The sequence below is a fragment of the Oncorhynchus kisutch genome, unplaced genomic scaffold (assembly GCF_002021735.2).
Source record: "Oncorhynchus kisutch isolate 150728-3 unplaced genomic scaffold, Okis_V2 Okis06b-Okis10b_hom, whole genome shotgun sequence".
In the NCBI taxonomy this organism is placed as follows: domain Eukaryota; kingdom Metazoa; phylum Chordata; class Actinopteri; order Salmoniformes; family Salmonidae; genus Oncorhynchus; species Oncorhynchus kisutch.
In genome coordinates this window covers 14469154-14613332 of record NW_022261983.1, presented here as the reverse complement: position 1 = coordinate 14613332, position 144179 = coordinate 14469154, and the positions used below count along the sequence as shown (strand labels likewise).

At 46.8% G+C, this 144179-nt stretch overlaps 4 protein-coding genes across 4 annotated transcripts; 2 read left to right on the top strand and 2 right to left on the bottom strand.

Moving 5' to 3' along the window:
• Positions 1-9277: 9277 nt before the first annotated feature.
• LOC116359970 (coilin) lies at positions 9278-20882 on the bottom strand. The gene is made up of 7 exons (XM_031814200.1): positions 19856-20882; positions 18178-19537; positions 17258-17347; positions 12867-12914; positions 12467-12536; positions 11512-11600; positions 9278-10438 (listed from the first exon to the last, which is right to left on the bottom strand). Exons 1-7 carry the CDS (start codon positions 20104-20106, stop codon positions 10379-10381), a joined length of 1968 nt encoding a protein of 655 aa, XP_031670060.1. The 5' UTR covers positions 20107-20882; the 3' UTR covers positions 9278-10378.
• Positions 20883-24702: 3820 nt separating this feature from the next.
• On the top strand, positions 24703-38596 carry LOC109887512 (retinoid-inducible serine carboxypeptidase). The gene is made up of 13 exons (XM_031814199.1): positions 24703-24854; positions 25193-25332; positions 25619-25708; positions 25786-25941; positions 28324-28398; positions 30693-30765; positions 31709-31746; positions 32521-32649; positions 32936-33020; positions 33252-33365; positions 34034-34171; positions 35737-35900; positions 36442-38596. The coding sequence occupies exons 1-13, from the start codon at positions 24788-24790 to the stop codon at positions 36502-36504; spliced, it is 1332 nt and encodes a 443-aa protein (XP_031670059.1). The 5' UTR covers positions 24703-24787; the 3' UTR covers positions 36505-38596.
• A 1522-nt stretch (positions 38597-40118) lies between these two features.
• On the bottom strand, positions 40119-59451 carry LOC109885204 (cytosolic endo-beta-N-acetylglucosaminidase). The gene is made up of 14 exons (XM_031814197.1): positions 59188-59451; positions 58125-58204; positions 56927-57128; positions 56571-56719; positions 53655-53809; positions 51494-51642; positions 50333-50504; positions 49823-49929; positions 47255-47366; positions 46443-46627; positions 44683-44825; positions 44000-44099; positions 43655-43766; positions 40119-41256 (listed from the first exon to the last, which is right to left on the bottom strand). Exons 1-14 carry the CDS (start codon positions 59301-59303, stop codon positions 40873-40875), a joined length of 2166 nt encoding a protein of 721 aa, XP_031670057.1. The 5' UTR covers positions 59304-59451; the 3' UTR covers positions 40119-40872.
• Positions 59452-70953: 11502 nt separating this feature from the next.
• LOC116359836 (casein kinase I-like) lies at positions 70954-141261 on the top strand. Its single transcript, XM_031813688.1, is given in 10 exon segments — positions 70954-71457; positions 94006-94116; positions 115768-115916; positions 117661-117792; positions 117794-117890; positions 119764-119934; positions 120630-120778; positions 122858-123035; positions 123455-123564; positions 137601-141261. Coding segments are annotated over 10 exon segments (1224 nt in total). The 5' UTR covers positions 70954-71381; the 3' UTR covers positions 137652-141261.
• Positions 141262-144179: the final 2918 nt, after the last annotated feature.

Here is a 144179-nt window from a genome sequence, read left to right as displayed (position 1 = left end):
CAGGCAAACAGAGGGGCCCCCAGTTAAAACCCTACTAATGGGACATAGAGAGAGAGACTGGGAAAAACATCAGAGCAGAGAGCAGAGAGAGAGAGAGAGAGAGAGAGAGAGAGAGAGAGAGAGCAGAGAGAGAGAGAGAGAGAGAAGAGAGAGAGAGAGAGAGAGAGCAGATATAGAGCAGAGAGAGAGAGAGCAGAGAGAGAGACAGAGAGAGAGAGAGAGAGAGAGAGAGAGAGAGACAGAGAGAGAGAGAGAGAGAGAGAGAGAGAGAGAGCAGAGAGAGAGAGAGAGAGAGAGAGAGCAGAGAGAGAGAGAGAGAGAGAGAGAGAGAGAGAGAGAGAGAGCAGAGAGAGAGAGAGAGAGAGAGAGAGAGAGAGAGAAGAGAGAGAGAGAGAGAGAGAGAGAGAGCAGAGAGACAGAGAGAGAGAGAGAGAGAGAGAGAGAGAGAGAGAGAGAGAGAGAGAGAGAGAGAGAGAGAGAGAGAGAGACAGAGAGAGAGAGAGCAGAGAGAGAGAGAGAGAGCAGATATAGAGCAGAGAGAGAGAGAGCAGAGAGAGAGACAGAGAGAGAGAGAGCAGAGAGAGAGAGAGAGAGAGAGAGAGAGAGAGAGAGCAGAGAGAGAGAGAGAGAGAGAGAGAGAGAGAGAGAGAGAGAGCAGAGAGAGAGAGAGAGAGACAGAGAGAGAGAGAGCAGAGAGAGAGAGAGAGAGCAGATATAGAGCAGAGAGAGAGAGAGCAGAGAGAGAGACAGAGAGAGAGAGAGCAGAGAGAGAGAGAGAGAGAGAGAGAGAGAGAGCAGAGAGAGAGAGAGAGAGAGAGAGGAGAGAGAGCAGAGAGAGAGAGAGAGAGAGAGAGAGCAGATATAGAGCAGAGAGAGAGCAAATATTGAACAGAGAGAGAGAGAGAGGTGTAGAGAGGAGAGCAAATATTGAACAGAGAGAGAGAGAGGTGTAGAGAGGAGAGAGCAGATATAGAGAGAACATGTAGAATTCTGCAAAAATATCCTCCGTGTACAACGTCAAACACAAAATTAGGCCGAACCCACTCACTGTCAAAATCAAGAAAATAGCTGTTAAATTCTACAACCACCTAAAAGGAAACGATTCCCAAACTTTCCATAACAGCCATCACCTACAGATAGATGAGAGTCCCCTAAGCAAGCTGGTCCTTGGGCTCTGTTCACAAACAGACCCCACAGAGCCTCAGGACTAGAGGTCGACCGATTAATCGGAATGGCACCAATGTACCTAATCATAAACATCAATGCCTTTCTTAAAAACCAATACACAAGTATATATTTTTAAACCTACATATTTAGTGAATATTGCCTGCTAACATGAATTTCTTTTAACTAGGGAACTTGTGTCACTTCTCTTGCGTTCAGTGCAAGTAGAGTCAGGGTATATGCAGCAGTTTGGGCCGCCTGGCTCGTTGAGAACTGTGTGAAGACCATTTCTTCCTAACAAAGACCATAATTAATTTGCCAGAATTGTACATAATTATGACATAACATTGAAGGTTGTACAATGTAACAGCAATATTTAGACTTGGGGATGCCATCCGTTAGATAAAATACAGAACGGTTCCGTATTTCACTGAAAGAATAAACGTTTTGTTTTCAAAATGATAGTTTCCAGATTTGACCATATTAATGACCTAAGGCTCATATTTCTGTGTGTTTATTATAATTATGTCTATGATTTGGTAGAGCAGTCTGACTGAGTGGTGGTAGGCAGCAGCAGGCTCGTAAGCATTCATTCAAACAGCACTTTACTGCGTTTGCCAGCAGCTCTTCGCTGTGCTTCAAGCATTGCGCTGTTTATGACTTCAAGCCTATCAACTCCCGAGATTAGGCTGACAATACTATAGTGCCTATTAGAACATCCAATAGTCAAAGGTCTATGAAATACAACTGGTATAGAGAGAAATAGCCCTATAATTCCTATAATAACCACAACCTAAAACTTCTTACCTGGGAATATTGAAGACTCATGTTAAAAGGAACCACCAGCTTTCATATGTTCTCACGTTCTGAGCAAGGAACTTAAACGTTAGTTTTTTTACATAGCACATATTGCACTTTTACTTTCTTCTCCAACACTTTGTTTTTGCATTATTTAAACCAAATTGAACATGTTTCATTATTTATTTGAGGCTAAATAGATTTTATTTACGTATTATATTAAGTTAAAATAAAAGTGTTCATTCAGTAGTGTTCATTCAGTATTGTTGTAATTGTCATTATTACAAATATATATATTCATATATATTCATATATATATATAAATCGTCCCATTAATAGGTATCGGCTTTTTTTGGTCCTCCAATAATCAGTATCGGTATTGAAAAATCATAATCGGTCGACCTCTACCCAGGACAGCAACACAATATATGGGTCTCTAATATGTGTCTCTAATATATATATATATATATATATATATATATATATATATATATATATATATATATTTGTAATAATGACAATTACAACAATACTGAATGAACACCGTTGTTTATTTCCCCTTTGTCTATTTGTTTATGTGAAAATATGTTTCCCATGCCAATACAGCCCTTTGAATTTAATTTAATTTAATTGAGAGAGCAGAGAGAGAGAGAGAGCAGAGAGCAAGAGCAGAGCCGAGAGAGAGAGAGAGCAGAGAGAGAGAGAGCAGAGAGAGAGAGCAGAGAGAGAGAGAGCAGAGAGAGCAGAGAGAGAGAGAGAGCAGAGAGAAAGAGCAGAGCCGAGAGAGAGAGAGAGCAGAGATGAGAGAGAGAGAGAGCAGAGAGAGAGAGAGAGAGAGCAGAGAGAGAGAGCAGAGAGAGAGAGAGCAGAGAGAGAGAGCAGAGAGAGAGAGCAGAGAGAGAGAGCAGAGAGAGAGAGCAGAGAGAAAGAGCAGAGCAGAGAGAGCGAGAGAGCAGAGAGAGAGAGAGAGCAGAGAGAGAGAGAGCAGAGAGAGAGCAGAGAGAGAGAGAGCAGAGAGAGAGAGCAGAGAGAGAGAGCAGAGAGAGAGCAGAGAGAGAGAGAGAGCAGAGAGAGAGAGAGAGCAGAGAGAGAGCAGAGAGAGAGAGCAGAGAGAGAGCAGAGAGAGAAAGAGCAGAGCAGAGAGAGAGCAGAGAGAGCGAGAGAGCAGAGAGAGAGAGAGAGCAGAGAGAGAGAGCAGAGAGAGAGAGCAGAGAGAGAGCAGAGAGAGAGAGCAGAGAGAGAGAGAGCAGAGAGAGAGAGCAGAGAGAGCAGAGAGAGAGAGAGAGCAGAGAGAAAGAGCAGAGCAGAGAGAGCGAGAGAGCAGAGAGAGAGAGAGCAGAGAGAGAGAGCAGAGAGAGAGAGAGAGCAGAGAGAGAGAGCAGAGAGAGCAGAGAGAAAGAGCAGAGCAGAGAGAGAGCAGAGAGAGAGAGCAGAGAGAGAGAGCCGAGAGAGAGAGAGAGCAGAGAGAGAGAGAAACACGGGTTGTTGTCACGTTATTGTCCTGTTGTTTTCTTAGTCATGCTCTAGATAGCTGGTGGTTAATTAATGGGTACATCTACAACTACATCAACATCATCAATAAACAATCTAAATCAACCAGATAGTCTGGTCCTTAAAGGCTCTGAAGAAGTACACTCCCTTAGTTTCAACATTTTACCAAAGCTCAACCGTCCATTAACAGAAGGTCCACTAAAGAAGCAATCAGCAATTTAGGCAGCTGTGATGTTTGTAACAAATTACAATTGTATCAATGAAAAGCAAACAGATAGAATGAAACTACATTAGCTTGGTACTAACACTAATGGGGACTGGGTGTGTCTGAGTCCCAAATGGTAACATAACAACCACTAACAACCACTAATAACAACCACTAACAACCACTAATAACAACAACCACTAACAACCACTAATAACAACCACAAATAACCACTAACAACCACAAACAACCACTAATAACAACCACTAACAACCACTAATAACAACCACTAACAACCACTAACAACCACTAATAACAACCACTAACAACCACTAATAACAAACACCACTAACAACCACAAACAACCACTAATAACACCCACTAACAACCACTAACAACCACAAACAACCACTAATAACAACCACTAACAACCACTAATAACAACCACTAACAACCACTAGCAACCACTAATAACAACCACTAACAACCACTAACAACCACAAACAACCACTAATAACAACCACTAACAACCACTAATAACAACCACTAACAACCACTAATAACAACCACTAACAACCACTAATAACAACCACTAACAACCACTAACAACCACAAACAACCACTAATAACAACCACTAACAACCACTAACAACCACTAATAACAACCACTAACAACCACTAACAACCACAAACAACCACTAATAACAACCACTAACAACCACTAATAACAACCACTAACAACCACTAACAACCACTAATAACAACCACTAACAACCACTAACAACCAAAACAACCACTAATAACAACCACTAACAACCACTAACAACCACTAATAACAACCACTAACAACCACTAACAACCACAAACAACCACTAATAACAACCACAAATAACAACCACAAACAACCACAAATAACAACCACTAACAACCACAAATGACAACCACTAACAACCACAAATAACAACCACTAATAACAACCACAAATAACAACCACTAACAACCACAAATAACAACCACTAACAACCACTAATAACAACCACTAACAACCACTAATAACAACCACAAATAACAACCACAAACAACCACAAATAACAACCACTAACAACCACAAATGACAACCACTAACAACCACAAATAACAACCACTAATAACAACCACAAATAACAACCACTAACAACCACAAATAACAACCACTAACAACCACTAATAACAACCACTAACAACAACCACAAATAACAACCACTAACAACCACAAATAACAACCACTAACAACCACTAATAACAACCACTAACAACCACTAATAACAACCACAAATAACAACCACTAACAACCACAAATAACAACCACTAACAACCACTAATAACAACCACTAACAACCACTAATAACAACCACTAACAACCACAAATAACAACCACTAACAACCACAAATAACAACCACTAATAACAACCACTAACAACCACTAATAACAACCACAAATAACAACCACTAACAACCACAAATAACAACCACTAATAACAACCACTAACAACCACAAATAACAACCACTAACAACCACAAATAACAACCACTAATAACAACCACTAACAACCACTAATAACAACCACAAATAACAACCACTAACAACCACAAATAACAACCACTAATAACAACCACTAACAACCACAAATGACAACCACTAACAACCACAAATAACAACCACTAATAACAACCACTAACAACCACAAATAACAACCACTAACAACAACCACTAACAACCACTAACAACCACAAATAACAACCACTAATAACAACCACTAACAACCACAAATAACAACCACAAATAAATACCACAAATAAATACCAAAAATAACAACCACAAATATCTCCTCCCTGGTATAAACAGGAAGCCATTAACAACCATTAATCTTGATGAATAAAGACCCAAGTACAAACAGAAATACCAAGATGGCCATCACACACACGCACGCACGCACGCACACACACACACACACACACACTTAAATCTCCCATTTGAAAGATATAAAAAATGTAATTTCACAGGAGGAATTTCACTTCATTGGCATGAAGGACACTAATTACTACGGGTATATTCCTGTGTTGAGTCGTGTGGTGATGCACTGAGCTGCCTCTGTAGGGTATATTACTGTGTTGAGTCGTGTGTTGATGCACTGAGCTGCCTCTGTAGGGTATATTACTGTGTTGAGTTGTGTTGAGTCGTGTGTTGATGCACTGAGCTGCCTCTGTAAGGTATATTACTGTGTTGAGTCGTGTGCTGATGACATCGACTGGTCCGACGAATCCCGGTTCAGGATTTGGTATAAGGACAAGAGTTCTTAAACAAGGGTCCTTAAACAAGGGTCCTTAAACCAGAGTCCTTAAGTTGAATGCATTCCGTTGTGCCACTGACTAGGTATCCCGTTTCCCTGTCCATCCTGCCTGGTACAGGCTGGCGGTAGTGTAAAGGTGTGGGCAATGTTTTCCTGGCACACGTTTGGTCACTTGACACCAATTGAGAAACAAACATTTCCAACACCTTGTAGAATCCATGGCCCCTGAAGGATTCAGGCTGTTTCTCGGAGGCACAGCGGTGTCCAGTTGTCTGGATGTCCTTTGGGTGGTGGACCATTCTTGATACACACAGGAAACTGTTGAGCGTGAAGAACACAGCAGCGTTGCAGTTCTTGACACCAATCGGTGCGCCGGCCACCTACTACCACAGGCACTTCAATATTTAGTCTTGTCATTCACTTTCTGAATGGCACACATACACAATCCATGCCCAATTGCCTTAAGGGTTAAAAATCTATATTTAAACCCGTCTCCTCCCATTCATCTACACTCTTAGGAAAACAAATGCTATCTAGAACCTTAAAGGGTTTTTCAACTGTACCCATAGGAGAACCCTTTGAAGAACCCTTTTTGGTTGCAGGTGGAACCCTTTCTACCTGGAACAAAAATGGTTCTCTTTTGGGGACAGCCGTAGAACCCTTTTGGAACCCTTTTTTCTGATTGAAGTGGATTTAACAAGTGACATCAATAAGGGATCATAGCTTTCACCTGGATTCACCTGATCAGTCTGTCATGGAAAGAGTAGGTGTTCTTAATGTTTTGTAAACTCAGTATAGATAGATAGATATCTTGTCTCAGGAAGGAAAGATACACAGAGCATTTATCAGAAAAGCAGGGAACTGTAATTTAGTGATATCCTGCTGAGACAGACAGACAGAGACAGGTCGTTTACTAGGCTGCACCCCAGCTGCCTGTCTTCCTGCCTGCCTGCCTGCCTGCCTGCACTGCCTGTCTGTCTTCCTGCACTGCCTGTCTGTCTTCCTGCCCTGCCTGTCTGTCTTCCTGCCCTGCCTGTCTGTCTTCCTGCTTGTCTGTCTGTCTTCCTGCTTGTCTGTCTGTCTGTCTTCCTGCCCTGCCTGCCTGTCTTCCTGCTTGTCTGTCTGTCTTCCTGCCCTGCCCTGCCCTGCCTGCCTGTCTTCCTGCCCTGTCTGTCTGTCTTCCTACCCTGCCTGCCTGTCTTCCTGCCTGTCTGTCTTCCTGCCCTGCCTGTCTGTCTTCCTGCCCTGCCTGCCTGTCTGTCTTCCTGCCCTGCCTGTATGTCTTCCTGCTCTGCCTGTCAGTCTGTCTTCCTGCCCTGTCTGTGTCTTCCTGCTTGTCTGTCTGTCTTCCTGCCCTGCCTGTCTATATGCCTGTCAGTCTGCCTGCCTGCCTGTCTTCCTGCCCTGCCTGTCTGTCTGTATATCTGTCAGTCAGTCTGCGTGTCTGTCTGTGTCTGCCTACCCTGCCTGTCTGTATGCCTGTCTGTCTGCCTACCCCGCCTGTATGTCTGCCTGTCTGTCTGTCAGTCTGCCTGCCTGCCTGCCTGCCTGTCTGTCTGTCTGTCTGTCTGTCTGTATACCTGTCTGTCTGCCTACCCTGCCTGTCTGTTATAAGGATATTGTAACAGGGTTAAATAAGCTTCCACATGATACTAAAACATGTCATTTCAATGTGTTTGTATTGATGTTGGTTGACTGTAAGCTTCTCAAGTCTATAAAGGTGTATCGGAAAACCTGTACAGTGACAAGTGAAACAGCAGACACCAATAGTTTTCCAAATCTATAATAATTGTTTTATTTCTAATTCATTATAGAGAAATTATAATGACTCATGTGAAATGAATGAGTGCATTGATAAAGAAGCCTAATGGCAACCTGGTAAATGTAACCACACTTATGCAGACACACACGATCTCCGGTACAATCGTAATATACATCTCCCCATTAGGTCTATCTGACTCACCATCCCCATTATGAAAGACCTATCGATGTCTGAATATCCTGGAGGAATATGCCTACCTGTGGTTGGCGCGCGTACAGATGTGTTGACGTCAATGAGAACGTATCGTTCTATTTAAACCGTGTCAACTAAATTATCCTATCAGATTAGATTTTTTACACCAAATCGTATAATCCATCAGAAAATAAATCCAACGGTCACCTCGAGATCACATTCGGTTCCGGCTGGCAACCTGTTTGTCTCAGTGTCATATCGACGTTGGCGAGGAATACATTTATAATAAACGAACGTACACACACACACACACACACACACGGCCTAATACATGTTGCGATGATCATATTTCAAAACACTTGCAGACAAGAGCTTCCTTCGATCAAATATCCTCCAAATTCTCATTCATCATCATCATCCGTGGATGTCGTCAACCGACAGATGGACTTACCTCATCTCTGTCCCCCTGCCCGAACTGAAGCCCCAAATCCACAAAATGTTCGACCCGAATATAACCATCAGCATCCTCATCACACACGTCGAATACCTCCCTGAGCTTTTTCAGGAACCCGAGAAGCTGTTCTTGGTCGGGGAAGACGTTTCCTTCCATCTTAAGAGGTCGGTTTGTCAGATAACGTCGTTATTTAACGGACTTTGTTTGAATTGGTTCTGTATTCGCCATCATTCCGGTTGCTGTTCTCCGCTGGTGCCGTTGCTGACTGGCTCGGTTGGTGCTGTGACATCAGCAGCATCCCGTTACGGAATGGGAAGGACCACTGATCGACGCGCGGTGGGTAGAGACGATAAATGGCTACGATTCACGATCATGAAGGGAGAAAAAAATCGACTTACGTAAACATCTGCCCATGAGCGTGTTTTTAAAGTGTCAGGTCAGGTGTTTTTATGTTAGGATACTGAGAAAGATACAATTTGATGTGATTGTGACACCATCTAGCTCCTTGATTGTTTTCCAAACATAGGACTATTGAACAGAATTGGAAGTTAATCATTACTGTAAATCAACGTAAAATAAATGGTGATATTTAAAAAGAAAAAAAAAACAGAATTAAATATGACACGTTTTCCAATCGCCAATGTATGTATTGTCCTTGTACACGCCCCAGCTCCATGGTTACCCTGAATAGCTACTTTACGTTCCATTAAATTGTCCTGACCTCTGGTGTGGATGGTATTCTTGATAACTACGGCATAGCTTAAAACCTGTCTAGGACATACATCCCGCTAGGGGAACGTTTGGCCGGAAATTGCCTGATATGTCATTATTAAAAGTAGGGGGGTAGCCTTAATAGGTTATTAATTAAGAAACCCCACCTATCCTGGTCATAGGATATCAAACTTTATTATCTTACAAACAAGTTTCAAAATAATCAAGATGGGACATTCACAGTTATATCAATGTGTAAAAAAATTAAAAAGTAGTAAAGAGACCAAAGATTAAATAACATTTGAAGGTACTTAAGCAACCTACCCTGTACCCTCCCTTCCACAATACAACATTAGAAGATGTTTAAGTAAATCATTAAAATGGTGCTCAGCACACCCAGAACTAAAACTAATCAATAGCTTTAATCCAGACTTTGATTAGCTGAATCCAAGGTTCTGGTCAATTTCATTTGAACTCTTGTCTACTGAGTAAATAAACTGAAACGCAAAACTATTGAATTTAACAAATCTCCATAAAAAAAAAAAACATCCTGAATTAGTAGAGCCAACCACATGTTGACAGTAAGGCTGAGATAAGGGGTTTGGTAAGGTAAAATAGCTACCAGTATATAGCTCTTCATCAGAGAGACTGTTGACAGTAAGGCTGGTTTCCCAGACCCAGATTAAGGCTCTACTCCTGAACTAAACAAAATCATAGTCACTGGAACATCTCCAGCTTAATCTGAGTCCAGGGTAAACTGTCTATGGAGGTGTCAGAACAAGCCCATCCAGGGTAAACTGTCTATGGAGGTGTCAGAACAAGCCCATCCAGGGTAAACTGTCTATGGAGGTGTCAGAACAAGCCCATCCAGGGTAAACTGTCTATGGAGGTGTCAGAACAAGCCCATCCAGGGTAAACTGTCTATGGAGGTGTCAGAACAAGCCCATCCAGGGTAAACTGTCTATGGAGGTGTCAGAACAAGCCCATCCAGGGTAAACGGTCTATGGAGGTGTCAGAACAAGCCCATCCAGGGTAAACGGTCTATGGAGGTGTCAGAACAAGCCCCAGTCCATCCAACCAGAAACGGACTGGCCCTGGGGCAGATCCGGCAAATGCCAGATTTGGGCTGGTCCATCTTTAACTTAGTCTAAATTGGGGTTGTGTGCTGAATTATTATAATTTGGCCATTACTGGGGAACTCAAGTGGGGGAAATGGGCCAGTGTGTTAGAAATGCCTGGGCCAAGTCGACCAAGAACGTCCATCTTGTTCCTCAACTCAAATTCCCAACAACTAGCCTGGGTTCCAGCAGTGAGTCCCAACGTTCAGTCACCTGCAGAGAGAGAGAGAGAGAGAAAGACACTGAAATGGGATTCTATTCAATTCTATGGGAGTGACATCACAAACACATCCCCATGGTAACCGGAAAATCACAACATTCCGAATTCTGCACATACAGCTGTTTTATGGGAAAGTATTTAACCCCCATTATGCCTGGTTTAAAGTATCCCAACAGGTTTCTCTTTCAACTAAACGATTATAAGGGACATTCATTGGACAATGAACAGCTTCCCTCAACATGTGGGTGATGGGGTTGAAATGCAGTCAGGGACAATAGAGAGGGGGTCAAGCTCATCCATACAGTGTCACACAGCCAGTACAGTGTGAGAAGAGGCCCGCTTAGTGAAGAGAGGATGGTCAATGGAACCAAAACAGCATTCAAAAGGTTAAGCCCCCCCACCAGAGTGTTAAGCCGCCCCCCCCAGAGTGTTAAGCCGCCCCCCCCCCAGAGTGTTAAGCCGCCACCCCCCCCAGAGTGTTAAGCCGCCCCCCCCCCCCCCCCCCCCCCAGAGTGTTAAGCCGCCACCCCCCCCCAGAGTGTTAAGCCGCCACCCCCCCAGAGTGTTAAGCCGCCACCCCCACAGTGTTAAGCCGCCCCCCCCCAGAGTGTCAAGCCCCCCCCCCCCCCCCCACAGAGTGTCGAGCCGCCCCCCCCCCCACAGAGTGTCGAGCCGCCCCCCCCCCCCACAGAGTGTCGAGTCGCCCCCCCCCACAGAGTCGAGCCGCCGCCCCCCCCCCACAGAGTGTCGAGCCCCCCCCCCCCAGAGTGTCGAGCCTCCCCCCCACAGAGTGTCGAGCCCCCCCCCCACAGAGTGTCGAGCCCCCCCCCCACAGTGTCGAGCCACCCCCCCAGAGTGTTAAGCCGCCACCCCCACAGAGTGTCAAGCCACCCCCACAGAGTGTTACGCCAGACCCTGGCTCTGACATACAATCTGATAATACAGTATTGTAGAAATGAAGTCTAAATTGTGATGAATGTGCGCAGATCAATTGTGCTGCAGGATCAGTGCATGCAGGCAGGGTCTGTGAAATAACACTGTACAGTAACAGTATCTTATGTCTTACCCTGGAACCCCGGGACACAGCGTACTCCACACTCTCGGATCCGTCCGCGTTCTGATACACCAGGTCAAACTTCCCCGGCTCCACGGGCGCTGAGGGGCAGACAGACATGTTAAGGTTGGGCCATCTTGGTAAGGTCCAGCAATGACAGGTAGTGCCAGGTGAGGGGCAGACAATGACAGGTAGTGCCAGGTGAGGGGCAGACAATGACAGGTAGTGCCAGGTGAGGGGCAGACAATGACAGGTAGTGCCAGGTGAGGGGCAGACAATGACAGGTAGTGCCAGGTGAGGGGCAGACAATGACAGGTAGTGCCAGGTGAGGGGCAGACAATGACAGGTAGTGCCAGGTGAGGGGCAGACAATGACAGGTAGTGCCAGGTGAGGGGCAGACAATGACAGGTAGTGCCAGGTGAGGGGCAGACAATGACAGGTAGTGCCAGGTGAGGGGCAGACAATGACAGGTAGTGCCAGGTGAGGGGCAGACAATGACAGGTAGTGCCAGGTGAGGGGCAGACAATGACAGGTAGTGCCAGGTGAGGGGCAGACAATGACAGGTAGTGCCAGGTGAGGGGCAGACAATGACAGGTAGTGCCAGGTGAGGGGCAGACAATGACAGGTAGTGCCAAGGTGCCTTCAGATGGCTGAGGGAAACATCGTCCGAGTCCCGATTCTCCACCTTTCTCCCAAAGTTACGCACTGGAACACTTCTCATCATGGATTTAACAGTGGAAGCTCACGCCAGCCAATCATTACATCAATCCAATGACAGGAAGTTGTACCAGTGCACTCTGGGAGAAGGGTGGAGTATCGCCATTCAACAGTTACTTCCTTCACCCCCCCCCCCCCATTCATTTAAACTGTTAAGTGAGGGATCTTCATCCTAGCTTGATAAGCAGAGAGCAGTCATCCATTTGGCCTTACCTTGATAAGCAGAGAGCAGTCATCCGTTTGGCCTTACCTTGATAAGCAGAGAGCAGTTCGAGCTCAATCTGTTTGGTGCTGTGGTCGAAATGAATGATTTTCCCCTCCTGATAGACAAACAGGGAGACACACAGTGAGAAAGAACATTACCCAAATGTATTTAGTCCTAGTTCAGGGCATCACTTTTTTCTTCTCAAGTGCTGTCCACCTACGGTTAGAGAAAACAGTTCCTAACCCTGTTCACACAGCTGTTTCTCCTCAAGTTATACCAGACAGAGAAAACAGTTCCTAACCGTGTCCACACAGCGCTGTCTCCTCAAGTTATACCAGACAGAGAGAAAACAGTTCCTAACCGTGTTCACACAGCGCTGTCTCCTCATGTTGTTATACGAGACAGAGGAGAGAAAAAAGTGAGTCATTCAACTATTTTTACTTACTTTATACTCAGACACCTCTGGTGTGTAGTTCTCTGTCAGCTCCAGCAGCTGTGAACACACACACACACGACAGAGTGATAATGAGTTACATGGAGGTGTGTAGTACCTTAGCAACACACAACTCTACAGTCATCTCTCACTGTGCTTCTATGTTAATTAAAGAGGTTTTATTCACATGGAAAACAGAGGGACTTACAGTGGTAAGGAAAAGGAATGTGAACCCTTTGGAATGACCTGGACTTCTGGATAAACTGGTCATCACATTTGACCTGATCTTCATCTAAGTCACAACTACAGACAAAAACACAGTGTGCTTAAACTAATAACACACAAATGATTGTATTTTTCTTGTCTATATTGAATACATCATTTAAACATTCACAATGTAGGTTGGAAAAAGTATGTGAACACCCCGAGGCTAATGACTTCTCCAAAAGATAACTGGTGTCAGGAGTCGGCTAACCTGGAGTCCAATCAATGAGACGAGATTGGAGATGTTGGTTAGAGCTGCCCAGCCCTTACATTTCTTTTTTTTTAAACTCACAAAATTTGAGTTTGCTATTCACAAGAAGCATTGCCTGATGTGAACCATGCCTCAAACAAAAGAGATCAGAAAACCTAAGATTAAGAATGATTGATTTGCATAAAGCTGGAAAGGGTTACAAAGTATCTCTAAAAGCCTTGATGCTCATCAGTCCACAGTCAGACAAATGGTCTATAAATGGAGAAAGTTCAGCACTGTTGCTACTCTCCCTAGGAGTGGCCGTCCTGCAAAGATGACTGCAAGAGCACAGAGCAGAATACTCAATGAGGTTAAGAAGAATCCTAGAGTGTCAGCTTAAGACTTACAGAAATCTCTGGAACATGCTAACATCTCGGTTGACGAGTCTATGATGCATAAAACACTAAACAAGAATGGTGTTCATGGGAGGACGCCACGGAAGAAGCCATTGCTGCAAGTCTGAAGTTCGCAAAAGAGCACCTTGATGTTCCACAGCTCTACTGGCAAAATATTCTGTGTACAGATGAAACTAGAGTTGAGTTGTTTGGAAGGAAGGAACAGACATCACTATGTGTGGAGAAAAAAAGCCCAGCACACCAACATCAAAACCTCATCCCAACTGTAAAGTATAGTGGAGGGAGCATCAAGGTTTGGGGCTGCGTTGCTGCCTCAGGGCCTGGACAGTTTGCTATCGTCGGCAGAAAAATGAATTCCCAAGTTTATCAAGACATTTTGCAGGAGAATGTAAGGCTATCTGTACGCCAATTGAAATTCAACAGAAGTTGGGTGATGAAACAGGACAACGACCCAAAACACAGAAGTAAAATCAACAACAGAATGGCTTCAACAGAAGAAAATACGCCTTCTGGAGTGGCCCAGTCAAGAGTCCTGACCTTCTGGAGTGGCCCAGTCAAGAGTCCTGACCTTCTGGAGTGGCCCAGTCAAGAGTCCTGACCTTCTGGAGTGGCCCAGTCAAGAGTCCTGACCTTCTGGAGTGGCCCAGTCAAGAGTCCTGACCTTCTGGAGTGGCCCAGTCAAGAGTCCTGACCTTCTGGAGTGGCCCAGTCAAGAGTCCTGACCTTCTGGAGTGGCCCAGTCAAGAGTCCTGACCTTCTGGAGTGGCCCAGTCAAGAGTCCTGACCTTCTGGAGTGGCCCAGTCAAGAGTCCTGACCTTCTGGAGTGGCCCAGTCAAGAGTCCTGACCTTCTGGAGTGGCCCAGTCAAGAGTCCTGACCTTCTGGAGTGGCCCAGTCAAGAGTCCTGACCTTCTGGAGTGGCCCAGTCAAGAGTCCTGACCTCAACCCGATTTGAGATGCTGTGGCATGACCTCGAGAGAGCGGTTCACACCAGACATCCCTTGAACATTGTTGAACTGAAGCAGTTTTGTAAAGAGGAATGGTCCAAAATTTCATGCAGTGACAGTCAGTGGAGGGAGAGAAGGAGTGGGTGTCAGACAGTCAGTGGAGGGAGAGAAGGAGTGGGTGTCAGACAGTCAGGAGGGAGAGAAGGAGTGGGTGTCAGACAGTCAGGAGGGAGAGAAGGAGTGGGTGTCAGACAGTCAGTGGAGGGAGAGAAGGAGTGTACTGTGCATGTTTACAACCCTGTACTGTGCATGTTTACAACCCTGTACTGTGCATGTTTACAACCCTGTACTGTGCATGTTTACAACCCTGTACTGTGCATGTTTACAACCCTGTACTGTGCATGTTTACAACCCTGTACTGTGCATGTTTACAACCCTGTACTGTGCATGTTTACAACCCTGTACTGTGCATGTTTACAACCCTGTACTGTGCATGTTTACAACCCTGTACTGTGCATGTTTACAACCCTGTACTGTGCATGTTTACAACCCTGTACTGTGCATGTTTACAACCCTGTACTGTGCATGTTTACAACCCTGTACTGTGCATGTTTACAACCCTGTACTGTGCATGTTTACAACCCTGTACTGTGCATGTTTACAACCCTGTACTGTGCATGTTTACAACCCTGTACTGTGCATGTTTACACGGTGGGTTCAAGAAAGACATGAAAACCTATAAATGTTTGTTATTAGTTTTAAGCAGCAGACTGTCTATTGTTGTGACTTAGGTGAAGATCAGATAAAATGTGATGATGAATGAATGCAGAAATCCAGGTAATTCCAAAGGCTTCACCTACTTTCTCTTGCCATTGTACATCTTTAACTCTTTCCCTCCTCGACCAGGGAGAGTCAACAAAATTAGTACAGCTAGGAGTTTCCTGGTCACATGACCTGAGCAGCAAGAAGGCTCCAGTGTCTGAATGGAGTGACGCTATACACTAACTATGGTCTTCTTTCTACTAGTACAATAAGGCCCTTCCAGTTGAACCACTGGGAAACAGTGTTACTGAGTGGACCACCCTGGTTAAATAAAGACATGACCTGAGTGAAGGTAAAACGCATTGCTTCCATTTGAACCCAGTGTATCAGACTGAGCTGTGTGGTGAGTACGGAACCGCCAGCAGGTCTATAAGAGGTGGGTCACCTCGGTCTATAAGAGGTGGGTTACCTCGACGGTCTACAAGAGGTGGGTCACCTCGACGGTCTACAAGAGGTGGGTCACCTCGACGGTCTACAAGAGGTGGGTCACCTCGACGGTCTACAAGAGGTGGGTCACCTCGACGGTCTATAAGAGGTGGGTCACCTCGACGGTCTATAAGAGGTGGGTCACCTCGACGGTCTATAAGAGGTGGGTCACCTCGACGGTCTATAAGAGGTGGGTCACCTCGACGGTCTATAAGAGGTGGGTCACCTCGACGGTCTATAAGAGGTGGGTCACCTCGACGGTCTATAAGAGGTGGGTCACCTCGACGGTCTATAAGAGGTGGGTCACCTCGACGGTCTATAAGAGGTGGGTTACCTCGAAGGTCTATAAGAGGTGGGTTACCTCGACGGTCTATAAGAGGTGGGTTACCTCGACGGTCTATAAGAGGTGGGTTACCTCGACGGTCTATAAGAGGTGGGTTACCTCGACGGTCTATAAGCGGTGGGTTACCTCGACGGTCGGTCTATAAGCGGTGGGTTACCTCGACGGTCGGTCTATAAGCGGTGGGTCACCTCGACGGTCTATAAGAGGTGGGTCACCTCGACGGTCTATAAGAGGTGGGTTACCTCGACGGTCTATAAGAGGTGGGTTACCTCGGTCTATAAGAGGTGGGTTACCTCGGTCTATAAGAGGTGGGTTACCTCGGTCTATAAGAGGTGGGTTACCTCGGTCTATAAGAGGTGGGTTACCCCGACGGTGGGTCTATAAGCGGTGGGTTACCTCGACGGTCGGTCTATAAGCGGTGGGTTACCTCGACGGTCTATAAGAGGTGGGTTACCTCGACGGTCTATAAGAGGTGGGTTACCTCGGCGGTCTATAAGAGGTGGGTTACCTCGACGGTCTATAAGAGGTGGGTTACCTCGACGGTCTATAAGAGGTGGGTTACCTCGACGGTCTATAAGAGGTGGGTTACCTCGACGGTCTATAAGAGGTGGGTTACCTCGACGGTCTATAAGAGGTGGGTTACCTCGACGGTCTATAAGAGGTGGGTTACCTCGACGGGCGGTCTATAAGAGGTGGGTTACCTCGGTCTATAAGCGGTGGGTTACCTCGACGGTCTATAAGAGGTGGGTTACCTCGACGGTCTATACGAGGTGGGTTACCTCGACGGTCTATACGAGGTGGGTTACCTCGACGGTCTATACGAGGTGGGTTACCTCGACGGTCTATAAGAGGTGGGTTACCTCGACGGTCTATAAGAGGTGGGTTACCTCGACGGTCTATAAGAGGTGGGTTACCTCGACGGTCTATAAGAGGTGGGTTACCCCGACGGTCTATAAGAGGTGGGTTACCTCGGCGATCTATAAGCGGTGTGTTACCTTGAAGGCGATCTTCTGTCCGTCCTGAGGGGGAGCAGCTAGGAGGGGCATCTCACTGTAGTCCCTCTTGGGGACACTCTCTGATGGGTTCTACAACACACACACACCTATAAATGTCATACCTCCCACATCTTCGTTGCAGCAACAACAGAAGTAGGTTACAGAATGCCACAGGGTCGGTGTCGAGTCCATTTCAATTCAGGAAGTAAACTGAAATGCCACAGGGTCGGTGTCGAGTCCATTTCAATTCAGGAAGTAAACTGAAATGCCACAGGGTCGGTGTCGAGTCCATTTCAATTCAGGAAGTAAACAAATGCCACAGGGTCGGTGTCGAGTCCATTTCAATTCAGGAAGTAAACTGAAATGCCACAGGGTCGGTGTCGAGTCCATTTCAATTCAGGAAGTAAACTGAAATGCCACAGGGTCGGTGTCGAGTCCATTTCAATTCAGGAAGTAAACTGAAATGCCACAGGGTCGGTGTCGAGTCCATTTCAATTCAGGAAGTAAACTGAAATGCCACAGGGTCGGTGTCGAGTCCATTTCAATTCAGGAAGTAAACTGAAATGCCACAGGGTCGGTGTCGAGTCCATTTCAATTCAGGAAGTAAACTGAAATGCCACAGGGTCGGTGTCGAGTCCATTTCAAATCAGGAAGTAAACTGAAATGCCACAGGGTCGGTGTCGAGTCCATTTCAATTCAGGAAGTAAACTGAAATGCCACAGGGTCGGTGTCGAGTCCATTTCAATTCAGGAAGTAAACTGAAATGCCACAGGGTCGGTGTCGAGTCCATTTCAATTCAGGAAGTAAACTGAAATGCCAATTCCAGTTCTGTGCTTTTCAATGAGAATAAAAAAATAAAACAAACTAAATGACTTGAATTGACCAACCCTGGAATACCGTGTAGCAGTCAGTTGACTTACCTGGAACACCACAGAGCTGTTATTCAGGGAGTCCTTCTGGTACGATGGTGGCTGATGAGTCTGCTGTCGCTGTCCACCTTCATAGTTGAAATAAAACCCTGCATTATCTCCTCCCCCTGCCCCACTATCTCCCCCTCTCCCTCCTCTACCCCCACGAGAACCCCTATCCCACTCCCCACCTCTACCCCCACCACGAGGACCCCTGTCCCACTCCCCTCTAACCCCCCTACCTCCACCACCCCAACTCTGGCCTCCATCCCCTCTACCCCTAACCCCTCCTCTCTCCACACCCCTAGGGCTTCCCCTGCCTCTCCAGGTGGGTTGTGCTGCCATAGCAGGGACTATCCCCATCCCCAGGCCCGGTTGTTTGATAACCAGCTGGATCTCCTCCTCACTACTACTACTACTAGAGCCTGGGCTCTCAGGCCTCCTGTGGGCCTTCTGCACTGCTGGGGTAGAGCCTGGGCTCTCAGGCCTCCTGTGGGCCTTCTGCACTGCTGGGGTAGAGCCTGGCCCTGGAGCATTAGCTCTCTGGCCAGGGGATCCAGAGGTCCTGGGACCTGAGGAAGGGAGGCTGGGCCTGGAGGGGGTGGTTTTGTCTCTAGGACCAGCTCCGGAGCCGGTGGGTATGGTGGTAGGAGGAGTGGCAGCAGGTTTGGATAGAGGAGTTTGGTTTTTAACGGGAGGTTTGCCTGTGGTGGCTTTGCTAGAGGCATCGTCACCCGATGAGTCTGAGGAGTCCGAATCAGATGAGGGAGGTGGGCATGGTTTCTTAATGGGGACTCGGGGTTTAACTACAGGGGTGGCTTTAGATGTGACAGGGGGTGTAGAGCTAGCAGAGTGTGATTTGGGGGGTAGTTTCTGCATGGAGGTTTTACTGGGGGCCACCTCCTCCTCACTACTTTCACTGGAATCAGAAGAGTCGTCCGTTTCCCCATTCGGGGTCTTTGCTGTGGCTTTACCGTTAACAGATACTGCTGTGGCCGCTGGAGCCTTCTTGGTGTTTTTGTCTGCTTTGACTACGGTGGGAGGGGGTCCTGTGGACGAGGTGGGAGGGGGTCCTGTGGACGAGGTGGGAGAGGGTCCTGTGGACGAGGCAGTGGTTTTGGTCGCCACCTTCTTATCTTTCTTCTTCTTCTGTTTCTGTTTCTTCTTGTCTTCTTTCCTCCTCTCTTCAACCGCAGCCTGGTTGGAATCGGCCTCCTGACTCTCCTTCTTTCTCTTCTTCTTTTTCCACTCTTCACTCACTCGGTTCTGTGTGGGCTCCTCCTCCTCGGCATCTCTCCTCCTCTTCTTGGACTTCACAACAGATGTGTTCGACTGACTTCCACTCGAAAGGGTTAGGGTGTCCACCTTCACTCTGTCAATCAACACAACACGGAGGGTTGGAACGGTAGATATTCTCAAAGTACTAGGGGTGGTTTGTGTGAAAACATATTGGCCTAGGCTAAGACCAGGCTTGGAGTGCAACCCCTCTATTGTTTTGTTGCAAGCCGGTGTAGCTAGCTACCTAGCTAGGCTATATAACCAAGCCAAATAAATAGAATGAACCGACCATGTGGGTTAGATCACAGACTTAAATCCTAATGAAAGTTACAGCACCAGCGCAGGTCTAGAGCTAAGCGTGGATCAGACTGGATAAAAAACATGTCTGGCTATGCGGGTGTGTGTGACGCACCTGATGCTGTCGTTATCTCGGACTACGTAGATGCTCTCTGTGTGCGGCAGGTAGCAGTCTTCAATGAACAGACTCAAAATGCTCCTGCGACTGAAGTCGAACTTTTCCCTGATCACGCTGGCTATGTCTGCTACCACCCGGCATTTGTTCAGATCCACGAGGACCCAGCACATGCGACAGTCGGATACCGAGGGCGGCGGGTAATCAAAATACAATCGCACCCGTATCACATTGGTATTGGAGGCTGCCATTGTTGCTGTGTGGAAGGAAATCTATCTCACACGCCGTTCAGAAAACTAGTTGTCTGTCTTTTGAAGAGTTGACTCGTTTAGTTACTGCCACCTGTTGGCACGGAAGGGAATTAGCCAGCTAAATATTTCATTCAACGCTCCCTCATACCGGAAGCACTAGCCGGTTCCCACTAGATAACACAGCCACAAAGTCAATTATACTCTAAAATCTTTGGTAGGGGTAGTTGAAAACATAAAAAAACATAAGTCCGGTAAAGAGGCAGTCTTTTTCAAAACGTAATACCCTTAACAAAATATCAATGCATGTTTTATTAACAAATAGCCTACCAATTGATGAGCAGAACCTAGTAGTAGGCAAAAGTAGGACAACAACAAAACATTCATTCAGGACAGATCTACATACATTTAAAACGTCACACATAGCTGATGAGGTAGTGCATGTCAGTGTCGTGTGTAAGTTGACTATAGAATGTGAGACTAATGCTTCGAATAAAAACCTAAATCATGATGTAATGACAGGCAGCCTATGATAAACATATCGCTGGAAAAACTCAGTAACTCCTCCAACACCTGATTTTATCCCGTCACGTTTTTCCACATTGAGGAACCATCTCCATTCAACTCCAAAATTATATTAAACTTTTCTAGACTCTCTTCAGCGGACAGAGACCGCACAGAAACCTGTACATTGTAGTGAAGATACATGTTTCACGAATGTGGTCCTTCCATAATTGTGCAACGCCATGCTTGTTGTTGTGATAAACCAGAGTTTGTTGGCGCTTTCAAGACAATTGGGAACTCAACACACACACAAAACAAGACAAATAATGTCAGTGATCTTCAGGTCGGAAAGTCAGAGCTCTAGCAAGATGCCTGAGTTTCCGACTTTGAATTCGGAGTTGGATGACCTTTCAAAACTATTTTCCCCAGTCGGAGCTTCCCCCCTTTCCCGAGTTTTCTTGAATGCACCGAAGTCTGAGATTTCTGAGTTCCCAGTTGTTTTGAATGCAGCATTTCTACCATCGTTCTTATTGTGCGCTAGCTCCCTACGTCATCACTACAAGCACCATTTGATTCACCAGATACTCTACATGCCCACGTGCTGATCCACCAAGCACAGAGAGGGTCTGATCGAAAAGCCGATGGAAAGCTAAGTGCCCACCCAGCCGAGCTCAGCGAGGAGAACGAGATAGAGCAGGGTTGTACACCAAAGTTACATAGCCGAATTCAACACGTACATTCCAAAATGCTGACAAATATTGACATATAAATCGATGACAAATTACATGACCCTCCACTGGACTAAATACAAGAAAATATTAAACTCTCCCCCATTTTCCTCCAGGTAACAATTGCTTAAATTTCGACCGCTACCTAACTAACTAGTTGCTTAGCTGGCTAGTTGCATTCTTATATATTTGTAAAAAAAATCAGATTATTGTAATCTGATAACTGTAATGTGAAGCTGCCGTTTTCCTTCCTCCTATTGGATTGTTACAAAACTTGACTTCCCCATTTCAAAACAAACGCTCTGACTGGACGCACGTAGTAGCCGAATGTTTCACACGGTTTAAATATGCGATTCCCTTTCTTGCCAATAGGCGACAGCAGAGTATACTCAATCTTTGGTAGTAGTAGTTGTAAACACCAAGTGGCAGTATTTTCAACTAAGCATTTTCATAATGTATATCAGTGGTTCCCAACCTTTTGGTTAATGTACCACCAAGTCCATTTTACTCTGCCCAGAGTACCCCCTCATGCCCATTACTAGTAAGCCTATGGCCTCAGTCTTCTCAGGTACCCCCTGTGGATAGGCCCATTACCCCCCGGGGGTTCTGGTACCGCTGGTTAGGAAACATGGATATACAAAAGACACGTAAACCTTCACAGAAGATGTATCAAACCATGGAAACCTTCACAGAAGATGTATCAAACCATGGAAACCTTCACAGAAGATGTATCAAACCATGGAAACCTTCACAGAAGATGTATCAAACAATGGAAACCTTCACAGAAGATGTATCAAACAATGGAAACCTTCACAGAAGATGTATCAAGACAAGGAAACCTTCACAGAAGATGTATCAAACCATGGAAACCTTCACAGAAGATGTATCAAACCATGGAAACATTCACAGAAGATGTATCAAACCATGTTTTTTAACAAACAGCTTTTACAACTGATTTAAACAGAGTAGACAACAAAGTAGAAGCAATTTTGGTCAACTAAAAATCCCTCCTTAAAATATACCAACAATTATAAACTGGGTGGTTCCAGCCCTGAATGCTGATTGGCTGACAGCCGTGGTACATGAGACCGTATACCACAGGTATGACAAAACATGTATTATTACTGCTCTAATTACTTAACCAGTTTATAATAGCAATAAGGCCCGAGGGGCTGTGGTATATGGTCAATATACCACGGCTAAGGTCTGTGTCCAGGCTCCCCGCGCGCTGCATCGCGTGAAAGAACAGCCCTAAGCCGTGGTATATTGGCCATATACCACAGCCCCTTGGGACTTATTGCTTCAACGTAACATTGTATATATATATATCAGAGCTAAATAAAGAAACTACCTAGTATGTAAAGATGTAGGATTGCTTCAAGCTATATTTAGTTGATTGCTAACCTGAGCATCAACAACATTCCAAAGTAATCTAATACGTTTGTAGATAACCTTTGCGCCACACTCCTGTTGTTCAGACAGGAGTCTATTGATTAGTGTACACTGAGCAAAACATTTTGCAATGAAAACAAGAGTTATTTATTGGACAAATTCAGGTAAGTCCCACCCGTTTCGTATTCTTCTGTTAGGCTACCTGCCGCCCCTCTAACCACTAGGCTACCTGCCGCCCCTCTAACCACTAGGCTACCTACCGCCCCTCTAACCACTAGGTTACCTGCCGCCCCGCCCCTCTAACCACTAGGCTACCTGCCGCCCCTCTAACCACTAGGCTACCTACCGCCCCTCTAACCACTAGGCTACCTGCCGCCCCGCCCCTCTAACCACTAGGCTACCTGCCGCCCCTCTAAACACTAGGCTACCTGCCGCCCCTCTAACCACTAGGCTACCTGCCACCCCTCTAAACACTAGGCTACCTGCCACCCCTCTAAACACTAGGCTACCTGCCACCCCTCTAACCACTAGGCTACCTGCCACCCCTCTAACCACTAGGCTACCTGCCACCCCTCTAACCACTAGGCTACCTGCCACCCCTCTAAACACTAGGCTACCTGCCACCCCTCTAAACACTAGGCTACCTGCCACCCCTCTAAACACTAGGCTACCTGCCACCCCTCTAAACACTAGGCTACCTGCCACCCCTCTAAACACTAGGCTACCTGCCGCCCCTCTAAACACTAGGCTACCTGCCACCCCTCTAAACACTAGGCTACCTGCCACCCCTCTAAACACTAGGCTACCTGCCACCCCTCTAAACACTAGGCTACCTGCCGCCCCTCTAAACACTAGGCTACCTGCCACCCCTCTAAACACTAGGCTACCTGCCACCCCTCTAAACACTAGGCTACCTGCCACCCCTCTAACCACTAGGCTACCTGCCGCCCCTATGTAACTTACTTAATAATTACGTAGCTTTATTATGGCAACTAAGTCAGGAACAGTTTTCTCCCTGTCTCCAGAGCCAGGCCCAGCACACTGAACAGCAGATAATAGTTGAGTTTGAGAAGCTTCCTCAGTTCCTGAGAGGGGATTGAGGCAGTCAGGATCGTTGCCTTGAAGAACGAGGTTGAGTAGAAGATGTGGCGGATTCAAGAGAAGATGGGACATTTTTAGGGTAAGACGCTAGAGGCAGGTTGATTTGTTGCTAAATGACGTTGTGATGTCATTGAGTGATAGCGTAAAACTGCGTCTTTGCGTAGAATACACAACAACGTTACTCAAATTGACTGGCCATCTCAGCGAAAAATATGATTTGACATTTGTTCAGTTTCAGACTCCCACTCTCTTTTCTGTTCTTCTGGCTGTACAGTTCTGTTCAAGATCAAACATTCGTGACCAACTATATTCATTGGGTTTGGCTTGTTAAACCCATGCTACTGCAGCTGCAGTCATCCAACAATGATTTGCAATTTGTTGAAATTGCTGCTGCCTGTGCACGAGCTGAGCGCCTGCTGCTGACGTCACTCACAATGCACTTTTACAGCCAGGCACGTGTGTTGTGACTGAGCGTGTGACAGAGAAAAACGTTTTTGTGTCATTTAGTTTTAAAGTAGCTAAATTTGTTGCTAGGTGCTGTTTGAAAAAAGTTTCCAGAGTAGTCACATGATTTGGAGGTTTGATTGATTGATTGATAATTTGATTACCTCTTTTGCCCTCCGGCAGAAGTATAAAATCATGATTGCGTTCTTATGACTTGATAAATAAATGTATTTTTCTTGGTCAATCTTCAGTTTATACATCGCCTGTGTTCCGTGGCTTTTAATATGGAAAATTCACAGGACATTTTCCCCGGGACTTTTATTTTGACACAATTCAATGAGGCGTGGCTAGCTTCACAATGCTCATTGATTGGCTCTAAATATCCTGATGGCCTCTCCCCATTTTCCATATTCTGGTCAGCTGAGGATTCGGTCAGTCATGTGACTGATATCTGACATGACACAATAGTGTAATGAAAAGTGTTGTCATTGTGAAGTTCTTGTGAACAAGTCGGGATGATGGGGTTGACGAAAACAAGCGCTTGCAGCGTTGTGTTGCTACTTGTCGTGGCCATTGATACAGGTAAGTAGTTAGCTCTGTCGAGTGATTGTGTCCGATATATCGGTGTTTCAAATTGTTCAATTCCAGTTTGAATACTAACTGCGCCGTTATCCAAACATGCTTGAAATCACGACGGTGACTCCACAGAGTTTAGTCCGCTAAGTACGGTGACTCAGGCTCCAGCAATCAAATTGATCAAATCCATTAATTTGCTTTACTTGGTCGGGTTTCATGTCAGCGTTAAATGTGAAAGCAAAAGTTGGCTAGCTACAATGTTGACGTGTTCCTGATCAGACCCCCCCCCCCCCGTAGCATTTTTTTTATAACATAATTTCAATGTCTCCAACTCTTGTATGCAGGGTTCTCGAATCCCCTAAAATCAAAAGAATCCTGGGGATATGTTGATGTACGCGAGGGGGCACATATGTTCTGGTGGCTTTACTATGCTGACAGCCCGTCCGCCAGCTACTCCCAGCTGCCTCTCGTGATGTGGCTGCAGGTGAGTAACTTTACACTACACTGGTCTACACTATACTACTCTCTTACCGCTCTAGAAGTGAAGTGGGTAACCTTACACTACACGACTCTTACTTAGCTACAAGTGGGTAACCTTACACCACAGGTGGTTGGTAGCACCTTAATTGGGGAGGGCAGGCTCATGATAATGACTGGGGTGGAATTGTAAGAGATACATCCTCTACCATCCCTCCCTCTGTATCTCTTACAGGGAGAGGGAGGGAGGGTAGAGGATATATCTCTAATAGTGGTACATGTCTCCATTCCAGGGAGGTCCGGGAGGATCAGGCTGTGGCTTCGGGAACTTTGAAGAGATCGGACCCCTGGACAGAGACCTTGAGCCTAGGAAAAACTCCTGGGTAAACCTCACACACACACACGGCTCATCAATGAAAAGTGGATGTCGGTGTTTAAGGTGTGTGTTTTGCCCCTGCAGGTTCAGTACTCCAGTGTATTGTTCGTTGACAACCCGGTAGGAACAGGCTTCAGCTACACGGACTCAGACGAGGCCTTCGCTACTGACGTGGCTACGGTCGCCTCCGACATGCTGGTGCTGCTCAAACAGTTCTTTAACAAGGAGGAACAGTTCCAGGTGGGTTCGGCTTCACACGGGTCGGATCACCAGGGGTGGGTTCAGCTTCACACGGGTCGGATCACCAGGGGGGGGGTTCGGCTTCACACGGGTCGGATCACCAGGGGGGGGGGGGGGTTCAGCTTCACACGGGTCGGATCACCAGGGGGGGTGGGTTCAGCTTCACACGGGTCGGATCACCAGGGGGGGGGGGGTCGGCTTCACACGGGTCGGATCACCAGGGTGGGTTCAGCTTCACACGGGTCGGATCACCGGGGTGGGTTCAGCTTCACACGGGTCGGATCACCAGGGGTGAGTTCCAGGTGGGTTCAGCTTCACACGGGTCGGGTCACCAGGGGAGAGTTCCAGGTGGGTTCAGCTTCACACGGGTCGGGTCACCAGGGGAGAGTTCCAGGTGGGTTCAGCTTCACACGGGTCGGGTCACCAGGGGTGAGTTTCAGGTGGGTTCAGCTTCACACGGGTCGGGTCACCAGGGGTGAGTTTCAGGTGGGTTCAGCTTCACACGGGTCGGATCACCAGGGGTGAGTTCAGAACGGGGTTCAGCTTCACACGGGTCGGATCACCAGGGGTGAGTTCAGAACGGGGTTCAGCTTCTAATTCAGTGGAAACGGTACTGTATGGACCAGTTGGAGAACGGTGTGATTATGGAGGCTCAGAGGGAGATTGTGTATGGCAGGGGTTCAAGGTCTCGTCACTGCAACTTATTTCCGTCATGTGGATGACGCAGGAGGTTTGAGTAAGAACAAAATAATATATTTTTTAGGGGGGGGGGGGTTATTATTTGGGGAGAAGAAGAAAAAACCTCCAGGCCACACTGGAACATCTAAAACAACATAGAAAGAATGGCGAAATGATGGACTTATATATTTTCAAATATCTGCTATTTTTCTGTCCCGCAAATTAGATTTTGACTTATAAATCGGTCATAAAATAAATCATCTTTGCAGCCCTCTGAATTTCGAAATCCCGACGTGACCCTCGAGCTGAGATCAACTTAAAGAGTAACCGCCCCTAAAAAACGACTTTTCATTTAGAAAACCGGTCTGTGGCATCGATATGAGTCAAAAAAAATTCTACTGTCACAATGTACTACGAAGTGTGTATAGGATAACTTGTCGAAGCCGATCTCGTCCAAAATAGTTTTGTGAGACTTGTTGGTCGTGGACTGCATCACAACGTAAATGCATGTTGGATTTGTTTCAATCCTGCCCACCGCTGGCAGCACACAAGTCATCATCAATTCAGAGGGCAGCTGCATGCAACCCAATTGTAATGACGGTGGTAAATGTGGGTTTACTTTGGATATTCCTATGGTGTTAGTCGGGCACTATCAGTAAATTACACAATGTACACAGGACAATATGTTTAACATTTCCAATAGCTCCAAATTTAAATGATTTAAACCTCAAACTATCTATAAATTGTAGAAATTCATATACAAATATTGAAAGCATTTAATGAGAACTAAAAGATGTGAAAATATTGTCTCATTTACATCAGGGAATTTGAAAGGGCCCTAACCAGCCCCGGAGATGGGCTATCCAAAGTCAAACCAATTTTGCCACGGTCGCACACCCGCCGGTTCAAGCTCATTGGTTAAATAATTTGGGTAACTCTTCCCACCTGTGAACACACACGACAACCAGGTCAAACCATACCCTGTAACCAACTCGTGTTTGAATTCAGTCATGGGCTGCTAGCATTTCTTAATGAACCAAATCAGGCAGTGCAGTCCCCCTTTTAAGTTTCAGTCCTGGGATTTTGTTGTTGCTTAAAACCCTGTGTGTTGCACAAGTTTTGCCATTTTTCAAATAGTCACACCCATATTGATCAGACCACACCAAACAGGAGAAAACATACCTCAAATGCTCAGTTTCTGAGGAAACTTTTCATTCAGTACAAACAGTCATGCAAATGTTGAACCGAACTGAACGCACCCCAGGAGTCTCCTCTAGGGAGGGAGGGATGTATTGGAACAGGGCTGTAATTGGCTCAAATGTTGAACCGACCTGAACACACCCCAGGAGTCTCCTCTAGGGAGGGAGGGATGTATTGGAACAGGGCTATATTGGCTCAAATGTTGAACCGACTTGAACACACCCCAGGAGTCTCCTCTAGGGAGGGAGGGATGTATTGGAACAGGGCTGTATTGGCTCAAATGTTGAACCGACCTGAACACACCCCAGGAGTCTCCTCTAGGGAGGGAGGGATGTATTGGAACAGGGCTGTATTGGCTCAAATGTTGAACCGACCTGAACATACCCCAGGAGTCTCCTCTAGGGAGGGAGGGATGTATTGGAACAGGGCTGTAATTGGCTCAAACGACTCAATGCATTTACATATTATTTTTTTTTGAACTTATTGTTGTTTTGTGTTCTCTAGAGCGTGCCCTTCTACATATTCTCAGAGTCCTATGGAGGGAAGATGGCTGCCGCGATCTCGCTGGAACTCACTAAGGTAGGCACAAATTACACCCCCAATTGACATACTATTCCCTGTACAGTGTATATGGGCTCTGGTTGAAAGCAGTGCACTCTAAAGGGAGAAGGGGAGCCATTTGGGATGAGAACCTACTGTCTCTGCTGTGGGGAAACCTTTTCCAGTTCTAACACTTGGTATGTAAGTGAATAGGAACCACGCATGGAGAAACTGGTAGCTCAGTTGTACCTGACTCTGTAATGGAACAGGGTTTTCAAACTAAAGACTGATATTCACTGTCATGTGTTGAGCCATGCATGACACAGAGATGAACTAATGACTGGTGCTAAGTTGGGGCCTACTTCCTCAAACCTCTACCCACACTGATCAGCACAGTACCTTGGGTTCCTGTCTTTCTGGCTGTCTCTGTCTCTCTCAATTCAATATACTTTAATGACATGGGAGGAGTTGTGCCTCTTGTCTATAGATATTCAAGATAATAAATGACTGATTTAATTCCTGGAATAATTAATTGATTTGATTACTGTATTATTGACTGTATGTTTGTTTTTACTCCATGTGTAACTCTGTGTCGTTGTATCTGTCGAACTGCTTTGCTTTATCTTGGCCAGGTCGCAATTGTAAATGAGAACTTGTTCTCAACTTGCCTACCTGGTTAAATAAAGGTGAAATAAATCAAATAAAATGTGGTTATCCTATCCAAATGAATCTGAGGGTCACCATATAAGGGTTGGATTGGAGCCCTTTTGAATAAACTTTATCGGTAGTTATCACTAGCCGGTATACCATTTAATCCTACATCAACAATAGTCTTAATGAACAGTCAATTACTCCATTATCATTCTGAAGTCGTCAAGCTCTGAAACGTCAAGAACCCAATCGCTCACAAATGAACTCGACGCCAAAAGTAATTCAGTTTGAAGGTTTTATTTACTAAATGAGGTAGTTAATGGAATATTATAAGCAGGGTAAAACGGAATACAACTCAGTCATTGAGGGGAGAATCTCCACAGGTCAATATCAATTCTGTACTCAATAGTACATTCACCAGACTTGTAATCAGCTGATGCTGCCACACTCTGGTTTCCCTTCTGAGCTGGGTACACTTAATCTCTCAGTCCAGGAAATGTAAAGTCTATTAGAGTTGTGTTGGTCATTTCTCTGATTCCCCCCGGCATGTATGGTGAACTCAGGGGGGGGGGGGGGGATTTGCTTCTCTCTGCGTAGGAAAAATTCTCGTCGATCGGTGTTTGGTTTCCAAGGAGATGGGCTCATTCGTTCAAAGGGTGTGGCCTCGACGAAACCTGATCTGATGTCTGTTAGCAGATCCTGTCATTTATAGGGATACTCAAGAGGGCGTGCTCTAGTAGCCTTGACAACGTGGCACGGGAACGCCCCCCGTTGATTCAGAGAAACCCTGCACAAGTTCATATGAGGATAAGTGTCCACGACACAGTTTTCTTGTACAGAAGTTTCACAATCTCTACCCTGAAATGCATAGCTGGTCGGTACCCAGCACTCGTTGTGTAAATGTGTGGACATTCATGCAAAATACCCGTTATGTTGCTTTTCTGACGTTGGAGGATCAGAAGAGAAACATCACATTGCTCAGAGTTATATCAATGTCCTGAGTCTGTCAGTTTTTTAAAAGAATTTGTTCTTAACTGACTTGCCTAGTTAAATAAAGGTTCAAATAAAATAAGGGTTTTAAGAAAACGTGTTTATTTTGCGCTATTGGTGCCATTTTCACAAAAAAATGGGACGAAAAAGTCCCTGTCTCTCTCTCTCTCTCTCGGTACACATCTCTCGGCTCTCAAGCCTGGCTGGTGGTAACCCATGCAGATCACAAGGTGTACTGCTGACAGACTGTCTTCTGACCTCCTCAGGCCATTCAGTCGTAAAGGTAGAGCAGTTTATTCGTCTTGTGATAGCTTGAAAGGGGTGCCGTCAAATACGGAGCTGTAAATCTTGGCCTGGAATGTAGCACTCTGTTCTCCATCAACCCCAACTGAGGGGGACTTCACTTCATCGGCTCTCGGCACCACAAAAGTAAAACCTTTCCATTAATCAAAGTAAACGTGTAAAAACGATGGTCAAATAAGACTTGGAATATACTCGGCTGTTAGTGATGAAGCAATAGTAATTATCTTTATGGTGGTAATAATATTAAACAGTAATTACAATACATAATGAGAATTTTCTGGTACCCGTTGTAAAATGACTTAGTAATGGCATGATAAAAGACTAGTAATTGTGTGTTTGTCTCACTCACTCACCAATTGTCTGCTGTTCTAACACACCTCTCTCTCTAGGCCGTAGAAAAAGGAACCCTGAAGTGTAACTTTGCCGGAGTGGCTCTGGGAGACTCTTGGATTTCTCCACTGGGTCAGTATTTACCTCAGCGCACGGAACATCAGAACACCCACTTAGAACATCAGAACACCCACTTAGAGCATCCGAACACCCACTTAGAACATCAGAACACCCACTTGGAGCATCCGGACGCCCACTTAGAAGAGCGTCCGGACGCCCACTTAGAAGAGCGTCCGGACGCCCACTTAGAAGGACGTCGGAACATGACTATTCCCTTGTGAATATCAGATAATGTCTGATAGAACCTTCATCAGACAGCTGTTTTAAAAGTCAGACCAGTCTGTACAACACTGTATTGGCCAGAAAGGTCTACTCTAACCCTGAAACGCCTGAGATTTACCACTAGTGTCCAGTTCAGGCTCACTAACCACACGTGAATACGCTGCGTACCAAATACCACACTATTCCCTATATAGTGTACTACTTACGTCAAGAGCCCTATGGGCCCTGGTCAACCGTAGTGGCCTAACAGGAAATAAGGTGTAATTTGGTACTCCGCTGTTGCTCCCTGTGTGGTCATGTGACTGACGGTTAATCTACTGCTTCAGGTTTCTCCTCTTGTAAAACCCTGGTCTGGATGGCTCAGTACAGCTTCATGCATGAGGGGGTTGTTGTACTGTTCAGGTCAAAGTCACCAGGGGTGTGTTCATAAGTGCACACCCGTAGCAAACTGTTTTTGCAATGTGAACACTCATTTCTTATTGGAATAGTTCAGGTAGGTCCCCTTTCGGTTTCAGCCCTCGTTCTGCGCTGTTCCACCCCCCCCCCCCCCCCCCTGGCTAGCTAACCAGTGTGTTCCCTACTGACGGTATAATCCTGGGTAGTGTTCAGTATGGCACCACTGTATTGGATGAGTCCAGGTAGCCCCCTTCCGTTTCCCATTTTGTTTTTGTCCCCATTCGGTGCCTAATGAACTGCACAGCAAAGCAAACTTTCTTCTCCTCTTCATCTGCAGACTCTGTTATGACCTGGGGTCCTTATCTGTACAGCACGGTGAGTCTCTCTCACACACACACACACAGCCTAGTAAAATGTGTTTTCCATGTTTGTTTTTTACACACATTTAGCTTTTGATGTGTTTTACATTCTATGCAGTTCTTTCTGCAGACTGGGTTGTTTAAAGTCTGGAGAATAGAAAATGCAGCTTGTTTTGGTACCTTGGTATTGTAGTTTTGGTATTGTAGTTTTTCCTCTTCTTCGACTGTCTCCCCATTGCCCTCCACACCTGGCTAGATGACTACAGCCTGGAGGAGGTGAACATTGCATGTTGGGTAGTGTAGTTGTTAAACATTGCCTTCCACTCTCCTGGCCTCGTTCGAGAGCGTCACAACCGTAATGTATCATGGGTAAATTGTGACCGAGTGATCAACAAATTAATAAATGCTTGGTGTCACCAATCAATTAGTGAGAGACCCTCAAATATCACATTAATTTGTATATTCACTGACTCTTTGAGTCGCGGCAAAGTTGGTTCCTGTTCGCGTGGGTCAAACATAAACACTCTAATGATTGGTTGACAATATGCAGGCGATGGCTGCAGGAGGATGTTGAAGAGCAGAAACTTGCTGACAACTTCGTGACCTTTTGATCACATCATTTTGTTGTAAACTTCATGTCGGTGTAAGTCTGACCATTTTTATCCCCATAATGCAACACTCACTTTGAAAGGCACGGACTTGACAAAAGTGATCTAGGGCCTAGGGGAGGTGAACAGTGCTGCATGTTGGGTAATGTAGTTCTCTGACTCGTCTCCCCATTGTCCTCCAGTCCCTGCTAGATGACTACGGCCTGCGGGAGGTGAGCAGTGCAGCGGAGGCGGTGAAGCAGGCGGTGGATCAGGGGCAGTACCTGAAGGCCACAGAGCTCTGGTCTGTCACTGAGAGTGTCGTGGAACAGGTCAGTGGTGGTGGTGTGAATCACTGAGTGTTGTGGAACAGGTCAGTTTTGTGTGTGTGTGAGTGAATCACTGAGTGTTGTGGAACAGGTCAGTTTTGTGTGTGTGTGAGTGAATCACTGAGTGTTGTGGAACAGGTCAGTTTTGTGTGTGTGTGAGTGAATCACTGAGTGTTGTGGAACAGGTCAGTTTTGTGTGTGTGTGAGTGAATCACTGAGTGTTGTGGAACAGGTCAGTTTTGTGTGTTTGTGTGAACGCCATGGTCATTCAGCTCCCGTCTGCTTCCAGAACACAAACGGAGTCAACTTCTACAACATCCTCACCCAGGAACCTGATGAGGAGATGTCCTCCGTGGCTGGAGAAGGATTCCTCTGTAAGATTCCTTTTCAGTTCCGTCTTAAACGAGAGAATAACTAACAAACAAACAAAAGGTTTATTTGAACATCCTGGTACATATATGCAGAAACATACATAAAATATGTCATACAATAAAGTTAAGTTTTGATACAAATTATACAGTCTGTGAAAAGATGGTCCTTTACTAGATTACACCGTCACTTCCTGTTTTTTTAAGTTTGTTTACTTTCCGTGGTCCCTCCCACAGCCCTGCTGATGCGGCACCACATTAGCCCCCTCCACCGCCAATCACTGAGCCAGTTGATGAACGGGCCAATCAGGAAGAAGCTGGGAATCATCCCTCAGAACGTCACCTGGGGAGGTGAGACACTGCTACTGGGTCAAAAAATGGATTCATTTTAAAAAGTGCTTATTTAATATTGAACTTTTTTGGCAACCGACCAAATTCACATAGACGTAGGTTTTATAAATCTGTCATTCTACTTGAAAGGAAGTCTAAGAAGTGGTAGATCTATTCTATGTGTGCTATTTCTATGCTTCGCATTCTTAAGTTACATTTTGTGCGTCTTGTACACCAGCTTCAAACAGCTCAAATACAGTATTTTTGGTTATGGAAAGCTATTGCACCGCGCTTTAGATGGTACAATGATTCTCTACACGATTGTTTTGTCACAAACTGAAATTAGGCGAACTATTAAAAAAAAAAAAAAAAAAAATTGTAACCAGGAAATGGTTGCATATTGCACCTTTCTTTAGAAATAAATGTGCCCTCCTCTCTGACCTCTGTCTCCCGCTCCACTTCTCAATCTCTCGCCCTCCTCTCTGACCTCTGTCTCCCGCTCCACTTCTCAATCTCTCGCCCTCCTCTCTGACCTCTGTCTCCCGCTCCACTTCTCAATCTCTCGCCCTCCTCTCTGACCTCTGTCTCCCGCTCCACTTCTCAATCTCTCGCCCTCCTCTCTGACCTCTGTCTCCCGCTCCACTTCTCAATCTCTCGCCCTCCTCTCTGACCTCTGTCTCCCGCTCTAGGTCAGGCTGAGGCAGTGTTCAGCAGCATGTCAGGTGACTTCATGAAGCCAGTGGTGGATGTGGTGGATCAGCTGTTGGATGCTGGGGTCAATGTCACTGTCTACAACGGACAGCTGGACCTCATAGTGGACACCATGGGTCAGTGATTCCCCTAGTTAGAGTTCTTTACAGGTCGGAGGGGCACAGAATCATCATGCAACACATACATTTTGTAGTGAAATCTGTTGAAGCATAAACAGTGGAGACCGGGGAGGTGTCGTCAGGGCTGGGTAGGTTACTTTCTGAATGGAATCAGTTAGTAGCAGCTGTTATTAAACTGTTATTCCACAGGCTGGGATCCGCCACAGACTGTTATTCCACAGGCTTGGATCCGCCACAGACTGTTATTCCACAGGCTTGGATCCGCCACAGGCTGTTATATTCCACAGGCTTGGATCCGCCACAGGCTGTCATTCCACAGGCTTGGATCCGCCACAGGCTGTCATTCCACAGGCTGGGATCCGCCACAGGCTGTCATTCCACAGGCTGGGATCCGCCACAGGCTGTCATTCCACAGGCTGGGATCCGCCACAGGCTGTCATTCCACAGGCTGGGATCCGCCACAGGCTGTCATTCCACAGGCTGGGATCCGCCACAGGCTGGGATCCGCCACAGGCTGTCATTCCACAGGCTGGGATCCGCCACAGGCTGTTATTCCACAGGCTGGGATCCACACTATGCATCTGTTGCAAGATCACTTTTTTTTTTACTGGTTGTCCACTGGTCTCAAAAACAATGATTGACAGGCAGTTTAAACATCTTCAATTCAACCATTATTGGGTTACAATACACATTTGTGAACAGCCATCCACAACAACCACAATCCGTATGGCGTATAGCTAAATGAGAGAGCAGCAGTGTGATTCACATCAATGCGCTATGAAGATCTCATAAGTGATATCCGTGTTGCTGTAGACGACACCACTGCTGTCATCCTGACCTCCAAGTGTTTATTCAGGTTGGATCATCTTTGGATGCCGACAGCAGTTGCACCTTTGGAAGAAGACTGTAGTTTACAAAAGTCCATTCCTGCTCTTTTCTCGCAAATCCATCAAACACATTTGGTGTGTCATCGTGGTTTCTGATTGGTGGTCATCATCTGGTGTGTCATCGTGGTTTCTGATTGGTGGTCATCATCTGGTGTGTCATCGTGGTTTCTGATTGGCGGTCATCATTTGGCGGGTCATCATAGTGGTTTCTGATTGGTGGTCATCATTGTGTGTCATAGTGGTTTCTGATTGGTGGTCATCATTAGGATAGTCATCATAGTGGTTTCTGATTGGTGGTCATCATTGTGTCATAGTGGTTTCTGATTGGTGGTCATCATTGTGTCATAGTGGTTTCTGATTGGTGGTCAGACTGTCTCAGGTGGAACAAAGTTAAACTTATGCCTTTTTTCAATGTTGAAGATTTTTACGCAAACATTATTTCAGAATTTAAAAGTAATCTGAGTGATCTAGTTTTTCAAAAGTATCTGTAGTCATCTGATTATATTTTAGCTGGTAACGGATAATTTTTTATAATCCGTTACTCCCCAACCCTGGCTATAGTGAGGTCAACCATTAATCAATATTACATTAATACATTGACTATTGGTCCCTGATAGACTTTCATACATGAGGATTGTTGATTGGATACAGATGATCAATTTTGTCCAATCACAGGTCAGGAGCAATGGGTGAAGCAGCTGAAGTGGGTGGGGCTCCAGAGCTTCAGCCAAATGAAATGGACTGCCCTTGATGACCCTGCCTTCCCGGGGGTGACCGGCGCCTTCTACAAGACCTACAAGAACTTCTCCTTCTACTGGATCCTCAAGGCTGGTCACATGGTGAGGAAACCGAAACACATGTCCTAAAATCTCTTTTCTTTTCAACATTTATATTTATTAGCTTTTCAAACGGGGTCAAGCATCAGAGTTGGAACAGTAATATTGATCTCTCCTTTTCTCACAAAGTGCAACCTTGTTTTACTTCCCTTCATGGGTTTTGAAACAATGACTGGTATATGGAAACATCCTCTATAGCCCATGCCTACATAAATCCCTTGTTTTTACAATGGTGGAGAGTAGTGAATGAGTGTACACTTCAGGAGGGAGATTATTGGGACGTGACCCTAGTGTCGGAGTAGGAAGGTGATGCAGAAGATTGAACCCCAGTATTCAGTCATTATAGCCTTTCATTGGGAATATCTCAATTGTGTCCTCTCTCCTTCTCAAAGCCTGTTGGAGAAGATGAGGGGAGGGGCCTCTGGCTTTCTCATCCAATGGGTTTGAAGAAGGAGACAAGGAGGAAGGTTATGCAATTGAGATCCTCCCCTAGTATCCTTTTTTGTCTTGCACTCCCATGATTCATTGCTCTCTCTCTTATCAGATCCCCTCGGACCAGGGACCCATGGCACTGCAGATGCTGAAGATGATCACACAGCAGGACTGACAAACACACACACACACACTAGAGCTGGACGATATGGAGACAAACAAATCCAGATTGTGATATATTTCCAAATTTTTTTTTGCAATATTGTTAAATCAGTTATTTTGGGGGGAGGTGTGCTAAAGCCGGACCACATGGACTAAAAGTCCTATCTGATGAATGGAACTACTGTGTTTAATGGTTAGTTACTTTACACTAGCAAAGAGCTAATAAGAGCATCTTCTGTAAGATGAGGGAATGAGAGCATCTGCTAAATGACACATTTTTAAATGTAAATTAGCGGCAGGGCTCTAGACGGTGTGTTTCCAGGGCCAGGTAAGACAACTGAGATGGTAGACTACCATTCAAAAAGTAAGATATTCCCATGCCACATATCCAGGGAAGGAGTAGTTGATGTGCAACCTGTCAAAAGGATCCACAATGATCACATTTATTTTTGGCCTCTTCAGAGAATTGGCTGACATCTTTGTGCATATTGGCCTGTAGGCGATATGATTCACCACCTGAGGAAGGGCGACATCAAAACACTAAACTAGATAACTAACTGTAGACATGATATTGTTGCTAGGTAACCATGTAGGCTGATGTCCTACAGGAACTTCCCAGCTCTAGGCTACTTGATGTAGGTCTTATTCACTGCGAATGGTGCGCTCCACGAGAAGGGTGTAATTGCGGCTCGCAATTCTGGGCGTTACTGCATGTGGTCATTCCTTCATCTGCAGGAACCTCTCTTTTTTAATAGTTCTATTGGGCCATTATTAAGTTAGGACTGTGATAGACAGGCGGGAGGCGGGGGTGAGCCAGTTCAGTGGCTCAGTTCAGTGGCTCAGTTCAGTGGCATCGACGTCGATGGCAGGTGTTTGGCAGGCGGGAGAGAAGGACACTGTGCTAGCTAGGACTCCTTTACATAAGGCAGGAGAGAAGGACACTGTGCTAGCTAGGACTCCTTTACATAAGGCAGGAGAGAAGGACACTGTGCTAGCTAGGACTCCTTGACATAAGGTGGGAGGCAGCGGTAACTGGTTGCTAGCTAGCTAGCTAGGACACAGTTTCGTTTGCCCCTCATCATCAAGGCTAACCTACTTCATGGTGATTTGTTTGAAAACCAGATTAAAACCAGTCATGTTGTGTTCATGGCACATTAAAAGGTCATACATTTTCACAGTTAAATGACATGTCTTCACACACAGGAAGTCCCGTGAAGAAAACATGTCTCCTTATGGAAATCAAATGCCAGTCCAACTGATTCATCCTGGTGCCAGCCCTGAGGGACAGGTAGAGTTTTCATAGCAGGAAACAACAACAATGCATAGACTATTACTGTTGACCAGGTAATGGTTCTAGAACAATCCACAGGAACGTTGTGTAGCAAAATCCCCCCCAAAGAATGGTTCTAGAACAATCCACAGGAATGTTGTGTAGCAAAATCCCCCCAAAGAATGGTTCTAGAACAATCCACAGGAACGTTGTGTAGCAAAATCACCCCAAATGTAGTCAAAACTATTTGGTATGAGGAAGATGGTGTCTGTAATTTTTGGTTTATCGTCCCAGCTCTAGTACGTGCACGCACACACACACACACACACACACTCTGATGCCAGCTGGAATGGCTCTGTCAGATAAGGCAATCAGGAAGAATCACCAAATCTAACCGACTGCTCAGTCCAGCATCATAGATAGATTGATCTCTATCTCGTACCATTACTGATGACCAACTGCTCAGTCCCACATCATCCATACTGTACCATTATCCACCACAAAATCTGCTTCCAGACTGGTGCACTATATAGGGAATAGGGTGCCATTTCAGATTGTACACTATATAGGGAATAGGGTGCCATTTCAGATGGTGCACTATATCAGTGTTCAGCTCGTCTCTTGCAGCAGTAGCTCTGGTCCAGGGTGTTTTTTTCCCCCGGCTTTGCTCTTCACTATTGGAAGACAATGGTGAGAGAGCAGCTGAAAGACACCCTGCACCAGAGCTACTACAGAGAATACGGACTGGTACTCAAGATCTGTTGATTTAACTGATTGATTTTCTTTGTAAATTTGAGCTTAAGAACAATAATAAATAAACGTTTTTTTTTCTAAATAGTGTCCCTGTTTGAATGCTTTGGTGGAGATTTGACTAAAATATGAAACTAAGTCTTTAATTCTTTCATACATTTCTAAAATGTCCTCCATGTTGTTTTGTCAAACAGAACTCGGTCAGACATTCAGTAACCAACATGGACGCTGTAGTGGAAATGTTATGACTCCAACAACATTCAGAATGTTTTTCAGTAACCAACATGGAACGCTGTAGTGGGAATGTTATGACTCCATCAACATTCAGAATGTTTTTCAGTAACCAACATGGAACGCTGTAGTGGAAATGTTATGACTCCAACAACATTCAGAATGTTTTTCAGTAACCAACATGGAAATGCTGTAGTGGAAATGTTATGACTCCAACAACATTCAGAATGTTTTTCAGTAACCAACATGGAACGCTGTAGTGGAAATGTTATGACTCCAACAACATTCCGAATGTTTTTCAGTAACCAACATGGAACGCTGTAGTGGAAATGTTATGACTCCAACAACATTCAGAATGTTTTTCAGTAACCAACATGGAACGCTGTAGTGGAAATGTTATGACTCCAACAACATTCAGAAGGTTTTTCAGTAACCAACATGGAACGCTGTAGTGGAAATGTTATGACTCCAACAACATTCAGAAGGTTTTTCAGTAACCAACATGGAACGCTGTAGTGGAAATGTTATGACTCCAACAACATTCAGAATGTTTTTCAGTAACCAACATGGAACGCTGTAGTGGAAATGTTATGACTCCAACAACATTCAGAATGTTTTTCAGTAACCAACATGGAACGCTGTAGTGGAAATGTTATGACTCCAACAACATTCAGAATGTTTTTCAGTAACCAACATGGAAATGCTGTAGTGGAAATGTTATGACTCCAACAACATTCAGAATGTTTTTCAGTAACCAACATGGAACGCTGTAGTGGAAATGTTATGACTCCAACAACATTCAGAATGTTTTTCAGTAACCAACATGGAACGCTGTAGTGGAAATGTTATGACTCCAACAACATTCAGAATGTTTTTCAGTAACCAACATGGAACGCTGTAGTGGAAATGTTATGACTCCAACAACATTCAGAATGTTTTTCAGTAACCAACATGGAACGCTGTAGTGGAAATGTTATGACTCCAACAACATTCAGAATGTTTTTCAGTAACCAACATGGAACGCTGTAGTGGAAATGTTATGACTCCAACAACATTCAGAATGTTTTTCAGTAACCAACATGGAACGCTGTAGTGGAAATGTTATGACTCCAACAACATTCAGAATGTTTTTCAGTAACCAACATGGAACGCTGTAGTGGAAATGTTATGACTCCAACAACATTCAGAATGTTTTTCAGTAACCAACATGGAACGCTGTAGTGGAAATGTTATGACTCCAACAACATTCAGAATGTTTTTCAGTAACCAACATGGAACGCTGTAGTGGAAATGTTATGACTCCAACATTCAGAATGTTTTTCAGTAACCAACATGGAACGCTGTAGTGGAAATGTTATGACTCCAACATTCAGAAGGTTTTTTAAACAGTATCTTTATTGATGCTTCAATTCATTTAGCATGTGGTGAATCATCTGTTCCTAGATGAAAGGATGCGTAGCGTGTAGTTTAAACGTGTGCTTGCTTTTCTCCTTAGAAAAAATAAAAGGGTGTGTGTCACTTCCTGCTGCGAGGAGACTCTGGTGCATCCTCTGTGGAAATCTGTAATGGGAGGGGCCACAGCCTCCTTCGTTCTCCGATTAACGTATTGACACGCTCCTTGACCACTTGGTTTCTGGGTCACGGAGGGGAAGGTCTTTTGCCCAATTGGGGAGTCTCTCTCTGTATCGGGGAATCTCTCTGTATCGGGGAATCTCTATGTTCTGCTTGAGTATCCTGCATCTGCTCAGATTGCATTCACAGTAAGGGCTGTAGATGTCTGCTCAATCAGGAATTACCTACAGCGTGCTTCATGTTGAATTCGGAGTTCCCCTAATTGTTCTGGGAAGATAATTATATTTTTTAAATACTTTCTTGACTAGAAAAAAATGGTTAACTCTATAGGTGACTAGGAGGATCACATCACTACAAACTAGCTTACTGAATCAGGTTATCACTGACTGGCCAGGAGACAGGAAGTGGAGTAGCAAGTCCAGTAGTACATCCCAAATGGCACCCTATTCCCTATATAGTGCTCTACATTGGCCAGAGCCCTATGGGTCCATGTAGTGCACTATATAGGGAATAGGGTTCCATTTGGGACAACCAGTACATTGATACCCTTTCAGTGTCTTATGATTGGTCCGTCCTCTCCTCAGTATAACTGAGACTCCTCCTCCCCCATTGGGACTCAGGAACACGGAACCCCTCCCGGGATACGGGTTCCACCACCAGTTCTAGAAGACCTGGAGGTTCTGGAACCGTCAGCTCGGTCACACGGAATAAGGGGCAGTAGGCTCGGCCAATCAGGGCCAGCTTGCCAGATGGGATCCGGGGGTCTGGACCCCTCAGCCGGCGCCAGTACACCAGGAAGTGGCGTACGAGTTGGGCAGGGTAACGCCAGCGCAGGGTGGCGTTGAGATTAAGTTTATTGGCGCCCCTCAGCCACACCACGTCATAGAGACACACACTCTGGACTGGGAGGGGAGCAACGGAGAGGGACTCAGCATCCAGGATCTGGGGGGGGGGGGGGGGGGGGGGGAGAGAGAGACAAAGACAGACATCTTATAAGAAAAACGGACACACAAATCAATCACTTTTATAAATGATTGAAATGTACAAACAGTCACAACATTACTTATATTGAACAAAAAGATCTGGGAGAAAACAGGACTGGTTCATTCTGCTGTATGTGGTGGCCAGGTGGAAAACAGGACTGGTTCATTCTGCTGTATGTGGTGGCCAGGTGGAAAACACTGGTTCATTCTGCTGTATGTGGTGGCCAGGTGGAAAACAGGACTGGTTCATTCTGCTGTATGTGGTGGCCAGGTGGAAAACAGGACTGGTTCATTCTGCTGTATGTGGTGGCCAGGTGGAAAACAGGACTGGTTCATTCTGCTGTATGTGGTGGCCAGGTGGAAAACAGGACTGGTTCATTCTGCTGTATGTGGTGGCCAGGTGGAAAACACTGGTTCATTCTGCTGTATGTGGTGGCCAGGTGGAAAACAGGACTGGTTCATTCTGCTGTATGTGGTGGCCAGGTGGAAAACACTGGTTCATTCTGCTGTATGTGGTGGCCAGGTGGAAAACACGACTGGTTCATTCTGCTGTATGTGGTGGCCAGGTGGAAAACACTGGTTCATTCTGCTGTATGTGGTGGCCAGGTGGAAAACACGACTGGTTCATTCTGCTGTATGTGGTGGCCAGGTGGAAAACACGACTGGTTCATTCTGCTGTATGTGGTGGCCAGGTGGAAAACAGGACTGGTTCATTCTGCTGTATGTGGTGGCCAGGTGGAAAACAGGACTGGTTCATTCTGCTGTATGTGGTGGCCAGGTGGAAAACAGGACTGGTTCATTCTGCTGTATGTGGTGGCCAGGTGGAAAACAGGACTGGTTCATTCTGCTGTATGTGGTGGCCAGGTGGAAAACACTGGTTCATTCTGCTGTATGTGGTGGCCAGGTGGAAAACAGGACTGGTTCATTCTGCTGTACGTGGTGGCCAGGTGGAAAACACTGGTTCATTCTGCTGTATGTGGTGGCCAGGTGGAAAACACTGGTTCATTCTGCTGTATGTGGTGGCCAGGTGGAAAACACGACTGGTTCATTCTGCTGTATGTGGTGGCCAGGTGGAAAACACTGGTTCATTCTGCTGTATGTGGTGGCCAGGTGGAAAACACTGGTTCATTCTGCTGTACATGGTGGCCAGGTGGAAAACAGGACTGGTTCATTCTGCTGTATGTGGTGGCCAGGTGGAAAACAGGACTGGTTCATTCTGCTGTATGTGGTGGCCAGGTGGAAAACACTGGTTCATTCTGCTGTATGTGGTGGCCAGGTGGAAAACACTGGTTCATTCTGCTGTATGTGGTGGCCAGGTGGAAAACAGGACTGGTTCATTCTGCTGTATGTGGTGGCCAGGTGGAAAACACGACTGGTTCATTCTGCTGTATGTGGTGGCCAGGTGGAAAACACGACTGGTTCATTCTGTAGAACAACAGGTGTCGGCCTACTACGTCTACAGGAGAGAGCTGTTGAGTAAAGTGTTGCCCAGCTACTCATTTGAAGTATATTTGCCATTTGCTAAAGCAACTTGAATTGTCCTCATGTCTTTGTAGCTATGTTGTCATTTGTACAGGTCAAACCACAACTGAGCGAGTCCTATCAAACATTGTGGTTGTACTCGACCTCTGACACGAGGCACCTCTGTTTCAGTCTCTGGTTGTACTCGACCTCTGACACGAGGCACCTCTGTTTCAGTCTCTGGTTGTACTCGACCTCTGACACGAGGCACCTCTGTTTCAGTCTCTGGTTGTACTCGACCTCTGACACGAGGCACCTCTGTTTCAGTCTCTGGCTGTGTCGTTGTATTTCCTGGTACGGCTGGTACTTCCTGGTTGTGTCGTTGTATTTCCTGGTACGGCTGGTACTTCCTGGTTGTGTTATTCCCCACAGGCTTTAAAGGGATGATTTTGACCATAGAGGTCAATGCTAATAGCCAAGGTCAATGCTAATAGCCAAGGTCAATGCAAATAGCCAAGGTCAATGCTAATAGCCAAGGTCAATGCTAATAGCCAAGGTCAATGCTAATAGCCAAGGTCAATGCTAATAGCCAAGGTCAATGCTAATAGCCAAGGTCAATGCTAATAGCCAAGGTCATGCACGAGCAACTGAGGCAGGGAACAATCGGTATTTATCAACGGTCATATCCTACCGGTGTGCCTATAATGCTCTTAGGATTGTTCTAGAAATCTAATCTTTTTTTCCTTATGCTTACGAACATTCTAAATTCTAAATTCCGTATTTTAAAACAGTTTCTAAACCATATTGATAAGTGAGGCCCCAGGAGGCCTAAGAGTCGGGGACAGATATGATTCTGGTGACGGGTAATTCTGTGGTAAGTTCTCTCTCTCTCTCACCATAATCTCTCCGACCCGGCATTTGAAAGGTGTGTCCTTATCTCCTCCATCACGCCGCACGCTGACACACACATCCCTCAGAGCACAGCCCTGCAGCTCCAACTGGGAACACCTGGCACACACACACACACACACACACGTTATTACAAACAGTATTACTGGCCTATATCACACACACACACACACACACACACGTTATTACAAACAGTATTACTGGCCTATATCACACACACACACACACACACACGTTATTACAAACAGTATTACTAGCCTATATCACACACACACATCCCTCAGAGCACAGCCCTGCAGCTCCAACACACACTCACCCAGAGGTCTTCTTACCTGACAGTCCATCCGTCTGGGTTCCACTGTCCACAGCTCTGAGAGAACTGTCTCATCAACTGGTGGTCCTCTGTTAAAGCAACAGGCTCAATACTGCTGGCTACACACACACATACACACACACACACAGACACACACATCAATAATAATACAACACTTTACAACTCAGGGATATCCTGAACTGTGTGTGATATGACTCACTGGATATATCCTGAACTGTGTGTGATATGACTCACTAGGTATATCCTGAACTGTGTGTGATATGACTCACTAGGTATATCCTGAACTGTGTGTGAGACATGACTCACTAGGTATATCCTGAACTGTGTGTGATATGACTCACTAGGTATATCCTGAACACCTCTGTGTGATATGACTCACTAGATATATCCTGAACACCTCTGTGTGTGATATGACTCACTAGGTATATCCTGAACTGTGTGTGATATGACTCACTAGGTATATCCTGAACATCTCTGTGTGATATGACTCACTAGATATATCCTGAACACCTCTGTGTGATATGACTCACTAGATATATCCTGAACACCTCTGTGTGTGATATGACTCACTAGGTATATCCTGAACTGTGTGTGATATGACTCACTAGGTATATCCTGAACATCTCTGTGTGATATGACTCACTAGGTATATCCTGAACATCTCTGTGTGATATGACTCACTAGGTATATCCTGAACACCTCTGTGTGTGCAGAGTGTAGCATCAGCAGTCTTTAACTCCAGAGAGACAGTGACCCCAGGAGATGGCTTATAGATCAGAGACACAAAGACCCTGGAGGATAAAGGCACCTGGAGAGAAAAGATCCTGGGAGGGGAGAGGGAGAAGAGAGGGAGCGAGGGGAAGGGGAAGAGAGGGAGAAGGGAGGGAGCGATGGGAAGGGGAAGAGAGGGAGAGGGGAAGGGGAAGAGAGGGAGAAGAGAGGGAGCGATGGGAAGAGAGGGAGAAGAGAGGGAGCGATGGGAAGGGGAAGAGAGGGAGAGGGGAAGGGGAAGAGAGGGAGAAGAGAGGGAGGAAGGGGAAGAGAGGGAGCGAAGGGAAGGGGAAGAGAGGAAGCGAAGGGAAGGGGAAGAGAGGAAGCGAGGGGAAGGGGAAGAGAGGGAGCGAAGGGAAGGGGAAGAGAGGGAGCAATGGGAAGGGGAAGAGAGGGAGCAATGGGAAGGGGAAGAGAGGGAGAAGAGGGGGAGCAATGGGAAGGGGAAGAGGGAGCGAAGGGAAGGGGAAGAGAGGGAGCGAAGGGAAGGGGAAGAGAGGGAGCGAAGGGAAGGGGAAGAGGGAGCAATGGGAAGGGGAAGAGGGAGCAATGGGAAGGGGAAGAGAGGGAGCGAAGGGGAAGAGAGTGAGCGAAGGGAAGGGAAGGGGAAGGGAAGGGGAAGAGGGAGCAATGGGAAGGGGAAGAGAGGGAGCAATGGGAAGGGGAAGAGAGGAAGCGAAGGGAAGGGGAAGAGAGGGAGCGAAGGGAAGGGGAAGAGAGGGAGCGAAGGGAAGGGGAAGAGAGGGAGCAATGGGAAGGGGAAGAGAGGGAGAAGAGAGGGAGCAATGGGAAGGGGAAGAGAGGGAGCAATGGGAAGGGGAAGAGAGGGAGCGAAGGGAAGGGGAAGAGGAAGCGAAGGGAAGGGGAAGAGAGGGAGCAATGGGAAGGGGAAGAGAGGGAGCAATGGGAAGGGGAAGAGAGGGAGCGAAGGGAAGGGGAAGAAAGGAAGTGAAGGGGAAGAGAGGGAGCAATGGGAAGGGGAAGAGAGGGAGCGAAGGGAAGGGGAAGAGAGGGAGCAATGGGAAGAGGGGGAGCAATGGGAAGGGGAAGATAGGGAGAAGAGAGGGGGAAGAGAGGGGGCGATGGGAAGGGGAAGAGAGGGAGCAATGGGAAGGGGAAGATAGGGAGAAGAGAGGGAGAAGAGAGGGGGAAGAGAGGGAGAAGAGAGGGGGAAGAGAGGGAGTGAAGGGAAGGGGAAGAGAGGGAGAAGAGAGGGGGAAGAGAGGGAGAAGAGAGGGGGAAGAGAGGGAGCGATGGGAAGGGAAAGAGAGGGAGAGGGGAAGGGGAAGAGAGGGGGAAGAGAGGGAGCGAAGAGAGGGAGTGAAGGGAAGGGGAAGAGAGGGAGTGAAGGGAAGGGGAAGAGAGGGAGTGAAGGGAAGGGGAAGAGAGGGAGTGAAGGGAAGGGGAAGAGAGGGAGAAGAGAGAGAGCGAAGGGAAGGGGAAGAGAGGGAGAAGAGAGGGAGCGAAGGGAAGGGGAAGAGAGGGAGAAGAGAGGGAGCGAAGAGAGGGGGAAGAGGGAGCAATGGGAAGAGAGGGGGAAGAGAGGGAGCAATGGGAAGGGGAAGAGAGGGAGCGAGGGGGAGAGAGAGGCCATAGCATTTGAATCCTTAAAGCTGTAATAGGAATATACAAGCCCTCATGAACACACACTCCCCCACACACTCCCCTACCTGGCGCAGACTTTAGACAGCATGGAGGGTAGGACGCCCTCTACGAGCAGAGAGCTGCCCCCGCTCCAGGCATCTTCAGGGCAGCCCTGGGTCCTCAGCCAGCCCTCCCCCTCAAGGGTCTCTCTGTAGTATAGGGGTTGCAGCTCCTGGGCATCCAGGTTGAACCAGCTACGATCCACCTCACGCTACACAACCCAGCAGACAGACACACACAGGACAGGTCAGAGGGTAACTACAGGACACGAATAGGACAGAATCCCATCCAATGATACATATTGCAGTACAATGCATTCCAAAGAAGACCCAGATCCTTGTTGTTATGAGTCGTGTGACAGTCATGGAATTTTGGACACCGATAATTGGGCAGCCAAACGACCGCAGTCTCCGAAATAACCGCTGAGCACATTTTCTCCCTTCCTCCTCTCCTAACTGCATGTGCTGCCATAGAAATAAAATGAATAGAACAGGCGTCCCCATTCAAGTCAATTATGGCATAATGGGTGGACTGGCAGCCATTGCGAGTGTACCCCATAAGAACAAAGCAGGAAGTGTACCCATAGGAGCAAAGCAGGAAGTGTACCCATAGGAGCAGAGCAGGAAGTGTACCCATCAATATGTGCTGTGATTTGTTGATACAACTCAACTGACAAATACATTATATTGCATGAGCCACATCAGTTAACATCATTTGAATGAAAATTCTACATTATCATGGAAAGTATTGCATCACAATACCCAGGCAGCCATGGTGGGGGCAATTTTATGAATATTCTAGACATAGAACCCGTCCTCTGATTGGTTGACTCACTCACCTGTCCCCTCCAGTAGAGGCTGGTCCCAGCACCCTGGCAGAAGGAGGAGACGAAAGGGAGGGGCGACGAGGGCCGGTGGACATACAGGAAGTCAGACAGAAGAGACCAGAACCTGCACACAGGAAACAGGATGTGACATTGTAGGATACGACATAGGAGGGTCACTTTCGACTGTGGCTATGCTACGTGTGGTATGAGTGAGCGCTTTTATAAGAGAGAAAATATAGTCTATTTTATTAGTTTATTCAACAGGGTCCAGGGACCATGTATAACAAACATGGCATCAGATGTTAGCATCAGATGTTAGCGTCAGGTGTTAGCGCCAGATGTTAGCGCCAGATGTTCGCATCAAGTGTTAGCGCCAGGTGTTAGCGCCAGATGTTAGCGCCAGATGTTCGCATCAAGTGTTAGCGCCAGGTGTTAGCGCCAGGTGTTAGCTACATGCCTTGTACTCATCTAAAGTCCTTAGATAGACAGCATCACTTCATATTTCCCAGAGGCATTTAAGGTGTGGCGTTCGATAAAACATCCCACTACACCAGACAAAATCCCCAAACAACCACAGCGCTACACTAGACAAAATCCCCAAAACAACCACAAGCGCTACACTAGACAGAATACCCAAAACAACCACAGTGCTACACTAGACAAAATCACCAAAACAACCACAGCGCTACACTAGACAAAACAACCACAGCGCTACACTAGACAAAACCCCCAAAACAACCACAGTGCTACACTAGACAAAATCCCCAAAACAACCACAGCGCTACACTAGACAAAACAACCACAGCGCTACACTAGACAAAATCCCCAAAACAACCACAGTGCTACACTAGACAAAATCCCCAAAACAACCACAGAGCTACACTAGACAAAACAACCACAGCGCTACACTAGACAAAATCCCCAAAACAACCACAGTGCTACACTAGACAAAATCCCCAAAACAACCACAGCGCTACACTAGACAAAACAACCACAGCGCTACACTAGACAAAATCCCCAAAACAACCACAGTGCTACACTAGACAAAATCCCCAAAACAACCACAGCGCTACACTAGACAAAACAACCACAGCGCTACACTAGACAAAATCCCCAAAACAACCACAGTGCTACACTAGACAAAATCCCCAAAACAACCACAGAGCTACACTAGACAAAACAACCACAGCGCTACACTAGACAAAATCCCCAAAACAACCACAGTGCTACACTAGACAAAATCCCCAAAACAACCACAGCGCTACACTAGACAAAACAACCACAGCGCTACACTAGACAAAATCCCCAAAACAACCACAGTGCTACACTAGACAAAATCCCCAAAACAACCACAGCGCTACACTAGACAAAATCCCCAAAACAACCACAGTGCTACACTAGACAAAAATCCCCAAAACAACTACAGCGCTACACTAGACAAAACAACCACAGCGCTACACTAGACAAAATCCCCAAAACAACCACAGTGCTACACTAGACAAAATCACCAAAACAACCACAGCGCTACACTAGACAAAACAACCACAGCGCTACACTAGACAAAATCCCCAAAACAACCACAGTGCTACACTAGACAAAATCCCCAAAACAACCACAGCGCTACACTAGACAAAACAACCACAGCGCTACACTAGACAAAATCCCCAAAACAACCACAGTGCTACACTAGACAAAATCCCCAAAACAACCACAGCGCTACACTAGACAAAACAACCACAGCGCTACACTAGACAAAATCCCCAAAACAACCACAGTGCTACACTAGACAAAATCCCCAAAACAACCACAGTGCTACACTAGACAAAATCCCCAAAACAACTACAGCGCTACACTAGACAAAACAACCAGAGCGCTACACTAGACAAAATCCCCAAAACAACCACAGTGCTACACTAGACAAAATCCCCAAAACAACCACAGCGCTACACTAGACAAAACAACCACAGCGCTACACTAGACAAAATCCCCAAAACAACCACAGCGCTACACTAGACAAAATCCCCAAAACAACCACAGTGCTACACTAGACAAAATCCCCAAAACAACCACAGCGCTACACTAGACAAAACAACCACAGCGCTACACTAGACAAAACAACCACAGCGCTACACTAGACAAAACAACCACAGCGCTACACTAGACAAAACAACCACAGCGCTACACTAGACAAAACAACCACAGCGCTACACTAGACAAAACAGCCACAGCGCTACACTAGACAAAACAACCACAGCGCTACACTAGACAAAACAACCACAGCGCTACACTAGACAAAACAACCACAGCGCTACACTAGACAAAACAACCACAGCGCTACACTAGACAAAACAACCACAGCGCTACACTAGACAAAACAACCACAGCGCTACACTAGACAAAACAACCACAGCGCTACACTAGACAAAACAACCACAGCGCTACACTAGACAAAACAACCACAGCGCTACACTAGACAAAACAACCACAGCGCTACACTAGACAAAACAACCACAGCGCTACACTAGACAAAACAACCACAGCGCTACACTAGACAGTAAAAGCAGCAGAAGTTCATCTCACTTGTCCTGTTCCTTCCTGAAGTCATTCTTGTCTGGGATGGACTCGTACACCCAGCCTGGAGCAAAGATGGCCGTAGAGAAGTCATGTTTACGAATCATCTCCAGAGCCTGGGGAGGGAGGGAGGGACTGGTGTTTATATATTGTTACGAGCACACACCACTGTATGATCACACACACACACACACACACACACACACACACACACACACAACCATAATAAACTCCATTTCTTTAAGAAGACACACACACACGTACCTGTGACTAAGCACTGACACACACAACCCCCACCTTCTCACACCATCTCCCTACCCCTCCTACCCTCCCCCACCTACCCTCCCCCTCATACCCTCTGACCCTCCCCCTCCCAGTTCTAACCTTATTAGTCTCCAGCTTCCCCCCCTCCTACCCTCCCCCTCTCCCACTCCTACCCTCCCCCTCCAATCCTCCAACCCTCCCCCTCCAACCCCCCCACCCCCTTCGACCCTCCGACCCTCCCCTCCCAGTTCTAACCTTATTAGTCTCCAGCTTCCCCCCCACCACCTCTCCCCTGGCGAACACGTCCACCCCAACAAAGATGTCCGCCAGCCGGCCCTGAGCAGCTGAGTAGGCCTTCATTCCCTCCAGGTTCTGCTCTGTCCAGTTATAGTTGGTGAAGATACCATCACACGCTGAGAAAAACACTCTGAGAGAAGGGGGGAGTGGAGAGAGAGAGGTGAAGGGGGGAGTGGAGAGAGAGAGGTGAAGGGGGGAGTGGAGAGAGAAAGGTGAAGGGGGGAGTGGAGAGAGAGAGGTGAAGGGGGGAGTGGAGAGAGAGAGAGAGGTGAAGGGGGGAGTGGAGAGAGAGAGAGAGGTGAAGGGGGGAGTGGAGAGAGAAAGGTGAAGGGGGGAGTGGAGAGAGAGAGAGAGGTGGGGAGTGGAGAGAGAGAGAGAGAGAGAGGTGGGGAGTGGAGAGAGAGAGGTGAAGGGGGGAGTGGAGAGAGAGAGAGAGGTGAAGGGGGGAGTGGAGAGAGAGAGAGAGGTGAAGGGGGGAGTGGAGAGAGAGAGAGAGGTGGGGAGTGGAGAGAGAGAGAGAGAGGTGGGGAGTGGAGAGAGAGAGGTGAAGGGGGGAGTGGGAGAGAGAGAGGTGAAGGGGGGAGTGGAGAGAGAGAGAGAGGTGAAGGGGGGAGTGGAGAGAGAGAGAGAGGTGGGGAGTGGAGAGAGAGAGAGAGGTGGGGAGTGGAGAGAGAGAGAGAGGTGGGGAGTGGAGAGAGAGAGGTGAAGGGGGGAGTGGAGAGAGAGAGGTGAAGGGGGGAGTGGAGAGAGAGAGGTGAAGGGGGGAGTGGAGAGAGAGAGGTGAAGGGGGGAGTGGAGAGAGAGAGAGAGGTGAAGGGGGGAGTGGAGAGAGAGAGAGAGAGGTGGGGAGTGGAGAGAGAGAGAGAGAGAGAGAGGTGAAGGGGGGAGTGGAGAGAGAGAGGTGAAGGGGGAGTGGAGAGAGAGAGAGAGGTGAAGGGGGGAGTGGAGAGAGAGAGAGAGGTGGGGAGTGGAGAGAGAGAGGTGAAGGGGGGAGTGGAGAGAGAGAGAGAGGTGAAGGGGGGAGTGGAGAGAGAAAGGTGTATAAGATCTCCTTATCTTCCCTATCCACATTTTCCACTCCCTCCCCCCTCCCTCATCTCCTCTCCCCCCTCCACCTACCTGTTGGATGGGTTGAGTTCATTCTGCCATTTGAGCTGTCCGTTCTCCAGAACAGAGTCATACCACAACACCATACTACCAGGGACTCTCTCGTGCATCTGGTCCGTCAGATAACGTAGAAACAGAGGAGTGTTCTTCACAGCAGTCTCCTAGTTACATGAGAGGAGACGGAGGGCAGGGAACATACACGTTATCAATCATCAACGTGTTTCCCAAATGGCCCCCTCTGTCCCCATAGTCCACTACTTTAGACCAGGACCCATTAAGGCTGCACTGTTGTCATGTTGTACGTGGCAGGCCAACGTGTTCACAGCACAGTAATATAGGTCAGTATACTGTAGGACAGCAGATAACAGGGAGGCTGTCGACCTAAAGGAGACTTGTCATTGTTGACGTTCTGGGTTCAGCACAGTAATATAGGTCAGTATACTGTAGGACAGCAGATAACAGAGAGGCTGTCGACCTAAAGGAGACTTGTCATTGTTGACGTTCTGGGTTTAGCACAGTAATATAGGTCAGTATACTGTAGGACAGCAGATAACAGAGAGGCTGTCGACCTAAAGGAGACTTGTCATTGTTGACGTTCTGGGTTTAGCACAGTGTGCAGACAACTGATGAGGTCATTATTGCTGTTTCTACCATACTGCTTTAACCTGTACACTCCTTTCAGAAGTAAACAAGTGTCTACAGGTGAAGAGGTGTAAAGACTGGCTGTGTCCCCAATGGCACCGGATTCACTATATAGGGCACTACTTATAGGGAATAGAAGGGGAATATAGTGCACTAGTTAGGGAATAGAAGGGGAATATAGTGCACTAGTTAGGGAATAGAGGGGGAATATAGTGCACTACTTATAGGGAATAGAGGGGGAATATAGTGCACTACTTATAGGGAATAGAGGGGGAATATAGCGCACTACTTATAGGGAATAGAGGGGGAATATAGTGCACTACTTATAGGGAATAGAGGGGGAATATAGTGCACTACTTATAGGGAATAGAGGGGGAATATAGTGCACTAGTTATAGGGAATAGAGGGGGAATATAGTGCACTACTTATAGGGAACAGAGGGGGAATATAGCGCACTACTTATAGGGAATAGAAGGGGAATATAGTGCACTAGTTATAGGGAATAGAGGGGGAATATAGTGCACTAGTTAGGGAATAGAGGGGGAATATAGCACACTACTTATAGGGAATAGAAGGGGAATATAGTGCACTAGTTATATGGAATAGAAGGGGAATATAGCGCACTACTTACAGGGAATAGAGGGGGAATATAGTGCACTAATAGGGAATAGAGGGGGAATATAGTGCACTACTTATAGGGAATAGAGGGGGAATATAGTGCACTAATAGGGAATAGAGGGGGAATATAGTGCACTACTTACAGGGAATAGAGGGGGAATATAGTGCACTACTTACAGGGAATAGAGGGGGAATATAGTGCATTAGTTATAGGGAATAGAGGGGGAATATAGTGCACTAGTTATAGGGAATAGAAGGGGAATATAGTGCACTAGTTATATGGAATAGAGGGGGAATATAGTGCACTAGTTATAGGGAATAGAGGGGGAATATAGTGCACTACTTACAGGGAATAGAGGGGGAATATAGTGCACTAGTTATAGGGAATAGACGGGGAATATAGTGCACTAGTTATAGGGAATGGAGGGGGAATATAGTGCACTAGTTATAGGGAATAGAGGGGGAATATAGTGCACTACTTACAGGGAATAGAGGGGGAATATAGTGCACTAGTTATAGGGAATAGAGGGGGAATATAGTGCACTAGTTAGGGAATAGAGGGGGAATATAGTGCACTAGTTAGGGAATAGAGGGGGAATATAGTGCACTAGTTAGGGAATAGAGGGGGAATATAGTGCACTAGTTATAGGGAATAGAGGGGGAATATAGTGCACTAGTTATAGGGAATAGAGGGGGAATATAGTGCACTAGTTATAGGGAATGGAGGGGGAATATAGTGCACTAGTTAGGGAATAGAGGGGGAATATAGTGCACTAGTTATAGGGAATGGAGGGGGAATATAGTGCCATTTTTCAACACACCCACAACATAATGAAAACTAACGTCTCTACAGCACAGCAATAGACAAGAGTTTAGTACAGAATAACAAACTGTTAAAAGTTATACAACTCACACCGAGAGGGTTCTCGATGTTGATCAGCCAACCATCGAAGCCGTAACAGTGGGCTATCTGAACCAGCCTATCAGCTACGGCCCTGTAAGACTCCTCCTCTTTCAGGAAGACCTCGCACATCTTCCCCCCGTCCGTCCACTCAGTGATGAAGGTGCCTGGAGAACAAGCCAATCACAGCCGTCGATCAGTCACTGTGGAACTCAAACAGACCAATCAGCAGTGCACCTATATTCTCAACGTGAGCCCTATCAGTACTGTAGAAGGCAAACGTCCCAACCGCTTCAGATATGAATCCAACACCTAGAATGTCATCTGTTTGATATGGAAGGCTTGTGTTCTCTCTCATGTACACTGTGTAAACTATTAGAATGTCATCTGTTTGATATAGAAGGCTTGTGTTCTCTCTCATGTACACTGTGTAAACTATTAGAATGTCATCTGTTAGGTTCAACCCCTTATACTGTACATCTCACTGTATATGAGCTGAGTGAGACAGTCACTCTGACACACACACACACACACACACACAGTCACAGTCACGTACACACACACACAGTGAGACAGTCACTCCGACACACACATACACACACAGTCACGTACACAGTGAGACAGTCACTCCGACACACATACACAGTGAGAGTCACTCCGACACACACACACACACACACACAGTCACGTACACAGTGAGACAGTCACTCCGACACACATACACAGTGAGAGTCACTCCGACACACACACACACAGTCACGTACACAGTGAGACAGTCACTCCGACACACATACACAGTGAGAGTCACTCCGACACACACACACACACACACACACACACACACACATACAGTGAGACAGTCACTCCGACACACACATACACACACAGTCACGTACACAGTGAGACAGTCACTCCGACACACACACACAGTCACATACACAGTGAGAGTCACTCCGACACACACACACACACAGTCACGTACACAGTGAGACAGTCACTCCGACACACACACACACACACACACACAGTGAGACAGTCACTCCGACACACACATACACACACAGTCACATACACAGTGAGAGTCACTCCGACACACACACACACACAGTCACGTACACAGTGAGACAGTCACTCCGACACACACACACACACACACACAGTGAGACAGTCACTCCGACACACACATACACACACAGTCACGTACACAGTGAGACAGTCACTCCGACACACACACACAGTCACATACACAGTGAGACAGTCACTCCGACACACATACACAGTGAGAGTCACTCCGACACACACACACACACACACACACACACACACACACACACACACACACACAGTGAGACAGTCACTCCGACACACACACACAGTCACATACACAGTGAGACAGTCACTCCGACACACATACACAGTGAGAGTCACTCCGACACACACACACACACACACAGTGAGACAGTCACTCCGACACACACATACACACACAGTCACGTACACAGTGAGACAGTCCCTCCGACACACACACACAGTCACATACACAGTGAGACAGTCACTCCGACACACATACACAGTGAGAGTCACTCCGACACACACACACACACACACACACACACACACACACACACACACACACACAGACTAAAGCCTGAAGGTCACAAACAATAGAGGTTTTAAAAGTGAAACTAAACCTCTCGACTGGCTGAGAAAGTAGAGCAGCGTCTCTCCAACACTTCCTCTGAGTGGTAGACAACACTTCCTCTGAGTGGGAGACAACACTTCCTCTGAGTGTAGACAACACTTCCTCTGAGTGGTAGACAACACTTCCTCTGAGGGGTAGACAACACTTCCTCTGAGTGTAGACAACACTTCCTCTGAGTGGGAGACAACACTTCTTCTGAGTGGTAGACAACACTTCCTCTGAGTGTAGACAACACTTCCTCTGAGTGGTAGAAAACACTTCCTCTGAGTGGTAGACAACACTTCCTCTGAGTGGTAGACAACACTTCCTCTGAGTGTAGACAACACTTCCTCTGAGTGGTAGACAACACTTCCTCTGAGTGGTAGACAACACTTCCTCTGAGTGGTAGACAACACTTCCTCTGAGTGGTAGACAACACTTCCTCTGAGTGGTAGACAACACTTCCTCTGAGTGGTAGACAACACTTCCTCTGAGTGTAGACAACACTTCCTCTGAGTGTAGACAACACTTCCTCTGAGTGTAGATAACACTTCCTCTGAGTGGTAGACAACACTTCCTCTGAGTGTAGACAACACATCCTCTGAGTGTAGACAACACTTCCTCTGAGTGGGAGACAACACTTCCTCTGAGTGGTAGACAACACTTCCTCTGAGTGGTAGACAACACTTCCTCTGAGTGGTAGACAACACTTCCTCTGAGTGTAGACAACACTTCCTATGAGTGGTAGACAACACTTCCTCTGAGTGTAGACAACACTTCCTCTGAGTGTAGACAACACTTCCTCTGAGTGAAGACAACACTTCCTCTGAGTGGTAGACAACACTTCCTCTGAGTGTAGACAACACTTCCTCTGAGTGTAGACAACACTTCCTCTGAGTGTAGACAACACTTCCTCTGAGTGGTAGACAACACTTCCTCTGAGTGGTAGACAACACTTCCTCTGAGTGTAGACAACACTTCCTCTGAGTGTAGACAACACTTCCTCTGAGTGGTAGACAACACTTCCTCTGAGTGGTAGACAACACTTCCTCTGAGTGAAGGCAGAGAACAGACTGGTGGAAACCAGTAGTGTACAGGAAATGACTGTTATAAAAAAAAAACTCCCCTCTCTACCCCCAATCTCTATACCAATCCAATGTTTTCCCATTCGTGGGGAGTAGTGAACAAGTACACACATGTTCAGGAGGACAGAGAGATTATTGGGACGTGGCCCCGTTGAGTCTCACCCAGGACGATGACTCCGTGTCTGTGAGCAGCGTTGGTCCAGACGGACGGGGGGATGGTCACCGTGTTGTGGCTGAAGTAGTTAAACACGTCAATGTACTGCCAGTGGTAGAACACATAGGGAGCATCCGACTCTGCTCCCTGCAGAAACCTGAGGGGAGAGGTCAGGGGTCAAAGGTGAGAGGGAATTTAGTCGTACCACTTAGCAAAACACTTTTTATCCAAAAAAGGGACTTCCAACACAATGAGTTCGTTGTTATGTGAGAATTTAGTAATAGCCTATCGTGTGCAAACAAAGTCTACTGGTGGCAGTTCATTGTTTCACAGGTGAGAGTTCAGAGGTGAGAGGTCAACCTACCTGTCATCCAGGTATCCGCCCATCATGTCGTGACTCACCAGAGTCCGGTGCGGCGTGCTGGCCAGAGAAGGCTCCCGATTGGCCAGGGGCACCGTCGCCACGTTGAAGGGGTTGGCATCGCTGCGTTTCCACGACAACAGCTCCTCCAGGGACTGAAGGCCGGAACTGATTGGCTCGGTGGTGTCCGGGTCATAATGCTTAGCTGTAAAGGGAAAGGCACAGATTGGTTCGTTCTTTGTGCTTGAGGTAACATTTGAGTTTTCACTGAATACGGTTGATGACTGTGTCTTCAGGTCGGCCTGGCGACCAAACAACCTGGGTGAGCAGAACGAACAGGGACAGTATCACTATAACCTGAGTGTTAGAGCTATTTCATCATTCCACTGTCCTGTCATTTCCTAAGGATGAAAACCCTTCTGAAACTCAGAGGCTCTGTACTGTTATACAGTCTATACTCTGTACTGTATACAGTCTATACTCTGTACTGTTATACAGTCTATATTATGTATACAGTCTATACTCTATACTCTGTACTGTGATACAGTCTATACTCTGTACTGTATACAGTCTATACTCTGTACTGTTATACAGTCTATATTATGTATACAGTCTATACTCTATACTCTGTACTGTGATACAGTCTATACTCTGTACTGTATACAGTCTATACTCTGATACAGTCTATACTCTGTACTGTTATACAGTCTATACTCTGTACTGTTATACAGTCTATATTATGTATACAGTCTATACTCTGTGCTGTTATACAGTCTATACTCTGTACTGTTATACAGTCTATACTCTGATACAGTCTATATTATGTATACAGTCTGTACTCTGTACTCTGTACTGTTATACAGTCTATACAGTCTATACTCTGATACAGTCTATACTCTGTACTGTTATACAGTCTATACTCTGTACTGTTATACAGTCTATACTCTGTACTGTTATACAGTCTATACTCTGTACTGTTATACAGTCTATACTCTGTACTGTTATACAGTCTATACTCTGTATACAGTCTATACTCTGTATACAGTCTATACTCTGTACTGTTATACAGTCTATACTCTGTATACAGTCTATACTCTGTACTGTTATACAGTCTATTCAGTCTATACTCTGTATACAGTCTATACAGTCTATATTCTGTAGACAGTCTATACTCTGTAGACAGTCTATACTCTGTACCAACCTGGCAGAGACGAGGCTCCATACTTGATGACTTCATGAACACTTCTCAACTCAACTGGCTCATCCAAGCAAGACTCCAAACTGGTGAAATATGAATGACAATACATTTAGAATGTACAGTACAGTACCAATGAGTACAGTACCAATGAGTACAGTACCAATGAGTACAGTACCAATGAGTACAGTACCATACAGTACAGTACCATAGAGTACAGTACAGTACCATAGAGTACAGTATCATAGATACAGTACCACAGAGTACAGTACAGTACCATACAGTACAGTACCATAGAGTACAGTACAGTACCATAGAGTACAGTATCATAGAGTACAGTACAGTACCATAGAGTACAGTACCATAGAGTACAGTACAGTACCATAGAGTAGAGTACAGTACCATAGAGTACAGTACCATAGAGTAGAGTACAGTACCATAGAGTACAGTACCATAGAGTAGAGTACCATAGAGTAGAGTACAGTACCATAGAGTAGAGTACAGTACCATAGAGTAGAGTACAGTACCATAGAGTACAGTACAGTACCATAGAGTACAGTACCATAGAGTACAGTACCATAGAGTACAGTACCATACAGTACAGTACAGTACCATAGAGTACAGTACCATAGAGTAGAGTACAGTACCATAGAGTACAGTACCATAGAGTACAGTACAGTACCATAGAGTACAGTACCATAGAGTAGAGTACAGTACCATAGAGTACAGTACAGTACCATACAGTACAGTACCATAGAGTACAGTACAGTACCATAGAGTACAGTACAGCACAGTACCATAGAGTACAGTACAGTACAGTACAGTACCATAGAGTACAGTACCAAACAGAGACCATGGGTGAAGCCAAGCTTAGATTTGAAATTCAGTAGTGTATTCCTTTCACCCATTTTATTTATCATTGCATGTGATTGATTAAATCATTATGTTTATTCTATCTGCTGTAAAATGTGGGTTGTGTGCTCTGTGAACTTAAACAACTCTACTGATCAGCGGCCCAGAGGGAGGCCGACACAACCTACGAAGTGGCAGCTGTCAAAAAAAAAGTTACCCTGTGGTTTCCGTTTTTGACAACTTGCTCCCGATCTGATCCTCTCCTTCGTCTTCTGTCTTTCTCCTCCGCAAAGACCCATCCTCCTGATGCTCAGTAGTCAATGCACCGTCCATGGTGAGAAATATGAGTTAGAAGTCTATGACTGAACGGAAGACATAAACATGCATCAACGGCAGGATGTTGCATTGCTCATGTTCGGGACAGAGCGCGAAAGAAACATTTCCTTGTTTCCTGCGATTGGCTGCAGTTGTGATGTTGTTCAAAGCGTGTGCTTCGACCAACGAATGACAGCTGAGATAAGGCGATCACGTGGAAGGTGTTTTTTGACAGCGACTGCCGTTAGTCGTGCTGTTGGACAGAAAACCCGGCATGGATTTTTGGCTCTGGTGGATTTTTGATCTCATACCGGCCACTAGATGGCAATATAAACCCCCTTGTCATACTGACATGCCAGTCATTCAAAAGGTCACGTAAACACAGTGTATAAAACATTAAGAACACCTTCCTAATATTGAGTTGCACCCCCCCCCCCCCCAGATAAAAAATAAATAATAATAAAATATTTAACTTGGGAAGTCAGTTCTTATTTACAATGACAGCATAGGAACAGTGGGTTAACTGCCTCGTTCAGTGCCAGAACAACAGATTTACCTTGTCGGCTCGGGGATTCAATCTAGCAACCTTTCGGTTACTGGCCCAACGCTCCAACCAGTAGGCCCCAGATGCTCTAATTAGATTAGATTAGAGAGTTTATCAGTCACATGTACAGGGTTGACCATGTAATTACAGGGTACAGTGACAATCATAAGCTCTGAGGTCCAACAATACAGGGCTAAGTGAAATAAAAGCCACGTACAGTTAGTGTATTCAACGTAAAATAGCTAGGTGAGACAAACACATATCACAGCCGTAGCAAGTACATTGTTCCTCAGTAAAGTAGCTATCAGCTAAGTCAGAGCTAGTAAGAGGGGGAAGAAAGGCTTTTTTAATAAAAAATCCTTTTTTGGAGGGGGTTGGGGTGAGGAGAGGCTGCGAGTCGGGGTGCTGTGGGATTATTTAAGATACTCGTTGAAGAAGTAGGGTTTCAGATGTTTTCAGAAGATGGGCAGGGACTCTGTTGTCCTAGCATCAGGGGGAAGCTGGTTCCACCATTGGGATGCCAGGACAGAGAAGTGCTTGGACTGGGCTGAGCGGAACCTGCCCTCCTGTAGGGGTGGGAGGGGCCAAGAGACCAGAGGTGTCAGAACAGAGTTCTCAGGTTGGGGTGTCAGGTCTGAGCATCATGGAAGAGGTGTCAGAACAGAGTTTTCAGGTTGGGGTGTCAGGTCTGAGCATCATGGAAGAGGTGTCAGAACAGAGTTCTCAGGTTGGGGTGTCAGGTCTGAGCATCATGGAAGAGGTGTCAGAACAGAGTTCTCAGGTTGGGGTGTCAGGTTTGTGCATCATGGAAGAGGTGTCAGAACAGAGTTCTCAGGTTGGGGTGTCGGGTCTGAGCATCATGGAAGAGGTGTCAGAACAGAGTTCTCAGGTTGGGGTGTCGGGTCTGTGCATCATGGAAGAGGTGTCAGAACAGAGTTCTCAGGTTGGGGTGTCGGGTCTGAGCATCATGGAAGAGGTGTCAGAACAGAGTTCTCAGGTTGGGGTGTCAGGTCTGAGCATCATGGAAGAGGTGTCAGAACAGAGTTCTCAGGTTGGGGTGTATCTGAGCATCATGGAAGAGGTGTCAGAGCAGAGTTCTCAGGTTGGGGTGTATCTGAGCATCATGGAAGAGGTGTCAGAACAGAGTTCTCAGGTTGGGGTGTATCTGAGCATCATGGAAGAGGTGTCAGAACAGAGTTCTCAGGTTGGGGTGTATCTGAGCATCATGGAAGACAACCATAATCAGACATCTCAAGCCCCCATCAAAGGTTTGGTATAAATCTGTCTAGTGTTTAGTTTTTAACTCATGGGACTCTGTTGGCTGACTTTATCTTTTTCTTTTGCACTTGTGCCAAAACACACAAGGTCCCTTGAGAAAACACTCTCATAGTCTATTCACCATAGAACCCAGCCCCAGCATGCATTTGGACTGTCAGGTATAGACACCGGAATTAAACTATGAAGGATGCAGGAATGTATGGGGACTCGGGATGAGTCCCAAATGGCACCCTGCATGGTCTAAAGGGCCCTACATGGTCTAAAGGGCCCTGCATGGTCTAAAGGGACCTACATGGTCTAAAGGGACCTACATGGTCTAAAGGGCCCTACATGGTCTAAAGGGTCCCTACATGGTCTGTGGGGAGATATACATTTGAATAGTCTGTGTCCAAAATGGCACACTATTCCCTACATAGTGCACTACTTTTGAGAGAGAGAGAGAGAGAGAGAGAGAGAGAGAGAGAGAGAGAGAGAGAGGGAGAGAGAGAGAGAGAGAGGGAGAGAGAGAGAGAGAGAGAGAGAGAGAGAGAGAGAGAGAGAGAGAGAGAGAGAGAGAGAGAGAGAGTGTGTAACTACTGTGTAACTACTGTGTAACTACTGTCTCTTTGTACAGTGTGAGTTGGATATGTTGTTACAATGTGTCTCCCTCTGATCTCCTCTGCAACTACCTGCAGCAACAGGGTTTGAACGTTTACTTCAAAATGTTGCTTGACTGGTGGTAAAGCTATTAACATTGAGTGGCTGCTCCCAAATCACTGACTCAACTCCAGCCACTTTAATAATGGGAATTGATGGGAAATGATGTAAAATATATCACTAGCCACTTTAAACAATGCTACCTAATATAATGTTTACATACCCTACATTATTCATCTCATATGTATATGTATATACTGTACTCTATATCATCTACTGCATCTTTATGTAATACATGTATCACTAGCCACTTTAACTATGCTACTTTGTTTACATACTCATCTCATATGTATATACTGCACTCAATACCATCTACTGTATCTTGCCTATGCCGCTACAATTAGATTTGATTTGATTTGATTTATTAGCTGGCCAAAATTAGGCTACATGAAAAGTACAACATTGTTAATATATAACCAGTTTTATAACAGGTTTTCAGTGAATTTATGTCAATCATGAATCTCATCTGCATGTCCTGCGGTGCAGAAAAATTCTCATCAACAAAAGAGTGATGAAATTAAGACCCTACATTTCTACCTGGCAGTGTGTTTGGTTCTGCCAGTACTTTGAGAGGGTTTACAAGGGAGTATTGTTTTGGTTTACAAGGGAGTGCGTATTGTTTTGGTTTACAAGGGAGTGCGTATTGTTTTGGTTTACAAGGGAGTATTGTTTTGGTTTACAAGGGGGTGTGTAATTGTTTTGGTTTACAAGGTAGTGTGTATTGTTTTGGTTTACAAGGGGGTGCGTATTGCTTTGGTTTACAAGGGAGTGCGTATTGTTTTGGTTTACAAGGGAGTGCGTATTGTTTTGGTTTACAAGGGAGTGCGTATTGTTTTGGTTTACAAGGGGGTGCGTATTGTTTTGGTTTACAAGGGAGTGTGTATTGTTTTGGTTTACAAGGGGGTGCGTATTGTTTTGGTTTACAAGGGGTTGTGTATTGTTTTGGTTCACAAGGGAGTGCGTATTGTTTTGGTTTACAAGGGAGTATTGTTTTGGTTTACAAGGGAGTGCGTATTGTTTTGGTTTACAAGGGAGTGCGTATTGTTTTGGTTTACAAGGGAGTGCGTATTGTTTTGGTTTACAAGGGAGTGCGTATTGTTTTGGTTTACAAGGGAGTGCGTATTGTTTTGGTACAGCTCGCTAATAGACTTCCAGCGCATTGGATTCAACGTGACTGACAGAGTACTTTCATTATGTAATGTCTCTGTGTCAAGTCAAGCCTAGGAGCCATGTGACAGTCTTGTATTGCGATAGAAGGCTATGGCCGAGAGATACCCATGGAATTAGAATACTTACAGCAGTGGCCTCAGGCATTGGTTACCTTATAGCCAATCAGCATGTACGATCAGAGAGTATCTGTGCGTGTGGTGTAACCAAGGTGATCGAATTTCATGCTGACCCCCTTCTTGAAACACACCATCCAGGGCCAGGAACAATGGCCAACATGCGCACACACACACACACACACACACACACACACACACACACACACACACACACACACACACACACACACACACACACACACACACACACACACACACACACACACACACACACACACACTACACACTACACAGACAGATGTCCAAGGCCCATCTGTATATGTAATGTCAACAGTACTGTAGTTGGTGTTGAGCTTGTTGTTGACTTGTCCATTCACTCTAAAACTCTAAAACAACCTGTAGGTTGATTGGTCGACACGAAATGTACAAACCTCCCCATTTTAGAGTTCGTTTTTGCATGAACAGGGTGTGTGAAGTAAGCACAACTAAGATGATCTAGGTTTTAGGACAAACAAGTCAATTGAATGGACATTGCTAAGATTTGAGGAAAAAGAAAGGAACAGAGAGAGTAGCTTTAAATTCAGGCCTTTGGGCAGGAATGACATATCATCTCGTTCAATGTCGTTATGTCCTATACTGCAACGTGTCTTAGTTCCTCGACAGCTTGTAAAACCTTGCAGAAGGTAGCATGTTTCAATGTGCAAATCAGAACACTTACCTACCTTACAAAAACAAATGTCTTCTTCTAAATGTGTGGCTCAGAGAGCAGAGGACAAAAGGAGAGGTCTGAATCCACAGAGCATGAAACTGAGTCTACACACTGGGGACCAGTTTAGCATATTCATTCAGTTCAGTCATTACTTTATTACTCTTTAGGCCATCCAGTAGAATACAAATTAATTAGTCCAACGGTATCTATGGCGATTATTTTAGTAAGTGTTTCTTCCTTCACAAAAAAAAAAACATACTTCTGGATTAAATCGTTATTACAACGAATCCCAACTAAATTAATCCATATTGCTTTGTTCTCTAAATGCAGTAGACAATACAGTGGGGCAAAAAAAGTATTTAGTCAGCCACCAATTATGCAAGTTCTCCCACTTAAAAAGATGAGAGAGGCCTGTAATTTTCATCATAGGTACACTTCAACGATGACAGACAAAATGAGAAAAAATCCAGATAATCACATTGTAGGATTTTTTATTAATTTATTTGCAAATTATGGTGGAAAATAAGTATTTGGTCAATAACAAAAGTGTATCTCAATACTTTGTTATATACCCTTTGTTGGCAATGACAGAGGTCAAACGTTTTCTGTAAGTCTTCACAAGGTTTTCACGCACTGTTGCTGGTATTTTGGCCCATTCCTCCATGCAGATCTCCTCTAGAGCAGTAATGTTTTGGGGCTGTTGATGGGCAACACGGACGTTCAACTCCCTCCAAAGATTTTCTATGGGGTTGAGATCTGGAGACTGGCTAGGCCACTCCAGGACCTTGAAATGCTTCTTACGAAGCCACACCTTCGTTGCCCGGGCGGTGTGTTTGGGATCATTGTCATGCTGAAAGACCCAGCCACGTTTCATCTTCAATGCCCTTGCTGATGGAAGGAGGTTTTCACTCAAAATCTCACGATACATGGCCCCATTCATTCTTTCCTTCACATGGATCAGTCGTCCTGGTCCCTTTGCAGAAAAACAGCCCCAAAGCATGATGTTTCCACCCCGATGCTTCACAGTAGGTATATGACATTCTCCCAATCTTCTTCTGGATCATCCAAATGCTCTCCAGCAAACTTCAGATGGGCCTGGACATGTACTGGCTTGAGCAGGGGGACACGTCTGGCACTGCAGGATTTGAGTCCCTGGCGGCGTAGTGTGTTACTGATGGTAGGCTTTGTTACTTTGGCCCCAGCTCTCTGCAGGTCATTCACTAGTTCCCCCATGTGGTTCTGGGATTTTTGCTCACCGTTCTTGTGATCATTTTGACCGCACGGGGTGAGATCTTGCATGGAGCCCCAGATCGAGGGAGATTATCAGTGGTCTTGTATGTCTTCCATTTCCTAATAATTGCTCCCACAGTTGATTTCTTCAAACCAAGCTGCTTACCTACTGCAGATTCAGTCTTCCCAGCCTGGTGCAGGTCTACAATTTTGTTTCTGGTGTCCTTTCACAGCTCTTTGGTCTTGGCCATAGTGGAGTTTGGAGTGTGACTGTTTGAGGTTGTGGACAGGTGTCTTTTATACTGATAACAAGTTCAAACAGGTGCCATTAATACAGGTAATGAGTGGAGGACAGAGGAGCATCTTAAAGAAGAAGTTACAGGTCTGTGAGAGCCAGAAATCTTTATTGTTTGTAGGTGACCAAATACTAATTTTCCACCATAATTTGCAAATAAATTCATTAAAAATCCTACAATGTGATTTTCTGGATTTTTTTCCCTCATTTTGTCTGTTATAGTTGAAGTGTACCTATGATGAAAATTACAGGCCTCTCTCATCTTTTTAAGTGGGAGAACTTGCACAATTGGTGGCTGACTAAATACTTTTTTGCCCCACTGTATATATCCTTTAGCCATGTGGTCTATGTAACCACCTTCTATATCAACTCTGATTGGTCTGTTAGATACAGGAAATAATCATGAAGTGGGGATAATTTTTGTGACATCACTACTGTGAATGGACTATAAGAAAATCCTCTAAAACAATGTGTCCAGCCTTCTGCTCCGTGTGTGTGTGTGTGTGTGTGTGTGTGTGTGTGTGTGTGTGTGTGTGTGTGTGTGTGTGTGTGTGTGTGTGTGTGTTCACAATTCATGTGCACACTTTCATTTTAATTAGGGCATTTTAAATTAATCATGGTGGTAATATCAAAGCTCTGTACTAAACCCATTGTGTGTGTTGGCAGAGCCAGATTAAACAGACAGCAGCTGTACTCTCTGGGGATTATATCCTATTGTGTCCCAAATGGCATCCTATTCCCTGTATAGTGCACTACTTATGACGAAGCCCATAGGGGCCTCTGGGCTCAGGTTCAAATTTAGTGCACTATACAGGGAATAGGGTGCCATTTGGGACACAGTCATATATCTGCTGGAGCAGAATGGATCCGGATGATCACTGTAAATTCACTTAGAGGGAAGGGAAAGCCGAGCCGGGAAGCACAGAGGAAACACAGTATCACATGCTGCCAGCCATGGGTAATGGAACTGTTATTCCTATTGAAGTCCCCTGCCAGCCATGGGTAATGGAACTGGAAGTTATTCCTATTGAAGTCATACCTATTGAAGTTATTCCTATTGAAGTCATTCCTATTGAAGTCATTCCTATTGAAGTCCCTGACAGCCGTGGGCAATAGAACTGGAAGTTATTCCTATTGAAGTCATTCCTATTGAAGTTATTCCTATTGAAGTCATTCCTATTGAAGTCATTCCTATTGAAGTCATTCCTATTGAAGTTATTCCTATTGAAGTCATTCCTATTGAAGTTATTCCTATTGAAGTCATTCCTATTGAAGTCATTCCTATTGAAGTCCCTGACAGCCGAGGGTAATAGAACTGGAAGTCATTCCTATTGAAGTCATTCCTATTGAAGTCATTCCTATTGAAGTTATTCCTATTGAAGTCCCCTGACAGCTGTGAGTAATAGAACTGGAAGTCATTCCTATTGAAGTCATTCCTATTGAAGTTATTCCTATTGAAGTTATTCCTATTGAAGTCATTCCTATTGAAGTCCCTGACAGCCGAGGGTAATAGAACTGGAAGTCATTCCTATTGAAGTCATTCCTACTGAAGTTATTCCTATTGAAGTTATTCCTATTGAAGTCATTCCTATTGAAGTCCCTGACAGCCGTGGGTAATAGAACTGGAAGTCATTCCTATTGAAGTCCTCTGACAGCCGTGGGTAATAGAACTGGAAGTCATTCCTATTGAAGTCATTCCTACTGAAGTTATTCCTATTGAAGTTATTCCTATTGAAGTCATTCCTATTGAAGTCCCTGACAGCCATGGGTAATATAAGTGGAATTTATTCCTATAGAAGTCATTCCTATTGAAGTAATTCCTACTGAAGTTATTCCTATTGAAGTTATTCCTATTGAAGTCATTCCTATTGAAGTCATTCCTACTGAAGTTATTCCTATTGAAGTCATTCCTATTGAAGTCATTCCTATTGAAGTTATTCCTATTGAAGTTCCTGACAGCTGTGGGTAATAGAACTGGAAGTCATTCCTATTGAAGTCATTCCTATTGAAGTCATTCCTATTGAAGTCATTCCTATTGAAGTCATTCCTATTGAAGTCCCCTGACAGCCGTGGGTAATAGAACTGGAAGTTATTCCTATTGAAGTCATTCCTATTAAAGTCATTCCTACTGAAGTCATTCCTATTGAAGTTATTCCTATTGAAGTCCCCTGACAGCCGAGGGTAATAGAACTGGAAGTCATTCCTATTGAAGTCATTCCTATTGAAGTCCCCTGAACCACAGGAGATCAACCACAGGAGTGAACCACAGGAGAGAACCACAGGAGATCAACCACAGGAGAGAACCACAGGAGAGAACCACAGGAGATCAACCACAGGAGAGAACCACAGGAGAGAACCACTGGAGAGAACCACAGGAGAGAACCACAGGAGAGAACCACAGGAGAGAACCACTGGAGAGAACCACAGGAGAGAACCACTGGAGAGAACCACTGGAGAGAACCACAGGAGAGAACCACTGGAGAGAACCACAGGAGAGAACCACTGGAGAGAACCACAGGAGAGAACCACTGGAGAGAACCACAAGAGAGAACCACAGGAGAGAACCACAGGAGATAATCACTGAGGACAGGGGAGAATGACCATCTACTTCCAGGCATGATTTGTCCTATTTGAATAGACCTGTTTTCTCCACCCTGATTTGCTTTGGGGTCTGTGTTATTAAAGAATAACATCAACTGCCAACACCAGGATGACTCATAACAGCCCAGTCCTCATGCCTGGCTGGTTGTGTGAAGCCTCGCTCGCTCACTGACTGAGACATTTGAATCTCCTCAGTTACATCTGGCCCAAATGACACCCTAGTCCCAATCCCTATACACTACCCGTATGGGCTCTGGTCAAAACCAATGTACTGCATATATAATAGGGTGCCATTTGGGACTCGGACAGTTTGATTGAGTGGTTGATTTACCCAGCATGCCCTGGTCTTTTAAAGTGTTGGAGCCTGGAGGGGCGAGCTGAGTCATTGCTCCGGCGACGTCACGGCTACGTCATGACAACATGTCCTGACAGATACTTCCTACACCAGATGGACTGACAGATTCAAGTCTTATCGCAGTACGGGTGGATGACTGTGAACTGTTACTTGAATGAAATAGACGTCATGATAGGACAGTAGTACTGGATATAAGTGGGGTTGTTTTCGGACACTCCCATACCTCCTCCTCCTTTCCTCATTCCTTTTTACACCTCTTGATGGCCATTCCTAGAAGCCATGATTGTAAAAAGTAAATCATTGGATAACTGGAGTGATAAGTGGAGTTTGTGCCTCTTGGTTTCCACCCAGTTATGTCAGAACTAACAGAGGGCATTGATCATGTGTGTTATGAGAGGTCCCATGGGGGGGGTTCTCTGGCACTAACTGAGCGGCTGTGAAATGAGACTATTAACTTGTTGGTTGTATTCCTGAGCTGGCAAAGCAGGGTGGAAAAGTATATTGACAGAGAGGGCTGAGAGATGTTACTAAGAACTAGGAGCAGCAGGGAAACTTCTGTGTAAATATTTAGTATAGTTTGTACTTTTCCGTTGGTGGGGTGAGGGCAGATGAGGGCATATAAAATAAAATAAAAATGTTATTTGTCAAATGCTTAATAAACAACAGGTGTAGACGAACAGTGAAATATTTACTTACGGGTCCTTCCCAACAACACACAGAGAATTAATAACACAAGGAATTAATACACAATGAGTCATGATAACTTGGCTATATACACGGGGTACCAGTACCAAGCCGTAGATATCGACCAAGAGGTAGATATGTACATATAGGTAGGGATGAAGTGACTAGACAACAGGATAGATAATAAACAGTAGCAGCAGTGTATGTGATGAGTCAAAAGAGTTGCTGTAAAAAGGGTCAATGCAGATTTCTTTTTCATTTAACTGGGCAAGTCAGTTAATAACAAATTCTTATTTACAACAACTGTCTACCCTGGGCCAATTGTACACCCCCAATCACAGCCAGGTGTGATACAGCCTGGATTTGAACCAGGGACTGTTCTGAGATGCACTGAGATGCAGTGTCTTAGACCGCTGCGCCACTTGGGAGCCCCTAATAGCTACGCAGATAGTCTGGGTAGCTATTAGTTAACCATTTAACAAACTATTTAGCAGTCTTATGACTTAGAGGTAGAAGCTGTTCAGGGTCCTGTTGGTTCTAGACTTGGTGCATAGGTACCACTTGCCGTGGGGTAGCAGAGAGAACCCTCTTCAACAACAACTGTGTATGTAGACTGGTAGATATGATATCTATGTGTACCAGGGTTGTCACTTTATCAGACAATTGGAGAATGGTGTTTGGTATTTTATTAGGATCCCCATTAGCTGTTGCGAAAGCAGAAGCTACTCTTCCTGGTGTCCAACACAAAACATGACATAATACAGAACATTAATAGACCAGAACAGCTCAAGGAGAGAACTACATGAAAAAATATATACATTTGTATTTATTTATTTATTTAACCTTTATTTAACCAGGTAGGCAAGTTGAGAACAAGTTCTCATTTACAATTGCGACCTGGCCAAGATAAAGCAAAGCAGTTCGACACATACAACGACACAGAGTTACACATGGAGTAAAAACAAACATACAGTCAATAATACAGTATAAACAAGTCTATATACAATGTGAGCAAATGAGGTGAGAAGGGAGGTAAAGGCAAAAAAGGCTATGGTGGCAAAGTAAATACAATATAGCAAGTAAAACACTGGAATGGTAGATTTGCAGTGGAAGAATGTACAAAGTAGAAATGCACACGTAGCTTAAATGACAGTGGGCGTGGGTTCACTCTGACAACAATTTGTGTTTCCTTTGTAAAAAAAAAATTGTGTGTGTTTCTTATTTTGTACCACTTCTCTTGAACCAGGAAGTGTTGCTGTGTGGAACAGGCTGACAGGATGTTGTTATTCAAGTGATGCTGTAGTGTTTTTATGCCTTTCCTGTTTTAACCAGATACACAGACTGGGGTTTACACACAGGGTGTGCGTCCCAAATGGCACCACATTCCATATAGTACATTACTTTTGACCTAAAGTAGTGCACTATTTAGACTATGATAGGGTTCCATTGGGGTTACACTAACAGGGAATCCGGTTTCACCTGGTTTTACAGGCCATCTCCTTGTCATCCAATGCCTAAAGACACACCCAGACTCCCTGATTGATCAACATGTCCTTTTTAATGTTTACAAAGAGGTTGAGATTGAGATTTTTATGTTTTAAATTATATATTTGTCTTATTTCTTATGTAGGCCTAACTATTACACAATGTCAATTCATTAAATACATTAAAAAATTACTGTAGATTGATGTGTGTCTCAATATACTGTGCAATAATTTCATCTCAACATAAACGTTTGTTGTAGAGGTTATTAAAAACGACAAAACACACACTGTGAACATGACAGTTAGATAATACTCATGCTAGCTTTTACATGTCATGCTGGACAAAGGAAATTGATTCAACCCTGGCTTTGTTATTATTGTGTCAAGGCAAACCCAGCCCCAGCCCCAGCTCCCCTCCCCCATGCCAGATATTTGCCATGGCCAGCCGTTGCTAAGGGAAGTGACGACACCGACGTACAACAGATTGCTGAACGACGAGAAGTCGCATATTAACTATGTGGAAAAAGCCAGACGCAGAGACAGTGGTGAAAGAACATAGCAAAAAAATACAAGGGCAACGTATTCAAAAATCCATCTTCATCTTCGGGAAAAGCAATTCGGGATGATATCGAAAATAGCAAGAGCATAAACTACACACGTTAACCTTCAAAACAAACCCATTATTATGATTTTATGACATTAGGATTGTTTTAAAAAGAGAGGTGAAAGATAGTTTGTTGGATTGTAGCTAGGGACAGTGTTACTATATCCGGATATAGACTACGGGAAGCAGAAAGAAGAGAGAAAAATAAACCGTTTCTGGAAATAATTTTGCCTTTAAAAAATATATTTGGACTAAAACTTTCTTGGACTTTTGCTGAAACATATTTTTTGGTGGATTTTGAGCTAGCTTGCTAGCTATAAATTGTCAATCATGGAATTGAGAGTGGGAAACCGATACAGACTGGGCAGAAAAATTGGAAGTGGTTCGTTTGGAGATATTTATTTGGGTAAGTTTCTAATATAAAACAGTTAATAGTATTTATTTTCCTCATCTGTTATTTTAGCTTTTTTTAAAACATTGTTTATAGCAAGCTTACATGGCATTTGCTAGCTGGCTAATAACTCCAACGGTAGACTCGATCCAACGTCAGCTGTTCCGTTTTCGCCAGCTGATTCTAGCAAACGTTGGAACAAATTGTCCCGTTTGAATGTAACTTATCAATGCGCAGATATATTTTTATCAGAGTATATCTATGAGATACTACACACGTCAATTGTTCTTGTTGGTGATATAAACCACCTTAATTTGGGTGATCATAACCACTAGCTAAGCCAGCTGGAAAGGTTTTGAGTCCAATGTTGTCGACCTTTTGTCAAGCTACAGACATAACGTTTGGTTGTGCAGAAGTCAACCAGGAAGCGGTCTGTCTGTAACAATAAGCTAAGTACCAAAGCTGAATATAGTGTCTCTAAATGTCCAATTTGACTGATAACTCACGATCTGCCAGAGGCAATGGCTGACTTGACATATATTGTATTGACTGATCTCTCAACATGTTCACCACCGGTATTATAATATAACTGTGTGTAATGCATTTCAGTTGTTATCAGTCCCTCTTGAAAACGTTAACGCGATGGAACTGCGCGGAACACTATTTTCACTGGAGTGTTGTTGTATCAGCTATCTACTCCAATCCCTATTGACTGTCGTCGCTACTAGTTGTCAGATTGGCCATGTTATGACATGTTCTGGTGGTTTGTATGTAGTGTATGGATGAAAGTGCTGCTGCTCATCCCTTTCGACTCTCGGCTGAGATCAAACTGGCCTCTGGTCCAGGTGGATAGGGGCCTAACAAGTTTATAAGATATTATCAAATAAAATGCATGGACATTACAAACTGTCCGTGGCCTAACCTAGATAACATGATGGATGGTATTTTGTCTGTTTTTCATTGATTATTTTCCTTTATTCAGCTTCAGCTGATTCATTGGGGGTGAGATAGAGCAAGGTCATGTTTGTGACACAGAAACTGATGCAGGCCTGTGTGTGTGTGTGTGTGTCCAACTTCCATCAGGGTAGGTTATGATAAGGGCTCATACCCTCACTTACCTCATTTGTTTTACTTGCAAACAACAACTGGGCTAGACCTAGTTGGATCACTTGTTACTCTTGTTTTAACAACACCGCAAATCAAACTAGATTAAAAAGGACAACATCATTGTAAAATAATAGACATTTTCTTTTGCAAAGCGTTTTGTTACAGTGTGCACTACTGAATATGCCTCCTAGCCACGTCTATTTGCGCTGAAAGGACTGGATAATTAGCTATATATTAAGGACTCCACCACCTTGCCCACTGGCAGGCTTCAGGGCCTATCCAATTCTTTCTGCCCCAGGCTACATGAAGCACTAATGTGTAGGAGTCTAGGGGTTGATTTGGAATCAGCCAGCAGTGTAGGAGTCTAGGGGTTGATTTGGAATCAGCCAGCAGTGTAGGAGTCTAGGGGTTGATTTGGAATCAGCCAGCAGTGTAGGAGTCTAGGGGTTGATTTGGAATCAGCCAGCAGTGTAGGAGTCTAGGGGTTGATTTGGAATCAGCCAGCAGTGTAGGAGTCTAGGGGTTGATTTGGAATCAGCCAGCAGTGTAGGAGTCTAGGGGTTGATTTGGAATCAGCCAGCAGTGTAGGAGTCTAGGGGTTGATTTGGAATCAGCCAGCAGTGTAGGAGTCTAGGGGTTGATTTGGAATCAGCCAGCAGTGTAGGAGTCTAGGGGTTGATTTGGAATCAGCCAGCAGTGTAGGAGTCTAGGGGTTGATTTGGAATCAGCCAGCAGTGTAGGAGTCTAGGGGTTGATTTGGAATCAGGGTCGGAGGAGCAGGGGCTCTATTGTCCTGGAACCAGGGTCGGAGGAGCAGGGGCTCTATTGTCCTGGAACCAGTGTTGAGGAGCAGGGGCTGTATTGTCCTGGTGTTGTCCTAGACTAGTGCACTGGTGGTCTTTGTCTGGTGTGGTACTCTCAGTCTCTGGTGGGGTGTTGGGCTGGGTGTGAATATATATACAGACCAACACTGTCTTTGAGACAATCTAGACTTGCTGCAGTTTAAGTTGTCTACTAATGCTTTCCCTCTGTGTTCAGGTTGGAGTCGGAACAGAACAGTGTCTGGTCTCCCGAGTGGTGCGGTGGTCTAAGGCATTGCATCGCTGTGCTAGCTGTGCCGCTAGAGATTCTGGGTTCGAGTCCAGGCTCTGTCGCAGTCGGCCGCAACCGGGAGACCCATGGGGCGGCGCACAATTAGCCCAGCGTCGTCTGGGTTTGGGGAGGGTTTGGCCGGCAGGGATGTCCTTGTCGCATCGCGCTCTAGTGACTCCTGTGGCGGGCAGGGAGCATGACTGCTGACACGGTCGCCAGGTGTACGGTGTTTCCTCCGACACGTTGGTGCGACTGGCTTCCGGGTTAAGTGGGCATTCTGTTAAGAAGCAGTGTGGCTTGGTTGGGTTGTGTTTCGGAGGATGCACGGCTCTCGACCTTCGCCTCTCCCGAGTCCGTACGGGAGTTGCAGCGAGGGGACAAGACTGTAACTACCAATTGGATACAATGAAATTGGGGAGAAAAAGGGGTAAAAAAGAACAGTGGCTATCCTCTGTGTTCAGGTTTGGGGTTGTGTTCGTTCGGGCACAAAGCAAGCATTTGTTATTGGACAGCTACAGATAGAACCTCCTAGTTTCGCCTAATTTTCTAACGCTTCGTCCTTCGTGCCAACTGAACAAGACCCAGGTTGTGTTGTTCTGCTGGAGACTCTGACTGTTGTCTCTAGTGTGTCTGTCAAGACTGCTGGTGTCTTGTGTAGGTCACCACCATTACCTAGTTATATAATATGACCGTAATGTGTCTCTGTTGCAGAGCGACGCAGAACAATGATAACACTGGTGTGTTGGTGACTGTGTCCTGACACAGGGTGCTTCCCAAATCCACATTTCACACTATTCCCTATATTGTCCACTACTTTTGACCACAGCTCTATTGGGCCCTGTTCAAAAGTAGTGCACTATATAGGCAATATAGTTAAATTTGGGACGTGACCTGTCTCGCATTGATGAGAGGAAGCCATTCTAGACTATAGAGAAACACCCCTGGTCTTTAATAAGGGCGTAGGCAGCCTGGCAGCTCACACACACAGAAGTGATGTTCAACCTGTGGCGACGTGAGCGATCTCTTTATTGCATGTTTGTACAGTACATCCCCGTTGGTAGATTAGCTGCTCTCACAGCAACAGCTGTACCTGTGGAGAAGCCAGCCTACATGCTGCTTACAATGTGTTGCTGTCAGATGTGTCTCCTTGGTGGAGGTCTGAATTTCACTCCCTCTTGTGTAGCGTTGTAAAATTCAGGCAATTTCCCCTAAATTGCCTTATTCCATCATCGGCTTCCAGGAATCTTCCAACTAGATTCAGAACGCTTGACCTGAGTTCTGAAGTTCTCAGCCTTCACGCGAGTTCTGAAGTTCTCAGCCTTCACGCGAGTTCTGACGTTCTCAGCCTTCACCCGAGTTCTGACGTTCTCAGCCTTCACCCGAGTTCTGACGCTCTCAGCCTTCACCCGAGTTCTGACGCTCTCAGCCTTCACCCGAGCTCTGACGCTCTCAGCCTTCACCCGAGCTCTGACGTTCTCAGCCTTCGCCCGAGCTCTGACGTTCTCAGCCTTCGCCCGAGCTCTGACGTTCTCAGCCTTCGCCCGAGCTCTGACGTTCTCAGCCTTCGCCCGAGCTCTGGCGTTCTCAGCCTTCGCCCGAGCTCTGGCGCTCTCAGCCTTCGCCCGAGCTCTGACGCTCTCAGCCTTCGCCCGAGCTCTGACGTTCTCAATTCTGAACTTGAAAGAAAGAAATCAAATAGTTTACTCTTCCTTAACTAGTTGACCCTTTAGTTGGGGTCTGAAGGGAAGACCTGTCCCTTACCTCATTCACACACACAACATTCCTTTTCCCTGTGAGAACTGTGTGTGTGCGTGCGAGCGAACCGTGTGTGCGTCTCTTTGTGTCTTGCACGTTGTAACAGACCACTCCACCAAAGCCCCTGTTGTGAGATGTATGTGATGTAATGATGTCGCAGGGTGCGTACCAAACGGGCCCCCTATTCCCTATGTAGTGCACTACTATTGACCAGGGCCTACATAGGGAATAGGGTGCCATTTGCGGACACAGAGAAGGGCAGAACAGAGTTATTGTTACAGCCAGCTGCTCTTAATGCCCTGTTCAGACACAACTACCTGATCCATCGCCGTTGGTTGAGTCCCAAATGGGCCCCCTGTATGGGCATAATCAGTGCACTATTTAGGGGAAAGGGTGCCATTTGGCACTAAACTAATAAGTATCCTGTTCAATGCTTGTTTTCTCTCCTAGAAACCCCTGTAGCTGTTTGCTTTCATGTGTAGATAGAAGATGGATGGAAAGCCGCTCACTCTGGTTCACTTCATACAATGGTGTAATCATGTTCTATCCCCTGTGTGTGTGTGTGTGTGTGTGTCTCTGTGTGTGTGTGTGTGTGTGTGTGTGTGTGTGTGTGTGTTGAGGTAATCATGGTTTTGAACACAGCTGGAATCTCTTAAGGGTCTCGGTAGCGTGCTGTGTTCTGTTCTGTGTTCCTGGTCCTGTAAAGACCCGGTGTGTGTGTGTTGTCATAGGCAACGAGACGTGAGGATGAGGTCAGTGTTTGGCCTGTGATTGGAGAACTGGGATGTAGTTCAACAGGGTGACACTTTCTCAATGTGCATCCCAAAGGACACCCTATTGCCTATTTAGTGCACTACTTTTAATGGCCCTGGTTCAAAGTAGAGCACTATATAGGGAATAGGGTGCACCCAACATTGCAGCTGTGCAGAAACATACTATACTAGTCAACCCCCCCCCCCCCCCCCACGTATGTTCTCTGTGATGATCCCATTGGCTTACACTAGGTGGAGGCTGTATCACTGAACCAGGTTGTAACTGGATTAGATGAGGGCTGGCTAAAACCAGCCAGTGAATTAGAGCCAACTAGGCTGCTTATTGACAAGCAGTTTGTGTTATTTGGTTTGGGCTGGCTGGCCTTTTGGTATAGCCTCCTGAGTGACGCAGTGGTCTAAGACACTGCATCTCAGTACCAAGAGTACCTGGTTCGAATCCGGGCTGCATCACATCCGGCTGTGATTGGGAGTCCCATAGGGCGGAGCACAATTGACCCAGTGTCGTCTGGGTTTGGCCGGGGTAGGCCGTCAGTGTAAAATAAGAATTTGTTCTTAACTGACTTGCCTAGTTAAATAAAATAAAGGCATTAAAGCTGGAACACCAACCAACCAATAGAGAGCAGAGAACTCAGCTGGAACACCAACCAACCAATAGAGAGCAGAGAACTCAGCTGGAACACCAACCAACCAATAGAGAGCAGAGAACTCAGCTGGAACACCAACCAACCAATAGAGAGCAGAGACCTCAGCTGGAACACCAACCAACCAATAGAGAGCAGAGAACTCAGCTGGAACACCAGTGTTTACAAACTCCTGACAGAAATTCTAACAGTCATCCATCTCTCTCCCCCCAGTCCCTCCACTACTAACATAATGTGTTGTTAAGTGATCTTTAAAACGCTGTTGCAACATTACCTGACATTGCTCCAACTCATAGTCTGTAAATCAGTGACTAAACTGTGTTACACAAACTCACACTGTGTGTTCATCTACTTAAAGGACTTGTATAAAGTTGTCCGAGCTCTTCACACCCGGGGAAGCTGACCTGTTGTGCCCCTACTTTGAGAGTTGGGAATGTGTTTGTGTGCAAGCATTGAGGCCGGTGAGTGTTTTGCACTCGAGTTCTGGTTGCCAAGGTTTTACACCAGGTCTGGGATCTGTGTTGGTACATAGCTATGGTGTGTTTCAGCAGGTGTACTGTACATGCCAGTGTTATGCTCTGGGGCTTGGGCTGATCAATACCACATGCTTGTCCCCAGCCCCCCACCTCTAAGTTCTGTGCAGTGGAACAACACGGCCCTGCTCTGTAAAACCTGCCAAGAAAGAGATGAGCTCACAGTCTCTGTTTTCCTGACCAGACCAGAGGTCTATAATCACCACCAGGTGGTTTATCTCCTCCTGACCAGACCAGAGGTCTATAATCACCACCAGGTGGTTTATCTCCTCCTGACCAGACCAGAGGTCTATAATCACCACCAGGTGGTTTATCTCCTCCTGACCAGACCAGAGGTCTATAATCACCACCAGGTGGTTTATCTCCTCCTGACCAGACCAGAGGTCTATAATCACCACCAGGTGGTTTATCTCCTCCTGACCTGACCAGACCAGAGGTCTATAATCACCACCAGGTGGTTTATCTCCTCCTGACCAGACCAGACCAGAGGTCTATAATCACCACCAGGTGGTTTATCTCCTCCTGACCAGACCAGAGGTCTATAATCACCACCAGGTGGTTTATCTCCTCCTGACCAGACCAGACCAGAGGTCTATAATCACCACCAGGTGGTTTATCTCCTCCTGACCAGACCAGACCAGAGGTCTATAATCACCACCAGGTGGTTTATCTCCTCCTGACCAGACCAGACCAGAGGTCTATAATCACCACCAGGTGGTTTATCTCCTCCTGACCAGACCAGACCAGAGGTCTATAATCACCACCAGGTGGTTTATCTCCTCCTGACCAGACCAGACCAGAGGTCTATAATCACCACCAGGTGGTTTATCTCCTCCTGACCAGACCAGACCAGAGGTCTATAATCACCACCAGCTGGTTGAGACCTCTCCCCCTATAGGTCTGTTCTCCTGACCAGACCAGACCAGAGGTCTATAATCACCACCAGCTGGTTGAGACCTCTCCCCCTATAGGTCTGTTCTCCTGACCAGACCAGACCAGAGGTCTATAATCACCACCAGCTGGTTGAGACCTCTCCCCCTATAGGTCTGTTCTCCTGACCAGACCAGACCAGAGGTCTATAATCACCACCAGCTGGTTGAGACCTCTCCCCCTATAGGTCTGTTCTCCTGACCAGACCAGACCAGAGGTCTATAATCACCACCAGCTGGTTGAGACCTCTCCCCCTATAGGTCTGTTCTCCTGACCAGACCAGAGGTCTATAATCACCACCAGCTGGTTGAGACTTCTCCCCCTATAGGTCTGTTCTCCTGACCAGACCAGAGGTCTATAATCACCACCAGCTGGTTGAGACCTCTCCCCCTATAGGTCTGTTCTCCAGACCAGAGGTCTATAATCACCACCAGCTGGTTGAGACCTCTCCCCCTATAGGTCTGTTCTCCTGACCAGACAGGAGCGTGTTTCATCCTCTTTCTGTTGTTGTCACGTGCCGTTAGAGGGAGGACAACGTTCCTGTAAACGGAAGGGTTTACTAGGCTTCATGTTGTACACGTTTCAGCTGCATCTGAGTATGGCATTCTCTCTCATTGTATTCATATTATCCAATTGAAGACGTTTAGTAAAGTTAACAACCTATCACGCTAATCTTTGACAATTACCTAGTTAAGTAGTTTTTTTTATTTTTTTACTTTGAGAAGTGGCCAACATTTACAAAACATCGATGTTGTTTTTAGTGTGTTTGTGTTCAATGTTTGGACACGTGGTGTTTTTACTAGACTGATGTTGGAGTTCCCCCCCTCCCTCTCCTCACTTTGATAGCATAACATGACATGCTATGGGCTCTGATTTACCACCCAGCCCTGTGGATCTCTGTGTTCCTCTACGCATGGATGACATGATTGCAGATAGTCTATCCAGCCAACAGCCCCTCTGCCCCAACTGAGTCCCAGAACAGGGAGAGATAAGCAGGGACAGGGAAGAGACTAGGAGGGTTGGGGGATAAATAAGGGCCAGCTGCCTCCAGGCTGTTGAGAGGCTGTTGATTTGGCTGGCTGAATAAAGCTTTACTTTCTACCCTTCTTGAAATAAGCAGCTCAGTGTTGAGAAATAAGAGGGGTTTTGTTAGCCAGTCAATTGGTGTAACACTCCTGTCCATTTCACACAGTGAAACAAATGTCAAACTGTCATACCAGCTTCAGTTACCCTCAACACACTCCATCTCCTCCTCTGTCCTTCTCTCCCCTCTCTGTCCTGTCTTTCCAGCTCTCCTCTTCCCTCCTCTCCCTTATATTACACCACCACCTCCACAGCAGGAACCCATTATATTACACACCACCACCACAGCAGGAACCCATTATATTACACACCACCACCACAGCAGGAACACATTATATTACACACCACCACCACCACAGCAGGAACCCATTATATTACACACCACCACCACAGCAGGAACCCATTATATTACACACCACCACCACCACAGCAGGAACCCATTATATTACACACCACCACCACAGCAGGAACCCATTATATTACACCACCACAGCAAGAACCCATTATATTACACCACCACAGCAGGAACCCATTATATTACACACCACCACCACCACAGCAGGAACCCATTATAGTACACACCACCACCACAGCAGGAACCCATTATATTACACCACCAGAACAGCAGGAACCCATTATATTACACCACCACCACAGCAGGAACCCATTATATTACACCACCACCACAGCAGGAACCCATTATATTACACCACCACCACAGCAGGAACCCATTATATTACACCACCACCACCACAGCAGGAACCCATTATATTACACACCACCACCACCACAGCAGGAACCCATTAAATTACACACCACCACCACAGCAGGAACCCATTATATTACACACCACCACCACAGCAGGAACCCATTATATTACCACACCACCACCACAGCAGGAACCCATTATATTACACCACCACCACCACAGCAGGAACCCATTATATTACACCACCACCACAGCAGGAACCCATTATATTACACCACCACCACAGCAGGAACCCATTATATTACACCACCACCACAGCAGGAACCCATTATATTACACCACCACCACAGCAGGAACCCATTATATTACACCACCACCACAGCAGGAACCCATTATATTACACCACCACCACCACCTCCTCTGTCCTTCTCTCCCCTCTCTGTCCTGTCTTTCCAGCTCTCCTCTTCCCTCCTCTCCCTTATATTACACCACCACCTCCACAGCAGGAACCCATTATATTACACACCAACACCACAGCAGGAACCCATTATATTACACACCACCACCACAGCAGGAACACATTATATTACACACCACCACCACAGCAGGAACCCATTATATTACACACCACCACCACCACAGCAGGAACCTATTATATTACACACCACCACCACCACAGCAGGAACCCATTATATTACACACCACCACCACCACAGCAGGAACCCATTATATTACACACCACCACCACCACCACAGCAGGAACCCATTATATTACACCACCACAGCAGGAACCCATTATATTACACCACCACAGCAGGAACCCATTATATTACACCACCACAGCAGGAACCCATTATATTACACACCACCACCACCACCACAGCAGGAACCCATTATAGTACACACCACCACCACCACCACAGCAGGAACCCATTATATTACACCACCACCACCACCACAGCAGGAACCCATTATATTACACCACCACCACCACAGCAGGAACCCATTATAGTACACACCACCACCACAGCAGGATGGGTTCCCCACAGCAGGAACCCATTATATTACACCACCACCACCCCCACAGCAGGAACCCATTATATTACACCACCACCACCACCACAGCAGGAACCCATTATATTACACACCACCACCACCACAGCAGGAACCCATTATATTACACACCACCACCACAGCAGGAACCCATTATATTACACACCACCACCACAGCAGGAACCCATTATATTACACCACCACCACAGCAGGAACCCATTATATTACACACCACCACCACCACAGCAGGAACCCATTATATTACACACCACCACCACCACAGCAGGAACCCATTATATTACACACCACCACCACCACAGCAGGAACCCATTATATTACACACCACCACCACCACAGCAGGAACCCATTATATTACACACCACCACCACCACAGCAGGAACCCATTATATTACCACACCACCACCACAGCAGGAACCCATTATATTACCACACCACCACCACAGCAGGAACCCATTATATTACACCACCACCACAGCAGGAACCCATTATATTACACACCACCACCACAGCAGGAACCCATTATATTACACACCACCACCACCACAGCAGGAACCCATTATATTACACACCACCACCACCACAGCAGGAACCCATTATATTACACACCACCACCACCACAGCAGGAACCCATTATATTACACACCACCACCACCACAGCAGGAACCCATTATATTACCACACCACCACCACAGCAGGAACCCATTATATTACCACACCACCACCACAGCAGGAACCCATTATATTACCACACCACCACCACAGCAGGAACCCATTATATTACACCACCACCACAGCAGGAACCCATTATATTACCACACCACCACCACAGCAGGAACACATTATATTACACACCACCACCACAGCAGGAACACATTATATTACACACCACCACCACAGCAGGAACACATTATATTACACACCACCACCACCACAGCAGGAACCCATTATATTACACACCACCACCACCACAGCAGGAACCCATTATATTACACACCACCACCACCACAGCAGGAACCCATTATATTACACACCACCACCACCACAGCAGGAACCCATTATATTACACACCACCACCACCACAGCAGGAACCCATTATATTACACACCACCACCACCACAGCAGGAACCCATTATATTACACCACCACAGCAGGAACCCATTATATTACACCACCACAGCAGGAACCCATTATATTACACCACCACAGCAGGAACCCATTATATTACACACCACCACCACCACAGCAGGAACCCATTATATTACACACCACCACCACCACAGCAGGAACCCATTATAGTACACACCACCACCACCACCACCACAGCAGGAACCCATTATATTACACCACCACCACCACAGCAGGAACCCATTATATTACACCACCCACCACCACAGCAGGAACCCATTATAGTACACACCACCACCACCACCACAGCAGGAACCCATTATATTACACCACCACCACAGCAGGAACCCATTATATTACACACCACCACCACCACAGCAGGAACCCATTATATTACATCACTACCACCACAGCAGGATCCCATTATATTACCACACCACCACCTCAGCAGGAACCCATTATATTACCACACCACCACCACAGCAGGAACCCATTATATTACACCACCAGAACAGCAGGAACCCATTATATTACACCACCACCACAGCAGGAACCCATTATATTACACCACCACCACAGCAGGAACCCATTATATTACCACACCACCACCACAGCAGGAACCCATTATATTACACCACCACCACCACAGCAGGAACCCATTATATTACACACCACCACCACCACAGCAGGAACCCATTAAATTACACACCACCACCACAGCAGGAACCCATTATATTACACACCACCACCACAGCACGAACCCATTATATTACACCACCACCACCACAGCAGGAACCCATTATATTACACCACCACCACAGCAGGAACCCATTATATTACACCACCACCACAGCAGGAACCCATTATATTACACCACCACCACAGCAGGAACCCATTATATTACACCACCACCACAGCAGGAACCCATTATATTACACACCACCACCACCACAGCAGGAACCCATTATATTACCACACCACCACCACAGCAGGAACCCATTATATTACCACACCACCACCACAGCAGGAACCCATTATATTACCACACCACCACCACAGCAGGAACCCATTATATTACACACCACCACCACAGCAGGAACCCATTATATTACACACCACCACCACCACAGCAGGAACCCATTATATTACACACCACCACCACCACAGCAGGAACCCATTATATTACACACCACCACCACCACAGCAGGAACCCATTATATTACACACCACCACCACCACAGCAGGAACCCATTATATTACCACACCACCACCACAGCAGGAACCCATTATATTACCACACCACCACCACAGCAGGAACCCATTATATTACACCACCACCACAGCAGGAACCCATTATATTACCATACCACCACCACAGCAGGAACCCATTATATTACCACACCACCACCACAGCAGGAACCCATTATATTACACCACCACCACCACCACAGCAGGAACTAGGGGGTGGGGGGCTGAGCCTGAGAATAGCCTGAGCCTGAGAATAGCCTGAGCCGTGTCGAGCCTGAGAATAGCCCTTAGCCGTGGTATCTTGGCCACATACCACATCTCCCCGGGCCTTATTGCTTCAATAGGTCAGGTTGTAGCTAGTTGCTAGTTTGATTCCTTAAGGGGTGTCTGAGCATGTCTACACACACAACCCTGCAGTATGGGCAGGAGTAGGAGTGGTGTGTTCCCTGCTCAATCTGTCAAGACGTATCACATTCCTGTTAAGATAACCCACACCCTGAACGGCTCCCCTAAAACGTTGTCTCATGTTCACTTCATGCCTACAGAATCCCTAGCCAAGATAACCCACACCCTGACCGGCTCCCCTAAAACGGAGTCTCACGTTCACTTCATGCCTACAGAATCCCGAGCCAAGATAACCCACACCCTGACCGGCTCCCCTAAAACGTTGTCTCACGTTCACGTCATGCCTACAGAATCCCTAGCCAAGATAACCCACACCCTGACCGGCTCCCCTAAAACGGTGTCTCACGTTCACTTCATGCCTACAGAATCCCTAGCCAAGATAACCCACACCCTGACCGGCTCCCCTAAAACGGTGTCTCACGTTCACTTCATGCCTACAGAATCCCTAGCCAAGATAACCCACACCCACACCGGCTCCCTAAAACGGTGTCTCAGGTCATGCCTACAGAATCCCTAGCCAAGATAACCCACACCGGCTCCCATAAAACGGTGTTTCACGTCATGCCTACAGAATCCCAAGCCAAGATAACCCACACCCTGACCGGCTCCCCTAAAACGGAGTCTCACGTTCACTTCATGCCTACAGAATCCCGAGCCAAGATAACCCACACCCTGACCGGCTCCCCTAAAACGTAGTCTCATGTTCACGTCATGCCTACAGAATCCCTAGCCAAGATAACCCACACCCTGACCGGCTCCCCTAAAACGTTGTCTCACGTTCACGTCATGCCTACAGAATCGCTAGCCAAGATAACCCACACCCTGACCGGCTCCCCTAAAACGGTGTCTCACGTTCACTTCATGCCTACAGAATCCCTAGCCAAGATAACCCACACCGGCTCCCCTAAAACGGTGTTTCACTTCATGCCTACAGAATCCCAAGCCAAGATAACCCACACCCTGACCGGCTCCCCTAAAACGGAGTCTCACGTTCACTTCATGCCTACAGAATCCCGAGCCAAGATAACCCACACCCTGACCGGCTCCCCTAAAACGTTGTCTCGCGTTTACTTCATGCCTACATAATCTCTAGCCAAGATAACCCACACCCTGACCGTTTTGTGTTTATAGAGAGAGAGCGTCTAACCTCCTAGCCTTTCTTCTTTATGAGTTGGAGCTGAAGGAGAGGTGTTCTTGTTCTGTTGCATGTTTCTGTGTTTCACAAGCATGGTGTGCCACAGGGAAGGCCTGTATTTGTAGACAGAGTGAAATCTGTGTAGTTTATTTTCAGGCGTTGTGTTTATAGAGAGAGAGAGAGACCTCCTAGTCTTTTCTTGTTGATGAGTTGGAGCAGAACAACATGTTTGTTTGGTTGGTGTTCTATGCTGTTGCACGTTCCTGTGTTTCCCAACCTCAACTTGCTAGTTGGCCTGTTCATATGTTCACACTACATAGACTGAATGCTCTGGATCTGAAAAGAGCAGCCCAGCGGTCATTGAGTTTGTTGTCCAGGCGTGTTTCTGAGGCGAGGGAGAGAGGCCTGTTGCTCTGCAGCCAGAGCGTGAACCTCGCTGGCCTCGTCTGACGTGAATAGGGGAGAGCTGAACGTCTAGACTTGCACCGTCACAACCATTATGCTAATGTGCTGTGAACCGAGAGAGAGTCCTTTCCTTTTCGATAGCGATGCTAAAGGCAGTGTTGTCTGTGTGTTTATAGTTTTGTGCGTAGCTTCAGAGCGTGAGTGTGTGTGTGTGTGTGTGTGTGTGTGTGTATAGCCTGAGTGCAGCAGTGTGACAAGATTTTCTGTGTCCTGTCCCTCCCCTGAACAATAGAGAAGCTCCATTTAGATGGAAATGGGCTGGTGGTATGTCCAATGGAGCATTGAGACAGCATGATGGATACCCACAAACCCCTGCAGCCCTCCCCACTGACGTGTGTGTTATGAAGGGGGTAGTGGTTAATGTTGGGTACATTTTAGTAGGTCTATGTTATGTAGTGGGAATAGTTTGTCATTGTTGAGTTGTGCATGTTTCAATCAGTCTATACAGGCCCCTCCTATGCAAACGATTCTAAATATGTCTGCATGGAATAGGAATCACTGGTTCCTTTAATACAAACGATTCTAAATATGTCTGCATGGAATGGGAATCACTGGTTCCTTTAATACAAACGATTCTAAATATGTCTGCATGGAATGGGAATCACTGGTTCCTTTAATACAAACAATTCTAAATATGTCTGCATGGAATGGGAATCACTGGTTCCTTCAGTTGGTGATGGAATAGGAATCACTGGTTCCTCCAGTTGGTGATGGAATAGGAATCACTGGTTCCTCCAGTTGGTGATGGAATGGGAATCACTGGTTCCTCCAGTTGGTGATGGAATGGGAATCACTGGTTCCTCCAGTTGGTGATGGAATGGGAATCACTGGTTCCTCCAGTTGGTGATGGAATGGGAATCACTGGTTCCTCCAGTTGGTGAGGAGAATTAACTGCATTTTGCTTCAATATTTTCTTATAACTGAATGCGTGCAAAAAGCCTGAGGGATCACATTGACAGCTTTACTACCAGGGTTACTAACTAACCTATACTATCAGGGTTACTAACTAACCTATACTATCAGGGTTACTAACTAACCCACATTGACAGCTATACTATCAGGGTTACTAACTAACCCACATTGACAGTTTTACTACCAGGGTTACTAACTAACCCACATTGACAGTTTTACTACCAGGGTTACTAACTAACCCACATTGACAGCTATACTACCAGGGTTACGAACTAACCCACATTGACAGCTATACTACCAGGGTTACTAACTAACCCACATTGACAGCTATACTACCAGGGTTACTAACTAACCTACATTGACAGCTATACTACCAGGGTTACTAACTAACCTATACTATCAGGGTTACTAACTAACCTACATATACTATCAGGGTTACTAAATAACCCACATTGACAGCTATACTACCAGGGTTACTAACTAAACCACATTGACAGCTATTACTACCAGGGTTACTAACTAACCTATACTATCAGGGTTACTAACTAACCCACATTGACAGCTTTACTACCAGGGTTACTAACTAACCTATACTATCAGGGTTACTAACTAACCTATACTATCAGGGTTACTAACTAACCTACATATACTATCAGGGTTACTAAATAACCCACATTGACAGCTATACTACCAGGGTTACTAACTAAACCACATTGACAGCTATACTACCAGGGTTACTAACTAACCTATACTATCAGGGTTACTAACTAACCCACATTGACAGCTATACTACCAGGGTTACTAACTAACCTATACTATCAGGGTTACTAAATAACCCACATTGACAGCTATACTACCAGGGTTACTAACTAAACCACATTGACAGCTATACTACCAGGGTTACTAACTAACCTATACTATCAGGGTTACTAACTAACCCACATTGACAGCTATACTATCAGGGTTACTAACTAACCCACATTGACAGCTATACTATCAGGGTTACTAACTAACCCACATTGACCATTAACCCTTCATGTTGATACTAGCAGGGTTACTAACTAACCCACATTGACAGCTATACTAGCAGGGTTACTAACTAACCCACACTGACAGCTATACTAGCAGGGTTACTAACTAACCCACGTTGACCATTAACCCGTCATGTCGATACTAGCAGGGTTACTAACTAACCCACATTGACAGCTATACTAGCAGGGTTACTAACTAACCCACATTGACAGCTATACTAGCAGGGTTACTAACTAACCCACATTGACAGCTATACTATCAGGGTTACTAACTAACCCACATTGACAGCTATACTAGCAGGGTTACTAACTAACCCACATTGACAGCTATACTAGCAGGGTTACTAACTAACCCACATTGACAGCTATACTAGCAGGGTTACTAACTAACCCACATTGACAGCTATACTAGCAGGGTTACTAACTAACCCACATTGACAGCTATACTAGCAGGGTTACTAACTAACCCACATTGACAGCTATACTAGCAGGGTTACTAACTAACCCACATTGACAGCTATACTACCAGGGTTACTAACTAACCCACATTGACAGCTATACTATCAGGGTTACTAACTAACCCACATTGACAGCTATTCTAGCAGGGTTACTAACTAACCCACATTGACAGCTATACTAGCAGGGTTACTAACTAACCCACATTGACAGCTATACTAGCAGGGTTACTAACTAACCCACATTGACAGCTATACTAGCAGGGTTACTAACTAACCCACATTGACAGCTATACTAGCAGGGTTACTAACTAACCCACATTGACAGCTATACTAGCAGGGTTACTAACTAACCCACATTGACAGCTATACTACCAGGGTTACTAACTAACCCACATTGACAGCTATACTAGCAGGGTTACTAACTAACCCACATTGACAGCTATACTAGCAGGGTTACTAACTAACCCACATTGACAGCTATACTAGCAGGGTTACTAACTAACCTACATTGACAGCTATACTAGCAGGGTTACTAACTAACCTATACTAGCAGGGTTACTAACTAACCTATACTAGCAGGGTTACTAACTAACCTATACTAGCAGGGTTACTAACTAACCTATACTAGCAGGGTTACTAACTAACCTATACTAGCAGGGTTACTAACTAACCTATACTAGCAGGGTTACTAACTAACCTATACTAGCAGGGTTACTAACTAACCTATACTAGCAGGGTTACTAACTAACCTATACTAGCAGGGTTACTAACTAACCTATACTAGCAGGGTTACTAATCAATCATGTTTATTTACTGGATGAGGAGTGATTTAAAACACACACACACACACACACACACACACACATAGGAATCGATGATGGGCAGCGAGCCAGTGACTCTGGCTCTATACAAAGCCATTTACACACACTACACATCTGTCTGTAGGATACACACGCTACACATCTGTCTGTAGGATACACACGCTACACATCTGTCTGTAGGATACACACGCTACACATCTGTCTGTAGGATACACACGCTACACATCTGTCTGTAGGACAGACACGCTACACATCTGTCTGTAGGACAGACACGCTACACATCTGTCTGTAGGACAGACACGCTACACATCTGTCTGTAGGACAGACACGCTACACATCTGTCTGTAGGACAGACACGCTACACATCTGTCTGTAGGACAGACACGCTACACATCTGTCTGTAGGACAGACACGCTACACATCTGTCTGTAGGACAGACACGCTACACATCTGTCTGTAGGACAGACACGCTACACATCTGTCTGTAGGACAGACACGCTACACATCTGTCTGTAGGACAGACACGCTACACATCTGTCTGTAGGACAGACACGCTACACATCTGTCTGTAGGACAGACACGCTACACATCTGTCTGTAGGACAGACACGCTACACATCTGTCTGTAGGACAGACACGCTACACATCTGTCTGTAGGACAGACACGCTACACATCTGTCTGTAGGACAGACACGCTACACATCTGTCTGTAGGACAGACACGCTACACATCTGTCTGTAGGACAGACACGCTACACATCTGTCTGTAGGACAGACACGCTACACATCTGTCTGTAGGACAGACACGCTACACATCAGTCTGTAGGACAGACACGCTACACATCTGTCTGTAGGACAGACACGCTACACATCTGTCTGTAGGACAGACACGCTACACATCTGTCTGTAGGACAGACACGCTACACATCTGTCTGTAGGACAGACACGCTACACATCTGTCTGTAGGACAGACACGCTACACATCTGTCTGTAGGACAGACACGCTACACATCTGTCTGTAGGACAGACACGCTACACATCTGTCTGTAGGACAGACACGCTACACATCTGTCTGTAGGACAGACACGCTACACATCTGTCTGTAGGACAGACACGCTACACATCTGTCTGTAGGACAGACACGCTACACATCTGTCTGTAGGACAGACACGCTACACATCTGTCTGTAGGACACGCACGCTACACATCTGTCTGTAGGATACGCACGCTACACATCTGTCTGTAGGATACGCACGCTACACCTCTGTCTGTAGGATACGCACGCTACACCTCTGTCTGTAGGATACGCACGCTACACCTCTGTCTGTAGGACACGCACGCTACACCTCTGTCTGTAGGACACGCACGCTACACCTCTGTCTGTAGGACACGCACACACCGACACACACACACAGACGATAAATGCATTAGTGAGGTGAAAGGAGGGAAAGTTTTGGTTAGTTACATAACATGTATAGAGTCTGTTACACCCCTACCAGAGCAACTAGTCCCATTTACACCCCTACCAGAGGAACTAGTCCCATTTACACCCCTACCAGAGGAACTAGTCCCATTTACACCCCTACCAGAGGAACTAGTCCCATTTACACCCCTACCAGAGGAACTAGTCCCATTTACACAGGCCGCACCAGAATACTGACCTGTCCCTGAGATAACACAACTTGTTTTGGAGCTGGGCCTTTCTCTGGATTGATTTCCTTATAATGCCTATGCACTTGTACATCAATATTTGAGTCAATTAGAAGACACTCTTTTCCAGTTCATTCAACTTCTGTTTAGTAGGAAGAAACAGCCCCCTAATAATATGATGGGAGAAGTGAAGCCCTCTGTTTATAATTGAATCAGGAAAATCATCTGAATTATTGACACAAGTCTTGGCCAACCACAGTATTCGTGCATGGCCTCCAGTGGGATTGGACCAGGGGGAGGGGCCTCCGATGGGATTGGACCAGGGGGAGGGGCCTCCGATGGGATTGGACCAGGGGGAGGGGCCTCCGATGGGATTGGACCAGGGGGAGGGGCCTCCGATGGGATTGGACCAGGGGGAGGGGCCTCCGATGGGATTGGACCAGGGGGAGGGGCCTCCGATGGGATTGGACCAGGGGGAGGGGCCTCCGATGGGATTGGACCAGGGGGGGGGGCCTCCGATGGGATTGGACCAGGATTGAGGAAGAGACCTCGAGTGGGATTGGACCAGGGGAGGGGCCTCCAGTGGGATTGGACCAGGGTTGAGGAAGAGACCTCGAGTGGGATTGGACCAGGGTTGAGGAAGGGACCTCGAGTGGGATTGGACCAGGGGAGGGGCCTCCAGTGGGATTGGACCAGGGTTGAGGAAGAGACCTCCAGTGGGATTGGACCAGGGGGAGGGGACCTCCAGTGGGATTGGACCAGGGGGAGGGGACCTCCAGTGGGATTGGACCAGGGGGAGGGGACCTCCAGTGGGATTGGACCAGGGGGAGGGGACCTCCAGTGGGATTGGACCAGGGGGAGGGGACCTCCAGTGGGATTGGACCAGGGGGAGGGGACCTCCAGTGGGATTGGACCAGGGGGAGGGGACCTCCAGTGGGATTGGACCAGGGGGAGGGGACCTCCAGTGGGATTGGACCAGGGGGAGGGGACCTCCAGTGGGATTGGACCAGGGGGAGGGGACCTCCAGTGGGATTGGACCAGGGGGAGGGGACCTCCAGTGGGATTGGACCAGGGGGAGGGGACCTCCAGTGGGATTGGACCAGGGGGAGGGGACCTCCGGTGGGATTGGACCAGGGGGAGGGGACCTCCGATGGGATTTAAATACCCCCTCCCTCCCCACATCCTTATATTGATCTTGGGGTGGGGGATACACCAGGGTCATGTTCATTAGGATGCACCACTGTATAGCTGCTTAGATAGTAACTCTCCACTTCTGACCTTTTATCTTTAGTTTGGTGCTTACTGAACGAGACCCACGGATGTTGTTGATGAATGGGTTGAGAACAGAGATTTTTGTTGGATGCTTGAGCGATGGTGTTGTCACCAATCTGTCCATGAACAGTAGGAAGGATGAGTGCTGAGAAGCAGTGTTTATTATATTGCAACGTTGGTTATTTAGGGAATGCTGTCGTAACAAGTTGGTGACGATGAATACTGAGGCATCCCACTCTCCTACAGCCATGCCAGAAGACGGGGGTGAGGAGGAGGGACAGCATTTATAGAGAGACTAGGGAAAGGGGGGAGGGAGGGAGAGACTATAAAAGAGAGTAGGTGGTAGAGTTGGTGCTCATGACTCAGACAGCCAATCATAGACAGGATGTGTTTTCAGCAGGAACTGAGATGGTTTAATCACAGACAGGATGTGTTTTCAGCAGGAACTGAGATGGTTTAATCACGGACAGGATGTGTTTTCAGCAGGAACGGAGATGGTTTAATCAGACAGGATGTGTTTTCAGCAGGAACGGAGATGGTTTAATCAGACAGGATGTGTTTTCAGCAGGAACGGAGATGGTTTAATCAGACAGGATGTGTTTTCAGCAGGAACTGAGATGGTTTAATCAGACAGGATGTGTTTTCAGCAGGAACTGAGATGGTTTAATCACGGACAGGATGTGTTTTCAACAGGAACTGAGATGGTTTAATCACGGACAGGATGTGTTTTCAGCAGGAACGGAGATGGTTTAATCAGACAGGATGTGTTTTCAGCAGGAACGGAGATGGTTTAATCAGACAGGATGTGTTTTCAGCAGGAACGGAGATGGTTTAATCAGACAGGATGTGTTTTCAGCAGGAACGGAGATGGTTTAATCAGACAGGATGTGTTTTCAGCAGGAACTGAGATGGTTTAATCAGACAGGATGTGTTTTCAGCAGGAACTGAGATGGTTTAATCACGGACAGGATGTGTTTTCAACAGGAACTGAGATGGTTTAATCACAGACAGGATGTGTTTTCAGCAGGAACTGAGATGGTTTAATCACAGACAGGATGTGTTTTCAGCAGGAACTGAGATGGTTTAATCACGGACAGGATGTGTTTTCAGCAGGAACTGAGATGGTTTAATCACGGACAGGATGTGTTTTCAGCAGGAACTGAGATGGTTTAATCACGGACAGGATGTGTTTTCAGCAGGAACTGAGATGGTTTAATCAAGGTCCCGATGTGTTTCTGTAGGGCCGTGTTTGATTGACACTGGGATGGCTTGGGCTACTCATACATTTACTGATGAGTAAAGCTGATTGAGGCATTTGTTTTCTAATGAAGTGGATTATAATGTGATGATGCTGTCGCGCTGGGTGATTTATCAATGATGTTCACCATACGTATCGCAAAATATATATTTTTTTGTATTTTTGGTTTTTATGAGTGTTTATGTCTTCTTGGTCTCATGTCTTCTTGGTCTCGTTCGCTCCTTCTCTGCTGTGAACCTTCCCATTTACACCAGAGATCTCGATATAATGGCGAGAGGCTCATGTCTCTGCCCCTAACAATGGGAGTCGTTGTCCCAAAGGCGGAAAGGCAGGCGACAAGTTGAGTTCCAAAATAAGCGCATAGAAACGCATTGGGCTTATTTTTTGACAGATTTTTGGTGAGAGTGAAACGTCTTGCTTCTCCTCTTTCTCTGTAGTTTACATACACACCCTAAGCCCCTCCCCCTGTCACTTACAAAAACAAAATGAACATTTCAAACCAATCCCCTGTTTATGTCTCAACTCCTCAGATTGAGAGCAGAGCAGACACTACTGCCACAGGAGTATCAATGAACATTGATTGTGGAAAAGCAATGCCCAATTAGTCTCCCGTGTATCACATATCGCCAGCAGCATTTTAGTCAAATAAAGACCATTATACTGGCTGTTTAGTCTGTGTTTTATAAAAAACACTTCTACAAGGAATTGGCAACTCGTTCTCATTCTGATAAATCAGGTAGGCCACTTGATTTCAACATCTGAACAAAGTGGACAGGATAGCATGCTGCTCAAACAGCTGGAGATGTACAGAATGGTGTGTTCAAAACAATCTGTTCTACCTGGTTAGCCAGCAGATAGATCCAAGTTGGCTAAATGAGCCTATGATCCTATTGCGTGTAATTCGGCTACAACATCTGGTCTGTGAATATTTCCACTTCGTGATGTGTGGTGGAGTTGTAGTGCAAGACTTGTTCGGTAACAAATCCAGTTTCTTAAGGAATCCTGCAAGCTTTCTTTATAAAGATACTCAATGAAGAAGTTGACCAATTCTGAGTGTTAATATGTAATCTGTTTGTGTTTCTCTCTAGGTACTGATATCTCGGTAGGAGAGGAGGTGGCCATCAAGCTAGAATGTGTGAAGACCAAGCACCCACAGCTCCACATCGAGAGCAAGATTTACAAGATGATGCAGGGAGGAGGTATGACACTACACCATTTATCTGTCCCACTGGCCTAGTGGTCATCCTACCAGCTCTTATCTAGATCACTGTAACTGGCCCAGTGGTCATCCTACCAGCGCTCATCTAGATCACTGTAACTGGCCTAGTGGTCATCCTACCAGCGCTCATCTAGATCACTGTAACTGGTCTAGGGGTCATCCTACCAGCTCTCATCAAGATCACTGTAACTGGCCCAGTGGTCATCCTACCAGCTCTTATCTAGATCACTGTAACTGGCCCAGTGGTCATCCTACCAGCTCTCATCTAGATGACTGTAACTGGCCCAGTGGTCATCCTACCAGCTCTCATCTATATGACTGTAACTGGCCCAGTGGTCATCCTACCAGCTCTCATCTAGATCACTGTAACTGGCCTAGTGGTCATCCTACCAGCTCTCATCTAGATCACTGTAACTGGCCTAGTGGTCATCCTACCAGCTCTCATCTAGATCACTGTAACTGGCCCAGTGGTCATCCTACCAGCTCTCATCTAGATCACTCCTGTAACTGGCCCAGTGGTCATCCTACCAGCTCTCATCTAGATCACTGTAACTGGCCTAGTGGTCATCCTACCAGCTCTCATCTAGATCACTGTAACTGGCCTAGTGGTCATCCTACCAGCTCTCATCTAGATCACTGTAACTGGCCCAGTGGTCATCCTACCAGCTCTCATCTAGATCACTCCTGTAACTGGCCCAGTGGTCATCCTACCAGCTCTCATCTAGATCACTGTAACTGGCCCAGTGGTCATCCTACCAGCTCTCATCTAGATCACTGTAACTGGCCTAGTGGTCATCCTACCAGCTCTCATCTAGATCACTGTAACTGGCCCAGTTGACACCCCTTCAAATGAGTGTATTTGGCTATTTCAGCCACACATGTTGACAGGTATAGAAAATCGAGCACACGAGCACACAATGGCCCGTACTGAACAGCTCAGTGACTTTCAACGTGGCACCGCCATACGATGCCACCTTTCCAACAAGTAAGTTTGTCACATTTCTGACCTGCTAGAGCTGCCCCGGTCAACTGTAAGTGCTGTTATTGTGAAGTGGAAACGTCTAGGAGCATCAACGGCTCAGCCGCAAAGTGGTAGGCCACACAAGCTCACAGAACAGGACCGCAGAGTGCTGAAGCGCGTAGCTCTTAAGAATTGTCAGTTCTCGGTTACAACACTCACTACCGAGTTCCAAACTACCTCTGGAAGCAACATCAGCACAATAACTGTTTGTCGGGGAGCTTCATGAAATGGTTTTCCATGGCCGAGCAGCCACATACAAGACTAAGATCACCATGTGCAGTGTTAAGCGTCGGCCTGGAGTGGTTTGAAGCTCGCTGCCATTGGACTCTGCGGCAGTGGAATGCTTTCCTTGGAGCGATGAATCACGCTGCACCATCTGGCAGTCCGGCGGAAGAATCTGGGTTTGGAGGATGCCAGGAGAAAGCTACCCAACATTGGACTGGGGGCTGTTTTTCATCGTTCGGACTCGGTCCCTTAGTTCCAGTGAAGGGACATCTTAACGATACAGCATACAATAACATTCTAGATGATTCTGTGCTTCCAACTTTGTGGCAACAGTTTGGGGAAAGCCCTTTCCTGTTTTGGTATGACAATGCCTGCGGGCACAAAGCCAGGTCCATACGGAAATGGTTTGTCGAGGTCGGTGTGAAAGAACTTGACAGAGCCCTGACCTCAACCCAATCAAACACCTTTGGAATTAATTGAAACGCCGACTGTGAGCCAGGCCTAATCGCCCAACATCAGTGCCCAACCTCACTAATGCTCTTGTGGCTGAATGGAAACAAGCCCCTGCAGCAAAAGGGGGACCTTTTTGTTCCAACATCTAGTGGAAAGCCTTCCCAGAAGTGTGGAGGCTGTTATAGCAGCAAAGGGGGCACCAACTCCATATTAATGCCCGTGATAAAAAAATATCCCTGTAACTGGCGACTCTTGTCCTATATCAGACTTGTAGCTGCCCTGCATTGTGTTGCATTGTGCTGGGTCCATACCAGAACACACCACCCTTTAATGTACTGCTGCTAATCTAACTACATTCACTCATCTCAACACATCCCTCTTATATACAGTCCTCTCACCTCTCCTTACCCCAAAACACTCCCCTAACTTAAATAATAACCCACCTCCCCTCCATTCACTCCAGTTCTCTGACCCCGTCTGCCAGATGGCTCTAGTCCAGGCCTGACCTATTGATCCTGGTGTAGGTGGAGAGTGTGCTGTAATTAGCTGAGGTGAAAAAGTCGACGGCTCGCTCCCATCAAACAGCCTGTAGTGGGCTATCGGAAACACTTCAAAATAGAAAGGAAACCCTGTACTCACCGGAGTACTATAGTAGTTTGAATGTATTGTTGACCTCACTGGAATACTGTAGTAGTTTGAATGTAGTGTTGACCTCACTGGAATACTGTAGTAGTTTGAATGTATTGTTGACCTCTCACTGGAATACTGTAGTAGTTTGAATGTATTGTTGACCTCACTGGAATACTGTAGTAGTTTGAATGTATTGTTGACCTCTCACTGGAATACTGTAGTAGTTTGAATGTATTGTTGACCTCACTGGAATACTGTAGTAGTTTGAATGTATTGTTGACCTCACTGGAATACTGTAGTAGTTTGAATGTAGTGTTGATCTCTCACTGGAATACTGTAGTAGTTTGAATGTAGTGTTGACCTCTCACTGGAATACTGTAGTAGTTTGAATGTATTGTTGACCTCACTGGAATACTGTAGTAGTTTGAATGTATTGTTGACCTCACTGGAATACTGTAGTAGTTTGAATGTATTGTTGACCTCTCACTGGAATACTGTAGTAGTTTGAATGTATTGTTGACCTCACTGGAATACTGTAGTAGTTTGAATGTATTGTTGACCTCACTGGAATACTGTAGTAGTTTGAATGTAGTGTTGACCTCTCACTGGAATACTGTAGTAGTTTGAATGTAGTGTTGACCTCTCACTGGAATACTGTAGTAGTTTGAATGTATTGTTGACCTCTCACTGGAATACTGTAGTAGTTTGAATGTAGTGTTGACCTCTCACTGGAATACTGTAGTAGTTTGAATGTATTGTTGACCTGCTGATGCTAAAATAGATGAACTGCTGAAGTATTCCAGTGAGTGTGGGTTTTCCTTCTTCTCATTGTAATTAGCTGAGTAACAGGACAGAGCCAGTTAGCCCTGGGGTTAACCCTGTCTACATTTACATTCAGCCTCACCACTGTCAGTCCGGATCCTCTGTGACCTTTACCCTGGCCGTTCAGTGAGTCCGGATCCTCTGTGACCTTTACCCTGGCCGTTCAGTGAGTCCGGATCCTCTGTGACCTTTACCCTGGCCGTTCAGTCAGTCCGGATCCTCTGTGACCTTTACCCTGGCCGTTCCGTCAGTCCGGATCCTCTGTGACCTTTACCCTGGCAAGTCAGTCCGGATCCTCTGTGACCTTTACCCTGGCCGTTCAGTCAGTCCGGATCCTCTGTGACCTTTACCCTGGCAAGTCAGTCCGGATCCTCTGTGACCTTTACCCTGGCCGTTCCGTCAGTCCGGATCCTCCGTGACCTTTACCCTGGCCGTTCAGTCAGTCCGGATCCTCCGTGACCTTTACCCTGGCCGTTCAGTCAGTCTGGATCCTCTGCATGTGTCCTAGTCCCACTGACCATTGTGCTGTTTAATGGTGTGTCCCCCTCCAGGGTGTGTGTTGATGGGTGTCTTCCCCCCCCTCCAGGGTGTGTGTTGATGGGTGTCTTCCCCCCCCTCCAAGGTGTGTGTTGATGGGTGTCTTCCCCCCTCCAGGGTGTGTGTTGTTTAATGGTGTCTTCCCCCATGCGGTGTGCGCGTACCTGTGCAAGTGCAAGTGCAAGCTTTTGTGTGTGTAACAGACTGCCCTCCCAGTAACAGGCTTATCACCACCACAGCCCTCCAGCCCCTCACCCCTGGAGGGTTGCCCCAGCAGGGTGCTCTGACATTGGGACAGGATGGAGCGATAACCTGGGTTCCTGGAGCCTTGTGGGTCTCATTCGTTTGTGCCCTATATCCTTCTTTTTTCACTGCTCCCCTCTCCTCCACCAATCCCCTCACCTCTCGATCTCTCCATCATTGGTTCTATCCTCTGTCATCTCCCCTCTCCTCCACCAATCCCCTCACCTCTCGATCTCTCCATCATTGGTTCTATCCTCTGTCATCTCCCCTCTCCTCCACCAATCCCCTCACCTCTCGATCTCTCCATCATTGGTTCTATCCTCTGTCATCTCCCCTCTCCTCCACCAATCCCCTCACCTCTCGATCTCTCCATCATTGGTTCTATCCTCTGTCATCTCCCCTCTCCTCCACCAATCCCCTCACCTCTCGATCTCTCCATCATTGGTTCTATCCTCTGTCATCTCCCCTCTCCTCCACCAATCCCCTCACCTCTCGATCTCTCCATCATTGGTTCTATCCTCTGTCATCTCCCCTCTCCTCCACCAATCCCCTCACCTCTCGATCTCTCCATCATTGGTTCTATCCTCTGTCATCTCCCCTCTCCTCCACCAATCCCCTCACCTCTCGATCTCTCCATCATTGGTTCTATCCTCTGTCATCTCCCCTCTCCTCCACCAATCCCCTCACCTCTCGATCTCTCCATCATTGGTTCTATCCTCTGTCATCTCCCCTCTCCTCCACCAATCCCCTCACCTCTCGATCTCTCCATCATTGGTTCTATCCTCTGTCATCTCCCCTCTATCCTCTGTCATCTCCCCTCTGTCATCTCCCCTCTATCCTCTGTCATCTACCCTCTGTCATCTCTCCTTTTATCTGCTCTCTCTCATTCTCCCTCTCGCTCTCTCCCACCCTTTCTCTGGCCAGATGGTGTGTGCGCCTGGGGAGGAGAGGGTGGAATAGACGGAAGAGGAAGGAGGGAGGTGTGGGGGAGGGGCAGAGCGCTGCATTCCTCTTCTCTGGGGCGCCATCCCTCCATCCTCCAGCTCATGAATATTCATACAGTGTGTGTGCGTGGTAAAATGAGCCTCCGGTGTAGCAGCAAGAACAAAGCACAACCATGTTGTATTATATGATCAAACAGAGATGACGCATTGCTGCACAACCATCATTATTGTCCTTATAGTCCCCGTTATCCTACTGACCACTGAGGCAATACACACCATAGGCCTCATTATCCTACTGACCACTGGGTCAATACACACTATAGTCCCCGTTATCCTACTGACCACTGGGTCAATATACACCATAGTCCCCATTATCCTACTGACCACTGGGTCAATACACACCTTAGTCCTCATTACCCTACCGACCACTGGGTCAATACACACCTTAGTCCTCATTACCCTACTGACCACTGGGTCAATACACACCATAGGCCCCATTATCCTACTGACCACTGGGTCAATACACACATTAGTCCTCATTACCCTACCGACCACTGGGTCAATACACACCTTAGTCCTCATTACCCTACTGACCACTGGGTCAATATACACCATAGTCCCCATTATCCTACTGACCACTGGGTCAATACACACCTTAGTCCTCATTACCCTACCGACCACTGGGTCAATACACACCTTAGTCCTCATTACCCTACTGACCACTGGGTCAATACACACCATAGTCCCCATTATCCTACTGACCACTGGGTCAATACACACCATAGGACTCATTACCCTACGGACCACTGAGTCAATACACACCTTAGTCCTCATTACCCTACCGACCACTGGGTCAATACACACCTTAGTCCTCATTACCCTACTGACCACTGGGTCAATACACACCATAGTCCTCATTACCTTACTGACCACTGGGTCAATACACACCATAGTCCTCATTACCCTACGGACCACTGAGTCAATACACACCTTAGTCCTCATTACCCTACCGACCACTGGGTCAATACACACCTTAGTCCTCATTACCCTACTGACCACTGGGTCAATACACACCATAGTCCTCATTACCTTACTGACCACTGACCACTCATTACCCGACTGACCACTGGGTCAATACACACCTTAGTCCTCATTACCCTACTGACCACTGGGTCAATACACACCATAGTCCTCATTACCTTACTGACCACTGACCACTTATTACCCGACTGACCACTGGGTCAATACACACCTTAGTCCTCATTACCCTACTGACCACTGGGTCAATACACACCATAGTCCTCATTACCTTACTGACCACTGACCACTCATTACCCTACCAACCACTGGGTCAATACACACCATAGTCCTCATTACCTTACTGACCACTGACCACTCATTACCCGACTGACCACTGGGTCAATACACACCATAGTCCTCATTACCTTACTGACCACTGACCACTCATTACCCGACTGACCACTGGGTCAATACACACCGTAGTCCTCATTACCCGACTGACCACTGGGTCAATACACACCGTAGTCCTCATTACCCGACTGACCACTGGGTCAATACACACCGTAGTCCTCATTACCCGACTGACCACTGGGTCAATACACACCGTAGTCGTCATTACCTTACTGACCACTGACCACTCATTACCCGACTGACCACTGGGTCAATACACACCATAGTCCTCATTACCTTACTGACCACTGACCACTCATTACCCGACTGACCACTGGGTCAATACACACCATCGTCCTCATTACCTTACTGACCACTGACCACTCATTACCCGACTGACCACTGGGTCAATACACACCATAGTCCTCATTACCTTACTGACCACTGACCACTCATTACCCGACTGACCACTGGGTCAATACACACCATAGTCCTCATTACCTTACTGACCACTGACCACTCATTACCCGACTGACCACTGGGTCAATACACACCATAGTCCTCATTACCTTACTGACCACTGACCACTCATTACCCGACTGACCACTGGGTCAATACACACCTTAGTCCTCATTACCTTACTGACCACTGGGTCAATACACACCATAGTCCTCATTACCTTACTGACCACTGACCACTCATTACCCGACTGACCACTGGGTCAATACACACCATAGTCCTCATTACCTTACTGACCACTGACCACTCATTACCCGACTGACCACTGGGTCAATACACACCTTAGTCCTCATTACCTTACTGACCACTGGGTCAATACACACCATAGTCCTCATTACCTTACTGACCACTGACCACTCATTACCCGACTGACCACTGGGTCAATACACACCATAGTCCTCATTACCCGACTGACCACTGACCACTCATTACCCTACTGACCACTGGGTCAATACACACCATAGTCCTCATTACCCGACTGACCACTGGGTCAATACACACCATATTACTCTCTCAATATTGGCTAATCAGTATGATATATATTGCTTTATCATTTTGCTCTACGGTAGGAAACGGACTGAAACAGGGAGGGACGACCTGAACTGGTCCAATAGGAAACACAACATTGTTGTTGCAATATGTTTTGGTAGGTTTTACCCGAATGAATACATCCCAGATTCTGGAACAGAACCAGGTGGGGAGGAAGCTATTTTAGACTCCAGTTCTGTCCCATATGGCACCCTATTCCCTTTATAGTGCACTACTTTTGACCAGAGTTCTATGGCACCCTATTCCCTTTATAGTGCACTACTTTAGACCAGAGCTCTATGGCACCCTATTCCCTACATAGTGCACTACTTTTGACCAGGGCCCTAAAGTGGTCTGATCAAAATGAGTGCACTATATAGGGACTAGGGTGCCATATGGGATACAGACAGGCTATTTAGTGCTGAGTGACCCTACAGGTCCTTAGATGGACACTACATTCTGCTGCTTAATATAACCAGTGGTCTGGTCTATGTAGTCTAAGGTTGAGCTGCTTCTAAATATATGTTGCTGTATCAGTATGGGGGCTCCCGAGTGGCGCAGACCCTGGTTCGATCCTGGGCTGTATCACAACCGTCCGTGATCTGGAGTCCCACAGGGCGTCCCACAATTTGGCCCAGCGTCGTCCGGGCTGGGGGGGGGGGGGGTGTTTGGCCGGGGTGGTCTGGTCTGGTGTATTGACCCAGTTGTATGTAAGAATTTGTTCTTAACTGACTTGCCCATTTAAATATATATAAAAATATAAGACCTTGTCGGTCTGCGGATCTCAATATATTAATATAAAATATCATTCTTATTTCTATGAACAGCAGATTAAACACATTTTGGCCAATGGATCTGTGAATACAATATTATTCATTTACAATTGTATGTTCTTAACCCTGGACAACATGGGCCCAGGAGGCTCACAGGGATATTAGTATCCACAGTGTTCTGTTCTTAACCCTGGGCACCATGGGCCTGGGAGGCTCACAGGGATATTAGTATCCACAGTGTTCTGTTCTTAACCCTGGGCAACATGGGCCTGGGAGGCTCACAGAGATATTAGTATCCACAGTATTCTGTTCTTAACCCTGGGCAACATGGGCCCGGGAGGCTCACAGAGATATTAGTATCCACAGTAGTCTGTTCTTAACCCTGGGCACCATGGGCCCAGGAGGCTCACAGGGATATTAGTATCCACAGTGTTCTGTTCTTAACCCTGGGCAACATGGGCCCGGGAGGCTCACAGAGATATTAGTATCCACAGTGTTCTGTTCTTAACCCTGGGCACCATGGGCCCAGGAGGCTCACAGGGATATTAGTATCCACAGTATTCTGTTCTTAACCCTGGGCAACATGGGCCCGGGAGGCTCACAGAGATATTAGTATCCACAGTAGTCTGTTCTTAACCCTGGGCAACATGGGCCTGGGAGGCTCACAGGGATATTAGTATCCACAGTATTCTGTTCTTAACCCTGGGCAACATGGGCCTGGGAGGCTCACAGGGATATTAGTATCCACAGTATTCTGTTCTTAACCCTGGGCACCATGGGCCTGGGAGGCTCACAGGGATATTAGTATCCACAGTGTTCTGTTCTTAACCCTGGGCAACATGGGCCTGGGAGGCTCACAGAGATATTAGTATCCACAGTATTCTGTTCTTAACCCTGGGCAACATGGGCCCGGGAGGCTCACAGAGATATTAGTATCCACAGTATTCTGTTCTTAACCCTGGGCAACATGGGCCCGGGAGGCTCACAGAGATATTAGTATCCACAGTGTTCTGTTCTTAACCCTGGACAACATGGGCCTGGGAGGCTCACAGGGATATTAGTATCCACAGTATTCTGTTCTTAACCCTGGGCACCATGGGCCCAGGAGGCTCACAGGGATATTAGTATCCACAGTGTTCTGTTCTTAACCCTGGGCACCATGGGCCCAGGAGGCTCACAGGGATATTAGTATCCACAGTATTCTGTTCTTAACCCTGGGCAACATGGGCCTGGGAGGCTCACAGAGATATTAGTATCCACAGTATTCTGTTCTTAACCCTGGGCAACATGGGCCTGGGAGGCTCACAGAGATATTAGTATCCACAGTATTCTGTTCTTAACCCTGGGCAACATGGGCCTGGGAGGCTCACAGAGATATTAGTATCCACAGTATTCTGTTCTTAACCCTGGGCAACATGGGCCTGGGAGGCTCACAGGGATATTGGTATCCACAGTACTCCACCAATTATCCATTTTTCAACTCAATATTTATTTTATTCCACAACTATTAATATATATTTTATTTACGTAAAAGCACTGTAATTTAAAGCTAGATTCCTTAGTTGCTACATCCATTTTTTGGTATGGCAAACCCTGATGTACCCACTTGATTCTTGAAGAATATAACTTAGAAGTGCTTCATGAACTGTGGTACCCCATCAGAACCCAGAATATAACTTAGAAGTGCTTCATGAACTGTGGTACCCCATCAGAACCCAGAATACAACCTGGTTTTACTCCAATGTTTGGAAACAAAGTAAACCAAAACTGTGTAGCCTCAAAACATGGTTAAAACTATAATGTTGATATCATGGATGGTCAGTCCTTACATCCACAGCTCTGTCTAATTTAATGGCTTATATTTCTCCAGGCCCATCCCTCAGCTTTTTACCAAAACCGAGACTTAGAATTGTAGGAAATTAGCTTGAAAACTGCCACATTTTTCTCTCCGATGCAAAGAGGTGGACCTTTTAAAAAAATGTTCCTTCTCAGCGTGTGAAACTTGGTTCGTCCAGCCCTACGCTGCCAAAGTCCTAGTTAAACTCCTCGTATGCTATATCTGTCTCACTGGAGTTATGAGGGGGTCCCTGGCCCCAACAAGTTGGAGAACCCCTTATCTAGCGTTTTCAACTAGCCTATATACAGGCTGCTAAAAACAGCCTCCTGGTGTCCTGCTCATTGGAGATGGTCTATGTGCTGCTGTTAGCCTGGCTAACACACACTCTGCCTGGCTAACACACACTCTGCCTGGCTAACGCACACTCTGCCTGGCTAACGCACACTCTGCCTGGCTAACGCACACTCTGCCTGGCTAACGCACACTCTGCCTGGCTAACGCACACTCTGCCTGGCTAACGCACACTCTGCCTGGCTAACGCACACTCTGCCTGGCTAACGCACACTCTGCCTGGCTAACGCACACTCTGCCTGGCTAACGCACACTCTGCCTGGCTAACGCACACTCGCACACTCACACTCTGCCTGGCTAACGCACACTCACACTCTGCCTGGCTAACGCATACTCGCACACTCACACTCTGCCTGGCTAACGCACACTCTGCCTGGCTAACGCACACTCTGCCTGGCTAACGCACACTCTGCCTGGCTAACGCATACTCTGCCTGGCTAACGCACACTCTGCCTGGCTAACGCACACTCTGCCTGGCTAACGCACACTCTGCCTGGCTAACGCACACTCTGCCTGGCTAACGCACACTCTGCCTGGCTAACGCACACTCTGCCTGGCTAACGCACACTCTGCCTGGCTAACGCACACTCTGCCTGGCTAGCCCATATACGTCTCCTCCAGTTCCACTCTGGAAGACATGTACTCACTATGACAGATGCTAAAAGCACGTCTCCTCACACTTTGGCTTTAAGACTAAGAGACAAACGCACCAGACTGTGTGTGTGTGTGTTGCGACACAGGGAGATTGCTGGAGCATGGAGAATATACTTGGCCTCTCGTGTGTGTGTGCGTGTGTGCGTGCCTATGTCTGTCTCTGTGAACTAGTGTCTGTCTGTAGCTGAGCTGGGTAAAGTGTAAAATGCTGATCACAAGTCTACTACTCTATTCTCTCTACTGTATTAGGGCAGTCTACAGGCGGGCCAGTCTACAGGCAGGGCAGGCGGGCCAGTCTACAGGCAGGGCAGGCGGGCCAGTCTACAGGCAGGGCAGGCGGGCCAGTCTACAGGCAGGGCAGGCGGGCCAGTCTACAGGCAGGGCAGGCGGGCCAGTCTACAGGCAGACAGGCGGGCCAGTCTAAAGGCAGGCAGGCGGGCCAGTCTAAAGGCAGGCAGACAGGCAGGCAGACAGGCAGGCAGGCAGGCCAGTCTAAAGACAGGCAGGCAGGCAGGCCAGTCTAAAGACAGGCAGGCAGGCAGGCCAGTCTAAAGACAGGCAGGCAGGCAGGCCAGTCTAAAGACAGGCAGGCAGGCAGGCCAGTCTAAAGACAGGCAGGCAGGCAGGCCAGTCTAAAGACAGGCAGGCAGGCAGGCCAGTCTAAAGACAGGCAGGCAGGCCAGTCTAAAGACAGGCAGGCAGGCAGGCCAGTCTAAAGACAGGCAGGCAGGCAGGCAGGCAGGCCAGTCTAAAGACAGGCAGGCAGGCAGGCCAGTCTAAAGACAGGCAGGCAGGCAGGCCAGTCTACAGACAGGCAGGCAGGCAGGCCAGTCTACAGACAGGCAGGCCAGTCTACAGACAGGCAGGCAGGCAGGCCAGTCTACAGGCAGGCAGGCAGGCCAGTCTACAGGCAGGCAGGCAGGCCAGTCTACAGGCAGGCAGGCAGGCCAGTCTACAGGCAGGCAGGCAGGCAGGCAGGCTAGTCTACAGGCAGGCAGGCAGGCAGGCCAGTCTACAGGCAGGCAGGCAGGCCAGTCTACAGGCAGGCAGGCAGGCCAGTCTACAGGCAGGCAGGCAGGCCAGTCTACAGGCAGGCAGGCAGGCCAGTCTACAGGCAGGCAGGCAGGCAGGCTAGTCTACAGGCAGGCAGGCAGGCAGGCTAGTCTACAGGCAGGCAGGCAGGCAGGCCAGTCTAAAGACAGGCAGGCAGGCAGGCCAGTCTAAAGACAGGCAGGCAGGCAGGCCAGTCTAAAGACAGGCAGGCAGGCAGGCCAGTCTAAAGACAGGCAGGCAGGCAGGCCAGTCTAAAGACAGGCAGGCAGGCAGGCCAGTCTAAAGACAGGCAGGCAGGCAGGCCAGTCTAAAGACAGGCAGGCAGGCAGGCCAGTCTAAAGACAGGCAGGCAGGCAGGCCAGTCTAAAGACAGGCAGGCCAGTCTAAAGACAGGCAGGCAGGCAGGCCAGTCTAAAGACAGGCAGGCAGGCAGGCCAGTCTAAAGACAGGCAGGCAGGCAGGCCAGTCTAAAGACAGGCAGGCAGGCAGGCCAGTCTAAAGACAGGCAGGCAGGCAGGCCAGTCTACAGACAGGCAGGCAGGCAAGCCAGTCTACAGACAGGCAGGCAGGCAAGCCAGTCTACAGACAGGCAGGCCAGTCTACAGACAGGCAGGCCAGTCTACAGACAGGCAGGCAGGCAGGCCAGTCTACAGACAGGCAGGCAGGCAGGCCAGTCTACAGACAGGCAGGCAGGCAGGCCAGTCTACAGACAGGCAGGCCAGTCTACAGACAGGCAGGCAGGCAGGCCAGTCTACAGACAGGCAGGCAGGCAGGCCAGTCTACAGACAGGCAGGCAGGCAGGCCAGTCTACAGGCAGGCAGGCAGGCAGGCCAGTCTACAGGCAGGCAGGCAGGCAGGCCAGTCTACAGGCAGGCAGGCAGGCAGGCCAGTCTAAAGACAGGCAGGCAGGCAGGCCAGTCTAAAGACAGGCAGGCAGGCAGGCCAGTCTAAAGACAGGCAGGCAGGCAGGCCAGTCTAAAGACAGGCAGGCAGGCAGGCCAGTCTAAAGACAGGCAGGCAGGCAGGCCAGTCTAAAGACAGGCAGGCAGGCAGGCCAGTCTAAAGACAGGCAGGCAGGCAGGCCAGTCTAAAGACAGGCAGGCAGGCAGGCCAGTCTAAAGACAGGCAGGCAGGCAGGCCAGTCTAAAGACAGGCAGGCAGGCAGGCCAGTCTACAGACAGGCAGGCAGGCAGGCCAGTCTACAGACAGGCAGGCAGGCAGGCCAGTCTACAGACAGGCAGGCAGGCAGGCCAGTCTACAGGCAGGCAGGCAGGCAGGCCAGTCTACAGGCAGGCAGGCAGGCAGGCCAGTCTACAGGCAGGCAGGCAGGCAGGCCAGTCTAAAGACAGGCAGGCAGGCAGGCCAGTCTAAAGACAGGCAGGCAGGCAGGCCAGTCTAAAGACAGGCAGGCAGGCAGGCCAGTCTAAAGACAGGCAGGCAGGCAGGCCAGTCTAAAGACAGGCAGGCAGGCAGGCCAGTCTAAAGACAGGCAGGCAGGCAGGCCAGTCTAAAGACAGGCAGGCAGGCAGGCCAGTCTAAAGACAGGCAGGCAGGCAGGCCAGTCTAAAGACAGGCAGGCAGGCAGGCCAGTCTAAAGACAGGCAGGCAGGCAGGCCAGTCTACAGACAGGCAGGCAGGCAAGCCAGTCTACAGACAGGCAGGCCAGTCTACAGACAGGCAGGCAGGCCAGTCTACAGACAGGCAGGCAGGCAGGCCAGTCTACAGACAGGCAGGCAGGCAGGCCAGTCTACAGACAGGCAGGCAGGCAGGCCAGTCTACAGACAGGCAGGCCAGTCTACAGACAGGCAGGCAGGCAGGCCAGTCTACAGACAGGCAGGCAGGCAGGCCAGTCTACAGACAGGCAGGCAGGCAGGCCAGTCTACAGGCAGGCAGGCAGGCAGGCAGGCCAGTCTACAGGCAGGCAGGCAGGCAGGCAGGCCAGTCTACAGGCAGGCAGGCAGGCAGGCCAGTCTACAGGCAGGCAGGCAGGCCAGTCTACAGGTAGACAGGCAGGCCAGTCTACAGGCAGGCAGGCAGGCCAGTCTACAGGCAGGCAGGCAGGCCAGTCTACAAGCAGGCAGGCAGGCCAGTCTACAGGCAGGCAGGCAGGCCAGTCTACAGGCAGGCAGGCAGGCCAGTCTACAGGCAGGCAGGCAGGCCAGTCTACAGGCAGGCAGGCAGGCCAGTCTACAGGCAGGCAGGCAGGCCAGTCTACAGGCAGGCAGGCAGGCCAGTCTACAGGCAGGCAGGCAGGCCAGTCTACAGGCAGGCAGGCTAGTCTACAGGCAGGCAGGCAGGCAGGCTAGTCTACAGGCAGGCAGGCAGGCTAGTCTACAGGCAGGCAGGCAGGCAGGCAGGCCAGTCTACAGGCAGGCAGGCAGGCCAGTCTACAGGCAGGCAGGCAGGCAGGCAGGCAGGCCAGTCTACAGGCAGGCAGGCAGGCAGGCTAGTCTACAGGCAGGCAGGCAGGCCAGTCTAAAGACAGGCAGGCAGGCAGGCCAGTCTAAAGACAGGCAGGCAGGCAGGCCAGTCTAAAGACAGGCAGGCAGGCAGGCCAGTCTAAAGACAGGCAGGCAGGCAGGCCAGTCTAAAGACAGGCAGGCAGGCAGGCCAGTCTAAAGACAGGCAGGCAGGCAGGCCAGTCTAAAGACAGGCAGGCAGGCAGGCCAGTCTAAAGACAGGCAGGCAGGCAGGCCAGTCTAAAGACAGGCAGGCAGGCAGGCCAGTCTAAAGACAGGCAGGCAGGCAGGCCAGTCTAAAGACAGGCAGGCAGGCAGGCCAGTCTAAAGACAGGCAGGCAGGCAGGCCAGTCTAAAGACAGGCAGGCAGGCAGGCCAGTCTACAGGCAGGCAGGCAGGCAGGCCAGTCTACAGGCAGGCAGGCAGGCAGGCAGGCAGGCAGGCCAGTCTACAGGCAGGCAGGCAGGCAGGCCAGTCTACAGGCAGGCAGGCCAGTCTACAGGCAGGCAGGCAGGCAGGCCAGTCTACAGGCAGGCCAGTCTACAGGCAGGCAGGCAGGCCAGTCTAAAGGCAGGCAGGCAGGCAGGCCAGTCTAAAGGCAGGCAGGCAGGGAGGCCAGTCAAAAGGCAGGCAGGCAGGCAGGCCAGTCTAAAGGCAGGCAGGCCAATCTAAAGGCAGGCAGGCCAGTCTACAGGCAGGCAGGCCAGTCTACAGGCAGGCAGGCCAGTCTACAGGCAGGCAGGCCAGTCTACAGGCAGGCAGGCCAGTCTACAGGCAGGCAGGCCAGTCTACAGGCAGGCAGGCCAGTCTACAGGCAGGCAGGCCAGTCTAAAGGCAGGCAGGCAGGCCAGTCTAAAGGCAGGCAGGCCAGTCTAAAGGCAGGCAGGCCAGTCTACAGGCAGGCAGGCCAGTCTACAGGCAGGCAGGCCAGTCTAAAGGCAGGCAGGCAGGCCAGTCTAAAGACAGGCAGGCAGGCAGGCCAGTCTACAGGCAGGCAGGCAGGCCAGTCTACAGGCAGGCAGGCCAGTCTACAGGCAGGCAGGCAGGCAGGCCAGTCTACAGGCAGGCAGGCAGGCAGGCAGGCCAGTCTACAGGCAGGCAGGCAGGCCAGTCTACAGGCAGGCAGGCAGGCAGGCAGGCCAGTCTACAGGCAGGCAGGCAGGCCAGTCTACAGGCAGGCAGGCAGGCCAGTCTACAGGCAGGCAGGCAGGCCAGTCTACAGGCAGGCAGGCAGGCAGGCAGGCCAGTCTACAGGCAGGCAGGCAGGCAGGCCAGTCTACAGGCAGGCCAGGCAGGCAGGCCAGTCTACAGGCAGGCAGGCAGGCCAGTCTACAGGCAGGCAGGCAGGCAGGCCAGTCTACAGGCAGGCAGGCAGGCAGGCCAGTCTACAGGCAGGCAGGCAGGCAGGCCAGTCTACAGGCAGGCAGGCAGGCAGGCCAGTCTACAGGCAGGCCAGGCCAGTCTACAGCAGCAGCAGGCAGGCCAGTCTACAGGCAGGCAGGCAGGCCAGTCTACAGGCAGGCAGGCCGGCCAGTCTACAGGCAGGCAGGCCGGCCAGTCTACAGGCAGGCAGGCCGGCCAGTCTAAAGGCAGGTAGGCCAGTCTACAGGCAGGCAGGCCAGTCTAAAGGCAGGCAGGCAGGCAGGCCAGTCTAAAGGCAGGCAGGCAGGCAGGCCAGTCTAAAGGCAGGCAGGCAGGCAGGCCAGTCTAAAGGCAGGCAGGCCAGGCTAAAGGCATGCAGGCAGGCAGGGAGGCCAGTCAAAAGGCAGGCAGGCAGGCCAGTCTAAAGGCAGGCAGGCAGGCCAATCTAAAGGCAGGCAGGCCAGTCTACAGGCAGGCAGGCCAGTCTACAGGCAGGCAGGCCAGTCTACAGGCAGGCAGGCCAATCTAAAGGCAGTCAGGCAGGCAGGCCAGTCTACAGGCAGGCAGGCCAGTCTACAGGCAGGCAGGCCAGTCTACAGGCAGGCAGGCCAGTCTACAGGCAGGCAGGCCAGTCTGCAGGCAGGCAGGCCAGTCTAAAGGCAGGCAGGCCAGTCTAAAGGCAGGCAGGCCAGTCTACAGGCAGGCAGGCCAGTCTACAGGCAGGCAGGCCAGTCTGCAGGCAGGCAGGCCAGTCTAAAGGCAGGCAGGCCGGCAGGCCAGTCTAAACCTAGTGTCCAGGTAGATAGACACTAGGTTAATATGAGCTGACCTCCCTCTGATGACAGTCAGGTAGATAGACACTAGGTTAATATGAGCTGACCTCTCTCTAATGATAGACACTAGGTTAATATGAGCTGACCTCCCTCTGATGACAGTCAGGTAGATAGACACTAGGTTAATATGAGCTGACCTCTCCCTCTGATGACAGTCAGGTAGATAGACACTAGGTTAATATGAGCTGACCTCCCTCTGATGACAGTCAGGTAGATAGACACTAGGTTAATATGAGCTGACCTCCCTCTGATGACAGTCAGGTAGATAGACACTAGGTTAATATGAGCTGACCTCCCTCTGATGACAGTCAGGTAGATGGACACTAGGGTAATATGAGCTGACCTCCCTCTGATGACAGTCAGGTAGATAGACACTAGGTTAATATGAGCTGACCTCCCTCTGATGACAGTCAGGTAGATGGACACTAGGTTAATATGAGCTGACCTCTCTCTGATGACAGTCTGGTAGATAGACACTAGGTTAATATGAGCTGACCTCCCTCTGATGACAGTCAGGTAGATGGACACTAGGTTAATATGAGCTGACCTCTCTCTCTGATGACAGTCAGGTAGATAGACACTAGGTTAATATGAGCTGACCTCCCTCTGATGACAGTCAGGTAGATAGACACTAGGTTAATATGAGCTGACCTCTCTCTGATGACAGTCAGGTAGATGGACACTAGGTTAATATGAGCTGACCTCTCCCTCTGATGACAGTCAGGTAGATAGACACTAGGTTAATATGAGCTGACCTCTCCCTCTGATGATAGACAGGTAGATGGACACTAGGTTAATATGAGCTGACCTCTCCCTCTGATGACAGTCAGGTAGATGGACACTAGGTTAATATGAGCTGACCTCTCTCTGATGACAGACAGGTAGATAGACACTAGGTTAATATGAGCTGACCTCCCTCTGATGACAGACAGGTAGATGGACACTAGGTTAATATGAGCTGACCTCTCCCTCTGATGATAGACAGGTAGATGGACACTAGGTTAATATGAGCTGACCTCTCTCTGATGACAGTCTGGTAGATAGACACTAGGTTAATATGAGCTGACCTCCCTCTGATGACAGTCAGGTAGATGGACACTAGGTTAATATGAGCTGACCTCTCTCTCTGATGACAGTCAGGTAGATAGACACTAGGTTAATATGAGCTGACCTCCCTCTGATGACAGTCAGGTAGATAGACACTAGGTTAATATGAGCTGACCTCTCTCTGATGACAGTCAGGTAGATGGACACTAGGTTAATATGAGCTGACCTCTCCCTCTGATGACAGTCAGGTAGATAGACACTAGGTTAATATGAGCTGACCTCTCCCTCTGATGATAGACAGGTAGATGGACACTAGGTTAATATGAGCTGACCTCTCCCTCTGATGATAGACAGGTAGATGGACACTAAGTTAATATGAGCTGACCTCTCCCTCTGATGACAGTCAGGTAGATAGACACTAGGTTAATATGAGCTGACCTCTCCCTCTGATGACAGTCAGGTAGATGGACACTAGGTTAATATGAGCTGACCTCTCTCTGATGACAGACAGGTAGATAGACACTAGGTTAATATGAGCTGACCTCCCTCTGATGACAGACAGGTAGATGGACACTAGGTTAATATGAGCTGACCTCTCCCTCTGATGATAGACAGGTAGATGGACACTAGGTTAATATGAGCTGACCTCTCCCTCTGATGATAGACAGGTAGATGGACACTAGGTTAATATGAGCTGACCTCCCTCTGATGACAGTCTGGTAGATAGACACTAGGTTAATATGAGCTGACCTCCCTCTGATGACAGACAGGTAGATAGACACTAGGTTAATATGAGCTGACCTCCCTCTGATGACAGACAGGTAGATAGACACTAGGTTAATATGAGCTGACCTCCCTCTGATGACAGACAGGTAGATAGACACTAGGTTAATATGAGCTGACCTCCCTCTGATGACAGACAGGTAGATAGACACTAGGTTAATATGAGCTGACCTCCCTCTGATGATAGACAGGTAGATAGACACTAGGTTAATATGAGCTGACCTCTCCCTCTGATGACAGTCAGGTAGATGGACACTAGGTTAATATGAGCTGACCTCTCTCTGATGACAGACAGGTAGATAGACACTAGGTTAATATGAGCTGACCTCCCTCTGATGACAGACCGGTAGATGGACACTAGGTTAATATGAGCTGACCTCTCCCTCTGATGATAGACAGGTAGATGGACACTAGGTTAATATGAGCTGACCTCTCCCTCTGATGATAGACAGGTAGATGGACACTAGGTTAATATGAGCTGACCTCCCTCTGATGACAGTCTGGTAGATAGACACTAGGTTAATATGAGCTGACCTCCCTCTGATGACAGACAGGTAGATAGACACTAGGTTAATATGAGCTGACCTCCCTCTGATGACAGACAGGTAGATAGACACTAGGTTAATATGAGCTGACCTCCCTCTGATGACAGACAGGTAGATAGACACTAGGTTAATATGAGCTGACCTCCCTCTGATGACAGACAGGTAGATAGACACTAGGTTAATATGAGCTGACCTCCCTCTGATGATAGACAGGTAGATAGACACTAGGTTAATATGAGCTGACCTCTCCCTCTGATGACAGTCAGGTAGATGGACACTAGGTTAATATGAGCTGACCTCTCTCTGATGACAGACAGGTAGATAGACACTAGGTTAATATGAGCTGACCTCCCTCTGATGACAGACCGGTAGATGGACACTAGGTTAATATGAGCTGACCTCTCCCTCTGATGATAGACAGGTAGATGGACACTAGGTTAATATGAGCTGACCTCTCCCTCTGATGATAGACAGGTAGATGGACACTAGGTTAATATGAGCTGACCTCCCTCTGATGACAGTCTGGTAGATAGACACTAGGTTAATATGAGCTGACCTCCCTCTGATGACAGACAGGTAGATAGACACTAGGTTAATATGAGCTGACCTCCCTCTGATGACAGACAGGTAGATAGACACTAGGTTAATATGAGCTGACCTCCCTCTGATGACAGACAGGTAGATAGACACTAGGTTAATATGAGCTGACCTCCCTCTGATGACAGACAGGTAGATAGACACTAGGTTAATATGAGCTGACCTCCCTCTGATGATAGACAGGTAGATAGACACTAGGTTAATATGAGCTGACCTCTCCCTCTGATGACAGTCAGGTAGATGGACACTAGGTTAATATGAGCTGACCTCCCTCTGATGACAGTCAGGTAGATAGACACTAGGTTAATATGAGCTGACCTCCCTCTGATGACAGTCAGGTAGATGGACACTAGGTTAATATGAGCTGACCTCCCTCTGATGATAGACAGGTAGATAGACACTAGGTTAATATGAGCTGACCTCCCTCTGATGATAGACAGGTAGATGGACACTAGGTTAATATGAGCTGACCTCCCTCTGATGATAGACAGGTAGATGGACACTAGGTTAATATGAGCTGACCTCTCCCTCTGATGATAGACAGGTAGATAGACACTAGGTTAATATGAGCTGACCTCCCTCTGATGACAGTCAGGTAGATAGACACTAGGTTAATATGAGCTGACCTCTTGTGATTTTGTTTTTATTGCATCTAATCTCAGCCTGAACTGAATCAAATGTCCTCCCCTCCTCCTCCTCCCTCTGTCGTCCTCCTCTCCTCAGATCTGTGTAGAGGTCACCTTGAGCTATAGTATGTTGTCAACCATCTCCACGCTGCGATAGGATGTAACTATGTTCTACTGCCATAGTGGTATCATCCTAGCCCCAATACCAGGGCTGTGATAGGATATAGTTTGGGGCTAGTTCCTGGTTTCAGCTCCTAACTCCTCCCTCTCGGTGCTAAATGCTACTCAATCTGTTACAAGTCATTTACTGTAATGTCAAACTTTCTAGAGACATTATAATACATGAATAATAATATTTTTTTCTCTCCTAAATGTTCATTTAACTCTTTCCCCCTACAGTGGGTATCAATGGGTATATGATTAAACACATGGTTACTTTAACATGACTAACATCTCTCTCTCTCTCTCTGTCTCTGTCTCCTGTCTGTCTCCCCTACAGTGGGTATCAATGGGTATATGATTAAACACATGGTTACTTTAACATGACTAACATCCCTCTCTCTCTCTGTCTCCTGTCTGTCTCCCCTACAGTGGGTATCAATGGGTATATGATTAAACACATGGTTACTTTAACATGACTAACATCTCTCTCTCTCTCTGTCTCCTGTCTGTCTCCCCTACAGTGGGTATCAATGGGTATATGATTAAACACATGGTTACTTTAACATGACTAACATCTCTCTCTCTGTCTCTCTCTCTCTGTCTCTCGTCTGTCTCCCCTACAGTGGGTATCAATGGGTATATGATTAAACACATGGTTACTTTAACATGACTAACATCTCTCTCTGTCTCTGTCTCCTGTCTGTCTCCCCTACAGTGGGTATCAATGGGTATATGATTAAACACATGGTTACTTTAACATGACTAACATCTCTCTCTCTCTCTCTGTCTCTGTCTCCTGTCTGTCTCCCCTACAGTGGGTATCAATGGGTATATGATTAAACACATGGTTACTTTAACATGACTAACATCTCTCTCTCTCTCTGTCTCTGTCTCTCTGTCTCTCGTCTGTCTCCCCTACAGTGGGTATCAATGGGTATATGATTAAACACATGGTTACTTTAACATGACTAACATCTCTCTCTCTCTCTCTGTCTCCTGTCTGTCTCCCCTACAGTGGGTATCAATGGGTATATGATTAAACACATGGTTACTTTAACATGACTAACATCTCTCTCTCTCTCTGTCTCTCTGTCTCCTGTCTGTCTCCCCTACAGTGGGTATCAATGGGTATATGATTAAACACATGGTTACTTTAACATGACTAACATCCCTCTCTCTCTCTCTGTCTCTCTGTCTCCTGTCTGTCTCCCCTACAGTGGGTATCCCAACGATAAAGTGGTGTGGGGCGGAGGGCGACTACAACGTGATGGTGATGGAGCTGTTAGGACCTAGTCTGGAAGACCTGTTCAACTTCTGCTCCCGCAAGTTCTCCCTCAAGACTGTCCTGCTGCTGGCTGACCAGATGGTAAGAGACTGGCGTGTGTGTGTGTACCGAGGCAGGGCGCGTGCCAACCTGGGGGTATGGGACCACCTTCAGGAGGCCACTATAACGGGGGCTACCCCCATTCTGAATGACACTGGCCATCACCCCCATCCTGAATGACACTGGCCAACACCCCCATCCTGAATGACACTGGCCAACACCCCCATCCTGAATGACACTGGCCAACACCCCCATCCTGAATGACACTGGCCAACACCCCCATCCTGAATGACACTGGCCAACACCCCCATCCTGAATGACACTGGCCAACACCCCCATCCTGAATGACACTGGCCAACACCCCCATCCTGAATGACACTGGCCAACACCCCCATCCTGAATGACACTGGCCAACACCCCCATCCTGAATGACACTGGCCAACACCCCCATCCTGAATGACACTGGCCAACACCCCCAATTTTTCAGTTTTTGATTTGTTAAAAAAGTTTGAAATATCCAATAAATGTCGTTCCACTTCATGATTGTGTCCCACTTGTTGTTGATTCTTCACAAAAAAATACAGTTTTATATCTTTATGTTTGAAGCCTGAAATGTGGCAAAAGGTCGCAAAGTTCAAGGGGGCCGAATACTTTCGCAAGGCACTGTATATAGGTCCGTTGTCATTTCTACCCATCCAGGGGTTTCTAATGCTGAGATGCGTATGGAGAAACCCCTGCCCTGGATCTAGATACGTATGGAATCATCTTGAAAAGGAAAGATCACGTCCCGATTAGCAATCGCTTCTTCTTCATTTTTTGCAACAGTAGTGCTGCAGTGGTTTATACTACCAGGTGTTTAGACTACCAGGTGTCCTCCAGGTGTTTATACTACCAGGTGTCCTCCAGGTGTTTAGACTACCAGGTGTCCTCCAGGTGTTTAGACTACCAGGTGTCCTCCAGGTGTTTATACTACCAGGTGTTTATACTACCAGGTGTCCTCCAGGTGTTTATACTACCAGGTGTCCTCCAGGTGTTTATACTACCAGGTGTTTAGACTACCAGGTGTCCTCCAGGTGTTTATACTACCAGGTGTCCTCCAGGTGTTTAGACTACCAGGTGTCCTCCAGGTGTTTAGACTACCAGGTGTCCTCCAGGTGTTTATACTACCAGGTGTTTATACTACCAGGTGTCCTCCAGGTGTTTATACTACCAGGTGTCCTCCAGGTGTTTATACTACCAGGTGTCCTCCAGGTGTTTAGACTACCAGGTGTCCTCCAGGTGTTTATACTACCAGGTGTTTATACTACCAGGTGTCCTCCAGGTGTTTATACTACCAGGTGTCCTCCAGGTGTTTAGACTACCAGGTGTCCTCCAGGTGTTTAGACTACCAGGTGTCCTCCAGGTGTTTAGACTACCAGATGTCCTCCAGGTGTTTAGACTACCAGATGTCCTCCAGGTGTTTAGACTACCAGGTGTCCTCCAGGTGTTTAGACTACCAGGTGTCCTCCAGGTGTTTAGACTACCAGGTGTCCTCCAGGATTTTAGACTACCAGGTGTCCTCCAGGTGTTTAAATTTTTTACCATTGACACCCATCATGTATATCCACATTCTATGTGCATTATTGATTATGCTAACGCCAGCTCTCTCCTCTCCAGATCAGACTAGCTGTTATTGATCAAGCTCTCTGCTGTCCTCTCCAGATCAGACTAGCTGTTATTGATCAAGCTCTCTGCTGTCCTCTCCAGATCAGACTAGCTGTTATTGATCAACCTCTCTCCTCTCCAGATCAGCCGTATAGAGTACATCCACTCTAAGAACTTCATCCACAGAGACGTGAAGCCAGACAACTTCCTGATGGGCCTGGGCAAGAAGGGCAACCTGGTGTACATCATCGACTTTGGGCTGGCCAAGAAGTACCCGCGACGCCCGCACACACCAGCACATCCCCTACCGCGAGAACAAGAACCTGACCGGCACCGCACGCTACGCATCCATCAACACACACCTGGGAATCGGTAGGATATATACACTATATGTATAAAAGTATGTGGACACCCCTTCAAATTAGTGGATTCGGCTATTTCAGCCACACCCTTTGCTGACAGGTGTATAAAATCGAGCACACAGCCATGCAATCTCCATAGACAAACATTGGCAGTAGAATAGCTCAGTGACTTTCAAGGTGGCACCGTCATAGGATGTCATAGTCAGTTCGTCAAATATCTGACCTACTACAGCTTCCCCGGTCAACTGTAAGTGCTGTTATTGTGAAGTGGAAACGTCTAGGAGCCACAATGGCTCAACCGTGAAGGTAGGCCACACAAGCTCACAGAACAGAACACTTCCGAGTTCCAAACTGCCTCTGGAAGCAACGTCAGCACAAGAACTGTTCGTCGGGAGCTTCGTGAAATTAGTTTCCATGGCCGAGCAGCCGCACACAAACCTAAGATCACCTTGCACAGTACCAAGCGTCAGCTGAAAATGTTGTACTCTGGAGCATTCTCTGGCGTGATGAAACATGCTGCACCATCTGGCAATCCGACGGATGAATCTAGGGTTTTCGTATGCCAGGAGAACGCTATCTTCCCCAATGCATAGTGCCAACTGTAAAGTTTGGTGGAGGAGGAATAATGGTCTGGGGCAGTTTTTCACGGGTTGTGCTCGGCCCCTTAGTTACAGTGTAGGGAAATCTTAACTCTACAGCATACAGTTACATTCTAGATGATACTGTGCTTCCAGCTTTGTGGAAACAGTTTGGGGAAGGCCCTTTCCTGTTTCAGCATGACAATGTCCCCCTGCACAAAACCAGGTCCATACAGAAATGGTTTGTAGATTGGTGTGGAAGAACTTGATTGAACTGCACAGAGCGCTGACCTCAACTCCATCGAACACCTGAATTGGAACGCAGACCTCACTAATCCTCACTAATTCTCTTGTGGCTGAATGGAAGCAAGTCCCTGCAGCAATGTTCCAACATCTAGTGGAAGGCCTTCCCAGAAGAGTGGAGGCTGTTATAGCAGCAATGTTCCAACATCTAGTGGAAAGCCTTCCCAGAAGAGTGGAGGCTGTTATAGCAGCAATGTTCCAACATCTAGTGGAAAGCCTTCCCAGAAGAGTGGAGGCTGTTATAGCAGCAATGTTCCAACATCTAGTGGAAAGCCTTCCCAGAAGAGTGGAGGCTGTTATAGCAGCAATGGTCCAACATCTAGTGGAAAGCCTTCCCAGAAGACTGGAGGCTGTTATAGCAGCAATGTTCCAACATCTAGTGGAAAGCCTTCCCAGAAGAGTGGAGGCTGTTATAGCAGCAATGTTCCAACATCTAGTGGAAAGCCTTCCCAGAAGAGTGGAGGCTGTTATAGCAGCAAGCGTGGGACCAACTCCATATTAATGCCCATGATTTTGGAATGAGATGTTTGACCTGTCCACATACTTTTGGCAATATATATAAACAAACACAAACACTACTTACACACACCAGGGAACAAGTACACAACACAAACACCCTGACCCTCTCGCTCTCTTCTCTCTCTTCTCTCTCTTCTCTCCCTCTCTTCTCTCCCTCTCCCCTCTCTTCTCTCTCTATCTCTCTCCTCTCTCTCTCTCTCTCTCTCTCCTCTCTCTTCTCTCTCTCTCCCCTCTCTCTTCTCTCTCTCCCCTCTCTCTTCTCTCTCTCCCCTCTCTCTTCTCTCTCTCCCCTCTCTCTTCTCTCTCTCCCCTCTCTCTTCTCTCTCTCCCCTCTCTTTTCTCTCTCTCCCCTCTCTTTTCTCTCTCTCCCCTCTCTTTTCTCTCTCTCCCCTCTCTTTTCTCTCTCTCCCCTCTCTTTTCTCTCTTCTCTCTCTCTTCTCTCTCCTCTCTCTCTCCCTCCCCTCTCTTTTCTCTCCTCAACAGAGCAGTCTCGTCGTGATGACCTGGAGTCTCTTGGCTATGTCCTGATGTACTTCAACCTGGGCAGTCTGCCCTGGCAGGGCCTGAAGGCTGCCACTAAGAGACAGAAGTACGAACGCATCAGTGAGAAGAAGATGTCTACCCCCATCGAGGTCCTCTGTAAAGGATATCCATGTGAGTAGTTGAAAGACCTGTCTGTGGCTGGAAGTTGATGGGGTTTTCTGAAGTCAAAACAGGTCGTTTTTACATAGTAGATCCTTGTACATATAGAATTTCCACTCCCTGTCTTTGAAAGTGGACCACAGAAGAGCTATCCAAAGTGTGATGGATAGGGTTAGGAGTTTATCCTGAGCATGTGACCTAACCAGGAAGAAAGCTGATCAGATTCAGAACATCTGTTTGTAGTGTATCGCTTGTTGTCTTGGAGACTAGAGGATTCACATTCAGGCATTTTATTCCACATATATATATATTATACAACTGGATGTATAAAAAGAGCTGTATCTCGACCCATCCTCTCCTCTCAGGGGAGTTTACCATGTCCAGGTGTATAATAATTAAAGAGCTGTATCTCGACCCATCCTCTCCTCTCAGGGGAGTTTACCATGTCCAGGTGTATAATAATTAAAGAGCTGTATCTCGACCCATCCTCTCCTCTCAGGGGAGTTTACCATGTCCAGGTGTATAATAATTAAAGAGCTGTATCTCGACCCATCCTCTCCTCTCAGGGGAGTTTACCATGTCCAGGTGTATAATAATTAAAGAGCTGTATCTCGACCCATCCTCTCCTCTCAGGGGAGTTTACCATGTCCAGTTGTATAATAATTAAAGAGCTGTATCTCGACCCATCCTCTCCTTTCTCCTCTCAGCGGAGTTTGCCACGTACCTGAACTTCTGCCGTTCTCTGCGGTTCGATGACAAGCCCGACTACTCGTACCTCAGACAGCTGTTCAGGAACCTGTTCCACAGACAGGGCTTCTCCTACGACTACGTCTTCGACTGGAACATGCTCAAGTTTGTGAGTAACGTCTCTCTGCTACGTCTGAATCATCCCCTTCGTTACATTGACCCCGGACTGGAATCTTTTCATTACAATATCTCCTTTCTCCTGAAGTGTACACTCGTTCACTACTTCCCACAAATCTGTAAAGCGTTGGGATTGGTGGAGACATGGGCTAGTGGGAGGTTCCACTGTATTTCTTCAAGTCAGTGATGTGAACCAGTGCACACTTTGGGAGGAAGGAGAGGTAATTGAGGCATAGTAATGGAATGTCCACGGTGGCCATTTTGTTGGTCTACGAATAGCAGTTGTGTGCCTGGCAACGGCAGCCATTTTGAATGCTGATTGAGCAAATTCCTGGTCAATAAGATCCCATGGTGTTGTTGTGATAGTGAAGGGTTGGGAGGTGGGACAGTGTGACTGTTGTCTCCATGGTGTTGTTGTGATAGTGAAGGGTTGGGAGGTGGGACAGTGTGACTGTTGTCTCCATGGTGTTGTTGTGATAGTGAAGGGTTGGGAGGTGGGACAGTGTGACTGTTGTCTCCATGGTGGTGTTGTGATAGTGAAGGGTTGGGAGGTGGGACAGTGTGACCGTTGTCTCCATGGTGATGTGATAGTGAAGGGTTGGGAGGTGGGACAGTGTGACTGTTGTCTCCATGGTGTTGTTGTGATAGTGAAGGATTAGCAGGTGGGACAGTGTGACTGTTGTCTCCATGGTGTTGTGATAGTGAAGAGGTGGGACTGTTGTCTCCATGGTGTTGTGATAGTGAAGAGGTGGGACAGTGTGACTGTTGTCTCCATGGTGTTGTTGTGATAGTGAAGAGGTGGGAGGTGGGACAGTGTGACAGTTGTCTCCATGGTGTTGTGATAGTGAAGGGTTGGGAGGTGGGACAGTGTGACTGTTGTCTCCATGGTGTTGTTGTGATAGTGAAGGGTTGGGAGGTGGGACAGTGTGACTGTTGTCTCCATGGTGTTGTTGTGATAGTGAAGAGGTGGGACAGTGTGACTGTTGTCTCCATGGTGTTGTTGTGATAGTGAAGGGTTGGGAGGTGGGACAGTGTGACTGTTGTCTCCATGGTGTTGTTGTGATAGTGAAGAGGTGGGACAGTGTGACTGTTGTCTCCATGGTGTTGTTGTGATAGTGAAGAGGTGGGACAGTGGGACTGTTGTCTCCATGGTGATGTTGTGTTAGTGAAGGGTTGGGAGGTGGGACTGTTGTCTCCATGGTGTTGTTGTGATAGTGAAGGGTTGGGAGGTGGGACAGTGTGACTGCTATCTCCATGGTGTTGTTGTGATAGTGAAGGGTTGGGAGGTGGGACAGTGTGACTGCTATCTCCATGGTGTTGTTGTGATAGTGAAGAGGTGGGACAGTGTGACTGTTGTCTCCATGGTGTTGTTGTTATAGTGAAGGGTTGGGAGGTGGGACAGTGTGACTGTTGTCTCCATGGTGTTGTTGTGATAGTGAAGGGTTGGGAGGTGGGACAGTGTGACTGTTGTCTCCATGGTGTTGTTGTGATAGTGAAGAGGTGGGACAGTGTGACTGTTGTCTCCATGGTGTTGTTGTGATAGTGAAGGGTTGGGAGGTGGGACTGTTGTCTCCATGGTGTTGTTGTGATAGTGAAGGGTTGGGAGGTGGGACAGTGTGACTGCTATCTCCATGGTGTTGTTGTGATAGTGAAGAGGTGGGACAGTGTGACCGTTGTCTCCATGGTGGTGTTGTGATAGTGAAGGGTTGGGAGGTGGGACTGTTGTCTCCATGGTGTTGTTGTGATAGTGAAGGGTTGGGAGGTGGGACAGTGTGACTGCTATCTCCATGGTGTTGTTGTGATAGTGAAGAGGTAGGACAGTGTGACTGTTGTCTCCATGGTGTTGTTGTTATAGTGAAGGGTTGGGAGGTGGGACAGTGTGACTGCTATCTCCATGGTGTTGTTGTGATAGTGAAGAGGTGGGACAGTGTGACTGTTGTCTCCATGGTGTTGTTGTGATAGTGAAGGGTTGGGAGGTGGGACAGTGTGACTGTTGTCTCCATGGTGTTGTTGTGATCGTGAAGAGGTGGGACTGTTGTCTCCATGGTGATGTGTGTCTCTGTGTGTCCAGGGCGCCAACAGGGCAGCGGAGGATGCAGAGAGGGAGAGGAGAGCTGGTGAGGACAGACTGAGACAGGGACAGGCCAGGGCCCCTGCAGGGGCCAGGGGGATCCCCTCCGCCTCCGGACGACCCAGAGGAGCACAGGACGCAGCCGCACCCGCACCCCTCACACCCACCTCACACACAGGTTAGTGAAAACACACACACACCTCACACACAGGTTAGTGAAAACACACACAAACACACCTCACACACAGGTTAGTGAAAACACATTGGTTAAAAAAAGGTTGATCACCAGGTATCTGTCCTCTATCCCAGGTATGGAGGTCTCTCTCTCTAACCCCAGGTATCTGTCCTCTATCCCAGGTATGGAGGTCTCTCTCTCTAACCCCAGGTATCTGTCCTCTACCCCAGGTATGGAGGTCTCTCTCTCTAACCCCAGGTATCTGTCCTCTATCCCAGGTACGGAGGTCTCTCTCTCTAACCCCAGGTATCTGTCCTCTATCCCAGGTACGGAGGTCTCTCTCTCTAACCCCAGGTATCTGTCCTCTATCCCAGGTATGGAGGTCTCTCTCTCTAACCCCAGGTATCTGTCCTCTACCCCAGGTATGGAGCGAGAGAGGAAGGTCAGCATGCGTCTTCATCGTGGAGCTCCTGTCAACATCTCCTCCTCAGACCTGACTGGACGACAGGACTCACGCATGTCCACCTCACAGGTTAGACACACACACAACACCCTGTATGTCCACCTCAGGCTAGACACACAACACCCTGTATGTCCACCTCACAGGTTAGACACACACACACAACACCCTGCATGTCCACCTCACAGGTTAGACACACACAACACCCTGCATGTCCACCTCACAGGTTAGACACACACAACACCCTGTATGTCCACCTCAAAGGTTAGACACACACAACACCCTGTATGTCCACCTCAGGCTAGACACACACAACACCCTGCATGTCCACCTCACAGGTTAGACACACACAACACCCTGCATGTCCACCTCACAGGCTAGACACACACAACACCCTGTATGTCCACCTCACAGGTTAGACACACAACACCCTGCATGTCCACCTCACAGGCTAGACACACACAACACCCTGTATGTCCACCTCACAGGTTAGACACACAACACCCTGCATGTCCACCTCACAGGTTAGACACACACAACACCCTGTATGTCCACCTCACAGGTTAGACACACACAACACCCTGTATGTCCACCTCAGGTTAGACACACACAACACCCTGTATGTCCACCTCAGGTTAGACACACAACACCCTGTATGTCCACCTCAGGCTAGACACACAACACCCTGTATGTCCACCTCACAGGTTAGACGCACAACACCCTGTATGTCCACCTCAGGTTAGACACACAACACCCTTTATGTCCACCTCAGGTTAGACACACACAACACCCTGTATGTCCACCTCAGGCTAGACACACAACACCCTGTATGTCCACCTCAGGCTAGACACACACAACACCCTGTATGTCCACCTCAGGCTAGACACACACAACACCCTGTATGTCCACCTCAGGCTAGACACACACAACATCCTGTATGTCCACCTCAGGCTAGACACACACAACACCCTGTATGTCCACCTCAGGCTAGACACACAACACCCTGTATGTCCACCTCACAGGTTAGACGCACAACACCCTGTATGTCCACCTCAGGTTAGACACACAACACCCTTTATGTCCACCTCAGGTTAGACACACACAACACCCTGTATGTCCACCTCAGGCTAGACACACAACACCCTGTATGTCCACCTCAGGCTAGACACACACAACACCCTGTATGTCCACCTCAGGCTAGACACACACAACACCCTGTATGTCCACCTCAGGCTAGACACACACAACACCCTGTATGTCCACCTCAGGCTAGACACACACAACACCCTGTATGTCCACCTCAGGCTAGACACACAACACCCTGTATGTCCACCTCAGGCTAGACACACACAACACCCTGTATGTCCACCTCAGGCTAGACACACACAACACCCTGTATGTCCACCTCACAGGCTAGACACACACTTCTCACAGGTCTGAAACCTTCGTCATGTTTCTATCCTTGTTTGAATTGTTCTTCATTCCTTTTCAACTCTCTCTGATGACACTTTAACGATCAACACCGCAGGGCATCCACAAACAGTCGCACAGGAATGTGAAACCTTTTCACGGGCGTCATAAAGACATGGCTGTAATGTTGCAGCGCGTCAGTGTTTCCCCTATATTCATTTTTAGCAGTGGCGGGCCACCACTGAAGAAGACAATAAATTCAACTTAAAGGACTAAAACCAGATGTGAAGTGTGTCGATAAGATAACAGACTGATATATATATATATATATATATATATATTTAACATGAGATCGTCTTTGAGAAGTAACAATCAGTGTTCTAAAAACTAGACATTCTAGTTCTAGAATCCGAAATGAAAACACTTTAGTTCCGTACGTTTCAGTCACTCAGATAGCATAAGAACATGGCAGCAAAGAAGCCACTTCTCTCCAGGAAAAACATCAGGGACAGACTGATATTCTGCAAAAGGTACAGGGATTGGACTGCTGAGGACGGGGGTAAAGTCATTTTCTCTGATGAATCCTCTTTCCGATTGTTTGGGGCATCCGGAAAAAAGTTTGTCCGGAGAAGACAAGGTGAGCACTACCATCAGTCCTGTGTCATGCCAACAGTAAAGCATCCTGAGACCATTCATGTGTGGGGTTGCTTCTCAGCCAAGGGAGTGGGCTCACTCACAATTTTGCCTAAGAACACAGCCATGAATAAAGAATGGTGAATCGTTATTCATCACTCCAGGGAACGTGTTTCCACTGCTCCAGAGTCCAATGGCAGCAAGCTTTACACCACTCCAGCTGACGCTTGGTACTGTGCACGGTGATCTTAGGCTTGTGTGCGACTGCTCGGCCATGGAAACCCATTTCATCACCATGGAAACCCATTTCATCACCATGGAAACCCATTTCATCACCATGGAAACCCATTTCATCACCATGGAAACCCATTTCATCACCATGGAAACCCATCTCATCACCATGGAAACCCATTTCACGAAGCTCCCGACGAACAGTTATTGTGCTGACGTTGCTTCCAGGGACAGTTTGGAACTCTGTAGTGAGTGTTGCAACTGAGGACAGATGATTTTTGTGCGTTTCAGCACTCAGCGGTCCCGTTCTGTTAGCTTGTGTGGTCTACCACTTCGCTGCTGAGCCGTTGTTGCTCCTAGACCTTTCCACTTCACAATAACAGCACTTACAGTTGACCTGGGCAGCTCTAGCAGAGCAGAAATTAAACTAACTGACTTGTTGGAAAGGTGGCATCCTATGACGGTGCCACTTTGAAAGTCTCTGAGCTCTTCAGTAAGGCCATTCTACTGTCAATGTTTGTCTATGGAGATTGCATGGCATGGTGCTCGATTTTATACACCTGTCAGCAACAGGTGTGGCTGAAATAGATTAATCCACTAATTTGAAGGGGTGTCCACATACTTTTGTGTGTGTATATAGTGTATTGAATGAGATGAACAAAAAGTCTCTCCTATATAAGTTTGGTGCAGAAACCTAACAGTCACACATCTTGGCTTCTTTATAGCGTCTTTTAGTAATGTGCTGCCAGACAATTCTAGTCCTGTTTTCCCTCCTAACAAGTTGGTCCACCACAACAGCATTGTTCAACCTCTAACTGTATTCTCCTAACCAGTCGCACATCTTGGCTTCTTCATAGCATCATTTTTTGGTTGCTTGTCAAATGGAACCCTACTCCCTCTATGGTGCACTACTAGGGCACTGGTTAAAGGTATTGTACGATACTGTGCATTAGGACAGTATTCACACCCCCTTGACTTTTTCTACATGTTGTTACTGTTACAGCCTTTTTTTGAAATGGATTCAATTGTTTTGTTTTTCTTCATTAATCTACACACAATACCCCGTAATGACATCACAATACCCCGTAATGACCTCACAATACCCCGTAATGACATCTCAATACCCCGTAATGACATCACAATACCCCGTAATGACATCACAATACCCCCCCGTAATGACATTACAATACCCCGTAATGACATTACAATACCCCGTAATGACATCACAATACCCCGTAATGACATCACAATACCCCGTAATGACATTACAATACCACCCCGTAATGACATTACAATACCCCGTAATGACATCACAATACCCCGTAATGACATCACAATACCCCGTAATGACATCACACTACCCCGTAATGACATCACAATACCACCCCGTAATGACATCACAATACCACCCCGTAATGACATTACAATACCCCGTAATGACATCACAATACCCCGTAATGACATCACAATACCCCGTAATGACATCACAATACCCCGTAATGACATCACAATACCCCGTAATGACATCACAATACCACCCCGTAATGACATTACAATACCACCCCGTAATGACATTACAATACCACCCCGTAATGACATCACAATACCCCGTAATGACATCACAATACCCCGTAATGACATTACAATACCCCGTAATGACATCACAATACCACCCCGTAATGACATCACAATACCACCCCGTAATGACATCACAATACCACCCCGTAATGACATCACAATACCACCCCGTAATGACATTACAATACCCCGTAATGACATCACAATACCACCCCGTAATGACATCGCAATACCACCCCGTAATGACATCACAATACCACCCCGTAATGACATCACAATACCACCCCGTAATGACATCACAATACCACCCTGTAATGACATCACAATACCACCCCGTAATGACATCACAATACCACCCCGTAATGACATCACAATACCACCCCGTAATGACATCACAATACCACCCCGTAATGACATCACAATACCACCCCGTAATGACATCACAATACCACCCCGTAATGACATCACAATACCACCCCGTAATGACATCACAATACCACCCCGTAATGACCTCACAATACCACCCCGTAATGACCTCACAATACCACCCCGTAATGACCTCACAATATCACCCCGTAATGACATCACAATACCACCCCGTAATGACATCACAATACCACCCCGTAATGACATCACAATACCACCCCGTAATGACATCACAATACCACCCCGTAATGACATCACAATACCACCCCCGTAATGACATCACAATACCACCCCGTAATGACATCACAATACCCCGTAATGACATCACAATACCACCCCGTAATGACCTCACAATACCACCCCGTAATGACCTCACAATACCACCCCGTAATGACCTCACAATACCACCCCGTAATGACCTCACAATACCACCCCGTAATGACCTCACAATACCACCCCGTAATGACCTCACAATACCACCCCGTAATGACCTCACAATACCACCCCGTAATGACCTCACAATACCACCCCGTAATGACATTACAATACCACCCCGTAATGACATTACAATACCCCCGTAATGACCTCACAATACCCCGTAATGACCTCACAATACCCCGTAATGACCTCACAATACCCCGTAATGACATTACATTACCACCCCGTAATGACATTACAATACCACCCCGTAATGACATCACATTACTACCCCGTAATGACATCACAATACCACCCCGTAATGATATCACAATACCACCCCGTAATGACATCACAATACCACCCCGTAATGACATCACAATACCACCCCGTAATGACATCACAATACCACCCCGTAATGACATCACAATACCACCCCGTAATGACATCACAATACCACCCCGTAATGACATCACAATACCACCCCGTAATGACATCACAATACCACCCCGTAATGACATCACAATACCACCCCGTAATGACATCACAATACCACCCCGTAATGACATCACAATACCACCCCGTAATGACATCACAATACCACCCCGTAATGACATCACAATACCACCCCGTAATGACATCACAATACCACCCCGTAATGACAAAGTAATTTTGATAAGTATTCAGACCCTTTACTCATTACTTTGTTGAAGTGACTTTGGCAGTGATTACAGCTTTGAGTCTTGGGTATGACACTACAAACTTGGCACACCTGTATTTGGGGAGTTTCTCCCATTCTTCTCTGTAGATCCTCTCAAGCTCTATCAGGTTGGATGAGAAGTGTTGCTGCACAGCTATCTTCAGGTCTCTCCAGAGATGTTAAATCATGTTCAAGTCTAGGCTCTGGCTGGACCACTCAAGGACATTCAGTGACTTGTCCCGAAGCCACTCCTGCATTTTCTTGGCTGTGTGCTTAGGGTTGTTGTCCTGTTGGAAGGTGAACCTTCACCCCAGTCTGAGTTCCTGATCTCTCTGGAGCAGGTTTTCATCAAGGGTTTATCCGTACTTTGCTCTGTTCATATTTCCATCAATCCTGACTAGACTCCCAGTCCATGCCGCTGAAAAACATCCCCACATGATGCTGCCACAACCATGCTTCTCCGGTAGGGATGGTGCCAGGTTTCCACCAGATGTGAAGCTTGGCATTCAGGCCAAAGACTTCAATCTTGGTTTCATCAGATAATCTTGTTTTTTGTGGTCTGAGAGTCTTTAGGTGCCTTTTGGCAAACTCTCTAAACGGACTGTCATGTGCCTTTTTACTGAGGAGTGGCTTCCGTTTGGCCACTCTCCACAGAGGAACTGACTATCGAGGTCTTGGTCACCTCCCAGACCAAGGCCCTTCTTCCACAACTGCTCAGTTTGGCCGGGCGGCCAGCTCTAGGAAGAGTCTTCGTGGTTCCAAACTTCTTTCATTTAAGAATGATGGAGGCCACTGTGTTCTTGGGGACCGTCAATGCTGCAGAAATGTTTTGGTACCCTTCACCAGAACTGTGCCTCGACACAATCCTGTCTCGGAGCGCTACGGACAATTCCTTCGACCTCACGGCTTGGTTTTTGCTCTGACATGCACTGTCAACTGTGGGACCTTTATATAGACAGGTGTGTGCCTTTCCAAATCATGTTCAATCAATTGAAGTAGTAGAAACATCTCAAGGATGATCAATGGAAACAGGATGCACCAGGATTTGATGCACCTGAGCTCAATTTCGAATCTGAATACTTATGTAAATAAGGTATTTCAGTTTTTTTGTATTTGTGTCTTCGTCGTTAATGGGTAGATTGATGAGGAACACATTTAATCCATTTTAGAATAAGAGTAACTTAATAAAATGTGTATAAAGGGGGAAGGTGTCTGAATACTTTCTGAATGTACTGTATGTGGAATAGGATCCCATTTGGAACACACCTCTAGGTGCTATTAGCCAGTTTTACCTCACACTCGGTTGACTCTCCCTCCTCCTCTCACCAACTCAGAATAGCATTTCCTTCCATCATCATCATCTGAGGAAGTAGCAGCTCGTCACGTCGTGGTGTGAATGGCTGGTGAGTCACTACTGGTATCCCAAATGGCACCCTGTTCACTATGTCGTGCACTACTTTTGACCAGGCCCTATAGAGGTAGTGGTCGGGAAGTAGTGCACTATAATATAGGGGGGGGAAGGGTGCCATTTTGGACACAGTAATGTTAGGTAAGAGTGTAGGTGTCCCTTCAACACTAATCCCCTCCCTGGAGAGATATCTATAGAGTTATCTAATCCCCTCCCTGGAGAGATATCTATAGAGATATCTAATCCCCTCCCTGGAGAGATATCTATAGGCTGAAGGCGTCCGCGGGCTTCTGGTCCACACTAGGGATTCTTCAATGAAGTGTTTGTTGTCATTCAATGAGAGAGAGTTTCTTTTCATGCACATTTCTTTCATTGAGAAATGCTCCACCGATCTTAGATGTGAAGTTACGTGACTAAGAACTCCTTGGCAAAAAAAAAAAACCTTCAATTTATGACAGAAATCTGGCTACGGCGTCTCGAGATGGACAAACAGTACTATTGCCGCTTTTTTTCTCGTTATGCAAGCTGTTTTTTTTAAGGGAGTATGTGAGCACACACGTTGGGTTCAGCTGAGTTCAGCTAGGCTCCAGATGGATGGAAGCATGCTGACGCCTTTAGGCTACGTCCCCCCCCCCCCCCTATATAAATATCTATGGGTTAGGCTACGTCCGTCCCCCCTATATAAATATCTATGGCTTAGGCTACGTCCCCCCCCCTATATAAATATCTATGGGTTAGGCTACGTCCGTCCCCCCTATATAAATTCTATGGCTTAGGCTACGTCCCCCCCCCCCCCCCCCTATATAAATATCTATGGGTTAGACTAAGCCCCCCCCCCTATATAAATATCTATGGGTTAGGCTACGTCTCCCCCCCCCCCCTATATAAATTATAAATATCTATGGGTTAGGCTACGCCCCCCCCCCCCTATATAAATATCTATGGGTTAGACTACGCCCCCCCCCCCCCCTCCCCCATATAAATATCTATGGGTTAGACTACGTCCCCCCCCCCCCCTATATAAATATCTATGGCTTAGGCTATGTCCCCCCCCCCCCCCCCCCCCCATATAAATATCTATGGGTTAGGCTACGCCCCCACACCCCCTATATAAATATCTATGGGTTAGGCTACGCCCCCCCTATATAAATATCTATGGGTTAGGCTACGTCTCCCCCCCCATATAAATATCTATGGGTTAGGCTACGTCCCCCCCTATATAAATATCTATGGGTTAGGCTACGTCTCCCCCCCCATATAAATATCTATGGGTTAGGCTACGTCCCCCCCCTATATAAATATCTATGGGTTAGGCTACGTCCCCCCCCCGTATATAAATATCTATGGGTTAGGCTACGTCTCCCCCCCCATATAAATATCTATGGGTTAGGCTACGTCCCCCCCTATATAAATATCTATGGGTTAGGCTACGTCTCCCCCCCCCCCAATATAAATATCTATGGGTTAGGCTACGTCCCCCCCGTATATAAATATCTATGGGTTAGGCTATGTCTCCCCCCCCCATATAAATATCTATGGGTTAGGCTACGTCTCCCCCCCCCATATAAATATCTATGGGTTAGGCTACGTCTCCCCCCCCATATAAATATCTATGGGTTAGGCTACGTCCCCCCCTATATAAATATCTATGGGTTAGGCTACGTCTCTCCCCCCCCCATATAAATATCTATGGGTTAGGCTACGTCCCCCCCCCGTATATAAATATCTATGGGTTAGGCTACGTCTCCCCCCCCATATAAATATCTATGGGTTAGGCTACGTCCCCCCCTATATAAATATCTATGGGTTAGGCTACGTCTCTCCCCCCCCCATATAAATATCTATGGGTTAGGCTACGTCCCCCCCCCGTATATAAATATCTATGGGTTAGGCTACGTCTCCCCCCCATATAAATATCTATGGGTTAGGCTACGTCCCCCCCCCTATATAAATATCTATGGGCTAGGCTACGTCTTGATAGCCACACTGTTACCATACCTTCTTTAGACTGTCAGCTCCCGACCTCACCCTAACCCCCCTATAGAAACAGGTCACATCTCAATAGTCTCTAGCCGAGTCTATATATAGTATGACTCAGGTCTAAAGTGACTTGATCCCCATGTCTCCTCTCCTTCATCTGAACTGAACCTGAAAGAATCAGACAGGTGAAATGGTATTTTACACTCAGAGTTCCAGAGTATGCCATAGTAGATACACCCCGTAAGGCTCCACTCTGGAATCTCTGGTTCTGGAGGACAGGAAACATTCCATTCTGGAACTCTTGGTGATGTAATAAAGAAGAGATGGAGTTCTATCCACAGATTCAGTTCCACATTCTTTCCATGTTCCGCATTCCCCAATGGGTTAGGCTACGTCTCTATATCTATGGGTTAGACTAAGCCCCCCCCCCTATATAAATATCTATGGGTTAGGCTACGTCTCCCCCCCCCCCTATATAAATTATAAATATCTATGGGTTAGGCTACGTCCCCCCCCTATATAAATATCTATGGGTTAGACTACGCCCCCCCCCCTATATAAATATCTATGGGTTAGGCTATGTCCCCCCCCCCTATATAAATATCTGTGGGTTAGGCTATGTCCCCCCCCCCCCCCCCTATATAAATATCTATGGGTTAGGCTATGTCCCCCCCCCCCCTATATAAATATCTATGGGTTAGGCTATGTCCCCCCCCCCCCCCCCCTATATAAATATCTATGGGTTAGGCTACATCATGCTATGGGTATGCTTGTCATCGGCAAAGACTAGAAAGTTAAGGATTCAGATAAACAGAATGGAGGTAAGCACAGGCAAAATCCTAGAGGAAAACCTGGTTCAGTCTGCTTTCCACCAGACACTGGGAGATGAATTCACCTTTCAGCAGGACAATAACATATAACACAAGGCCAAATCTACACTGGAGGTGCTTACCAAGACGACATTGACTGTTCCTGAGTGGCCGAGTTACAGTTTTGACTTAAATCAGCTTGAACATCTATGGCAGGACTTGAAAATAGCTGTCGAGCAATGATCAACAACCAACTTGACAGAGCTTGAAGAATTTTAGAAAGAATAATGTGCAAATATTTGTATAATCCAGGTGTGTAAACCTCTGAGAGACTCACCCAGAAAGACTCCCAATAGTCTCTATCGCCTGCTCCCAGATCTCTGTCAAAGGTGATTCCAACAGGTATTGACTCAGGAGGTTGAATACTTATCTAATCAGTATATATTACTGTGTTGTTTTCCATTTAATAAAAAATACAAGTTAGAATTTTTCTTCCACTTTGAAGTTTTCTGTAAGTTCTCTGAGATGGCTGGGGTTTCTGTAAGGTCTCTGAGATGGCTGGGGTTTCTGTAAGGTCTCTGAGATGGCTGGGGTTTCTGTAAGGTCTCTGAGATGGCTGGGGTTTCTGTAAGGTCTCTGAGATGGCTGGGGTTTCTGTAAGGTCTCTGAGATGGCTGGGGTTTCTGTAAGGTCTCTGAGATGGCTGGGGTTTCTGTAAGGTCTCTGAGATGGCTGGGGTTTCTGTAAGGTCTCTGAGATGGCTGGGGTTTCTGTAAGGTCTCTGAGATGGCTGGGGTTTCTGTAAGGTCTCTGAGATGGCTGGGGTTTCTGTAAGGTCTCTGAGATGGCTGGGGTTTCTGTAAGGTCTCTGAGATGGCTGGGGTTTCTGTAAGGTCTCTGAGATGGCTGGGGTTTCTGTAAGGTCTCTGAGATGGCTGGGGTTTCTGTAAGGTCTCTGCTTGGGTTTCTGTATGTAACAGCCACTGCCAAATGCCTGACTGCGTTTATACAGAAATAATGCAGTAACTATAATCCACCTGCTGCATCCAAACACCCTCATCCAAACTCTCATTTCAGTTTGATGTTCTCAGTGTGTGTGCAACCTGCCCTCCTTGAATGGACTGAATACAGCAAACGCCCTAAGCGTTTGACCTTTATTTACCTAGGAAAGTCAGTTCAGAACAAATTCTTATTTACAATGACGGCCTAGGAACAGTGGGTTAACTGGTCTAGGAACAGTGGGTTAACTGGTCTAGGAACAGTGGGTTAACTGGTCTAGGAACAGTGGGTTAACTGGTCTAGGAACAGTGGGTTAACTGGTCTAGGAACAGTGGGTTAACTGCCTTGTTCAGGGGCAGAACGACAGATATTTACTTTGTCAGCTCGGGGATTCGATCTAGCAACCTTTCAGTTTCTGGCCCAACGCTCTAACCACGAGGCTACCCTGCCCCTAACCACGAGGCTACCCTGCCCCTAACCACGAGGCTACCCTGCCGCTAACCACGAGGCTACCCTGCCTCTAACCACGAGGCTACCCTGCCGCTAACCACGAGGCTACCCTGCCGCTAACCACGAGGCTACCCTGCCGCTAACCACGAGGCTACCCTGCCTCTAACCACGAGGCTACCCTGCCGCTAACCACGAGGCTACCCTGCCGCTAACCACGAGGCTACCCTGCCGCTAACCACGAGGCTACCCTGCCGCTAACCACGAGGCTACCCTGCCGCTAACCACGAGGCTACCCTGCCGCTAACCACGAGGCTACCCTGCCGCTAACCACGAGGCTACCCTGCCGCTAACCACGAGGCTACCCTGCCGCTAACCACGAGGCTACCCTGCCTCTAACCACGAGGCTACCCTGCCTCTAACCACGAGGCTACCCTGCCTCTAACCACGAGGCTACCCTGCCTCTAACCACGAGGCTACCCTGCCTCTAACCACGAGGCTACCCTGCCTCTAACCACGAGGCTACCCTGCCTCTAACCACTAGGCTACCCTGCCTCTAACCACTAGGCTACCCTGCCTCTAACCACGAGGCTACCCTGCCGCTAACCACTAGGCTACCCTGCCTCTAACCACTAGGCTACCCTGCCTCTAACCACTAGGCTACCCTGCCTCTAACCACTAGGCTACCCTGCCTCTAACCACGAGGCTACCCTGCCTCTAACCACGAGGCTACCCTGCCACTAACCACTAGGCTACCCTGCCGCTAACCACTAGGCTACCCTGCCGCTAACCACTAGGCTACCCTGCCTCTAACCACTAGGCTACCCTGCCTCTAACCACTAGGCTACCCTGCCGCCCACTGGATGTTCAGTTCGACTCTCTTCCTGTCTAGAGGCATAATCACTATCCTCTAGTCACGTTAATACATCCTTCAGTCAGCTTATAGAAAGACCATGATGTACAAGACAACAGTGTCTGTTTTGGTTCTTTTGTTCTCTGTCACTCATGGCCCCTTCTCGCCCTCTAGTGGAGGGAGGCCACATTACAGCCCAGCCTCAGTCCTCTCCACAATCCTGTTGCTTATCAAATCACATGTTATTGGTCACATACACATATTTAGCAGATGTTATTGGTCACATATTTAACAGATGTTATTGGTCCATACACATATTTAACAGATGTTATTGGTCACATATTTAACAGATGTTATTGGTCACATATTTAACAGATGTTATTGGTCCATACACATATTTAACAGATGTTATTGGTCACATATTTAACAGATGTTATTGGTCCATATTTAACAGATGTTATTGGTCACATATTTAACAGATGTTATTGGTCACATATTTAACAGATGTTATTGGTCACATATTTAACAGATGTTATTGGTCACATATTTAATAGATGTTATTGGTCCATACACATATTTAGTAGATGTTATTGGTCCATACACATATTTAACAGATGTTATTGGTCCATACACATATTTAACAGATGTTATTGGTCCATACACATATTTAACAGATGTTATTGGTTCATACACATATTTAACAGATGTTATTGGTCACATATTTAACAGATGTTATTGGTCACATATTTAACAGATGTTATTGGTCACATATTTAACAGATGTTATTGGTCCATACACATATTTAACAGATGTTATTGGTCACATATTTAGCAGATGTTATTGGTCACATATTTAGCAGATGTTATTGGTCACATATTTAGCAGATGTTATTGGTCCATACACATATTTAATAGATGTTATTGGTCCATATTTAACAGATGTTATTGGTCCATATTTAACAGATGTTATTGGTCCATACACCTATTTAGTGGATGTTATTGCTGCTTAGGAGCTAGAAGCACATCTGCCCGAGTGGTCTCCCGAGTGGCGCAGCGGTCTAAGGCACTGCTTCTCAGTGCTTGAGGCCTCACTACAGGCACTCTGGTTCGATTTCCAGGTTGTATCGTAACCGGCTGTGATTAGGAGTCCCATAGGGCGGCGCACAATTGTCCCAGCATCGTCCGGGTTTGGCCGGTGTAGGCCGTCATTGTAAATAAGAATTTGGTTAAAATATTTGTAAAAATGCCCGACAGCAGCTTCTATCTCAAGGTCATCAGACTGTTAAATAGCCATCACTAGCAGCTTCTATCTCAAGGTCATCTGACTGTTAAATAGCCATCACTAGCAGCTTCTATCTCAAGGTCATCAGACTGTTAAGTAGCCATCACTAGCAGCTTCTATCTCAAGGTCATCAGACTGTTAAGTAGCCATCACTAGCAGCTTCTATCTCAAGGTCATCTGACTGTTAAATAGCCATCACTAGCCGCCTTCCACCCTGTTATGTAACCCTACACATTAGAGGCTGCTGCCCCATATACAGTGGCGAGAACAAGTATTTGAAACACTGCCAATTTTGCAGGTTTTCCTACTTACAAAGCATGTAGAGGTCTGTAATTTTTTATCATAGGTACACTTCAACTGTGAGAGACGGAATCTAAAACAAAAATTCAGAAAATCACATTGTATGATTTTTAAGTAATTAATTTGTATTTTATTGCATGACATACGTATTTGATACATCAGAAAAGCAGAGCTTAATATTTGGTCCAGAAACCTTTGTTTGCAATTACAGAGATCATACGTTTCCTGTAGTTCTTGACCAGGTTTGCACACACTGCAGCAGGGATTTTGGCCCACTCCTCCATACAGACCTTCTCCAGATCCTTCAGGTTTCGGGGCTGTCGCTGGGCAATACAGACTTTCAGCTCCCTCCAAAGATTTTCTATTGGGTTCAGGTCTGGAGACTGGCCACTCCAGGACCTTGAGATGCTTCTTACGGAGCCTGGCTGGCTGGCTGGCTGGCTGGCTGGCTGGCTGGCTCTATAACCTGGATGTTTGTAGACTATAGACTGTAGTATTTGAGGGCTGTCCCTCCCTCCCTCTGTGTGTTGTGTTCAACCTCTTAAATCCCTCCAAGTCCCCTTTTCTAATGTGTAATGTCACGATCTATGGCTACTGTACTAACTTCTGTCTCTCTGCCCTCTCTGTCGTCTCCAGGCTCTCTCTCGTGTCACCCCCAGTGGCCTCCAGTCAGCAGCCCCTCGATGAGTCCCTCTGCCCCCATCACCACCACCGTCACCACCCTGGAGGGTTAAACCATGCACGGCCCTAACCATACCACACACCAACACACACTTCAATACCTGGAGGACGCTTACTGAAACAACCAGTCAACCCATCAGAAGCCTGGACTCTTACACAATCAACCAATCAAAAGGCAGGACAAGGACCTCGTCATCCGCTAGCAACTCCATCCATCCAACCAGCCAATCAAAACACACAGACTGATGCTCTGCCTCTTTGACATCAACTGATCTCTGCTAAGTAACAAGCTCATGCTGTTGTAACAGGGTGGATGACACACACACTCTCTCTCTCACACACACACACACACACACGACTCAGAGAGCGTTCAGCCGTGCTCATCGGGGATGGAGGAGGAGGAGATGAGACGGGGATGGAGGAGGAGAGGGGGGAAGGAGAGATTTTGTTGCCCCTGGCACACCCAGAACATTCACTGCCCCCCCCCCCCCACCCCTCTGCTTTCGTGAACCCCAGTGAGGACACTGACATGGGGCACAGACCTGCTTAATGCCCCTTACACACCACCTCCTCCATCACTTCTCTCCCTCTCTCCTCCTCCATCACTTCTCTCCCTCTCTCTCCTCCTCCATCACTTCTCTCCCTCTCTCTCCTCCTCCATCACTTCTCTCCCTCTCTCTCCTCCTCCATCACTTCTCTCCCTCTCTCTCCTCCTCCATCACTTCTCTCCCTCTCTCTCCTCCTCCATCACTTCTCTCCCTCTCTCTCCTCCTCCATCACTTCTCTCCCTCTCTCTCCTCCTCCATCACTTCTCTCCCTCTCTCTCTCTCCTCCTCCATCACTTCTCTCCCTCTCTCTCTCTCCTCCTCCATCACTTCTCTCTCTCTCTCTCTCCTCCTCCATCACTTCTCTCCCTCTCTCTCTCTCCTCCATCACTTCTCTCTCTCTCTCCTCCATCACTTCTCTCCCTCTCTCTCTCTCCTCCATCACTTCTCTCTCTCTCTCCTCCATCACTTCTCTCCCTCTCTCTCTCTCCTCCATCACTTCTCTCCCTCTCTCTCTCTCCTCCATCACTTCTCTCCCTCTCTCTCTCTCTCCTCCATCACTTCTCTCCCTCTCTCTCTCTCTCCTCCATCACTTCTCTCTCTCTCTCTCTCTCCTCCATCACTTCTCTCCCTCTCTCTCTCTCTCCTCCATCACTTCTCTCCCTCTCTCTCTCTCCTCCATCACTTCTCTCCCTCTCTCTCTCTCTCCTCCATCACTTCTCTCCCTCTCTCTCTCTCCTCCATCACTTCTCTCCCTCTCTCTCTCTCCTCCATCACTTCTCTCCCTCTCTCTCTCTCCTCCATCACTTCTCTCCCTCTCTCTCTCTCTCCTCCATCACTTCTCTCCCTCTCTCTCTCTCTCTCCTCCATCACTTCTCTCCCTCTCTCTCTCTCTCTCCTCCATCACTTCTCCTCTCTCTCTCTCTCTCCATCCTCTCTCCTCTCTCTCCTCCTCCATCACTTCTCTCCTTCTCTCTCTCTCTCTCCTCCATCACTTCTCTCCCTCTCTCTCTCTCTCTCCTCCTCCATGCTGAACCAGATGCTCCTCCCAGCCAGACAGTTCTCCTCCAGAGTTGCTGTCCTGATAAAAACCATCAGCTTGTTTCTCTTTCCTGTTGTTTTTTTTACTTTATTTACTTGACTTTTTCCTCTGTGTTTGTATTTTAGGTGAAGTTGATTAAAAGTTTGTTTGTACTGGCAGTGTTCTGTTCTGACTACACTGACTGTGTGTGTTGCTGTTTTTATACGGTGGCTGAATATCAACTGACGAATGCCAAATCATTAATGGTGTCTGTGTGAAAAGTCAAGTGTGTTTCCTGTTTTAAAGAGAGACGATGGAAGTAATATTAAATGAATAACCCCCCCTAATTGAAGCTCTGAAGGTCATGTGAGAGAGGTCTGTTTGTGCAGCGGTAGATGGCCTGGGTTCCATTTTGTGTCCTCAAAAGACTCTCTTAATCCCCACAATGCAATGCTGAGAAAGAGAGTACTATTCTCCAACTGGACAGCGGGTTTGTTTAGAGGGAAGACGTTTTAATGTGTCCCAAACACCACCCTACTCCCTATGGGCTCTGGTCCATTTTATTGGTCACGTACTACACGTGTTCAGCCGATGTGTGTGTGTAGCTACATGCTTGTGGACTGAATAGGGATTAGGGTGCTGTTTGAGACGTGTCCCTCTCTGTTGTTTTTAAAGGGGACTGGGAGAAAGCAAATCCTCTACTGTTCTGAAGGTGACTGTGTGTGACAGTTTTAAATAAGGACTGGTTGTTTGTCCATAGGGATGGGGGGGGGGGGTTGCCGATGTCTTCTCTGCTAGTCAGTCTGTTTCTCCATCACCTCGTCTCTCTTCAGCCTCCTCTTCCTCTTCTGCTGTTGGTGTTCTGGGGCTGAAAGCTGTGAATCACCCGTCTCCACACTCATGTAGCAGTTATTTTTGTAGTTGAACTTGTTGGTCAGTTAAATGTGTGTTGGGGGGGGGGGGGGGGTCTGCTTTAAAATGCCTTTTTCAACCTATGCTTTCAATCCACAATCTCAAACTTTTATTTTTTATTTTGTTATCAATCAATATTTTAAAATGTTTATAATGTAATGAGACTACGTTTCTAAGAAAAAAGTGATCTGATAATTGCCAGAGGGCAAAGTCGGGTTTGGTGGATGTACAGGAGACTATCGACCAATGCTACGTTTCTCTCTCTTCTGGTTGTCCTATTGGTTAGTTCAGGAAGAGGGCCAACCCACTCGTCACATCATTCAGTGTAGTACTGCCTCAGGGTGCTGTAGGCCTTTTCTGTAGTCTGGGTTAAAGGGGCTTTAGTGGTTCCTGGATCAGTTTGTGCTGTCTTGTCAACTTTATCACTCAGTGCATTATAATGAGTGACAAGGAGTTGGCAAGAGAGTCCAACCAGATCTGGGACCAGTCTAGTTTAGTGCGTCGGTCTTCTGTTGTCATGTATATAAGATGTACCTAGTACTCAACGGTGAAATATCATGTCTGCATTAGGAGCTGGTAGCAGTTCCAGGATCAGATGTATTGTTATCCTCCTAATGATTAAGGTTAGGAGTTAGTTGGATAACCTGATCCTAGATCTGTGGTTAGGGTTAAGTTCTACCTCCAGCTCTGTATTAGCCACTGTGTGTAGTATGATGATGATGATGAAGGTAGTGTATGGGGGGGGGGGGATGAATGCTTCACTCCATTGTAGTTTTGGGTAAGTTAGTTTTAAACCCTCTAACCAACCGGCTGATGGTCTCAAAAAAAAAAAGAACCTCCCACCTCATTCTCTTCAGTGTGGGATTGTGGGTAATGACGATCAAGGTACACTTGTGTTAAGTACAGTTCTTTACGTGGGATCTCTGGTTTCTCTCTGGGTCGATGTCGTGTCTTTCCCCTCTCTCTCTTTATGTCCTTCTTGTTTTGTGTTTGCATCTCTACGTGGGGACGGACTCCGGACACCTTGCGTCGGTTCCCACAATGCATCACTCACTGAGTCATGGGAAGTCTTGTCATTTGTAACGCCACTGTATTTGTGTATTTTAAAATTGTGTAAATAAATGAATAAGTCCTTGTACACTGGTGTCACTACAGTTTTCATTGATGAGCATGTGGCTTCAGCAGTCAAACTGTTTTATAGCGTTGTTAGACTCTGTTTCATAACGTTGTTAGACTCTGTTTCATAGCGTTGTTAGACTCTGTTTCATAACGTTGTTAGACTCTGTTTTATAGCGTTGTTAGACTCTGTTTCATAACGTTGTTAGACTCTGTTTTATAGCGTTACTCTGTTTTATAGCGTTGTTAGACTCTGTTTTATAACGTTACTCTGTTTCATAACGTTGTTAGACTCTGTTTTATAGCGTTGTTAGACTCTGTTTTATAACGTTAGACTCTGTTTTATAACGTTGTTAGACTCTGTTTTATAACGTTGTTAGACTCTGTTTCATAACGTTGTTAGACTCTGTTTTATAACGTTACTCTGTTTCATAACGTTGTTAGACTCTGTTTTATAGCGTTGTTAGACTCTGTTTCATAACGTTACTCTGTTTTATAGCGTTGTTAGACTCTGTTTCATAGCGTTGTTAGACTCTGTTTCATAACGTTGTTAGACTCTGTTTTATAGCGTTGTTAGACTCTGTTTCATAACGTTGTTAGACTCTGTTTTATAGCGTTACTCTGTTTTATAGCGTTGTTAGACTCTGTTTTATAACGTTACTCTGTTTCATAACGTTGTTAGACTCTGTTTTATAGCGTTGTTAGACTCTGTTTTATAACGTTGTTAGACTCTGTTTTATAACGTTGTTAGACTCTGTTTTATAACGTTGTTAGACTCTGTTTCATAACGTTGTTAGACTCTGTTTTATAGCGTTGTTAGACTCTGTTTTATAACGTTACTCTGTTTTATAACGTTACTCTGTTTCATAACGTTGTTAGACTCTGTTTTATAGCGTTGTTAGACTCTGTTTTATAGCGTTGTTAGACTCTGTTTTATAACGTTACTCTGTTTTATAGCGTTGTTAGACTCTGTTTTATAACGTTACTCTGTTTTATAACGTTACTCTGTTTTATAACGTTGTTAGACTCTGTTTTATAGCGTTGTTAGACTCTGTTTTATAGCGTTGTTAGACTCTGTTTTATAACGTTGTTAGACTCTGTTTCATAACGTTGTTAGACTCTGTTTTATAGCGTTACTCTGTTTTATAGCGTTGTTAGACTCTGTTTTATAACGTTACTCTGTTTCATAACGTTGTTAGACTCTGTTTTATAGCGTTGTTAGACTCTGTTTTATAACGTTGTTAGACTCTGTTTTATAACGTTGTTAGACTCTGTTTTATAACGTTACTCTGTTTTATAGCGTTGTTAGACTCTGTTTTATAGCGTTGTTAGACTCTGTTTCATAACGTTACTCTGTTTTATAACGTTACTCTGTCTTATAACGTTGTTAGACTCTGTTTTATAGCGTTGTTAGACTCTGTTTCATAGCGTTGTTAGACTCTGTTTCATAACGTTGTTAGACTCTGTTTTATAGCGTTGTTAGACTCTGTTTCATAACGTTGTTAGACTCTGTTTTATAGCGTTACTCTGTTTTATAGCGTTGTTAGACTCTGTTTTATAACGTTACTCTGTTTCATAACGTTGTTAGACTCTGTTTTATAGCGTTGTTAGACTCTGTTTTATAACGTTGTTAGACTCTGTTTTATAACGTTGTTAGACTCTGTTTTATAACGTTGTTAGACTCTGTTTCATAACGTTGTTAGACTCTGTTTTATAGCGTTGTTAGACTCTGTTTTATAACGTTACTCTGTTTTATAACGTTACTCTGTTTCATAACGTTGTTAGACTCTGTTTTATAGCGTTGTTAGACTCTGTTTTATAGCGTTGTTAGACTCTGTTTTATAACGTTACTCTGTTTTATAGCGTTGTTAGACTCTGTTTTATAACGTTACTCTGTTTTATAACGTTACTCTGTTTTATAACGTTGTTAGACTCTGTTTTATAGCGTTGTTAGACTCTGTTTTATAGCGTTGTTAGACTCTGTTTTATAACGTTGTTAGACTCTGTTTCATAACGTTGTTAGACTCTGTTTTATAGCGTTACTCTGTTTTATAGCGTTGTTAGACTCTGTTTTATAACGTTACTCTGTTTCATAACGTTGTTAGACTCTGTTTTATAGCGTTGTTAGACTCTGTTTTATAACGTTGTTAGACTCTGTTTTATAACGTTGTTAGACTCTGTTTTATAACGTTACTCTGTTTTATAGCGTTGTTAGACTCTGTTTTATAGCGTTGTTAGACTCTGTTTCATAACGTTACTCTGTTTTATAACGTTACTCTGTCTTATAACGTTGTTAGACTCTGTTTTATAGCGTTGTTAGACTCTGTTTTATAACGTTGTTAGACTCTGTTTTATAACGTTGTTAGACTCTGTTTTATAACGTTACTCTGTTTTATAACGTTGTTAGACTCTGTTTTATAACGTTGTTAGACTCTGTTTTATAACGTTGTTAGACTCTGTTTCATAACGTTGTTAGACTCTGTTTCATAACGTTGTTAGACTCTGTTTTATAACGTTACTCTGTTTTATAACGTTACTCTGTTTTATAACGTTGTTAGACTCTGTTTTATAACGTTGTTAGACTCTGTTTTATAACGTTGTTAGACTCTGTTTTATAACGTTGTTAGACTCTGTTTTATAACGTTGTTAGACTCTGTTTCATAACGTTACTCTGTTTCATAGCGCTGTTAGACTCTGTTTTATAACGTTACTCTGTTTTGTAGCGTTGTTAGACACTTTTTTTGTAGCTTTGTTAGACTCTGTTTTGTAGCGTTGCTAGAAGTTAGTGTCGACTTCAAGCTGAACAGAAGTTGGTGTGAACATAGTATGGACAATCTGTACCACTGTAGTCCCCCACTAAGTAGCGCTGTGGGACAACAGGCCCCTTCCCCATTAACCCACTGCTGTAACAGGACAGTTAAACAAGTCTATATTAATCAT

Bases quoted from the DNA above. Each gene is read 5' to 3' on its own strand.
- LOC116359970 (XM_031814200.1), bottom strand. From the start codon at position 20,106: ATGGCAGCCTCCAATACCAATGTGATACGGGTGCGATTGTATTTTGAT. The intron at 12,537-12,866 runs GTAAGTAAAAAT...TTTGTCTATCAG, and splicing joins CAGAGGTGTCTGAGTATAAA to GAGGGGAAAATCATTCATTT. The intron at 11,601-12,466 runs GTAAGGCCAAAC...TCTGCCCCTCAG, and splicing joins ACTGCTCTCTGCTTATCAAG to CGCCCGTGGAGCCGGGGAAG.
- LOC109887512 (XM_031814199.1), top strand. From the start codon at position 24,788: ATGATGGGGTTGACGAAAACAAGCGCTTGCAGCGTTGTGTTGCTACTT. The intron at 32,650-32,935 runs GTCAGTGGTGGT...GTCTGCTTCCAG, and splicing joins CTGAGAGTGTCGTGGAACAG to AACACAAACGGAGTCAACTT. The intron at 33,021-33,251 runs GTAAGATTCCTT...TCCCTCCCACAG, and splicing joins GGCTGGAGAAGGATTCCTCT to CCCTGCTGATGCGGCACCAC.
- LOC109885204 (XM_031814197.1), bottom strand. From the start codon at position 59,303: ATGGACGGTGCATTGACTACTGAGCATCAGGAGGATGGGTCTTTGCGG. The intron at 50,505-51,493 runs GTAGGTGGAGGG...CCCTTCTCTCAG, and splicing joins GAACTCAACCCATCCAACAG to AGTGTTTTTCTCAGCGTGTG. The intron at 41,257-43,654 runs GTGAGAGAGAGA...CCCCCCCCCCAG, and splicing joins GCCGGGTCGGAGAGATTATG to ATCCTGGATGCTGAGTCCCT.